At 44.3% G+C, this 120,113-nt stretch overlaps 3 protein-coding genes across 5 annotated transcripts; 2 read left to right on the top strand and 1 right to left on the bottom strand.

The window, feature by feature from the left end:
• The first annotated feature begins 19,055 nt into the window (after window positions 1–19,055).
• LOC121439547 (GRB2-associated and regulator of MAPK protein 2) lies at window positions 19,056–33,708 on the top strand. Of its 2 annotated transcripts, XM_041640050.1 has the most exons (6): window positions 19,056–19,268; window positions 22,221–22,361; window positions 28,046–28,176; window positions 28,734–29,795; window positions 30,536–30,705; window positions 31,294–33,708. In XM_041640050.1, exons 1-6 carry the CDS (start codon window positions 19,157–19,159, stop codon window positions 32,312–32,314), a joined length of 2,637 nt encoding a protein of 878 aa, XP_041495984.1. In that variant the 5' UTR covers window positions 19,056–19,156; the 3' UTR covers window positions 32,315–33,708. The 2 variants fall into 2 exon arrangements, with proteins under 2 accessions (XP_041495984.1, XP_041495985.1); XM_041640051.1 differs by lacking the exons at window positions 19,056–19,268; window positions 22,221–22,361 and adding an exon at window positions 26,727–26,825.
• Window positions 33,709–34,795: 1,087 nt separating this feature from the next.
• On the bottom strand, window positions 34,796–75,007 carry LOC121439637 (trifunctional enzyme subunit alpha, mitochondrial). The gene is made up of 20 exons (XM_041640178.1): window positions 74,787–75,007; window positions 67,750–67,791; window positions 67,123–67,193; window positions 65,036–65,169; window positions 63,962–64,100; window positions 63,126–63,245; window positions 61,216–61,318; window positions 56,699–56,821; window positions 56,101–56,219; window positions 54,203–54,259; window positions 45,956–46,065; window positions 44,554–44,688; window positions 43,487–43,658; window positions 39,330–39,416; window positions 38,194–38,334; window positions 37,765–37,833; window positions 36,857–37,052; window positions 36,189–36,303; window positions 35,381–35,526; window positions 34,796–35,298 (listed from the first exon to the last, which is right to left on the bottom strand). The coding sequence occupies exons 1-20, from the start codon at window positions 74,851–74,853 to the stop codon at window positions 35,153–35,155; spliced, it is 2,292 nt and encodes a 763-aa protein (XP_041496112.1). The 5' UTR covers window positions 74,854–75,007; the 3' UTR covers window positions 34,796–35,152.
• A 154-nt stretch (window positions 75,008–75,161) lies between these two features.
• LOC121439638 (trifunctional enzyme subunit beta, mitochondrial-like) lies at window positions 75,162–111,364 on the top strand. Of its 2 annotated transcripts, none has more exons than XM_041640179.1 (16): window positions 75,162–75,293; window positions 81,003–81,077; window positions 81,159–81,203; window positions 85,114–85,213; window positions 87,315–87,359; window positions 89,606–89,705; window positions 95,991–96,078; window positions 98,053–98,240; window positions 99,352–99,532; window positions 101,189–101,310; window positions 104,383–104,462; window positions 104,546–104,593; window positions 105,914–106,001; window positions 106,533–106,607; window positions 107,211–107,375; window positions 110,844–111,364. In XM_041640179.1, exons 2-16 carry the CDS (start codon window positions 81,011–81,013, stop codon window positions 110,877–110,879), a joined length of 1,428 nt encoding a protein of 475 aa, XP_041496113.1. In that variant the 5' UTR covers window positions 75,162–75,293; window positions 81,003–81,010; the 3' UTR covers window positions 110,880–111,364. The 2 variants fall into 2 exon arrangements, with proteins under 2 accessions (XP_041496113.1, XP_041496114.1); XM_041640180.1 differs by having other exon boundaries at window positions 75,171–75,250.
• The last annotated feature ends 8,749 nt before the right edge of the window (window positions 111,365–120,113 follow it).

Genomic DNA, 120,113 nt, shown 5'->3' with positions numbered 1-120,113 from the left:
CTGTGTGCCAAGGGCCAAGTTGGAAGCACTGTTGACCCAGGGCACCCAGATAGGGTCTCAGTCCTGAAGGATGGTGCAGCCGTGTTTAGACAGCCTCAGGAACCACGGCTTGTCCTTGCCCAAGTGTAGGCAAAAACAGTGCCTAACCCCACGGTAAGCCTGGTCAGTAAGAGTATGGCTGCTTGTCTCTGCAGAAGAATCATGTACAGATGCTCACATGTAGTTTCTGAGAGTCTGAGTGTTTTCAATGCTGCCCCGCCCCTTTCTTCGTGACCCTCTTCTAGTTGTAGGAGTTCCACAGCTGCCTGAGGGCCTCCAGGCTCCCAAGCTGAGTAGAGGTGAAGACAGGGCGCGGCACAGTATAACGAAACACACAGAATGAGCTGCTCCAGCTGGACTCTTGTCTGTTTTCCAAGAATGGACTGGTTGGACATCCAAGGGAAGCCGAGGTAACTGGTGTGCCGGGAGAGCTTCAGCGGCGAGTCACAGCCCTCTGTGCTCTCACACTAACGGGTGCCAGTCACGTGGTTGGCTCCTAGTGGGCTTGGGGGGGGGGGTGCAGGTGAGAAAGGCCCTTGCAGAGCGAGTCTGGGGCTTGAGGACTGGAGTCTCAGGTCTCATAGTTTAGGCAGGGGTGAGGCCCTCTGTCTGCGGCTACTGATTCCAGCAGTGGATACTGCTGAAGGGAGCTCCCTGTCAGGGCAGAAGCCTTAGGCAGAACCCACATCTTTGTCTCCCAAGAATTCCCTGCCAGTAACCTGGGGCTTCTCATTTTACTGTATTTTGCTGGAAGCCTCAGGAGAAGATCTAATTTATTGAGACCAGCTGACTTCTGATTAGATGTGGGCACACAAATAAGGTGAGACTTAGTGAAGTCAAGAAAAAAGCTGTCAGACTGGACTTCCCGCTGGCTGTCAAAATGGGAGGTGCTACAGCAGAAGTTGGGGTCAGGGTGGGAGGGTTGCTGAGATTATACACAAAAGCCACACCTATTTTTTGTTTCTGTTTGGTAATTTGTATGGATCTGTATGTTCCCATGCATGTGGGTGCCTGAAGAAGTCACAGGAGAACATCAGATCTGATTGACTGTGAGCCGCCATGTGTGTGCTGGGAATTGAGCTAGGGGCCTCTGCAGGAGCAGCAAGCACCCTTAACTTGCAGGCCGCCTCTCTAGTCCCTTTTTTGTTTTTGTAAAGCAATACTGGGATCAAACCCATTTTGTGCAAGATAAGCAAACATTTTACCAACTGAACTATAGCCCCAGTCCCTACAATAAACCGTTTTTCTTTTAATTCTTGTATGTTACATTCCTCCCTCTCCTCCCAGTCCCTCCCCTACCCCCCCCCCCCTCTCTCCTAGATCCAGGCCTGTTTCCCTCAAAAAAGAGCAGACCTCCCAGGAATGTCAACCAGACATGCTGTATCAAGTCCCAGCATGTCCAGGCTCTTCTCCTCATAGTAAAGCAGCACTAGGCAACCCAGTAGGAGGAAAAGGATCCTAAACGCTGACAGAAGTCAGAAACAGTCCCCACTCCCATCGCTGGGAGCCCTACAAGAACACCAAACATAGCATATATGCGGAGGACCTGGGTCAGACCATACAGGCTTCTTGATTGTTAGTACAGTCTGTGAACCCCTATGAGCCCTGCTTAGTTGATTCTGTGGGCCATGTTCTTGACCCCTCTGGCTTCTATAATCCTTCCTTCCCCTCTTGGGCAGTACAATAAAGACTTTTTTTTAAAAAAAAATTGTCATTACATTTATTTGTGTGTACATGCCAATAAATACTTTTTAAAAATCTGTTATTTGTATATGTTTATGTGTGCACACGCCGGTGTGTCACAGTATGACATGGAAACCAGAGGACATCTTTCGTAGGTCAGTTCTTGTGGGTCCTGGGGATCGAACTCAGGTCATCAAGCTGGGTGGAAAGCTCTTTTACCTGCCCACTGAGCACCTCACTGGCCCAGTAGACACTTCTTGCGAAGCCAGGCCAGGAAGATAAAATGTGTAGTCTGCTTCCAAATGCCACATTGCAGGAAATATGAGGACAGGAACAGATCAAACCACATTAAACCCAAGTTGGCAAGAGTTCACAGGACTTTTGACCCAACCTCTCCCGTAATTGCATTGTAATGAGAAGAAAAAGGTAAGCAAATGAAACAGGAATGCCTTTAGCATTTAGAAGCTGGGCAGAGCTGAATATTTGGTGCCCAGTTGGTAGAGGTTTAGGAGAAGGACCAGGGGCTGTAGCCTTAGGGAAGGAAGTGTGTTACTGTGGTGTCCTTTGAGATCTCAGAAGCCCACACCATTCCCATTTAGCTCTCTACCTCATGCTGTGAATCAAATATGGAAACTCAACTACTGCTCCAGGGCCGTGCCTGCTGCCATGCTTCCCACGATGATGGCCATGGACTCTAATTTGTTTTATAATTGCCTTGGTCAGGCCAGGCGGTGGTGGCGCACACCTTTAATCCCAGCACTTGGGAGGCACAGACAGGCAGATCTCTGTGAGTTCGAGGTAGGCCTGGTCTACAAGAGCTAGTTCCAGGACGGTCTAAAACTACAGCGAAACCCTGTCTCGAAAAACCAAAAAAAAAAAAAAAAAAACCCAAGTTGCTTTGGTGTCTTAGTGTGGCAATAGAAAAGTAACTGAGCCACTCCCTGGTATAAAAGTCAGTTTAATGCCCATCCATGACTGGTAATGCCTGTACCCTTGGCTACAGAGCCAGTTCAAGGACAGCCTGGGCTACATGAGACACTGGCTTAAAACCAGCCAAATAAGAACAAAATATGGGCTGGAGAGATGGCTCAGAGGTTAAGAGCACTGGCTACTTTTCTAGAGGACCTGAGTTCAATCCCCAGCAACCATATGATGGCTCACAGCCATCTGTAATAAGATCTGGTGCCCTCTTCTGGCCTGCAGGCAGACATGCCAGCAAGCATATTGTATGCAAAATAAATAAATCTTTAAAGAAAGAACAAAATACACAGACAAACAGACACACAGTTATACCCAGCCCATCTGAAGAAGAATGCTGGGTTGAGACTCAGGTGCTAGCTGTATGGATTTTTTTTTTTTTTGTTATTTGTTTTGTTTTAACTTCCTTTGTGATTCCCCCTAGGCAGCCAAGTTCATGAGCTGGCCTTCAAATTACATGCCTTGGGACCTCCTAGGAGCTTGTTAGAAACAGGCTTGCTCCTGAGCCTCTGCCCAGTCCCAACTCTCTAGAGCCCACTCCCATTCTGGAGAATGCTGTTTCTTCAATAAGCTGCCTGTCCCCATCACAAAATGAAAGAAGGAAGAGAGTCCTAAGGAAAATCTTAGTGGTAGAGTGAAGGTCCCAGGCTTGGTCCCCCCTCCCTTCCAGAAAAAAGGGGGTGTGAACTATAGAGTCTCAATACAACTAGAGCCCAAATTTAAGCAACAGCCTAAATGAGTGTGGCCTGCATTGGTTTGGGACGGGCTGGCCTGTGGTGTTTCTCCATGGCTGCCACTGAGGAAAGCACACCGTAGCCTGTGTGTCATCTGGCAGGCGCTGTGATGTCCTCAGTTTCAGTTAACTGTCCTTAGATTTTGCCCTTACCATTCCTGATTGCAGTCCACCACTGAGGGTAGTCGGGACAGAAAGGCCAGCAGCTAGTCAGTCACATCATGGGCAAAGAGAAATGAGTAAGTATATCCGTGTTGCCCGCTGGCTTTTTTTTTATTCTCAGCTAGCTTTCTTCTGTTTTATGTGGTTCAGGATCCCTTGCCTAGAGAATGGTGTCACCCACAATGGAGTTTGTCCACCTCCATCCATCTAAAATCAAGACAACTCCCACAAACATTCCCCTAGACCAACCTAACTAAGGTGCTCTTTCCAGGTGGCTCGAGGTTGTATCAAGTTGACAATAAAAAGCATATATATATTCCTTTGAGATAGTGTCGTACGTAGCCCAGGTTGGCCTTGAACTCACGGTGTAGCCACTTGAATTCCTGATCTTCTCTCCTCCAGCTCATTTGTGGTGAGATTACAGACGTGCACCACTTCGTCAGGCTGCCCAGGTCGGCCTTGGATTCTTACACTCAAATCGCCCTTCCATCTCAGCCTCCCAAATAGCTGAGGCCGTGAGCACGAGTCCCTGCACCCTGCTTGCATTTCTTTTAATGCAGCTTCAATTATAACTCAAAAAGAACTTTAAAATCCAAGCTGCAGTCTGGTCAGGCTAACTCCTGCCAGTTGCTGGACAAATTAGTTGACTCAGTGCCCTTATCTCTAAAGGGGCCAGTGGGACAGATCAACGGGTAAGGGTGCTTGCTGCCAAATCTTATGACCCGAGTTTGATCCCTGGGACTCACAAGTTGGAGGGAAATAACCAACTCTCAAAGTTTGTCCTCTGAACTAGGCATTCACTTGCATGCATTTATGCACACACTCAAGATAAACGTAAAGGGGGCTGGAGAGATGGCTCAGTGGTTAAGAGCATTGCCTGCTCTTCCAAAGGTCCTGAGTTCAATTCCCAGCAACCACATGGTGGCTCACAGCCATCTATAATGGATCTGATGCCCTCTTCTGGCCTGCAGGCATACACACAGACAGAATATTGTATACAAAATAAATAAATATTAAAAAAAAAGATAAACGTAAGATAAAGGGTGATCTAGAAAGTCCCTTTCTATTAAACTCAATCGAATTGAAATATTCTTCAGTTCTGAGGGCTCCTTGCTTGACACACAAGACTCATAACTCCAGTTTTTCTGAATTGACCGGGTCTTGTCACTGTGGGGTAGGATGGGTGAGGATATGGGGACTATAAAATTAACCATAGAGCCAGTTTGCCACCTGGTGGTCATTTTGGGAACTGCGGTTCCAATGCCCAGTTCTCAATGAAACATTTCCCTTAAACCAGCAGTTTTCAACCTTCCAATGCTGTGACTTATTACAGTCTCTTGTGTTGTGGTGACCCCAACCATAAAATAATTTTCGTTGCTACTTCATAACAGTGGTTTTGTTACTGTTATGAATTGTAATCTAAATAGTGTGTTTTCTGATGGTCTTAGGTGACCCCTAAGGGTCGTTTGGTCCCCAGGTTGAGAACCACTGCCTTAAACACTTTGAAGGAAGAGGCTGGAGAGATGGCTCAGAGGTTAAGAGGACCTGGGTTCAATTCCCAGCACCCACATGGCAGCTCACAATGGTCTGTAACTCCAGTTCTAGAGGACCTGACACACCAATTCACATAAAGTTAGAGAAGTAGTATATGTATTTATTATTTATATAAAAACCAACACCTTGAGGATTAAGGGTATGTGTATCAAGTTGGACAAGCACTCTGCCAGCTAAGCCACACCTCCCAAATGCTGGGATTACGGGGTATGCACCACCAGCCCCATCCTGGTCAGTTCTTCATGCTAACGGAAAAGAGTAAATCTAACTAACAGGAAGGAAGCCAAAGGGTGAGGTGCTACCTGGGTAAAGCAGGTAAGAATGTCTGCGCCGAGTCTGACGACCTGAGTTTGACACCTGGGACTCACACAGTGGAAGAAGAAATCATCCAGATGCACGCCATGACGTGTGTACTCACGTGTACGTAAGCCATACATACATAGATGCAACTTTAAATGAGAAAGCAAAGATGAAATTAAAGGTTAAGATTTGAGTAACTAGGAGCCAGGCATGGGAGCGCACGCCTCTAATTCCAGCATACAGGAGGCAGAGGCAGGCAGATTTCTGAGTTTGAGCCCAGTCTGGTCTACAGAGCAAGTTCCAGAATAGCCTGGGCTACACGGAGAAACCCTGTCTCAGAACACCAACAGACAAATGAGCAGCTGGAAATAGGGAGGAAAGCAGGCGGTGTGCTACGGCCTGAGGTGACGAGGTGGGCCCTTTAAGAGGGTTTTAGGTTGTGGGTGCTGGGCCTCCCTTACAAAAGGGAACAAGGTTGAAGAGAACTTTCTCTTTGCTCCTGCTTTCCACCACTTGAGGAAACAGCTGGACAGCTCCACCTTGAACTCGAGTTCCCAGTTTCCAAAAGTGAGAATACATTTCTGTTCTATATAAATTACCCAGTCTGTGGTATTCTGTGACAGCAACGTAAAAATGAAAGAGTTGAGGGACATTAGTTTCAGGATGAGAGAGACGTGGCACTCACACCACGCACATGTAGTTTTCTGTTTTTGTTTTACTCTTTGGGGGCCCTGCCACCCAGCTCCCAAACAACTCGCACATGGAGGCCGAATATTACTTATAAATGGCCAGCCTTAACTTGGCTTGTTTCTAGCCAGCTTTACTTAAATTGTCCTGTCTATCTTTTGCCTTTTCCTTTTCTTACGTCTGTATGTCTTACTTTCCTCTTACTCTGTAGCTGGCTGGGTAGGCCCTTAGCATCCTCCTCACCTTGTTCTCTTGCTCCTCCTTCCTTTTCTCTCCTTTTTTCCTTCTATTTATTCTCTCTGCCTGCTAGTCCCACTATCATTTCTCCTGCCTTACTATTGGCCGTTCAGTTTTTTATTGGACCAATCAGGTGTTTTTGTTTGTTTGTTTGTTTGTTTTTCGAGACAGGGTTTCTCTGTGGTTTTGGAGCCTTTCCTGGAACTAGCTCTTGTAGACCAGGCTGGTCTCGAACTCACAGAGATCCACCTGCCTCTGCCTCCCGAGTGCTGGGATTAAAGGCGTGCGCCACCACCGCCCGGCAATCAGGTGTTTTAGACAGGCAAAATAGCTTCACAGAGTTAAACAAATGCAACATAAAACAAAGTACAACACATCTTTACATCATTAAACAAATGCAACACATCTTCTTTTCCCCCCAAGACAGGGTTTCTCTGTGTAACAGTCCTAGTTGTTCTGGAACTAGCTCTGTAGACCAGGCTGGCCTCAAACTCACAGAGATCCATCTGCTTCTGCCTCCCTAGTGCTGAGATTAAAGGCATGTGCCACCACTGCCCAGATATTAACACATCTTAAAATAATATTCCACAACACACACACATACAGCACACATACACACTACACATACATACAAATAACCTAGAAGATTACCTATGCCAAGAACTGTCTTAATGGCATTTCAGAACTGCAAGAAAAGGAGTTTTGTTATTGTTTTCTTGGAACATTGGAATGTCATGCTAGACAAATGCTCAGTGGTAGAGCATTTGTCTAGCATGCATGTGGCTCTGGTCTCAAAATATTTTTTAAGGATTTATTTATTTTATTTATGAGCGCTGTATCTGCATGGACAGCTTTACCACAGAACAGGGCATCAGATCCCACTAGAGATGGCTGTGAGCCACCATGTGGTTGCTAGGAATTTGAACTTAGGACCTCCGGAAGAGCAGCCAGTGCTCTTAACTACTGAGCCATCACCCAGCCTCTTGAAAAAAATTTTAATTAAATAATTGAAAAAATTTAAAACAAGGCCTCCTGTTGGCAGAGGTTTCTGTCCTACCATGTCCCACATCTGTTTAGTCCCAAATAAACACACAGAGCCCTACATTAATTATAAACTGATTGACCTATTACATCGGGCTTATTAACTCTTATAACTTATATTAACCCATAATTCTTGCCTGTCTTAGCCACGTGGCTTGGTACCTTTTTTGGTAAGGCATTCTCTTCTTTCCTCTGTCTCTGGATGACAACTGAGAACTGAACTTTCCTCTTCCCAGAATTCTCTTGTTCTGGTTCAGTTTCTGATGTGGGATGTCTCTCCGTCTGCTGTGAATATGTTTTATTACCATTAGTTAATAAAGAAGCTGATTTGGCCAATAGCCAGACAGAATAGAGTCAGAGGCAGGAAATCCAAAAGAGATACAGGGAGAAAAAGGGCGGAGTTAAGGAGACGTGAGGAGCCACTGGAGAAGCAAGATGTTAGGTAACAAGCAATGAGACTAGTGGTAAAATATAAAATAAAGAATAAAAGAAATGGGCTAATTTAAGTTGTAAGAGCTAGTTAATAATAATCCAGAGCTAATAGACCCAACAGTTTGTAATTAATATTAAGCCTCAGAGTGGCTATCCAGGAACTGACAGGCAGGAGAGACACCTCCGGTTTCAAGTTCCTGCCTCCAGGTTCTTGCCTTCAGTTCCTGCCTGGATCCCCTCAATGATGGACTATAGCTTGTAAACTAAAATAAACCCTTCCCTTTCCATATTGTTTTAATCACTGGTTTATCCCTGCAACAGGAAGCAAACTAGAATAGAAGACAAGTCACACATCTTTTTTTTGTTGTTGTTTTTGTTTTCGAGACAGGGTTTTGCTGTAGCTTTGGAGCCTGTCCTGGGACCAGCTCTTGTAGACCAGGCTGGCCTCGAACTCACAGAGATCCGCCTGCCTCTGCCTCCCAAGTGCTGGGATTAAAGGTGTGCGCCACCACCGCCCAGCTAAGTCACACATCTTTATGAGTCTGGGGATGCACACGTGTACACACATCCCTTTAGAGCCGGAACACATTTATAACTGCACACGTTCCCTGCCCTCGTTATCGTAGCTGCTATTTGTTTATTGTAAGAGCATCATTTAAGGTCTCCATACTTAGTAACCATCAACTGCCAGTAGCTTCTCAGCTGGGGATGGAGCTTCATGAGACCCTCTTCCAACCACACCAGAATGTACAGGTGACAACAGCTGAGTTCGTGAGGACCACAGCCCCATCTTGCCCAGAGGACAGTGCTTCACAGCTGTCCTCTTGTCCTCTGGCTCACACACTCGTTCTGTCCCCATCTTTTGTAATGGTCCCTGAGAACCATTGGGAGGTGTGGGAGGCTGGTGTAGGTGTCCCATTCGTGGCTGAATGTTCAATGGTCACTTATTCTTGGCACTTCGTCCCATCATGAGTCCCTGCATTGTTGTCTACTGGGGTATAGACACGGATCTTTGGAAGGCAGCTGGACAATATGTCATCTCACAGAGCGGCAATAGGTTCCCTCGAGACTGATACCCTCCCCCATCATAGCCACAGGCTTTTGACCAGACTTACAGCTGTTTTCTGTTTGTTTGAAATGAGGTCTCAGTGTAGCCCTTGAGCTCGATTGTCCTGCCTCTACCTCCGTTGGCGTTACGTGTGTGTGTGTGTGTGTGTGTGTGTGTGTGTGTGTGTAGATAGCACTATGCCCTGTCTTAGTAGAGAGAGGAAGACAAAGACAAAGGTATGCTGGGATTAAAGCTGTGACTTCACAGCGGTTCTGGGCGGTGTTTCGGTGTTGCCTGTGAGGCTAGAACTGTGACCCAAAAGACAAGGCCAAAGGAAGATATCCTATCAGCTGTCCGGTCCTATGAAGATGACTGTGAAGGAGGGCTCCTCTAGCTCTGGAAATTTCCAGGAAAGACTAGAGCAGGACATTCAAGGTTGGTAGCTGCTATCTTCTTTTGCCCTTGCCTCCAGGTTCCCCAGCTTGGTGGTGGCAGGGACTGTGACAATCACACTAGGCAGAGCAACGGGCGAATTTGTTTTCATCTGATTATATTTGTCTGTGTTGTGGGGTTTTTGTTTTTGGGGTGAGAATGATTCCATCCCCCCCTTCTACTTCCTCTCCTGATTTTTTTTTTTTTTTTTTTTTTTTTTGATTTTCGAGACAGGGTTTCTCTGTAGCTTTTTGGTTCCTGTCCTGGAACTAGCTCTTGTAGATCAGGCTGGCCTCGAACTCACAGAGATCCGCCTGCCTCTGCCTCCCGAGTGCTGGGATTAAAGGCGTGCGCTACCACTGCCCAGCTTTTCCTCTCCTGATTTAAATGACTTCACCAGGACTTTAGCATCTGGAGTTCTTTGCTGTCTTTACCATGTCAAGCGAGGAACATGAGTTGCCGTGTGGGTGCTGGGAGCCAAACCTGGGTCCCCTGAAAGAGCATCCAGTGCTCTTAACCACTGAGCCATCGCTCCAGTCCCATTATATTGATAGTTTTCAACCTAATCCTTGACAGACAGTGGTGGTGCATGCCCTTAATCCCAGCACTTGGAAGTCAGAGGCAGGTGGAGTTGTGAATTTGAGGTTAGCCTGGTCTACAGAGTCAGTTCAGGACAGTCAGGGCTACACAGAGAAACTCTCTCTTGAAAAACCAAGAACAAAATAAAAATAAATGAATTACCTCAAATACAAAACAAAATAGAAAAGTAAACTCTTTAATTTAAATATATATGTTAAATATATATTTTTATAGATAACATAAATGGGATTTTTGCCTGCATATATCTATATGCCATATGTGTGCCTGGTGCCTCCAAAGCCAGAAGAGGGCATTGGATTCCCTGGAGCTGGAGTTGCAGAAAATTGTGAGCTTTCATGTAGGTGCTGGGAATGGAACCCAAGTCCTCTAACAAAATAGCCAGGACTCTTAACTATGGAGCCAACTCTCTAGCCCCCTAGCTAACTCCACAATTTTTTCCTTTTCTGAATTAAGTTTTTGGCATCATGTTATCTTAAGGAGTCATCCCCCAGCACGAGCTGTTTAGATCCTTATTTATGGTTTCTTCTAGTTTGATAGTTTAATTTGGCGTAGGGGGTTGGAGACAGGGTTCCTCTGTGTAGCCCTGGCTGTCCTGGAACTAGCTCTTGTAGACCAGGCTGGCCTCGAACTCACAGAGATCCAGAGATCCACCCGCCTCTGCCTCCCGAGTGTGGCATTTTTGTTTTATTTACCCGTTCTCACTGGTACCTGTCTCAGCACTTCTTGTGGTAGAACAGCCTGTCAAAGATTGGTTACCTTGGTGCAACCACTGGGTGTCAGTCTAGGTCAACAAAGGCAATCTGCTGGGTCCTTCACCAACTCATTGGCTAGATTCATGTCAGATAATCAAGAATTTGCTGTCACTGAGGCCCCAGATGCCAAGTTCACCTGAAGTAACTGGAAGGCAAGTGTCGTTCTGGGAGCTCTGGAAGACCACTAGCATGAAGCATTTCACTGGGAAATAATGTGAGAAATTTTTAAAATCATGAAACTTTTGAAAAGAGCAACTCAATTTAAAAGCAAGCCATGAGGGCTGGTGAGATGGCTCAGTGGTTAAGAGCACTGGCCGCTCTTCCAGAGGTCCTGAGTTCAATTCCCAGGGACCACATGGTGGCTCACAACCATCTGTAATGCAATCTGGTGCCCTCTTCTGGCCTGCAGGTATACATGCAGGCAGAACATTGTATACATAATAAATATTTCTTTAAATAAATCATGAGAATCATGAGATGATCATGAAGTCTCAGTTTACATGTGTCTCAAGAGCCAGGGAGATGGCGCCACACGTGACAATATTGACACATAAGCCTGACAGAGTCACCTAAGACACTGAGATGAACAACCTGTGAGGGACCTGGTTCCTTCAAGGAAAGGGAACCGGAATGTCTTGTAAGTCTCAGAAGCCTGCTGACCCCTGCTGGTGGCCTCATGACCAGCATCCCCTTTCCACTGCAAACTTGCTTACTGCAGTTCCTGTTGCCTGAGACAGTTCCTTTTTCCTTAATGTCCTCCTGTCACTCTCCTGCCCAACTGAAATCACCCTATAAAACCCCAATTTCCTTTTTGGCGCTGCTGTTCTCTTGGAGACTGGCAGTTCCTGCTTTAAACAAAAGCTTTACCTTCCGGCCTCAGTGTGGCTCTTGTCATCTCGTTCTCTTGTTAAGCCTCAAGCCAACCCTTTAGGAGAGAATCAACTCCTAAAAGTTGTCTTCTGACCACACCACATGTGTGCTGTGGCATGCATGCACACACACAGACACAGATGCACGCATGAAGGCAGCCATGTGCAAATAAATAAAGCTGGGCATGATAATGCGTGTTTGTAATTCCAACATTTGGGAAGCACAGGTGGGGAGGCCACTTTGGAACGTGAGCTACACGGGGAGACACTGCCTTTAAAAAGATTTCAGGACTTAATTAAAATGACCTTAATATGAAGATACAATAAAGGAAATAGACTCATCAATTAAAGAAAACATTAAATCTAACAAAAGCTTAACCCAAAATATCCATAAAATATGGGACACCATAAAAAGGTCAAATCTTAGAATAATAGGTATAGAAAAGGAGAAGAAGTTCAACTCAAAGGCACAGATATTTAACAAAATCATAGAAGAAAAATTTCCATGCCGAAAGAAAGATATGCCTATAAAGATACAAGAAGCTTACAGAACACCAAATAGACTGGATCCAACAAAAAAAGTCCTCTCGCCACATAATAATCAAAACACTAAACATATAGAGTAAAGAAAGAATATTAAGAGCTGCAAAGGAAAAAGGCCAAGTAACATATAAAGGTAGACCTATCAGAATTACACCTGACTTCTCAGTGGAGACAATGAAAGCCAGAAGGTCATGGTCACGCATTATGCAGACATGAAGAGACCACGGATGCCAGTCAGACTACTATACCCAGCAAAACTGTCGATCACCATAGAAGGACAAAACAAGATATTCCATGACAAATCTAGATTTCACCAATACCTAACCACAAACCCAGCCCTACACAAAATACTAAGAGGAAAACTCCAACCCAAGGAAGATAACTACACCAACAAAAACACAAAAGCTCAGAATTCTACAAGACTTTCAAAGAAGAACGAATACCAATATTCCTCAAATTATTCCACACAATAGAAACAGAGGGAATATTGCCAAACTCTTTTTTATGAGGCTACAATTACCCTGATACCCAAACCACAGAAAGACAATACTAAGAAAGAGAATTACAGGGGCTGGAGAGATGGCTCAGAGGTTAAGAGCATTGCCTGCTCTTTCAAAGGTCCTGAGTTCAATTCCTAGCAACCACATGGTGGTTCACAACCATCTGTAATGAGGTCGGTGCCCTCTTCTGGCCTGCAGGCATACACACAGACAGAATATTGTATACATAATAAATAAATATTAAAAAAGAAAGAGAATTACAGACCAATCTCACTCATAAACATCGATACAAAAATACTAAATAAAATACTAGCAAATCAAATCCAAGAACACATCAGAACTATCACCTACCATGACCAAGTCAGCTTCATCCCACAGATGCAGGGATGGTTCAACATACAAAATCTGTCAACGTAATCCACCATATAAACAAGCTGAAAAATAAAAACCACATGATCATCTCATTAAGTGCCGAAAAAGCATTTGACAAAATACAACATCTCTTCATGATAAAGGTCTTGGAGAGAGCAGGAATACAATGACCATACCTAAACATAATAAAGGCAATATACAGCAAGCCAACAGTCAACATCAAACTAAATGGAGAGAAACTCACAGCGATTCCACTGAAATCAGGAACAAGACAAGACTGTTCACTCTCTCCATATCTATTCAATATTTAAGGTCCTAGCTAGATCAATAAGACACCAAAGGGAGATCAAGAGGATACAAATTGGAAAAGAAGTCAAACTCTCACTGTTTGCTGATGATATGATAGTTTACATAAGTGACCCCCAAAACCCTACCAAGAAACTTCTACAACTCATAAACACTTTCAGCAATGTAGCAGGATACAAGATTAACTCAAAAAATCAGTAGCCCTCCTGTACAGAGATGATAAAAGGGCTGGGGAAGAAATCAGAATCAACACCCTTCACAATAGCCACAAATAGCATAAAATATCTCGGAGTAACTCTAACCAAACAAGTGGAAGACTTGTATGACAAGAACTTCAAATCTTTGAAGAAAGAAATCGAAGAAGACATCAGAAAGTAGAAAGACCTCCCATGCTCTTGGGTAGGCAGAATTAATATAGTAAAAATGGCAATCTTACTGAAAGCAATCTACAGATTGAACACAATGCCCATCAAAATCCCAGCAAAATTCTTCAAAGACCTTGAAAGAACAGTACTCAATTTCATTTGGAAAAGCAAAAAACTCAGGATAGCCAAAACAATCCTGTGCAATAAAAGAACTTCTGGAGGCATCACAATCCCTGACTTCAAACTCTACTACAGAGAAAACAGCCTGGTACTGGCATAAGAACAGACAGAAGGACCAATGGAACCGAATAGAAGATCCGGATATCAATCCACACATCTTTGAATACCTGACCTTTGATACAGAAGCAAAAAATATCAAATGGAAAAAAGAAAGCATATTTAACAAGTGATGCTGGCATAACTGGATATCAACATGTAGAAAAATGAAAATAGACCCATATCTATCACCATGCACAAAACTCAAGTCCAAATGGATCAAAGACCTCAACATAAAACCAGCCAAACTGAACCTCATAGAAGAGAAACTGGGAAGTACACTTGAACACATCAGCACAGTAGAACACTTTCTAAATATAACCCCAGTAGCACAGACACTGAGAGAAACAATAAATGGGACCTCCTGAAACTAAAAAGCTTCTGTAAAGCAAAGGACATGGTCAACAAGAAAAAATGACAGCCTACAGAATGGGAAAAGATCTTCACCAACCCCACATTAGACAGAGGTTTGCTCTCCAAAATATACAAAGAACTCAAGAAATTGGTCATCAAAAGAACAAATAATCCAATTTAAAAAATGGAGTACAGACCTAAACAGAGAACTCTCAACAGAGGAATCTAAAATGGCTGAAAGACACTTCGTGAAATGCTCAACATCCTTAGTCATCAGAGAAATGCAAATCAAAACAACTCTGAGATTCCCTCTTATTCCTATAAGAATGGCTGAGATCAAAAAACACTAATGATAACTTATGCTGGAGAGGTTGTGGGGTAAAGAGAACACTTCTGTATTGCTGGTGGGAGTGCAAGCTGATAGAGCCCCTTTGGATATCAGTATGGAGATTTCTCAGAAAATTAGGAAACAACCTTCCTCAAGACCCAGCAATACCACTTTTGGGTATATATCCAAAGGATGCTCAACCGTGCCACAAGGACATGTGCTCAACTATGTTCATAGCAGCATTGTTTGCCATATCCAGAACCTGGAAACAACTTAAATGCCCCTTGACCAAAGAATGGATAAGGAAAATGTGGTACATTTACACAATGGAGTACTACACAGCAGAAAAAAATGACATCTTGAATTTTTCAGGAAAATGGATGGAGCTAGAAAACATTATTTTGGATGAGGTAACCCAGACACAGAAAGACAATTATCACATGTACTCACTCATAAGTGTTTTTTAAACATAAAGCAAAGAAAATTAGCCTACAAATCACAATCCCAGAGAACCTAGACAACAATGAGGACCCTAAGAGAGACATACATGGATCTAATCTACATGGGAAGTAGAAAAAAACAAGATCTCCTGAGTAAATTGGGAACATGGTGACCTTGCAAGATTGTTGAAGGGGAGTGGAGAGGCAGGGAGGGGAGCAGAGAAAAATGTAGAGCTCAATAAAAATCAATTAAAAAAAAGAAAATGCAGCGGATCTCTGTGAGTTCGAGACCAGCCTGGTCTACAAGAACTAGTTCCAGGACAGGCTCCAAAACCACAGAGAAACCCTGTCTCGAAAAAACCACAAAAAAAAAAAGAAAAGAAAAGAAAATGCAGAAATGTAATAACAGATTTTGATACTGAAAAAAAAAAAGATTGGATCCCTAGTCCTCCTTGTGACTCTAACATTTCCTTCCTTATAAGAAATTAAAATATGACAAAAACTCTCTGAATAGGTGCCTAGTTACCTCTCTCTCTTGGTTTTTCAAGACAAGGTTTCTCTCTGTGTAGACCTGGCTGTCTGTAGAACAGGCTCGTCTTGAACTCTCAGAGCTTAGCCTGCCTCTGCCTCCCAAGTGTTGGTATCAAAGGAATATGTCACCACCACCCAGATTTTTTTTATTTTTTATTTTTTGATTCAAAGTCTTTCAGGCTGTTTTGGAACTATGTTGATCAGGAACTCACAGAGATCTGATTGCTCATGCCTCCTAAGTGCTGGGATCAAAGACATGCACTACCACGGACAGCTTACATTCCTTTCTTAAAACCTGACGTTAAGGCTGAGGATAGAATTAGATAGTAGAGGGCTTCCTTCGAAACTGCGAAGACCTGGGTTTAATGCCTAACCCCACAAAAAACTGGGCATGGTGTTGTGCTCTTAGAATCATACATAGCACTAGGGAAAGGTAGGAGGATCAGGGATTTAAGGTAATTCTTGCTACATCAGAAATTCAAGGTAATTCTCAACTACTTAGCAAGTTCCTGGTCATCCTGAACTCCATAGTGATGTGGCTGAGTGATCTATCACTCATCTAGTGTGTGCAAAGTCCTGTATTCAAATAACGCATACACACAGACACACTCCACACACAAAGCCATACTCATATAAACACACACTAAACACACACATACACACACTCCCATGTGTTTGGTTCTGCTCACTGAAAAGGCTAAGAAACAATACCGCGTCTTGAAGAGTGAGCCTCCCAGCTCTCAGAATGTGAATTCATGACTTTCTTACTTAAAGGGACCATATGTCACTGGAAAAATGGCTGACGCCAGACTTCAGGCTATGCACTTCGAACATCTGAACGTTCTGCACAGAAAGGGACGTGTATGAAAATGATACCACAGACATGACACCTCCATCCAGGGGTAGGCAATCAGGTGACCACATGGCCCTTCACATCTGCTTTCTGGAGTCTAGGTTACACCTGTTGGCCTGGCCTTTACTCCACAAACTGTCATACAGTGTCGTGTGATGAACCTTTTCCTGGGGAGACCCAACACACACATATAAATCTACTCAGGGAGCCCAGGACAGACCTAACTCCAGATATCACCAATGTTTAGCTTGATGAACCAAGAGTTTTATTGGGGTTACTTACAGGAGTATGAGTGAGGAGTTACTTATAGGAGCAGAAATGACTCAAAGACACCTGCATCACCAAAGCCACCCCAGCATAGGTGACAGCTCACTACACTGGGAATCCAGAGCACACTGCGGAGCCTGCAGCAGCTCACCAGGTACCTCAGTTGGTCTAAACCTCAGCTGGTTTGGCTTCTTCCAAGCAGTTGGTCTGAGTCTTTTTGAAGCTTGGCTCTGGGGAGGGGCCTAGTGAGCCCGATCAGTTTCAGGGATTTCCTGACATTCCTTTGAATTGTTTACCTTCTTGCTTGAAGAGTTTCCCTGCAGTATAAAATGTTTCAATCTCGGAGGAATTTGTTACTCAAGATGTGGTGACTTGGTCGCTCACATCTTTAATCCCAGCACTCAGGAGGCAGATGGATCTCTGTGAATTTGAGGCCAGCCTGGTCTACAGAGTGAGTTCCAGGACAATCAAAGATATACAGCGAAACCTTGTCTCGAAAACAAAACAAAACAACAACAGACAAACAAAAAAAGAAAGAATAAAAAACAAAAACAAAATAAAACCATGGGGCGATAGTGGCACACGCCTTTAATTCCAGCACTTGGGAGGCAGAGGCAGGTGGATCTCTGTGAGTTCGAGGCTAGGCTGGGATACCAAGTGAGTTCCAGGACAGGCTCCAAAGCTACACAGAGAAACCCTGTCTCAAAACAAACAAACAAGACACAAACAAACAAGCAAAACATATGGTCACACTCTTCAAGAGACCCTTCACCAGGTAGAAAAGTAATAACCTTCATGGCTCCACCTTTTGTCTGCTCCGCCCCCTTTAAAATATTTCTAGAAAATAATACTTGACAAATGCTTTTGTTTTTAAAATTACGTTAATTGGGTTTGGAGAGATGGCTTGGCAGTTAAAAGCACTTGTTGCTCTTGAAGATGATCTGGATGCATTCCCAGTGCCCATTTGGTGGTCCCTAGGAAGTGGAGGCTGGAAAAGTCGGGGAACCACAGAGTTCCCCCAGGGGGGGGGGCGGGCTACAGGTGAAGGTGGTGACTGGGTCCAGGTGGGTAATGGTACCCATCCACTGGGCACAGGAAGTTGTTGGCAGACTTTGTTTCTCTACAGCGTGACCTCACAAGCCTATGATCCCAGCTGCTTGGGGGACTGCGGCAGCAGGCTTGAAAGTTCAAAGGCTGGCTGTGCCAGACAGGAAGCTCAAGACCAGCCTGGGCAATTTATTGAGTATTGCCTGAAGACCAAAGTGAAAGAGGGCCGGTGATATAACTCAGTGGTAGGGCCCTTGTTCAGCATGTGCCAGGCCCTGGGTATGAAAAAAAAAATGAAAGGAAAACGCAGGGGAATGGGTTTCTGCTCTTGACACTGGCTCAGGGCTGTAATGCTCATTGTGCTCCGGGATGTTAAGGCGGGAGAACACAAGAATAAGCCAATATAGACTACACACACACACACACACACACACACACACACACACAGAGAGAGAGAGAGAGAGAGAGAGAGAGAGAGAGAGAGCGCCTTGTCTCAAAGAAACCAAAACAAATAAAAAAAGGTGTTATCTGATGCCATTTCCTTTGAGGTTAGGTCAAATGTCAGATGCATCAGATATATACACGCATGCAAATTTCTTGAGTTCACGGAGTACATGGAGCCTCTTATGGACCAGCCTAGGGATCAAGGTCCTCTTCTTGGAGGGCATTCAGCTACGACCCACCCGCACCTGCAGAGGGCGCCGCAGACACACCGAGGCGAAGCGAGCCCCAGGCTGGGTGCGAGTCCATGGCCAGTACAGCTTCTGGGCAAGGCTTCTTCCCCAAGGGAATTCCTGAGTTGCATCAGGAGCCCGATGAAGGTTGATGAGGAAAGCAGAAAAGAAAGAGTAGATGAAAAAAAACCAAGTTCTGCTACTGACCCCAATCGCTCAGGTGCCTGAATCTGTTTCCCCATCTATAAAGTGAATGGGGGCGCGCGGGGAACGGGGGCGGATTCGGAGACAACTTAGATCCCAAGTGCCACCTGCCCTCTCTGCTCCTCCCCAGTCTAAGCATCCTCGCCGCCGGGCAGCCAGCCGCCAGTTTGGAGTAGCCGATTGGGTACCGCAGCAGGGATGGATCCGGACTCCACAAAGTCCTGGCACAAGGGGACACCTAGGGTACCGTGCCAGAGCCCCACTCGACCCTGTTCTCTCCCCACTCACCCTCCACCCCAAGAGCCCGGTCGCCGACCATCACCTGGGCATTCCCGGGCGCGGGCCTGGAGGGCGGGGCGCGGGGCGGGGATGGAGGCGGGGGCCGGGGCCGTGGGAGGAGGCCGGCCACGTGACTCCCGCAGCACGGCCGGGCTGCCAGGCGGGGAGCGCTGCTAAGGCCCGGGTGGTGGCGGCGGGCGCGGAGCCCTGAGCGGCGCGGGACTGGCCGTCGGGGCCCCGTGACGGCGGCTCCCGGAGAGCTCCCATGCCATGGAGAAGCTGGCGGCCGGGCTGGCCGGGCTTCGCTGGAGCATGGGTGCTTTCCCGCTCGACCTCATCGTCAGCCGCTGCCGCCTGCCCACGCTCGCCTGCCTCGGGCCAGGTACGGGGTGCCCAGAGAGGGGATGCTGTTGAAGGGGGGGGGGGGGGTGGACGGACCGTCGGGACCTCTCACGGATGGAGCTGGCGGGATTACGAGATGCACTTGGTCCCGGTCCCTGCCCTCCCTGTCCCCAGCAATGGGAGCCTTGCCTGTCTTCTGGGGCAGCTCCCAGGACAACCGGAGCCCCCGAGCCCGGGGAGCGCTTTCTGGCCCCATATGGGCACAGGATTAGAAACTGGAGGCAGGGCTGGGAGAAAGTTTTCTGTTCCCTCTGGAACCAGTAGCGCTGCTGAGTCTCTGGGCTTATCCGTTGGTGCACCCCGCTTTCTTGGAGCTTGTCGGCCCCTGCCCCGGCCGCACCCCCTTGATCCCTTTGTCTCCAGCCTTTACCTTCATCCTCCTGCATCCCTTGGACCTCTATGTGTCTTTTCCCTACTATCACCGGCTAGTCCCTTTTGGGGGACTTGAACCGACCTTTGGCATCCTAAGGTCCTCTGGTGAAGGATAGGCTACCCTCAGGAGAGGCCTGAGTGAGCGGGCCTCCTTAGGCGCCCCCCCCCCCCCAGCACAGGACCCTCACTCCCGCCCTCTCTCGTCCTATTTCTCCAGCAGTCTCCCGGTATTCCGATGATGGAACTGGGACCTTATTTGGGAGAGCCTGAAGGCTGCACAGAACGAGAGAACTGTAGAGTTGGGGGAAAGGGGAGCTGTTTGCCTGGGGGAGGGGCGGGAGCCGGGGCTGGCAGCCAGGCCGGGGGGTTTTGTGTGTGAGAAGAATAGGGGTTTGGCCCGCGTTGGCACACTCGCTTCCCTGAATGCTAATGGGACTCCTGTGCTGTCTTCTTGAACTGGCAGTCCTTCCTCTGTCCGGCAACAGCAAGAACTGGGCACAGTGGGTACCAGGCAGGCTGAAGCAGGCTCTGTGGGACATTGGTGTTCGGGTCCATTAGGCAGGAATACCTGGTAGGGCAACTCTTGCTGGACCTTGCTCACCACTCAGCATGTGATCCCAAGACTGCAGCTGGGCCGCGTCTGCTTGTGAATAGGAAATTCGGTCCTAGGTTCTTCCTGCTCACTTCCCACGCATCTCTTTGGCACCTCTTTCTTTGAGTTCTTTTCTGAGCCCTTCTGTATAGGCTAGGCCTCCTCTGCTGTCCGCCACACCTGTGCGTCCCATTATAACCAACAGTTTCCTCTCTTCCACTGGGCTCCTGGCTTTTGGGAGAGGACCGGACAAAGATCGTGGACATTGATTCACTGAATGAATGAATCAATGGTGTGTGATGGCCTAGCTGTCTATGACAGCGTTGTTATGACTGAAGTCACCATTAGAGTATGAATGTATATTTGGAATGGTGTGTCCTGGAAGGTCCCCTCGTGGGCATACATTCAGGAAGTGCCCCTCTGTGCGATATTGAGATTGAGTTTTGCTGTTTGGGTGACAAGCGTTTGAACTGTTGGTGATGGTGGCCCCTGGCTCTTGGTATGTAAACCAGTGTGGCTTCTGCCTGTGTCCCTATGGAAGAGTGGGTGGGGCCTAGAAAGAGCTGGAAGTGTTGGAGAGAGCAGACCTTCATCTTGTCCAGGAGCTAGAGAGCTGAGGAGGAAGGCAGACAAACCTTCCCTGGCATGCTCTGGAGTACACATTCTCACACACAGAGCGGAAGATCCTCCCTTGAAGGCCCTGGATACCGCACCCATTCATACACACCATACAGACATGCTTTATGAAACCCCCTCTGTCAGAGCAAACCATTTCCTATTTGTTTGGCTGGTAGAAAATTTGGTGTGTGTGTGTGAGGGGGCTGGGAAGGAGACATCCCCACCCCCACTGTGTCCACCAGCTGCATCCAGGATACGCCCCGTCAGTCTCCTGGAAGCTGGGCTGCTAGTCCTGCTTCCCCTGGAAACGGTTGCTGGGGATGGAGCCTCTTGGGCTCAGACCCCTCCCGACTCCAGCACCTCTGCCCCAGTGCCCGTTTCCTCAGCCTAGGTTCCCTCCTCCTCCCCAATTCTGCTTCCTAAATCCCCTGTACATCCTATCCCGACTTTAAGAAATTGCTTTCCAAGATGAGATCTGGGTGTTCAGGATTAACTCCCCCGTTCTTTGAGGTCCCATGCCTATGAGACTCTGTGGCAGTGGGTGGAGAGAGTGTCTCTCTGAAAGATCCAGGAGTGGGCTCGTGTGAGCTTTGCCATTCTGAGCCGACAGTGACTTTCTGAGCTCTCATAGCCAGGACCCACAGGGGGACAGATCCCTTCTCTGTCTTTTCCATGTCTAGCCTGGGCACTGACTAGGCAGGATCCTGCAAAGTCTCTCATACCCCACCCCAGCCTGATGTCTGCCGCCCCCATGTCCCTACATGCCCTCAGCTCCCTGCCTCAAACTTGCTTCCTCCAGCCTCCTGAGACCTGAACACGCCTGGAGGGCAGAAGCTGGCTGGCTCAGCCTCCTCCACTGGGAGTCCCTAGCCCCTGCTTGGGCTGGGACAGCAGACACTCCAGCGGAATGATGAATGAGAGGCTGTGAATGCGATAGCCGTGGAGGCCCCGTAGGGAGCCAGAGCTTTGAGGTTCAGGCCGGACTCACAGCCCAGAGGCCACAGCTGACAGCCCCTTACTGCCCCCTCCCCGCCGGACTCACAGCCCAGAGGCCACAGCTGACAGCCCCTTACTGCCCCCTTCCCGCCGGACTCACAGCCCAGAGGCCACAGCTGACAGCCCCTTATTGCTCCCTTTCCGCCGGACTCACAGCCCAGAGGCCACAGCTGACAGCCCCTTACTGCCCCCTCCCCGCCCCCCAGTGTTGCTGACCAGTGCAAGGATCACGGGGTGCAGTCCCCGGGCAGGGATTTGCTGATGAAGTGTGTATGTGCGGGGGGTCACCAATCTTTTCTTTTTTTTCCTAATCTTCCCTCTTCTCTTCTTTCCATCTCTTCCTTTCTCTCCCAGGGGAGTACGCTGAGGGCGTCAGTGAGCGTGACATCCTGCTGATCCACTCCTGCCGCCAGTGGACGACAGTGACAGCCCACACCCTGGAGGAGGGCCACTACGTCATTGGGCCCAAGATTGACATTCCCCTGCAGTACCCAGGTGTGCCCAGCTAGGGCCAGATGGCTCAGGAGATGGGAGAGACTGGGACCAAGGGTGGGGGGGGGGTAATGTGTAATAGCCGCCGTTGATGGGCGCCCTTCCTCGGACCTTCTGGATGAGCTAGAACCTGCTAGTGGGGTGGCCACTAGGGGGGTTGTACTTCGAGCTAGGGCTGAGGAGTGTCCCTGCTGTTTCTGAAGAGATGGATCTCGGGTTTACAGACTTTGGAGTCTTGTTTTATATCTTGGAGACAGGTTTTTACCATATGGTTCAGGCTGACTTTGAACTCATGTCAAGCCTCTTGCCTCAGCCTCCTGAGTACTGATTATAAGCTTGACCCACTGTGCTAGGTCACATTTTATTTTTAAATATTTTTTGAAGTAATGGTTAAAGATATACACACCTCTTCTCTTTTTTCCTTTAAAGACAGGGTCTCACTCTGTAGGTCAGACTGACCCCGAAATCACAGAGCTCTGCCTGCCTCTGCCTCTCAAGTGCTGGGGACTAGAGGTGTGCACCACTGCAGCTGTCGAAATGTACCCACATCTCTAAGGCACACAAATCAAACTTTATCCCTAAGTGGAGAGCTTCAAGACTATACCCTAAGCTGCCTTTAATATTTTCTTTTTTAATAAAATATTTTTTATGGTTTATTTAACTTTATTTTATGTGCATTGGTGTGAAGGTGTCAGATCCCCTGCAACTGGATCTTCAGACAGTTGTGAGCTGCCATGTGGGTGCTGGGAATTGAACCTGGATCCTCTGGAAGTACTCTTAACCACCGAGTCATTTCTCCAGCCCCACTTTAATGTTTTCAAGTGCAAACAAAGGGAATGTCTGCTAGAGCCCTCTCAGTACTGAGTGCTGGGGCCAACTTGTGGCTGCCTCTCAGCTGGGCTACTCTTTCCCCCAGTTTTGTGTTAAACATATGGTCTTCCTGGATTGGATCTTTCAACAATGCAAAAGTGGTATATTTCTAAAGGATTTGCTAACTACCTGTTTTTATGTGTGTTATATTTATTTTTTATTTGTTTGTAGTACAGGGGTCAAAACTAAGGCCTCATGCATGCTAGGCATGCTTGCTAGTGCTCTACCACTGAGGTGCAACCCCAGCCCTTGTCTATCTTTTTGTTTTAATTTTTGTTAGATTTTTACCCATTCATTGTGTGTGTGCACGCGCACACGCATCTGTGTGACAACACATGTGGAAATCAGAGAATAACTTGCAGATTCTTGTCTTCTACCATGTGGAGCGAGGAATCAAACACGTTTCTTCAGGCTTGGCTGCAAGCACCTTTACCATGGAGCCATCTCCGCTATCTTTTTGTTTGTTTTGTTTTTCAAGACAGGGTTTCTCTGGGTAGCCCTAACCGTGCTGTCCTAGAAATTGCTCTGTAGACCAGGCTGGTCTCAAACTAACAAAGATCCACCTGCCTCTGCCTCCTGAGTGCTTGGGATTAAAGGCGTGCGCCACCACCGCCCGGCTCAGCTATCTTTTTATTTTGAGGCATGGTCTTGATAAATTGCCCTGTAATCCAGGCAGGTCTTGAACTTGTGCTCCTCCTGCCTCAGTCTCTTGAGTTACAGTCCTGCACCATGCCACCAGGTCTGGCCCTTTGTGTTTGGTTAAAGGTTTTCTTTGAAGAGAGGATCTACTGCCAAAAGAAAGGGTAGCACTTCTGATTCTGCCAGTAATGAAACCAAGGACCCCAGCAGGGAACTGACCTGCCGTGGGTCACAGAGCTACAGAGCTACTCGGAGGAGTCAAGGCCAGAACCCAGGTACCCTAACCACTGGGCTGTTGCATCTTACCAGCACCACAGAGCTGTTGTCCCCAAGGTACCAGCGCAGTGCCATTCCAGAAATGTCTCCATGCAAGCCCAGGGCAGCTACGTCCAGTGCATTCCTGATCCTGGGTTGTGTGTGCTAGCCGCCACCATTTTGTTCTCACCACATCGCTCCTTTGAACAGATGGATGTTCTTTTTTTTTTTTTTCGAGACAGGGTTTCTCTGTGGTTTTGGAGCCTGTCCTGGAACTAGCTCTTGTAGACCAGGCTGGTCTCGAACTCACAGAGATCCGCCTGCCTCTGCCTCCCAAGTGCTGGGATTAAAGGCGTGCGCCACCACCGCCCAGCCCTTTGAACAGATGGAGAGTGAGGTTCCAGTTCTGTGCTGTTCTGCACAGCTCCTGTGCCCCGCCCCCCACAAGGACTTACCACTGCTCTTTCTGGCCTGGTCCCCTCTTGAGTCAGCGGGACAAGGCTTAAACCTTGCCCCAGGTTTGATCTCCTCACCACACACTTGCAGGGCTGGCTTCTACTTGCAACAGCCCAAGGAGGAAGCTGCCTCAATGGTCCGACTGACTTGGGAGGGGGAGAGGTGTCTGTCTTGACTGTAGGCTTTTGGTGCCTGCTCAAGCTAGAAATTCCCCAAGCTGAGAATCTGGCATTGATTGGCTCGTGTTGAGATCCCTACCTTCTTGGGCTAAAAATAAAGCCAGCAGTTTGGGAAAGCCTTCACAGACATTGGAACCATTTCGGTTGTATCTTTACAGAGCTCCCAGCAAACCGTGAATGGAGGGAGGGAGGGAAGCCCTCATCCGTTCGCCCATCCATTTTGATGCCTCCTTAGTGAGCATGAGAGGTGGGGACAGGACAGTGGGGTGACAGCTGGCCTGCAGGGCCTCTTCCGCTGGGCGCCTCACTCATGGGAGCGAAACGAGGGGGCTGGGCCTCCAAAGAGGCTCAGAGTGCAGGCTCTACGCTGAGCCCTCTCAATGAATTAATAATGGCACTGTCCAGGCCGGCTGTGGCCAGGCGCAGCCAGCGGGGGAGGGGTGGGGCTGGGGGTGCTGACACTGTGGCTGCCCTCCGTCTCCAGGGTGCCGGGAGTCAGGGTCACTTGGTGTCTAGAGACATCCGGGTGCTGTCCAAGGGTCCAGACACCTTCCTCAAAGCTATTTCCTGAGCCTTGGCCTTGGACTCTGCCGAGCCCTAGTCAGGTGAGCCCCGCCGCCTCTCAACTCCAACGTGAGCCACATAATATGCATCCATCTTACATACAAGAAACCAAAGTCCAGATAGTAAATGATTTCACATGGCGATTGGTGGCACAGCCGAGACGCAACCACATCCAACTCTGAAGCCTGATCGATCGGTCGTCCCACCTACCAGCCGCGGTACCGAACCTAGGCAGGAGCAGCGGAGTCACTGCCGGTGTTCGTTGTTCTTTACCAAGTGCGCGAAAGCTCGCAGTGTGGGTCAGGTTTTGGGAGCAGCGGGAGGGTGCTTTTGACTGGAAAGGGTGATCAGTATAGTGCAGATGTGTTTAGAGACTGCAGAGTGTGACAGTCCCCAGATCCTGCAGACTCTGCTTGCCACTGACACCGTTGTGGGAGGCAGGAGAGGAAGCTGTAGGACCGAGAAGGTTTCTAGAGGCCAAAGCATGACTCCCGGGAGGCCTCCCTTCCTTCCTCCCCACAGAACTGACCCGGCTGCGAGGCTGGGGGGGGGGGTGGCGGCGGTGCTGGATACCATGGTTACATCGATCTTCCTGCCACATCCTCACATAATCCAACCCAGACTGGGCTCCAAATCTCGCCACAGGGGGCAGCAGGCATTTCTCCATGCCTGGCTGCTTGTGGTTGAAGTATGGAGGTTCATGGAGGGGTGTGGAGAGGGAGGAGACTGTGGCCAGTTAGCCGGCCAGCCTCGGGGCTCCTGCTCCTTGACGCTGGCCCCTCCTCATTTTATCCCCCACCCCCCAAGCCTTGGGCTGTAGCATCTCCTCCCTCTAGTGTCTGGGAGGTGGAGGCTGGACCACGACCATCACTCCTGCTTGCTCCAGGGCACCACCCATCCTCCCTTCTCTTTCTTACTCCTTGGTGCTGGATGTTGGTGATTCAGGCCCTGCCCTTGGCCAGAGGCTCTTCAGGCACCAGGGTCGCTTAGTCTCCCTCCACCTCTGGTTGGACTTTGGGAGGGGTGGGAGCCGTCTTCACTGTGTGTGGGCATTTTTCTGGGTCATAGGTCCCCAAAGGGTTAAGGCCCTCTTTTCCTCTTCCCTAACACACCTGCCCCACACAGCTGTACTGGTGCTTCAGGCTGTTGCTCTACGTGGTGTCCCCACACATACGAGTAGCACTGCACTGTGGAGCACGACCTGAGGCTCCTTAGTTGGTCTTGCAGGATCTGCCTCCACCATCTTCCTCTTTAAAAAAAAAAAAAATTATTTATTATGTATACAATGTTCTGTCTGTGTGTATGCCTGCAGGCCAGAAGAGGGCACAAGACCTCATTACAGATGGTTGTGAGCCACCGTGTGGTTGCTGGGAATTGAACTCAGGACCTTTGGAAGAACAGGCAATGCTCTTAACCGCTGAACCATCTCTCCAGCCCCATGATCTTCCTCTTGGTTGCCAATGTGGAACAGTTGGCCATCCCCACAGCGACCAGTGGACGATGTGTATGGTCCTCAGTCCTTTCCTTCTTCACTTCCCTCCTTGTGTTACCAAGGCCTGAGGAGTCTGCCTCCTGCATAACCCCTGGGTTCTCTCATTGTGTGCTGTTCCCTGGTTCTTCTCTAGGGTTTGTTACTGAATTGCTTGCTCGAGTCTTGCCAGAGTTCTTTTTTGTTTGTTTGTTTGTTTGTTTTGTTTTGTTTTGTTTTGAGACAGGGTTTCTCTGTAGCTTTAGAGCCTGTCCTGCAACTAACTCTTGTAGACCAGGCTGGCCTCGAACTCACAGAGATCCACCTACCTCTGCGTCCCAAGTGCTGGGATTAAAGGCGTGTGCCACCACTGCCCGGCTCAGAGTTCATCTTGGATTGCTGTATTTCCTAGCTCAAACTCCTCCAAGGGCCCCCATTCATTTTCTTCCCTAGTTTTATTTTGTGTGTGCATGCACACTTGTGCAGAGGCCCAAGATTGACATCAGGTATCTTCTTTGGTTGCTCTACACTTTATATATTGAGGCAGCATCTCTTCCTCAACCTGCATTTCCTCTTTTGTGCTGGTCTGGCTTGCCAGCTTGGTCTGAGGGCTTCCTCTCTCCATCTCCTTCGAGCTGGGATTACAGACCTTCGGCCATGCCCACCTAACTTCCCATGTGGGTGCTGGGGATCTGAACTCTGATCCTTGAGTTTGCACAGCGGGCCCCTGACCTGCTGGGCCAGGTCACCCACCCCTTTCATTTGAAAGGCACAGCTTGTTGATCCCCAAAGGTCTCTTTTCTCACAGACGTGCCTCAGGACTTGTCTCCTCTGTCATCCCTGGGTACTCACCATGTCACCTATGGTGCCTGCGTTTCTTCAGACTGTTTACAGAGCTGTCCATTCTGGAGGGGCTGTGGTAGTGTGCCAGGGATGTGAGTGAACTTGGGAAACTGTCCTTCTGTCCTTTCTCCATCATCCTCTCTGTGAGTCCCTCACCTAGTCTGGGCTCTTCATCTGGTGTGAAGCCAGAGTTGTTCTCAGCCAGTCTTTAAGCTCACATGGGTAAGCATGACGACGGGTGTGGCTGATGAGGCAAGATGGACACTTGATATGGGGTGTCAGTATACCTGCCTTCTGCCCACCTGAATTCCCAGAGGGACTGTGAGTTTAGGACGGCAATTAGTCAGGGACCTGGGTGGTCCTAGGATGCAGACCTGGCCTTCCCCAGCAGCCTGTGTCCCTCCCCTGTGCAGGCAAGTTCAAACTCCTGGAGCAGGCTCGGGATGTCCGGGAGCCGGTGAGATACTTCAGCAGCGTGGAGGAGGTGGCCAGTGTTTTTCCTGACCGAATCTTTGTGATGGAGGCCATTACCTTCAGCGTCAAGGTCAGTCCTGGCACAGGGTAGGATCTTCCCAAGCTCCCCGTCCCCCAGGTTGAGGGAGGGAGGGAGGGACGGGGGAGGAGGGAGAGAGGGAGAGCGTCTTCCGTGCACCCTTTTCTATGTCAGAAAAGTGGTCTGCTTGATTCAGTGGGCTGAAGGGTTTCCCAGGAAAGGTGGTGAAACAGGAATGGTGTGTGGAGGGGTCACGACCCGATGAGAACATTCAGGGTGGTCTTCTTGTCTATCAGTTCCTTTCTCTTTACAGTAGTCTTGGGTGGGTGAGGCATTGTTATCATCCCATATCGTCAGATGGCTTAATAAAATCTGCCATGATTGAGCACTTTCAAAGTACACATTTATACTGAGAGGTAACTAAGGACCTAAGGAGAACGTTAAAGTCGCACAGCTTCTCTCCAGTCCGAGTCCAGTGCTCTTGCTCTTATGCCAGCGACAGCTGAAGAGGAAAGGACTGGAGACTCCGCGGAGCTTGGAGCTCAGCGATGTGTGACTTTCCTTTGGGACCCTGGTTCGGACCTCACCTTGTCTCTGGGATTCCCCAGGTGGTGTCTGGCGAGTTCAGCGAGGACAGCGAGGTGTACAACTTCACACTGCACGCGGGCGACGAGCTAACTCTCATGGGCCAGGCAGAGATTCTGTGCGCCAAGACCACCAAGGAGCGCTCGCGCTTCACCACGCTCCTGCGCAAGCTGGGCCGCGCTGGGGCCCTGGCCGGAATGGGTGGCCCCGGGAGTGTGGGGGCCTCTGGGGGTGGCGGCGGGGCCGCGAGGCCCGTCAAAGGCAAGATGCCCTGTCTCATCTGCATGAACCACCGCACCAACGAAAGCCTGAGCCTGCCCTTCCAGTGCCAGGGCCGCTTCAGCACGCGCAGCCCGTTGGAGCTGCAGATGCAGGAGGGCGAGCACACGGTGCGCGCCATTATCGAGCGCGTGAGGCTGCCAGTGAACGTGCTGGTCCCCAGCCGGCCGCCACGCAACCCCTACGACTTACACCCCGTGCGGGAGGGCCACTGCTACAAGCTGGTCAGCATCATCTCCAAGACGGTGGTGCTGGGCCTGGCGCTGCGCCGCGAGGGTCCGGCGCCGCTGCACTTCCTGCTGCTCACCGACACGCCGCGCTTCGCTCTGCCGCAGGGCCTGCTGGCCGGGGACCCGCGCGTCGAGCGCCTGGTGCGCGACAGTGCCTCCTACTGTCGCGAGCGCTTCGATCCGGACGAGTACTCCACCGCCGTGCGCGAGGCGCCCGCAGAGCTCGCCGAAGACTGCGCCAGCCCGCGCCGGGCGCGCCTCTGCCTGCCCGCGCCGCGCGCCCCTGGAGTCGTCCGCGCGCCCGGACCACCGGGTCGCCTAGGGCCAGCCCTGCCCGCGCTCGGCGACGGCGACCAGGAGTACGTGAGCCCGGATTGGGCGGGTGCGACGGAACCCGCGGCCTCGTGCGCTGAGATCCCTTACGAAGAGCTGTGGGTGCACCAGCCCCTCGAGAACCTCGTCGATGCCCGTGTCCGGCCGCTGCCAGGGCCTGACCTCATCTCCTTTGGGACTGTGGGGTCCCCACGTCATGAGTCCGAGGCACCACCGCCTCCTGTCCCCCCCAAATCCGAGGCGGTGAGTCAGCTCTGCTGTCCTCGAGGGAACTTGGGCTGGTTTTAGAGGGCCACAAAGGTGATGATGATACCCGGGCACCTGGGATGTGATAGGATGGCCATAGCCAAAAGGGGAAAGGGAGTGGGGGGCAAGACCACAGCACACACGCATGCATGCAAGGCATGGAGAATTGAGAGTGAACTTGCAACAGGGTTACCCACAAAGCCCTTCGTGAAGGTCAAGTTCCGAGGCGCAGTAAGTATAGGAAATGGCGAGGGATTTCCAGCAACCCCTCGACTTCTTGGGAGTTAGAATCACATTATAGGCTCTGAAATGTTCTGCACCGAGGAAGATTTTTAACAGGTCCCCATTGATTTGTCTTCAGAATATTTCCCTCATCAGTCACACCTGTTAACACACTCTTTGGGGAACTTAATTTGGAAGGATGGGATCTAGATGGCAGATCCTGTCCCTCCCTTTTGTCGCTCTTGTCATATACCCCCCCCCCCCCATATCTCTACCTGCCCCTCCCCAATCTGCTAACAGTCACAGTGAATTTAAGGTGGAATAGGGGACTGTTGTGGACTGAGTGTGAGGGACAAAATGGGCTGGAGATGGGTCAGGTGGGTGGATAACTGGGTTATCTAGCCAGGGCAGTCTCCCTGCTGGGTGGGGTAAGATGTCAGGGCCAACCAGGCTCACCTGCTTGGGAAGTGAGATAAGGAGGGCCAGCTGCCTAGTGACACAGTCACCTTCTGCAGGTAAAGGAAGAGTGTCGCCTGCTTCATGCCCCTCCTGTACCTCCTCGGGGCGGCAGCAGCTGCAGCAGGCTCACAGGCAGCCCCCCAGTGCCGCCTCGCTTTCCCAAGCTGCAGCCTGTCCACTCACCCAGCTCCAGCCTCTCCTATTATTCCTCAGGCCTGCAGGATGGGTGAGTCACTGCCTTGGTCCCTGGCTTTGCTCAGATGTTTGGAGTGTTGGTGGGATTCTGCTGCAGGAAAAGCATCGTTTTGCCTTCCTTCCTTCCTTCCTTCTTTCTTTCTTTAGATTTATTGATTTTATTCTATGTGTATGTTTTGTCTGCATATATGTATGGAGATCAGAAGAGGAATTCAGATCCCCTGGAATTGGAGTTATGGATGGTTAGAGCCACCATGTGGGTGCTGGGAATTGAACCCTGGTCCTATGGAAGAGCAGCCAGTGCTCTTAATTGCTGAGCCATTCTCCATCCCAAACCAGGGTCTTTAGCAAGAGCAAGTCCTCGTAACCACTGAGCCTATCTTCAGTCTTGAGGTCACTATTTTCCAATTTGTACTTTCTCAGTTTAATTTCTCTTGTATGTTCTGATATGACTTGGGGACTTTGGGGGATTCAGGCTTTGGGATTAGCAGGCTGGCTAGCTTTGGTGAGAGTAGAAGGCTCCTGCCGAGGGCTATGGGGTCCTGTGACTGTCACCACCATCACACTCCCCCCCCCCCCCGCCCTATGTGTACACCCGTGTGTCTCTCTCTGCTTATAGGGTAGGATCCCGCAGTGGCAGCGGTTCCCCATCACCGGATGCCTACTCCCTCTATTGTTACCCTTGCACCTGGGGAGATTGCAAAGCCAGCGAATCCTCTAGCCGTCCACCCCCAGGACCCATGCCTTCTACCACCACTCAGCCCAGCCAGGCCTCAAGAGCCCTAGCTGAGCCTCCAAGTGGTCGGACCACCTCCCTCTTAGGGGCTGACACCCCAGTGGTTAAGAACTACCATGGCTGTCCACCTCTGTTCAAGCCCTCCCACGCCCAGAAGCGCTTTGCTCCATTTGGTGCGCTCAACCCCTTTTCTGGGCCTGCCCACCCTTCAGGTGCTCCAGTGGCCTCCTCCTCTGGGTCCACATCCACCTCGGGTGCCCTGGCTACCTCCAGCCCCACACATTCCCCGGGCCCAGGCCCTCAGGGCCAAGGTTACTCAGCTGCCCTGTCCTCCTCTCTGCCCTCCTCTGAGTGGCAGGAGCCAGCACTGGAACCCTTGGACCCATTTGAGCTGGGGCAGGCTAGTCCTCCAGAGCTGGAGCTGCCGCGCTGTCCGGAGCCCAGAGCTGTGGGGACACCTGGGTCTGGACCTTGCCTTTCACCACTTGGTCCTCCTAAGGCCTTTGAGTCTGAGGGTTTGGTGCTGAGGCAGGTCCCCGCCTCATTGTCACCAGCTGCCTTGCAGGGGCCCGAGACAGGAGGGACCCTACTCTTTCTCACCCAAGGGGGCTTGGAAGGGCCTCCTGGCAGTCCCCGGGAGGGAGCCACAGGCACTGGAGTGCGGGATGCACCCCCCTGGCAGCCACCAGCGGACTTGTCTGCACTCTCCCTGGAAGAGGTTTCACGCAGCCTGCGCTTCATTGGGCTCTCCGAGGACGTGGTGAGCTTCTTTGCCCGAGAACGCATCGATGGAAGCATCTTTGTGCAGCTCAGTGAAGACATCTTGGCTGATGACTTCCATCTCACCAAGCTGCAGGTCAAGAAGATCATGCAGTTCATTAAGGGCTGGCGGCCCAAGATCTGAACTGTTGGGCCAGCGGCTGCGCAGCCTGGATGCCAGGAGCGGAGAGGCCCTGGGGTCTCCCAGGGGTCTCCCAGGGGCAGGGCCTCCCGCAGGAAGATCTGGGCCGAGACTGGGGCTGCTCTGTGGGTTCTGAGTGTTCCTGTGAAGAATACTTGGGGAGGGGGCGCTACTCTGCACCTGCCCCGGTGGGGCTTTTGCTGCCATTCCCACAGCAGGGTAAAGGTGGCGTGTGTGGCAACAGGTGGCAGAACGCCTTCCTGTGCCCCGCTGTAGCCTTTCCGACACCACACACTGCTCGGCCCTTTATGTTCAGGTTAGAGAGCAAGGGAAGATGGCTCAGAACTCAAGTACAGTTTCCCCAAAGTGCCCTCTCCTTCACGCTCTGCGGGCTTTGGCCTGTGGCTGCTCCAGAGTTAGGGGTGTGACTCCCGTCTCTGAAGTGCCCTCTTTCTGTCTGCTCCCATGATTAGGCACTTGACCCTTAGCACTGATGAACCTGCTACAGGCCTATGCCCAGCACTAGAGTCCCTGCTTTGGTCTTTGCTTTGACGTCATCACAGCTATTCGCTGGTTTTCCATGGGGCAGTCTGAGGACAGTTCCTGGGGGAAGTGGCTGGATGCAGGCCAGCCGCTCTTCAGTTCTAGAAACAGTGATCATACTCCCCACTGTTAGCATTTCACTCTGATGGACACTTGGGGGCCCCCTGGTGTGTCACTGGTACAGGACAGTGTGACTAGGAAAGGGAGGCCGGTGGCTCGGGAAAGCTACCAGCTCAGAGATCTCTGGGCCCTGCAGTCCCAAGCATGGTGATCCGTATGACACCTAGAGGCCTGGCTAGTGCAGACCCCCCCATTCCTCTCCAGCTCCTCTAACAAGAACCACACCCCTTGTGCCCTCTGGTGGGGGTGGGCAGAGGTGGCAGTTTTCTCGTCTGCCTTTCCTGACCTATTTATTTCTTGAGTTTCTTTACAAACAGTTAAGCCCTGCCCTCACCCGTGCCAGTCCGAGGGGAACACTGATGCGGCGCTGGGTGTCTTCTCACAATTGATGACTCCTGAAGGGGTAGAGGAATAAAGGCTAGACCACAGACAGTGGAAAGTGTGGGGCCCTGGGTATTGGTTGATACTGTTTAGGTGGAGGGCTGTGAAGACTAAGGTCTCTGAGCAGGGGAGGGCTTTGCAATGGTATGTAGCCTGCTCTTAAACCTGAGACACACAGGCAGCAGTCCTCACCCCAGTCTGTAAAACCACACCCTTCCACAATATCTTGACCCACTAGTAATTTTCTTAAAAAATTTATGTGTATTGGTGTATTGCCTGCATGTATGTCTGTGTGAGGTGTGTGAGGGTGTCAGATCTTGGAGTTACAGACTAGTGTGAGCTGCCATGTAGGTACTGGGAATTGAACCCTGGTCCTCTGGTTCTTAATTGCTGAGCCATCTCTCCGCCACCCCCTCCCCCCTACACCTGTTTTTCAAGACAGGGTTCCTCTGTGTAGCCTTGGCTGTCTTGGAACTCACTTTGTAGACCAGGCTGGCCTTGAGATCTGCCTGCCTCTGCCTCTGGGATTAAAGGTGTGTGCCATCTTGAGTCTTAAGTAATTTTTATCAGAATTTACACCTTCTTGCTGAGGGAAGACCCAGAAATCAGAGCTCAGTGCCACCAAAGGTCCTGGTGTAACTGCAGCACGGCCAGCTCCGAGACACCTGGTCTTGGCCTTTGTGCGGAGAACCAGTTCTGTACCTTCTGGCCATCTGCACATCTACTGAGATGACTCAGCTCTGGAGTAGGGCTTCCCAGCAGTGGATGGCAGCTGTTCGGCCGAGCCCAAGATGAGCTCCCTCACAAGTGGGAAAGAGGCTGGAGTCAGCACTATCTGGGTTTAGAAGGCAAAGTGTGATGGGACCCGAATTAGGATTCTGTACTGACTCAGTGGAACCGTTAAGAGCCCAGCACTGCTTATACAACTAGGCCCTGTTCCCAGTTGAGTGTGAGAACTTTACCACCAAGTGGGGGTGGGATGAACTGAGGCCACAGAAATGAGGTGGGGCTGGATCTGCAGGCATCCATCTTTGCAAGATTCCAAAGCACCAGGCAAACATTATCTTCTGTATAACTCTCCCACAAACATCCTGAGAAGCCAGGGATGAGCATGCCAAGGAAAAAACTGCATACAATGCACAGTGAGGAAATGAATTTGGGGGAAGAAGTATCTTTTGCATCCTGGTACACCATGCCCCTACTGTTCCCAGTGCTTTCACTGACCAGGGCTACAACTGGGCCATAGACAGCCCAGCCAAGGCACTTAGGCAGTCAAGCTTCAAGACATGGGCACAGAAAGTCCGTTTTCTGGCATCACAATCCCCCTCTCAAGCAGCTGCCTCAACATCTCCCAACACATTCCTGCTCCACAGCACAGGGCTTATTACTGAAGGGGGTGCTTAAACAGACGGGCGGACAAGACAACAGAGCAGGCAGGCAAAGGCCAACAGTCTGGATTTTATTGTCACCCTGTGTTTGGCTGGGTGCAGAAATGCCCTCCCCACTGGCTTCCTGGGGGGCACAGGCAGCAGATGTTCTGGGTTGCTTATAGCTGCTGCTCTGGGCCTCAGGCAGGCTGGCGAAAGGAGCACAGTGGGGCTCACCCTCCAACATGAAGTACAAAGGCTTAATTCACAGTCAGACTTCACCAGGAGGAAGAGCTGGTCAGGGCTGAAGGCACTGAGGGAGGAGCAGACCCAAGGCCTGGTCTTTCTCCTGAAAATCTAGCCAGCACGACACAATGCGCACTGCCAGGTCTGGGTTAGTGCATGGACGGGGCAGGATGGGAGGGCCTGCTCACTGGTAGAACTTCTTGCTGGGGGTGTTTGCATGGTCGAGGAGCAGCTGGCATGGGGTAAACTGTATTCCGTAGGCAGACTCATACTTCCGGAGCCGGTCCACTACCTTCTGCGCACTGTACAGATCCACAAAGCGGAAGGGCCCTGAGCAGAGACAGGACATTAGCGAAAGGGACATAACAAGCACAAAGATAAAGGAAGTCAGGCTCCCAGCCTTCACACTGACCTCCGAGACAAGGGGGAAAGCCAAGCCCAAACACTGCTCCGATGTCTCCCTCCGCAGGTGTGGCCAGGATCCCTTCCTGTAGGCACAGGACTGCCTCATTCACGAACCTCAATATCACACGGTATTGGATGTCTTCGTCAGAGGAGCTGAGGAAAAGAAGGAGCAGAAGGAACATTTAGCTAGGGAAAGAATGGGAGGAGCTGGAGTGTAGATGTGGGGTGTGGGGGAGTCTTAAGGAGTCCAGCGGCCAGGATGGACCACGCCATCCTGAAAGATGACGCAGCCTTTCTCTTGGAAAAAGGGGTGAGACTTTCTCTAACTGATGTGAAAATGAGCACCCAAAATGACCCGACACAGAAGAAGTTTCATTCACCATTACCTGACAGATGAGCAATAGCAGTGTGTTCCCAGGGTGTGTGTGTGTGGGGAGGGGGGGCTACACAACCCATCTTCCATCTTCACAGGCTTGTAGCCAGGTGGTGGTGACGCACTTTAGTCACAGCACTCGGGAGGCAGAGGCAGGCGGACCTCTGTGAGTTCGAGACCAGCATGGACTAGAGACAGAGTTCCAGGACAGCCAGTGCTACACAGAGAAACCCTATCTCAAAAAACCAACACAAACACAGGCAAGGCTTGCCCTAGGCCTGGCCAGTTCTCACCTGGACACCTAAGCTGCAGGCGAATACAGGGAGTTTAGCTGTAGCGTTTTGCCAGCTTTGGGTCATAAAGAGAACAGAAAAGGGGCCCCGGAGCTGTGAGCTACCAGAGAAACATTGTTTCTGTGCTACAATCACTCCAGTCGACTTACACCTCGGGCTTGGCAGCCAGTCTCAGGCTCGCCAGGATGCCATCCATTTCCGAGTTCAGGCTCTTATTCTTTGACCCCTCCTGATAGATGTAGAAGCCCTTCCCAGACTTGCGACCTGAGAGAAGAAAGAGACTGCTCATTGTTGTCCTTCCCGCCAGTTGAGAACTCATGTCCGCTGGGTGCTGGGAGCTTCTAGCACTCTGCTGCACCCCTCAGCGCCTGCATCCAGCCAACTGAGCCATTTAGTCCTGGTGGCTGGCAGAGAAGAGAAGTGCCTGGTGCATGGACATCTGAATCTGAACAAGCGAGTCCACCCTCCACCCCTGGACTTTAGTGTCCAAACAGGAGGTGATTTACTGCAGCCTTAATGCTATGTTCTGAATGGGAAGGCTGAGCTCCCTACACATGGCCAGGGCACAAGGTCAAGCCTGGATACAGAACTTGCTCCGATAGTGTCAGATCTTGGCAGGAGGAATATGCTGATCTATCTGGCATACATAGCAGAGTTCTGTAAGCCTCACTCTGTCTTTCCCCCTGATCTACACACCCAGCCTAAGGCATTTCCTATGCCCAGGGCTCTGTGTTTAGGAAACTTTCCTCCCCGCTCTCTGCTCACACAGCCGCTCAGAACTCAGTAACTGTGTTACTCGTGTCTCGTGGCTACTCACCCAAGAAGCCCTTGGAGACCATCTGCTTCAGCAGTTCTACGTTGCCACCTCCGAACCGCTCCCCAAAGGCTTTGCCCAGGTCTTCTGCTACATGCTGGGCTACGTCCACACCTACTTCGTCTGCCAGGGTAGCAGCACCCACAGGAAAGCCAAAGCCTGTGGTCAAGGTGTCCAGCTTTTTAGGGTCAACTCCTTCCTAAACAGGAAGTAAAGCAGGGGCCTCAGAGCACAGCTACCTCATCCCCCCATTGGAGGGCTGCCTGTAATAACCCATGGACACAGCCTCGTACGAAACCCACTTCTTTTCTTAGACATCACCTGGCCAGGTCCAGAACCAGTGCTTCACCCCGAAGGCACAAGAGGAAACCCTGACACTTTCCCACAATCTTTAAGACAGCTGAGACGACCAGGTTACTCGGTTCTTGCTCGTGATTCTGAATCTCGGGACTGAAGAGATGCCATAGCTGCCAGGACTCCAGGACTGAGAATGCTGGCATTCCAAGGCTAGGGACGTGCCCAGTGAAGAGGATCCTCCTTGCCATGAAATGATCTGGATGGCTATGGAAGGGTGTGTGCGTGTGTGTGTGTGCATCTGTGGATACAGTGGTAGTCAGGCCAAGCAGGCTCCGGTCTGAAGGTCCTCACCCCAGGGATAGACACAGTGTGTCTGAGCATTCTGGGCAGCCTTTGGCTCCTGCAGTGGTCAGGGAGCTAAGAGAGTGGTGTTAACATTCTGCCTATTGGGCAGTCTCAGCCCCAAGATTTCCTGTTTCAGTGTGGGGAGGAGGGCACAAAAGGGCCTCCAGGGAAAAGCAGTGGTGTATTCTGGGCAAGCCTATCCCTTATCTGAACATTTTCAGCTTGGAGAACAGGGTGAAAGATCTGATGAGGTCTCAAACAATACCCACCTGAAGGATTCGCATGACTTCAGACATCATGGGAGCAAGACACCTGGTGGTGTAGAAGCCAGGTCCATCCTGCCAAGGGAGAGGAAGAGAGCTCACAGATGGTCCTGCTCTGCTTCAACTACCCCCGTCCACACCCAGTCTCCCTTTCCCAGTTTCAGCTGACTTACTCTCCCCAGAATGCTCAGTGTTAAGCTGGAGAGGAAGCCGTCCTGAACAGTCTGGGTTGCATGTAACCTTTGGGGTCTGGAATCACTGGTGAGGACCTGTCAGAGCCTAGATCCACTGTACCTACCCCACTTCGGCAGAACAGTCAATACTCCTGTCCATTTCAGAGGCAGCCCAGCGGTCAGGGTTCTAGAGGCTGCACTTCCCCCAGAACAGCCATCACAGTTACGGGGGCCCAGGAAATCTGCTGCTTCCGGGCCTCACCTTCACCACAATGATGACTTTGCCCTGCTTGAGACCCACTGCCACGGCAGAGGCTGTGGTGTCCTTGGAGGTTTTGTCCGTTGTGATGATTTCCAGAAGCTGCATCTTGTCCACGGGAGAGAAGTAGTGCATGCCAATCACCTGGTGAGGGAGCACACCAACAGATTACCATTGCGGACGGGAGAACCCAACTGTGCCTAGCTTGCTAGGGAGACACTGGAGAAAAAGGTTTGTGGCCAGGAATACTGCTGTCTAGTCCAGAGGCTTGGGTCTGTGGTCTCATAACCAGCTGCTCTCTTTCCCTGAGCCTTCTGCCACCCGCAGCCCGCCTCTATCATGCCCATCACATCACCCTGACCCTGCTATGTGCTGGGAAAGCTGACTGTTGTTCACTCATCCACACTGCGTGAGGAGGAAGACACAGGCTTGTGTGGTTTGGAGACAAACCTAGTATTAGCAATGCTGGCTGTTTAGAGATTTTTAAAAATATTTATTTATTTTTTGTTTTTTATATTTATTTATTATGTATACAATGTTATATTTATTACATATTATATTTATTTTATTATGTATACAATATTATATTTATTTATTATGTATACAATATTCTGAATGCCTGCAGGCCAGAAGAGGGCACCAGACCTCATGTGAGCCACCATGTGGTTGCCGGGAATTGAACTCAGGACTTTTGGAAGAGCAGGCAATGCTCTTAACCACTGAGCCATCTCTCCAGCCCATGTTTTGTTTTGTTTTGTATTTCTTGTCTCTCTGGCTGATCAGTTGAAGCCACTATTGTCTTCCCAAGAAGGGAGGAATTTCGCCTTTCCCAGCCTAAGCAGTTACACACTGCACCATAGCTAAACTGCATACTGCTTTTTGGTTTAGGGCCTATCCTCTAACACCTAATTCTAAGTTAAAGGAAGTCGAATAGTTTAAACTTGAAAAACTGCTACCATGGGGGACGCACACCAGCCACCAAGTGTACTCAGCTGTAGTAATCCATCGATTCCTACACCTGTGGATCATGTCGTTCAGTCTTTGGGAACTGCCCCCATCCATCCCACAGTCTATACTGGTTCTTTCCTGGCTTGTATTCTGAAGCAGTCAGACATCTGAGGGCTTTCTGTCCACATTACCTTCTCAGGTCTTTTGCTGACAGAAGCAATCTGATTGATTGGCAGAGCAGATGTGTTGCTGGCAAAGATACAGTGCTCTGGAGTCACCTGCAAGAGGGAAATGCGTTAGCATCTGCTAGGCAGGCCTAGGATGGTAGTCCACAGAACAGCTGAGACACCTGGGCCCGGTCTACTTCCTCATCTGTACTGGCTTACAACACAGACAGAACTCATCCAAACACCATGAGTCACCTAGAAGCTCTTCTTAACCGAGCTGTCCTCTAGTGATGGCCTATCCTGCCCTAGAGACTACATCTCAGCACTTGGTAAACACGATGCCTTGAATTAAGTTTCACTAAGGCGGGGCATGGGTGCCAACCCCTCTGGTTATCTGGATGTGCTTGAGTCTGGAAGGGTACAATATTCCCTAGCCCTGCTCACCTTTAATAAGCCAGAAAGTGTAGGGCACTTCACTCTAATAGTGTCAGTGAAGAGCAGTGTCCATTGTAACTATTCCTGCAGCACACAAACACCATCGACTGTTGGCTGCATTAGGCTGTCTCAGCATTGTCCCTAACACTATGTTCAGCATTATGTCTACCATCTCAACGTATTCAAGTTTTCTGACACTTGGATGCAAAATATGAAAGGCATCTCTGTTAAATTTGCACAAATCTGAAGAAAAAAAAGGCCTAGCAGTGGAGGTTACACCTTTAATCCAGCACTCGGGAAGAAGAAGCAGGCAGATCTCTGTGAGTTTGAGGCCAGCCTGGTCTACAAAGCGAGTTCCAGGACAGCCAGACCTACATGGAGAAACCCTTACTCGGGGAAAATCTTTTTTTCCACAAATCTGGCATAGACAGAATGCAAACACTAGACTGAAGGTTGAAGATACATTTAACACACCCAAAAGCTGAGTACAAAATGTTAATTATGACAGAGATAAAGGTGAATCATTAAAGTAAATCAGAACAAAACTAAAAAACCTCCAAGAATTGTACAGGCATTAGATGAACAAAACAAGGCTTGTGATGAAGATCCTGCATCTTTGTTGTTTTTTGTTTGTTTGTAGCCTGGGCTGGCCTCAAACTCACAGGGATCTGCCTGCCTCTGCCTCCCAAATGCCAGGATTAAGGGTGTGTGACACCATCATCAGGTTGAGACTATGATTTTAACTAAGTAGAGTGGAATTTGAGTTGGCAGTGTGGTGTGCCCGTGACAGTAAACACAGTCACTTAGCTGTTAGCATGGTATCAAGGCTGAGGGAAAAGTCCTCTTGGGGCTAGAGATGTCCCAGTAGGTAGGGTGCTCGCCTAGCATGCATGAAGGCTGGACTGGGTCCCCAGCACCACATAAATTGGGCACAGTGTTGTAGACCCATAATCCTAGCACTTGGGAAGCAGAGGTGGGGGAATCTGAAATCAAGGCCATCCTTGGTTACACGGTGAGTTCAGGGCCAGCCTGGGGTCGGTCGGTCTGTCTGTCTGTCTGTCTATCTACCTATCTTCTACTCTAGGAAGACCAAATCATTTTCTCCAGAGATGGCTGGCAACAACCTCGTTGCTCCCTGGTCATGCATGGCTTTCTTCCCAAGCAGAGGGAGTCTATTTCCCATGCTCTGAATGAGGGCTGGCTGTGATTGATTCTTAACAACAGAAGCATGGCTACTGGTCTCAGGTCTCACTGCAGTTCTGCAGAAACCACTTTGGCTCTTGGAGAACCTTATTGTAGAGAAGTTCTAACCATGGGGCAGGCACTGGGCACCCAACCAGGTTTTCAAGTGACTGCACTCCCACCAGCAGACTGCACTCCCACCAGCCGACTGCACTCCCACCAGCCGACTGACTGCACTCCCACCAGCCGACTGACTGCACTCCCACCAGCCGACTGCACTCCCACCAGCCGACTGCACTCCCACCAGCCAACTGACTGCACTCCCACCAGCCGACTGCACTCCCACCAGCCAACTGACTGCACTCCCACCAGCCAACTGACTGCACTCCCACCAGCCGACTGACTGCACTCCCACCAGCCGACCGACTGCACTCCCACCAGCCGACTGACTGCACTCCCACCAGCCGACTGCACTCCCACCAGCCGACTGACTGTACTCCCACCAGCCGACTGACTGTACTCCCACCAGCCGACTGACTGCACTCCCACCAGCTGACTGACTGCACTCCCACCAGCTGACTGACTGCACTCCCACCAGCCGACTGACTGCACTTCCAGCCCTGAAATGGTGTTTAGGGCACTGTCTCTACAGAACCTGGTCACACTGCAGAAGTATGAAAATGAGTTGTTCTAGAGATGTTCTTTGACAATATGTACAGTAATGATGGAGACAGTAGGACAGGGAAGCATCTAGAAACTGTCTAGAGAACAATGTCAGGAACCAGCTTAGTTCTATGGCGGGTAAGAGACAACTACTTGAACCACCAGTAGACTCAGCTTTGAAATTTTCTTAAAACCAGGTGTGAGGATGGGCTGAGCTAGAGGTCTTCCACCCCAAGTTTTGGACTTTCTTTTTTTAAGATTTATTTATGCATGTATGAGTACTATCTGCACGTACACCTGCACACCAGAAGAGGGGCACTGGATCCCATTACGAATGACTGCTTCACCACAGTTCACAGCCATGGCCACCAGCATTGCCAACTCAGTACTGTTCACTTCCTAGGCTAGTCTCGCTGTGGTCTTTCTTATGCTTGGATTATAGCCATTTCTCCTTTCCTAGACTTTTCTTTCTACCACCCACAACAAATACATACCTTGTTCACATCCTATATTTTTTTTTTTTTTTGTTTTTTGAGACAGGGTTTCTCTGTAGTTTTTGGTTCCTGTCCTGGAACTAGCTTTTGTAGACCAGGCTGGTCTCGAACTCACAGAGATCCGCTTGCCTCTGCCTCCCCAGTGCTGGGATTAAAGGCGTGCGCCATCACCAGGCATGTCATCCCATCTTGAGAATAGGCTATTAGACACCCCCCACCTTGCTGCCTGTGGCAGATGAGAGAGCTAGCCTCATCTTAAGAGTGGGAGAGTTGTCCCTGCCCTTCACTAGCTGTAGCACTCAGAAGAGGGTCCTTGCACCTCACCTGGGTAGCACAGTAGAGCTGGGCCCGATGGTGTCGGTGTGGGAGAGGTAAGGTTAAGAGCAGAAGACTGACCCCACCCCTTGCTCACTGCTGCAAGGTGTGTACTAGCAGGGCAGTGCTGGAGAGCGCACCCCAGTGGTGAAGTCGGGACAGCTAGTGGGCTGACCAATGCTGCAACTTCCCAGGCCCAGAACCAGGGTTATATGTTGGCTCACCCCAACATCCACCCTATCTCTGATCTGCTGGAGCACATGAAGGGGCCGGTCCTGCAGATACAAAGCTGCACGACCTCCGTGACACAGGGCCACAACAGGATATCTAAGAATCCAGCCTCAACAGTGTAGCAGAAACCAGAGGCCTCGAACCGGACCAATGCCTTTTTGCAATGAACGCTTACAAGTAAAGATATTTAGATAAAAGGGTTTTCTGTGTGACTCACTGTGTTCACTACAGCTTCCATGACAAGACTGCTTTTTCCTCCCCGCCCCTTTCTTTTTCTCCTAAATTTTATTTTATTCTTTTTTTTTTTTTTGTGTGTGTGGGGGAGGTCGCAAGGGCAGAGGGCAGATACAAAGGGATGGGGAATTAATGGGATCAAGATGCATGAAGTGAAAGACACAAAGAATAATTTAAAAGTTAAAAAAAAAAAAAGATTGAGCTAATTAGGACACTCAGGGGCAGGACCAAAGGAGAACCACCACAGAAGAGCATCCAAAACTGTCTGGAGAAAACGTCCTTAGTCCCCATTGGAACCTTCCTCTCTCCTACCTGAGTAAGGTTAACAAGCCCTGTGCTTAGAACAGGGTACTTCATTTTCTTCCCTCAGGATTTAGACCTGAGCTTCCTCATGTACACTGTGTGTGTGCACTCACATAAAAACTTACATTTGGGGCCGGCAAGACCTCAGTGGGTAAAGGCAAAGCACCTGCCTTAATTTGACCCCTGGGTCCCACATGGTGGAGGAGAGAAACATTTCCCACAAGCTACCCCAACTCCACACATGGGCTATGGCACATGTCCCCTCCCAATACAGCCCTGCCTCAAGTGTCCTCTGGGAGACAAGGGTGAGGAGCTCTTACTTACGCCTTCTACTTCCTTCAACACTTTGTGCTTAACAGCGAGGTCCTCAAAAACAGCCTCGATCACCATGTCGGCCTTCTCAAAACCCTTGTAATCGAGCTGCCCAATCAAGTTGCTGAAGATGAAATCCCTTTCAAATGATGTTAGGGCTTTCTTCTTCACTTTGTCATTCAATCTAAAAAGAACACATTCTTAGAGTGGAAGAATAGGAGACTGGAGGCCACACAGTTGCTATGTGTGTTCAGGAACTCTGAGATTACATCATTATTCCCATTTTGAGGAGGTTGAGTTGCTCAGAGATACTGGGGTTAAATGGTTATTAAGGAGGGAGGTTATTACCATTTGAAGTCAAGTTGGACCCCAGGCACACAGTCTTTCTACCATAAAGTATCTCTATACAGCCAATGTTCAAGCTACACAATCCTCTTAGGAAACACAAATGCCCTCACTCAGCAAAAAGTCCCAAGCAGGATGGTCTAGTGCAGCCAGCTCATCCATCATGCTTGTGTAGAACACTGGGCTGAAGCAACCTCAGTTTGGCTGAGCTGACACCACTTCCTCTGGGCAAGACTGGTGGCATGTACACAAGAAGGGACTGCACAGGGAGAAGGACAGCCACCCTCTGTTACTTTAAAACTCTTGTTTAACCATTATTTGGATTTTCTGTAGATGGGTGTATTGCCTGCAGACAGCAGGCCTCTGTCAGCACTCACAGGCTCATAGGCAAGGGCTCAGCACATATTCACTCACACCTCCCCTCAGCCCTCTCAGAAGAGCATGCAGGCTCTGGTATTCACTCCACTGGCAACTACATGCAAACCTCAGCCAAGTCAGACACCCAAGAATTACTAGTTTCACACCGAAGGATAAGTAAATGACATTTAAAATATCTACAACACTGAAAGGCCTATCATATCTATAAGAAAAAGAGTTGCAAGAATAATTAGTATTTCTAAACAACAAAGGAAACTTTGGTAAAACGATAGAGCATGGGGCTCATGTTCAGGAAAAAGGAATCTGTGATGAAAAACAAAAGAGTAAGCCGACCGCCCTGCTTCCTGCAGACTTACCCTTTGAACACCTGCTGCTGTCCCCGGCCCAGCCCCATCATTGTGGTGTCTTTAAGCAGAGTTTTGAGACCCTTGTCCACAGAGACCTGGGCGATTCCAGCTCCCATCAGCCCTGCACCGAGGATGGCGAGATGCCTGGAAGGAGATGATCAAATGATTCCGGTGAGCATCTCAGGCGTTTTAGTAGTTGGGGAACACCAGCCATTCTGTCCCCTAACAAACCAGCCACACCGGGCACAAGTCTAACAGCTTTTGATGATTTCTATCTACAGAAAATTTCTGATTTTTTGGTTTTGTTTTTTTAGACAGGGTTTCTCTGTAGCTTTGGAGCTTCTCCTGGAACTAGCTCTGTAGACCAGGCTAGCCTCAAACTCACAAAGATCCTCCCGCCTCTGCCTCCCAAGTGCTGGGATTAAAGGCGTGCGCCACCACCATCTGCTTAATTTTTTATTTTTAAAGACAAACGTAAAACTCACTGAGTGTAAAGAACTGGTCTTTCTGTAAAGGTAGAACTCCACCACCTTTCAGCTGTGCTCGAAGCTCACAGAAAACCAGGTCTAATCTTGCAGAGATCTGTCTGCAGACTAATCTGTCAGTGTCTTCTTAGTGACGTTAACTTTTTTGTCATTCTCCCTTCTCCCAAAATCTATGGCCCTGCAGCCACAATACTTCAGGCTCCTTACTAGTAGATTTTAGGTTTTTGCTTTTTTGTTTGTTTTGAGAGAGGGTCTTAGTAGCCTAGGTTGGCCTTGAACTCTTCCCGAAGAGGATGACCTTGAACTTCTGATCCTCCAGCCTTCACCTCCCGAGTTCAGGGATAAAAGTACCACATCGCCATACTTGGTTTGTGTGGTACTGGGAACTGAACTCCTGTACGCCCCGTAGGTATTTACTCACCGAGCTGAGTTACAGCTCCAGCAGTGGACCTTTGGTTTGGGAAGTAAGACCTACACCAGACCACTAGAAAATCATTATGAAATAAGAGAGTTCGATAGGGGCTGGAGAGATGGCTCAGTGGTTAAGAGCACTGGCTGCTCTTCCAGAGGACCCGGGTTTATCTCCCAGCACTCACAAGGCAGCTCATGACTGTCTGTACCTCTAGCTCCAGGGGCTCTGACCCCTCACACAGACATGAGTGCGGACAAAACACTAATGAACATAAAATGAAAAAAAAGAAAGAAAAGAAAGCTCCGTAAAGCTGGTAGAAGGACCTAGAGAACTCAGAGCATCTGAAAACAAGAATATACTTGGAATAAAGGTTCTCCTGTGCACAGGGCAGAAATAAAAGCTCTACTGTGTGCAGGGCAGAAGAAGCTGAGGACAAATCTGGTTCTGTGGACGTTCGATACCTACACACTTGGTGCAAAGCAAATGCACAGGCTTTCTAGGCAGGGCAGCTTACTGAACATTCTTCTGTGGTGCTCCAAATTTATTCTTCTTGCACAGGACCTGACCATTATAAAGTCCCATCAGTGCCTTCGATTCTTTGGTCAGCGCAAGCTCTCCGAATTTCTGAAAGGTAAAGGGAAGAAAGAAAGGTGGAACTTCAGGGTCTAGTAATGGGGATGCCTTCAGTTCATTCTCTGCAGAGCAGAGGCAACACCCCATGCCTCAGTTCCACAGGCATCTCAGTGAACCCGGGTGCAGCTTCAGCTCCCCTGCCACTGGTGTTCTCTTTATTGTCTATCCCCCTCTGGAGCACTTCTAACTTTGAAGGAGGTCTGCCTATCTATCTATCTATCTATCTATCTATCTATCTATCTATTTTTGGTTTTTTGATACAGGGTACTCTGTGTAGCCCTGGCTGTCCCTGGAACTTGCTTTGTAGAACAGGCTGAACCTTGAACTCACAGAGATCCTCCTGTTTCTGCCTCCCAAGTGCTGGGATTTGTGCGCCAGTACACCCAGCTTTGAAAGAGGTTTTTACTATAACTGAGCCCTCAGATTCTTTACAGCAGAGGAGTGGTAACTTTTGCCAATGATCTAGCCAGTGGTTCTCAACCTTCCTAACACTGTGTCCCTTTAATACAGTTCCTCATGTTTTGCTGATCCCCAACCATAAAATTATTGTTGTTGCTACTTCATAATTGTAATTCTGTTACTGTTATGAAGTCTAATGTAAATATCTGATATGACAGATTCAATGCAATGCCCATCAAAATCCCAGCAAAATTCTTCAAAGATCTTGAAAGAACGGTACTAAACTTCATATGGAAAAGCAAAAAACCCAGAATAGCCAAAACAATCCTGTACAATAAAAGAACTTTTGGATGCATCACAATCTCTGACTTCAAACTCTACTACAGAGCTACAGTACTGAAAACAGTCTGGTATTGGCATAAGAACAGACAGGAAGACCAATGAAACTGAATAGAAGACCCAGATATCAATGCACACATCTTCAAACACCTGATTTTTGACAAGGAAGCAAAAATGTTCATAGCAGTTTTGTTTATCATAGCCAGAACCTGGAAACAACCTAAATGCCCCTCAGCTGAAGAATGGATAAGGAAAATGTGGTACATTTACACAATGGAGTACTACACAGCAGAAAAAAAATAACGACAGCTTGAATTTTGCAGGAAAATGAATGGAGCTAGAAACATTATTTTCAGTAAAGTAACCCAGACCCAGAAAGACAATTATCACACGTACTCACTCATAGGCGGTTTTTAAACATAAAGCAAAGAAAGCCAGCCCACAAATCACAATCCCAGAGAACTCAGACAACAATGCGGACACTAAGAGAGACTAACATAGATCTAATCTACATGGGAAGTAGAAAAAGACAAGATTTCCTGAGTAAATTGGGAGCATGGGGACCTTGGCGGAGGGCTGAAGGGGGGAAGGGAAGGCAGGGAGGGAAACAAAGAAAAACGTAGAGCTCAGTAAATATCAATAAAAAAATATCTGATATGTACAACCCACAGGTTGAGAACCACTTGTCTAGAGTCTCAGGCCCAAATGGATCTTCACCACTGTCTGCAGTAACCCACTAGAGTGGAAGTCTAAAAGGTCCAGATGTTAAGGTCACACGCCTCACGGCAGAACTTGAGTGGAAAGTCCTGCCCACTGTGGTTCTCTGCACTGCAGCAGACAGTCTAGCACCATGCCCACTGCTATTTTAAAGTGTCCTAACAGTAAGAACGAGTCCCTTTGTAGTGGTTCCCGGAATAAAGGTTGGCATCTGGGTTTGATACAGTAGGGTGTGCACCATGATCTTGCCATTCCCTACTGTCATGCTTTCTTCACTCTTCAAATGGGAAAATGGATGCCTAGTTTACAACATTGTCATGGGGATTAATGAGAATACTAACAAAATGACTAGATTCTCAACGCTAGCTATTGTCAACACTGCTAGCACACACTGGTGAAATTATAGGGTTACAAATAGTCAAGAAAGAAACTCTCTAATAATATTGCTTACATACATAACAACATGAAATAATGGCCCACAGAATAAATTCTTTTTTTAAAATTTTCTTTCTTTCTTTCTTTCTTTCTTTATTAAAGATTTCTGCCTCCTCCCCGCCACCACCTCCCATTTCCCTCCCCTTCCTCCAATCAAGTCCCCCTCCCTCGTCAGCCCGAAAGCAATCAGGGTTCCCTGCCCTGTGGGAAGTCCAAGGACCACCCACCTCCAACCAGGTCTAGTAAGGTGAGCATCCAAACTGCCTAGGTTCCCACAAAACCAGTACGTGCAGTAGGATCAAAAACCCATTGCCTCCGGGCGATGGTGGCGCACGCCCTTAATCCCAGCACTCGGGAGGCAGAGGCAGGCGGATCTCTGTGAGTTCGAGGCCAGCCTGGTCTACAAGAGCTAGTTCCAGGACAGGAATCAAAAACTATGGAGAAACCCTGTCTTGAAAATTAAAAAACAAACAAACCCATTTCCATTGTTCTTGAGTTCTCAGTAGTCCTCATTGTCCGCTATGTTCAGCAAGTCCGGTTTTATCCCATGCTTTTTCAGACCCAGGCCAGCTGGCCTTGGTGAGTTCCCGATAGAACATCCCCATTGTCTCACTGTGTGGGTGCACCGCTCGCGGTTCTGAGTTCCTTGCTCATGCTCTCTCTCCTTCTGCTCTTGATTTGGACCTTGAGATTTCAGTCCGGTGCTCCAATGTGGGGTCTCTGTCTCTGTCTCCTTTCATCGCCTGATGAAGGTTAATATTCAGGAGGATGCCTATGTTTTTCTTTGGGTTCACCTTCTTATTTAGCTTCTCTAGGATCACGAATTATAGGCTCAATGTCCTTCCTTTATTTATGGCTAGAAACCAAATATGAGTGAGTACATCCCATGTTCCTCTTTTTGGGTCTGGCTTACCTCATTCAGGATAGTGTTTTCTATTTCCGTCCATTTGCATGCAAAATTCAAGAAGTCCTTGTTTTTTACTGCTGAGTAATACTCTAATATGTATATATTCCATACTTTCTTCATGCATTCTTCCGTTGAAGGGCATCTAGGTTGTTTCCAGGTTCTGGCTATTACAAACAATGCTGCTATGAACATAGTTGAGCATATACTTTTGTTGTATGATAGGGCCTCTCTTGGGTATATTCCCAAGAGTGGTATTGCTGAGTCCAGGGGTAGGTTGATCCCGAATTTCCTGAGAAACTGCCACACTGCTTTCCAAAGTGGTTGCACAAGTTTGCATTCCCACCAGCAATGGATGAGTGTACCCCTTTCTCCACAACCTCTCCAGCAAAGGCTATCATTGGTGTTTTTGATTTTAGCCATGCTGACAGGTGTAAGATGGTATCTTAAAGTTGTCTTGATTTGCATTTCCCTGATCGCTAAGGAAGTTGAGCATGATCTTAAGTGTCTTTTGGCCATTTGAACTTCTTCTGTTGAGAATTCTCTGTTCAGCTCAGTGCCCCATTTTATAATTGGGTTGATTAGCCTTTTACGGTCTAGTTTCTTGAGTTCTTTATATATTTTGGAGATCAGACCTTTGTCAGTTGCAGGGTTGGTGAAGATCTTCTCTCAGTCAGTGGGTTGCCTTTTTGTCTTAGTGACAGTGTCCTTTGCTTTACAGAAGCTTCTCAGTCTCAGGAGGTCCCATTTATTCAATGATGGCCTTAATGTCTGTGCTGCTGGGGTTATATGTAGGAAGTGGTCTCCTGTGCCCATGTGTTGTAGAGTACTTCCCACTTTCTCTTCTATCAGGTTCAGTGTGTTCAGACTGATATTGAGGTCTTTAATCCATTTGGACTTGGGTTTTGTGCATGGTGATAGATATGGATCTATTTTCATTCTTCTACAGGTTGACTTCCAGTTTTGCCAGCACAATTTGTTGAAGATGCTCTCTTTTTTCCATAATATACTTTTAGCTCCTTTATTGAAAATCAGGTGTTCATAGGTTTGTGGGTTAAAGCCCGGGTCTTCTATTCGATTCCATTGGTTGACTTCTCTGTTTTTATGCCAATACCAAGCTGTTTTCAATACTGTAGCTCTGTAATAGAGTTTGAAGTCAGGGATGGTAATGCCTCCAGACGATCTTTTATTGTATAAGATTGTTTTGGCTATCCTGGGTTTTTTGTTTTTCCATATAAAGTTGATTATTGTCTTTTTCAGATCTGTGAAGAATTTTGATGGGGATTGCATTGAATCTATAGATTGCTTTTGGTAGAATTGCCATTTTTACTATGTTGATCCTCCCAATCCAAGAGCAAGGGAGATCCTTCCATTTTCTGGTGTCCTCTTCAATTTCTTTCTTCAAAGACTTAAAGTTCTTGTCAAATAGATCTTTCACTTCCTTGGTCAGAGTTACCCCAAGATATTTTATGCTATTTGTGGCTATCATGAAAGGTGATGCTTCTCTGATTTCCCTCTCTGCTTCCTTGTCCTTAGTTTATAGGAAGGCAACTGATTTTTTGGAATTGATCTTGTATCCTGCCACATTACCAAAGGTGTCTATCAGCTGTAGGAGTTCTTTGGTAGAGTTTTTGGGGTCGCTTATGTATATTATCATATCATCTGCAAATAACGAAAGCTTAACTTCTTCCTTTCCAATACGAATCCCCTTGATCCCCTTATATTGTCTTATTGCTATTGCTAGAACTTCAAGCACTATATTGAAGAGGTATGGAGAGAGTGGACATCCTTGTCGTGTTCCTGATTTTAGGGGGATGGCTTTGAGTTTTTCTCCGTTTAATTTAATGTTAGCTGTCGGCTTGCTGTAAATAGCTTTTATTATATTTAGGTATGACCCTTGTATCCCTAATCTTTCCAAGACCTTTATCATAAAGGGGTGTTGAATTTTGTCGAATGCTTTTTCAGCATCTAATGAAATGATCATATGGTTTTTTTCTTTCAGTTTATTTATATGGTGGATTACATTGATAGATTTGCGTATGTTGAACCAGCCCATCATCTCTGGGATGAAGCCTACTTGATCATGATGGATAATTTTTCTAATGTGTTCTTGGATTCGGTTTGCCAGTATTTTATTGAGAATTTTTGCGTCAATGTTCATAAGTGAGATTGGCCTGTAATTCCTTTTCTTGGTTGGGTTTTTGTGTGGTTTTGGTATCAGGGTAACTGTAGCTTCATAAAAGGTATTTGGCAATGACTCTTCTGTTTCTATATTGTGAAATACATTAAGGAGTATAGGTATTAGCTCTTCTTGGAAGTTCTGGTAGAATTCTGCATTGAAACCATCTGGTCCTGGGCTTTTTTTGGAAGGGAGATTTTTGATAACAGTTTCTAATTCTTCGCGACTAACAGGTCTATTTAGATTGTTCACCTGGTCTTGGTTTAGCTTTGGTATATGGTACTTATCCAAAAAAATGTCCATTTCTTTTGCATTTTCCAGTTTTGTGGCATACAGGCTCTTGTAGTAAGATCTAATGATTCTCTGAATTTCCTCTGTGTCTGTGGTTATGTCCCCCTTTTCATTTCTGATCTTATTTATTTGCGTGTTCTCTCTCTGTCGTTTAATTAGTTTGTATAGGAGTTTGTTGATCTTGTTGATTTTCTCCAAGAACCAACTTTTTGTTTCATTGATTCTTTGGACTGTTTTCTGTGTTTCTATTTTGTTGATTTCAGCCCTCAGTTTGATTATTTCCAGTTTTCTACTCCTCCTGGGCACGTCTGCTTCTTTTTTTTCTAGAGCTTTCAGGTGTGCTGTTAAGTCCCCAATGTATGCTTTCTCCGTTTTCTTTAAGTGGGCACTTAGTGCTATGAACTTTCCTCTTAGCACTGCTTTCATCATGTCCCATAGGTTTGAGTATGTTGTCTCTTTATTTTCATTAAATTCAAGGAAGACTTTAATTTCTTTCTTAATTTCTTCCTTGACCCAGGTGTGGTTCAGTAGTTGACTGTTCAGTTTCCATGAGTTTGTCGGCTTTCTGGGGGTAGCATTGTTGTTGCCTTCTAACTTTAATCCGTGGTGATCTGGTAAGACACAGTGGACACTGATATTTTTTTTGTATCTGTGGAGGTTTCCTTTGTTTCCGAGTATGTGGTCAATTTTTGAGAAGGTTCCATGAGCTGCAGAGAAGAAGGTATATTCTTTCCTATTTGGGTGGAGTGTTCTATAGATGTCTGTTAAGTCCATTTGCTTCATTACCTCGAACAATTCTCTTAATTCTCTATTAGGTTTCTGTCTGATTGACCTGTCCATTGGTGAGAGAGGTGTGTTGAAGTCTCCTACTACTAGTGTGTGTGGTTTGATGTCTGCCTTGAGTTCTAGTAATATTTCTTTTACATAAGTGGGTGCTTTTATATTAGGGGCCTAAATATTCAGGATTGAGACTTCATCCTGATGAATTGTTCCTGTTATGAGTATAAAGTGTCCATCTCGATCTCTTCTGATTGATTTTAGTTTGAAGTCAATTTTGTTAGAAATTAGTATGGCCACACCTGCTTTTTGCTTAGGACCATTTGCTTGAAAAACCTTTTCCCAACCCTTTACTCTGAGTAGATGCCTGTCTTTGTGGTTGAGATGTGTTTCTTGCAAACAGCAGAATGTTGGATCCTGTTTTCGTATCCAATCTCTTAGCCTGTGCCCTTTTATAGGTGAATTGAGCCCATTAATATTAAGTGATATTAATGACCAGTGGTTGTTTACTCCGGTTATTCTTATTGTTTTTTGTAGTAGAGTTTGTGTGTCTCCCTTCTTTGAGTTGTGCTAGTGAAGGGTTGCTAGATGCCTGAGTTATTGTAGGCAGTGTTGGCAATGTTGGATTCCTTAGGTTGTGATTTTCCTTCTATTACTTTCTGTAGGGCTGGATTTGTGGCTACGTATTGTTTAGATTTGTTCTTCCTAGAATGTCTTGTTTTCTCCATTGATAGTGAACGATAGCTTGGCTGGGTATAGTAGTTTGGGTTTGCATCCTTGGTCTCTTAGTTCACAGAATAAATTCTATACTTAATCCTGAGAAAGCATGTTCTATTTGGTAAACCAGTAGATTTCAAATTATGGGTAACATCCATCATGTCATGAATTCAATAGGCTTGATAAGTGGTTTTATATAAAAAGCGTTTATATATATATATACACAAACACACACACACACGTCATGTACAGCCGCTCCTTGGAATCTATGTAAACACTGGTTTCAGGACCTCAGGAGAGTCATAATCCACAAATAAATCCTCAAGTTCTTTACATAAAATACAGTATATGCACATCCTCTGTATTTCAAGTTGACTCTAGATTACCTAAAACACCTAATACAAGATATTATATATACTTAGTTGCTAAAATTTTTATATGTATATAATACATTGATCATATCTACCCATTGCCCCCTTTCCCCTCCCATTCTCTTGTGATCCCCTCTTGATCCCAACAATCCTCCTTCCTGAACATTTCTGTTCAGTGGTTGGATGCAAGAGTGTAGATGTGGGAGGACCAACTGCATGCAGTGAGGACAGCTACTCAGTTCTGAGACAGAGGCTTCTACTGCTCTGTACATACATATGTGTGTGGATCTGGTTATGATGCTTAAAATATGAGGAATGCATGAAAAATACCCATGAGATATGGTTTTCTAGCGCTTTCTCTAAGCTCTTTTGATTACTTTTTGTCCTATTATCAAATTCTTCAATGATTGCATAAAACTTAAATTACCCATCACTCCCTTAAATCTGGCGTACCATTATTAACTTTCGAGAAAAGCGAAAGGGGCGATACTGGTCGACATGTGCTTCTTTGTTTCTGAGCGCAAGACAGTTTTCTTCTCTAATTTACCAAAAATGTTGCATCTCTAAGTCTCAGTAAGCAATATATATGTATATGTAAATCAGTGCTTGCTTTTTCCTTTTTCTCTGTGGTACTTGGGTTGGACCTAGGGCCTTGCACCTGCCAAACATAATTGCTTTGCACTGACCTACATCTCAGCCCTCAATGTATGCATTCTGTCACAACAAAATCAGCCGGAGTGCAGACTGGAGTCATTCTGGTGATAGGTTCTGAAGCGACTGGCTGCTCTTGTTCTCATCACACCCTCATTACGGAGCACTTTCAAGCATCTGTAGAAACTATCCCATTTCTCAGAAGAATAACCACCGGAAGAAAAGAAGTGTGAGCTTTCTTATATAGTCTGTTTTTTACATATAGTATAGTTTATGTATATACATTTTCAGCTTTAAACACAGCTATAGGTCTTTAGTTTTCTACAGTTAAATTGGAGATAATTTTACCTGTGATTCAGCAAGATAACCAGCGTCATCTCCTTGCTCGAGTCCAGCCTTCACAACCTAAAAGCCACAAATGTGATTGTTTAGTGCTGGAACAGAATGGCTAATGTAAAATAATGCTGAATAAAATAGCAGTGTGATCAGGCTTCCAAGAGTAGGCCACTCATCCAGCTTTGTGAGGGCAGGAAAGGAACGGAATGCCAGCTGCTCTGGACTGAAGCACCTGTGTCTGAGGCTGCTGCTGAACCGGGGAGGAAAGAGAACCTCAAGCTATTTCTCTAGATTCTTTCTAAAGACAGTGCTCTCTGTTTGCTTCTCTGTGCTTTCCGTGTGTGTGCGTGCGTGATCTTATTAGTTACGTTAACCTGGAACTCTGTACAACTCAACTTTATATCTGGGGTAAGCGCTGTCCCATGTAACAAAGAAATGACCCCTCGGACCAGGCGGTGGTGGTGCACCCCTTGAATTCCAGCACTAGGGAGGCACAGGTGGATCTCTGTGAGTTTGAGGTCTACAAAGCAACTTCTAGGTCAGCCAGGGCTACACAGAGAAACCCTGTCTAGTAGCTGACTAGTAGCTCATTTTGTCACTCTAATCCTCTTTGACCCTTGACCATGTACAGGACCAATTACATTGTTGATAACCTTCTCAAATCTAACCTCAGTCTGCCCTGCTAGAGACACCCCACTGTTCACTGTTAAAAGTGGGTTTCACTGAATGCTCCTTCACCAGCCTCATGCTGCCCATCCTGCCTGGCCTGACTCTCCCTTCCCCTACGCTGCACTCCCTTTTCAGGCCGGACCCCAGAGTCTCTTCCTCATCTCATGACTGTGCAGTACTGCCTGCTGTTTCATATCTTGTATGGCTATCGGCCTTACCACACATATTTAATTGCCCCAGCCCAGACTGTTAAGATGAAAGCAGATGTGTGTGTCATGTTTCATCTTATTTTCCTACAGTGCTGGGGACTCAATCTAGAGGCTTCTACAAGCCAGACAAAGGGTCTGTCAGAGATCCAACCCTAGTCCATGTTTCATGTCTTAGTAGTCTCCTGTCTTCTACTCAAAATGTACTCTCTAATGGATGCATTCACCAGTTTTTGTTGGTTTTTGTTTTTTTGGTTGTTTGGTTTGTTTGAGACAGTCTCTCTATCCTATAATTCTCCATGTAGACCAAGCTGGTTTTGAATTTGGAGATCTGCCTGCCTCTGCCTCTCAGAATGCTAGGATTATGTACCACACTGTTTTTTTTGTTTTTGTTTGTTTGTTTTTAAGACAGGGTCTCCATATAGCTCTGCATTTTCCAATTCTGATTACACATTCTTGAATTTTCCAGTCTGGAAAGCTCTAAGTTTTAAAGATTTTAAAATTAATTTCAAGTATTTTAAATTTAAAGACCGTTTAATTATCTTCCTTCATCTTTTCATGCTGCCTCTATATCATTAGGTCTTCGTAATAAATAGAGAAGTGGAATGTCTTTTTAGAAAATTATCATTAGCTGGGCATAGTGGCGCACACCTTTAATCCCAGAACTTGGGAGGCAGAAGCAGGAGAACTTTTGTGAGTATGAGGCCAGCATGGTGTACAAGGAAAGTTCCAGGACAGCCAGGCCTACATGGAGAAACTCTGTCTCGAAAATCAAATCAAATCAAAACAAATAAATAAACAAGAATTTCGTACTGACTGGGCAATACGAAAATCCTAGCACTTAGGAGACAGAGGCAGGTTGATCTCTGAGTTTCAGGCCAGTCTGGTCTACACAGAGCTACACAGTGAGATTCCTTCTCAAGAAGTAAAACACAAACAAAAAGTACTGATGTACATTGTTTAGAATCACAACAGAGTACTGCTTCACCAAAGAGGAAGAAACATGGAGAAGGTGGGTACGCAGGGCAGACTCACATCGATTATTTTCAGGGGTGCAGGATAAAGGCCTTTGGTCTGCTTTTTCACCTTTTCTTCAACTGTTTTGTAAATCTGTTGTCTGACAAACGGAATAGTCATGGCATATGACGTCAGCTCTGTAAGGTAAAACGTAGTTATTCACCGACATGAACCAGGGCTCCCTTGTCCATTTGCTCTGCAGACTCCACAGCAATGGAGTATTCTAGCCACATGAAGGAACACAATCTTAATGTCAGCCTCTACAATGCACTGTCTTAACGGGCTTTAGTTACTTGTTCCGTGTTAAGGTTAAGGCCTGCTCTGGGGACTGCAGCTTTATTATACTATTAAAATCCACTTTTGTATTAATGTTAAAAGTCTTCCAAAATAACAAGCCTTTAAACAATGGCTTTAACAGTCAGTATCAGGTTGAGGATTTGACCATAGGCACAGTGGTGCTCTTTAAGGCTGACTTCATACAGCATAGATAATACATTTACCCCTCTCTCTTTTCTTTTTAGGCAGCGTCTCTCACAGTCCAGCTGGGCTCATTCTGAACCCAGTAAAGCTGGGGAAGGAAGAAGCCCTGCTGTGTGCTGCTAACAAAGACACTTACTATCCATCAGGCCTTTGCTTTGCTTTGCAGAGACCTTCCGATCAGCCAGGCCTTTGGCAAAAGTAATTGCAACCTCTTCTAGGTATTCAATTGTCCTTTCCTCTGAAGATTTTATTCCTGGTCCTGTAAAAACAGAATAAAATAATAACAACAAAATGATTGCAAGGACTGGAATGTAAATCAAGCTTGGGCCAGTCTGAAGCAGAGGAGACCTCCCACACAGCCCTCCTTTCACAATGGAGTGCTAAGCTCTGTGGGAACTCTGGACACAAATGTGAACAAGGTGCACCAGTGCGCTCTAAGTAGAAGAAAGGTCTCAAACACTGTCAGTCTGTCTTATGCTTTAACAGGATGTGGTAGGTCTTGTGTGGCCTATATTCCTAGTGCAGAACTAGAAGAAAATAAAAGACCCGAGTAAACTGTAAACTATTTATAAGGTTCTGCAGAAACCTGAGGACTAAAGTTGTGGAAAAGGAACAGCCTATCTTTGGCCATGATTGGTCAATTGCTCCCTGGTGCGTCCTTACCCTTGGGGCATGGACTAACTGGGCTACTCGACTTGGCTCGAGCCAAAGGCTGTTACTAGGGGGAAATAAGACATCAGAGCTCTGGGGTCACACAGAACAGATTAGAAGGAAGAGGAATACAAGGCCAGTTTCCCTGATGGGACAGCAGTGAGAGGTTCAAATGGCTGGTTCAGAAAGGTGGTGGGATCTCCGGTCCACAAAGTACTTGTCCACAGAACGGGGCTGCAACAATATGCAGCTGTGTTTATGTCAACTCAACACAAGGGAAAATCATCTGGAGGAGGGAACCTCAAGAAAATGCCTCCATGAGATGGGGCTGTAGGCAAGCCTGTAGGGCATTTTCTTAATTAGTGATCGATGAGGGAGGGCCCAGTCCATTGTGGGTGGTGCTGTCTCTGGGCAGGTGGTTCTGGGATCTCTAAGAAAGGAGAATGAGCAAGCCAGGAAGCAGCACTCCACCATGGCCTCAGCACCAGCTCCAGCCTCCAGGTTCCTGCCCTGAGTGAGTTCCTGTCCTCGCTGTTTCCCATGATGACTATGGAACTGTGGGTGAAATAAACCCTTTCCTCCCCAGCTTGGATTTGGTCAGTGTATTTCATCACAGTAATTGTGATCCTAACTAAGACAGCAACTAACTTCCCACTTATAGCACCTGCTAGCTTGTGAACCTGTAGGAAGCAGGAATTAGACTATGTGTGCAGCTCAGGGGTATATGGTTAGCATGTGTGAGGCTTCGTTCCACCCTTAGCACCCCAAAACAAACAAAAAAGTGGCAAAGCTGAGAAATCCAAAGAACAGAATTTATGGGCTATGAAGACAGACCCCATCCACATTCTCTATTGAAAGTCTGCACGACTACACGGGAAGAAGCGGCTGGAGTGTAAAAAGGCATCTACACTCCCAAAGTACTTGGGAACAAGATCTCAAGAGGAAAAGTTTACTACAAATGTACAACTACTCCTCTAGTAAGACGGCTGTCCTGTCTGACTAGAGACAGACCCAAGTGGAGAAGGGGGAACCAGAACAAAATTTTTAACTTCAAAATGGCCAAGACTCAGAGAATCCAGAAAAGTCAATAGCATCATAATCTGACAGGGTGGCCACGGTCACTAGACTGTACGCAGAATGCTGCTGAGCATGCAGTAACAACAGGTCTACCCAGGGGGCCAGCTTTGGCCAGCACTGTGCAGCACATCCACGAAAGACCACTCCAGAAGCACAAAAAGAACACCAGCACAGGACGGCTGGTGGCCTACACCTTTTAGGAACAAAGGCCATCCTACTAGGTGAAGAACTATGACCAGCTGAGGTTCTCCCTGAGGGTAAGAATGTGACACTGGGAAGATGGCATGGGAAACACTGCCTTCCTTATGCCACACTTGGAGTGTGGCCAGTGCACCACAGTCCTCGAGGGAGGTACAGATAAGGACAGGTCTCCTGGGATGGCAATGGTCTCACTCATATGTTCATTCCTAGCCCGTATACTTTCCATCCTAGGTCTCTTGGCCTTAGGACATTAGCTGTACTAAGAGAAAAAGAATCTTAAAGACTTTCCCCTACTTCCATGCCATTTCCTCTGCCAGGCTCCACAAAGTCTGCTTGTTCAAGGCTTCCTCAGCAGTCAGGTGACCCCTCACAACCACGTGTAACTCTGGCTTCATGGGAGCCAATGCCCTCTTCTGGCCCCCAGAGGTACCTGAACACATACGATAGGATACTCATACATAGACAGACAGACAGGCAGACACACACACATACACAAAACCTCAAAAAACAAAAACAAGGGGCTAGAGTGCTGGCTCAGCGGTTGAGAGCACTCGCTGTTCTTGCAGAGGAACGGGGTTTGAGTCCTAGCACCCACACAGTGGTTTACAATTATAGTCCAGTGCTCTCTTCTGACCCCTGCGGGTACCAGTCACACATGTGCACAGAAATACACGCAAGCAAAACATTCATAAGAAAATAAGTAAGTCTAAAATAATAAAAAATTAAACAAACAACAAAGAAACCCGAAACAAACCCTAAAACTATCTTAGTCAGAACAAAAACCAAAACAAAAGAAAAAATAACAATCCACCAACCCCATATATGGCTTTATGGTTAAGTACGTTAGGTATTTAAGTAAGAAGAAATATCAATTCTATACAAAAATTTCCAGAAAACAAGAGAAAGAGATATTCCACAACTAATTTTATGAGGCCAGCATTACCCCGATACTAACATCATGCAAATACTGTAAGGAAACATAATTAGTCACGACACCATTAACTTTCTTTGCCAGGCAAAAAAATCACTTATAAAATTTTAGGTGATTAGGACTGAAGAGATGGCTCAGAGGTTAAGAGCACTGACTGCTCTTCCAGAGGTCCTGAGTTTAATTCCCAGCAACCACATGGTGGCTCATAACCATCTGTAATGAGATTTGGTGCCCTCTTCTGGCCTGTGGGCATACATGGAGGCAGGATGTTGTATACACAATAAATAAATAAATAAATCTTTAAACAAATTTTTTTAGGTGATCAAACCAGCAATTTGTAAAAAGGATAATGTGTTATCTTTAAGTGGAGTTTACTTCAGGGGCAAAGGCTAGCTCAATATCACCATTAGTTTGTCTGTGTGTGTGTGTGTGTGTTTGTATACATGTATCATGTGCTCACATGCCATGGCTCCCATGTGGTGGTCAAAGGATAATTTTGTGGAGTTCGTTCTTTCCTTCAAAACTTTATATTGTTTCCAAGGTCAAATTCAGGTCACCAGATTTGTGTGGCAAATGTCTTTACCAGCTAGGCCATCTCTCTCTGCCCCTAGAGATTTTTATTATTTTGGTATTTTGGAGATTTTTGTGGATCATGCTACTGGCTTGGTATCTAACACCTTTCTGATTTAAAAAGCACAAAGATTTCCTCCTTTGCTCTCTTCTGAAAGTGTTCTGGTTTTGTCTCTTGGACATTGGTCTACGGTTCACTTTAAGTTAGAATTTACATGCAGTGCCTTTTTTCTTTTGCTACCAGTACCCAAAGTTCTGCACCGTCTGTTAAGAAAATTATTCTAGCCATGTGGATCTTAGAAATTAAACTCAGGTCCCTGGGCATCTCAATAGCTCCTGTTTATTTTCTTGAGGTATGGTCTCACTATGCAGCTCTGGCTTAGAACTTTCTACACTATGTGGCCTAAGGTGGCTGAAACTCATGATTCATTTGTTTCAATCTTTAAATGCTGGATTACAAGCATAAACCACCACACTGAGCCTTAAGTAATAGCTTAATAATGATATTTAAGACATACCAGGAGATGAATGTACATTTTAGAGGTTTCTACTGCTAGCAGAAATTGCATGAAAGTAGCACATAAGTAGATACCATATATTAACATTCTGAGGTTGGCTCTTTCCTGTGCTTATTATTATTAAAACACAGGGTGGGGATGTAGCTCAGTGATAGAGTACTGGCCCAGCGTGCAGAAGACCCTGGTTTGATCCCACATGCTCCAAACAAAAATAAAAACAATAAATAAAACAAAGATCCTCCCACCAGGGACTAAGGGAGGCTTACACATGGACAGTAATAACAGCTAATTTATAATTAAACACTAATGATTGAACTGATTCCTATATTCCTGATATCCATATAATCAAAAAATAAATAGAAACCAGGGTGGTGGTTAAAATGATTTAGTATTAGCCGGGCAGTGGTGGCATATGCCTTTAATCCCAGCACTTGGGAGGCAGAGGTAGGCGGATCTCTGTAAGTCTGAGGCCAGCCTGGGCTACAAGAGCTAGTTCCAGGACACACTCCAAAGCTACAGAGAAACCCTGTCTCGAAAAACCAAAAGAAAAAATGATTTAGTATTAGCTCTCAGAAAATGTCACTCCTAAAATACCGTTACTTCTTAAGAGTTTTGAGTTTCATCCTAACTAATATTCAAGTGATCAAATCCTTCAGGAAATAAACAACTCTATAAGACCCAATTCTGAGTCATTCTAACACTTACCCAGGGGTTCCACCAACTGGTCAACCAATCCCATTTTCTTTGCTCTGTCTGCACGAATGTTTCTACCAGTCAGCATCATGTCAAACGCAGCAGGAACACCCACCTAACATGCAAGTGAGAGCCAGGGCACAGGGGGAAAATGAGGGTGGAAGTTAGTTTACAAATCATAAGTGAGCAAACTTTTGAAGAAACGTGGGGCTGGGAGGGGCTCAGTGGGTAAAGATGCTTGCTGTCAAGGCTGACACCCTGAGTTTAATTCCTGGAACTCTCTTGGCAAGAGAGAACTGATTCCTGAAACATGTCCTCTGACCTCCATGTGTGCACCCTTGCACACGTGTGCATGAACATGCAATATAATAATAAACATAATCTTTTTTTAAAATAAGGAGAAAAGTCAAACCAGTTTTGTTTTGAAGACAGGGTTTCTTTGTGTAGCCCTGGATGTCCTAGAACTAACTCTGTAGACCACAGCTTTATGTTCTTTTATCAGCAAATTAAATTTTATATACTTACACACTTTTAAGCTTTGAGATTATGTCCAGTTGAAGAAAAAAATGCTTTTATAATATATTTTAAATTCAATAGCATAAGGAACTGGAGAGGTGGAGAATTCATTTTATATGAACTAAAATTGTAGACTGTCATTCTCAATTTGTTTTCCATCATTTATACAGTATTTAAAACTAGGGCTGAGGTTGTAGCTCAGTGGTAGTCTTTGCTCGGCATGCATAAGACCATGGGTTCAATTTTCAGAAAAATAATGCTGAGAATTAACAATGCAGCTCAACTGATACAGTATTGTAGAAAACTGATCTCTAGCCAAGTGTATGGTTTGTTCCATATCGTGGAAAGCTGAGGCAGGAGAATGGTAGACTCAAGGTGTGTCTGAGTTGTAGAGAAGACTCTGATTCAGAACAAAACAACAACAACAAACAAAACCAAACCAGCTAGGTATGGAGGCTTACACCTATAATCCTAGTACTCAGGAGGCAGAAGCAAAAGAATCTCTGAGATCTAGGCCAGCCTGGTCTACACAGTGAAGTCAGGACTACATAAAGAGACCCTGGCTTAAAAAAACAAACAAGCAAGCAACCAAAAACAATAACAAAAAAAAAGCATAAAAACAAAAATGAAAGAACTCCTAGTAATGTAAGTAAATGAAATTCAACAAAACTTTTTGTGTCAAGACATCTTCTAGACAATTCTTACAAAGAAATGTGTATTATTTATTTTGATAACTAGATTGGTATGTGTTATTTCAGACTCAGGAGGGTGAGGCAGGGGACAGACAAGAGTTTGAGGCCAGTCTAGGCTACAGGATGAAGCTTTTGATCAAAATCAAAACCAACCAAATGAAACAAAACCTTCCTTTCCCCATTTGCACTTGTGTGGGCTTCTAGGCTCAGCTGCTCCACTGTGCCCTTCTCACTGAGAAGTCTACAGTGCTGGGCGCTGCGAGGCTCTGCCCTCTGCTTTGATAGGAAATCCCTCCGCAGCCTCCAGGGATGACTCTCCTTCTCCTTTCCTAGAAATTCAGAAGCTTACTGATCTTTTTTGGTCCTCTGACTATAGCAAGGACATGGTCTAAATCAGAGAATCATGAGAAAGCTGTCTCATACTTATTATGACCTACAACCCATGGCTTTGAAAAACTATTAAGGCCATACCGTGAGAGGAGGAACAAATTAATGTTTTGGAAAAGCAAGGCTTATCACTTTTATCCTTTACTAACAATTCTGTAGAACTGAAAAACTATCAGGAATGAAGAAAAAAAATCTCTCAACAATCCTCTATACTCCTAACTTACTTGGCTTCTGAATTTACAGTGAGTACTTTGTAGAAGATGGAGTAGATCCAAAGGGTATTTATGTATAGCTCAAGTTCACGGCGTTGGGTGTTCTTAAACTCACCATTTTGGGCAGTCTCTGGGTACCTCCAGCTCCTGGTAAGAGTCCCAGTAACACTTCAGGGACACCCAATACTGTTTTTTTGTCCTTTGTTGCTACTCTGTATTGGCATGCTAAGGCGAGCTTCAGAGAAATGAAAGAAAAATTAGAAGTTAGAAAATATAACTGTAACGATTTAGCACCTAGGTTGGCAGGTCTAAATGTTATTTATAAAGCAGGAATGTCCCACAAAATAAACCATGATTTGTTAGGCTGACATCCGGCACTCTACCATTTACCTCTTCTACCATTGTCATGATTTATCAACCCTTTCAGGTCGCTCTTCTCCTTAAAACTCTCCTGAAGGTAACCTTTGATCCCAGCACTCTGGAGGCAGAGGCAGGCCTACACAGTGAGATCCTGTCTCAAAAAAACAAAACAAAAAAGAATCTCTTCTCTTTAATCTTATCATCTTTACTATTCACAAGAAACTCTCTCTCACGAGACTTAAATATATTATTATGCTTTGAAGGTCAACCAGACTTAAGAACACGAACACAGATCCCACTTCTGATCTTTGCCCTGAGTCTGAGGCAGGTATGCAGCCATGAGAAAGACTTCATGGTGCAGTTTAAATCACAGCTGTCAATGGAAACAGCGTTCCTTGGCTCACGTGCTCTGTGTCACTTGCTGCTTGTCATAAATTAAGAGTTAACCCCATGCAGATGTTTGATAGCTAAAATCAAGCCAATCCTACTCGGAAGACTTTCCTGCAGGAGAAACAATAGCCCAAGGGTCACAGCAGCACATCCTACCAGTGAGTGGGACAGCATCTATACAGCTCTGGGATTCATCCATACCTCAAGTCCTCCTCCCAAGCAGGATCCACTGATGGCGGCTACAACGGGCTTTGAGGACTTTTCAAGTTTCTCAAACATTCTCTGTCCTTCCTGTGATATTCGTGTTGCTTCTTGCGGAGTTGTACAAGAGGCTAGCATGCTGTAGCAGCCACATAAAAGAACACAAAAGGAGAGATGAAACTGGATCCTACTTTGTATAACACTTCACCCACTACATGCTTATCTCAGCATACATCAATATTTGGCAATGAGTTCATAAAATGGAACATGTTACACAATTTATTTTGCTTCCTTAACAAACCACTGATCACAAAGCTCTAATATCACCTGGTAAATATTTTGGCTAACAGATCAGACAATTCTAGGGTGATGTTCTGGATCTAGTTAATCTCTTTCAGCTGTTTTGTAGTCTTTACTATCTGTTTCCCTAGTGACATGTAGCTGGTTTCAAAGGCTTCATTATGTCTACCTACACACAGGAATGACTATTCTTCCACACAGATTCTTATGAATAGAGACTAAGATTTCTTTAGTATATACACCTAGATGAGAGTATGCGGCTGGAACATACTTGTTGCCTCCCACTCCTTGTGTGTGTGTATCTGCATGTTTGCTCAACTGTACAGGCACATGTGGAGGCCAACTTCAGGTGGCTTTTTCACTTCTTATTTTTTGAGACAAGGCGATTCATCAAACTCACCATGCCCAGCTTTTATGTGGGTGAATCAAACTCAGGTTATTGGCCTAGCGGCAGGTATTTTACCCACCAGTCTAGCCCTTGTATTTTTCATTTTACTAAGTACTGACAAACTGTGCTCCAAAGTGGTTATACGAATTGGGATTTCCACCAAATTTTTAAATGTTTTCTGGTATGATGGAAGAAAACTGGGCATTTGTTCTTGGCTAGCAAGAAAGAAAGGCTGTATTTAGTCATCTATGATTTAAGCAACAAGTTCCTTTATTTCATCAGCTTTATTAAACTCAGGAAAATAACTTCAAAAAACAAACTTTTGGAGAATTTACTTCTATCTTCTTTTAAAGATAGAAATATGTAATTAATCAAGATAAACTTACTTGATATCAGCACCTGCGACAAAGCAGCCGGGCTTTGATGAAATAAGGACAGCACTTCTGATTTGGTCATTGGCCCAGATTTCATTCATAACTTCTGCAAACTCTGCTTGTACTTCTTTATTCAATGTATTTACCTACAAGAGAAACAGCTACATCTAAGGGTTTAAACTAGAAGTATAACAGACATACTACCACTGTCAAATATGTTCATGCAGCAGACATATTGTAAGAAGAAAATGAAGAAACCAAAACCAAAACACAGACAGACCAAAACCCCTCTGAAACCCAACTAGTACCCTTCCCTTTAAAAACAGGTCTCAAGAGCTGGAGAGATGCCCAGTGGGTAAACGTGCTTGCCATGCAAGCCCAACCATCTGAGTTTGATCCTTATATCCCAGGTAAAGGTGGAGGAGAGACTCAATTTCACTCTCACCCTCAAGGACGTCATGTACACACAATACAGAAAAAAGGGGACTCTGCTGGCTGGGCATAGGGGTGCTTCCTTCTAAATTCTGCCACAAGTCTGAGGATGACCTAGGACACAGAAGGTTCCAGGCTATCCAGCCTATCCAGTGAGACCTTGTCTGAAAAAAACTAAACTAAAAAAGTGATCATGAGGTCATACTCCTAGCAGTCTGGATCAGATGCAGGTACAATTAAATAAATCTACAAATATTTATTGGCCCAGGGGGAGAAGGGAATCTATACAACATAAAAAAAGAAGCAAAATTAGACACAGTATGGTCTTCATTTTATAAATATATTCAACTTCAGAAAATTAAGGGGAAAAATCTTAAGTTTGAATCCTAAGTTATTCTATATTAGACCAGCACAAGTGAAAGCCTGGCTCCTATAACTGCTAATGGGTGAGAGTTGCCAACTGCTTCATGTAGGTCCTTCTGTTTCTTACACGGTTCTATATAGCCCAGGCTAGCCTTGTACTCTGTAGCTGAGGATGACCTAGAATTCTTCCTATTTGTGCCTCTCAGGTGCTGTGAGTCAGGCCCCATGCTTGGCTCAATCTCATCTATGTCATATAGAGCTCTGGCTGCAAGATTTTATGTAAAAAAAAAAATAGTAAGAGACCTTTATACCAATTTGAGATGGGGGAAAGAATGAACCCCTGCAATAGAATATTCTTGGAAAATCTAGGGTTCTGTTGTCTACACTGTTGAATTTGCCAAGATCCAGGTTCCATTTTCCTTTATTTTTTTCCCCCGAGACAGGGTTTCTCTGTAGCTTTAGAGCCTGCTCTGGAACTAGCTCTTGTAGACCAAGACTGGCCTCGAACTCACAAAGATCGACCTGCTTCTGCCTCCCAAGTTCTGGGATTAAAGGTGTGTGCCACCACCACTCAGCTCCAGGTTCCATTTTCACATAACCTGTTTCTAGCATGTGGCCTGCATGAGTCATTCAGAACCTGTAGGAAGCTCAAGAGCCAAATGTCTACATGTATCCCCGCCAACCTACTATGAGTAATACTACAACAGGAAGGTACTGAAGGTAGATTTAATCACCTCATGTTTAAAATAGGTGGATTAAGTCTTATCAACAAGCATATTCTATCATACTTATCCTATACAATAACAGGCTAGTTTTATTAATCTTTGATATTAATCTGACACGTAGAGTCAATAAGAAGGAGTTCTTTGTGTGTTGTCTGTCTTTGAAATGGGGTCTCACTAAGTAGGCCTGGCTGGTCTAGAAATCACAGAGACCCACCTGCCTCTTCTTCTACAGTGTTGGTGTTAAAGGTGAACACCACCAAGAAGGACATTTTCTTCTTTTTCTTTTTTTTTGAGTCAGAACCTCACTGTGTTCTACCTGACCTGAAACTCACTATGTAGATCAGCTGGCTGAGGCTTCAGAGAGATCTGCCTGCCTTTGTTTCCCACTGCTGGGATTAAAGGTGTGCACCACCACCCCTGGCCTCAAGAAGGAATTCTCATACAGGAACATCTGCCTATAACTAACAAAACCTTAAAATCATGTGACAGGCCCACTTCCAAACAGGCAGATTTCATTTCTATTTAGGATAGGATTCATAAATGTAGTTGGTAGAAATTAACTAAAAAAAGTTTGGGTACCTTAGAATTGGGTGAGTTAATCCGAATAACCGCCACATCCCCTTTGACTCCATAATTAATATGGTTTCTGGCTAAAAGAGAGAAGACAAATTAGTTTCTAAACATGCTTATCGCAAAGTACGTCTACAAAGTGATGTTAAGATATATACATACAAGTACCATTATATGGACAGAGCAGGTTGTATTTAGGACACACACATCCCCATTCACTTTCCTCCCTCCAACTCTTCCATATACTCCCCTTGCTCTCTCAAATTCATGGCCTCTTTTTCTTTGTTGTTTTACATATATGCACATATATATATATATATATATATCAAGAAATACACATATATTTAGGAACATATACACATACATACATATTAGGATACACACATATATTTAGGGATACACACATATACATATCTAGTGATATATATATCTATATAGGTATTTATATATGTGCATATACACATATGCATATATACAGCAATTAAGAAAAATGGCCATGAATTTGAAAGCAAGAAAGGTGTGTGGGAGAAGTTGGAGGGAGGAAAGTGAATGGGGGATTATGGTGCAATTCTATTCTAATTTCAAAAAATGAAAAGTATAAAAATCAGCATTATGTAAACAAGAAAGTCAACTTACTCAGCAAAGCAGAAGATGCTGTAAAGCTGCGGCAAATACAGCCTGCAAGGGAAGAGTGTTTCAAAATTATTTTGTGAAACAGAATTTCTGTAATATCTGTCAGGTCAGCAAAACTAGAATTTACACCAATAAAACACCAATCAGAACAATGTATTCTAGGCCACTATTGTGGCTACTCCATTACCTTTCTCATTTTAATTATTAGGTCAAATGATTATCCAGATAATAAGTAAGGTAGGGAGAGGATGTCCCCGCCAACCAAAAAAAAAAAAAAAAAAAAAAAGAAGGACACATCACATCTCTAGAATGTGTGAATGTGTTGGGTTACATGGCAAAGGGCTAACATGCAAATGGAAGTAAGATTGACCTTAATCTAGGGAAAGCATCATGAATTATCTAAATGGGTTTAGGGTAACCCCAAAGAAAATCAGAGACATGTGAGCATGTCCTGGCTCCAGGTTGCTAAAGGAAGGAGATGAGCAGAAGCTGAGACCACAGGTTGTCTCTGAAAACTAGAAAAGGTAAGGCCACGGCTTTTCCTCAGGGCCTTCGGAAAGAATGGAAGCCCTGTCAACACCTACCTGAGCCTAATGACACCCATATGGTTCCCACTTGGGATTGAACATAGGCCTAGTGTATGCTAGGCAAACACTCTACCACAGAGCTATTTATCCTTGGCCCGAGACCCATTAAGGACCTCTGACTACTATAACTGTGCACCAGGGAGGCAGAGGCAGGTGGATTACTGTGATTTCCAGGCCAACTAGTGAAAGCATGCCTCTTGTTTCCCTAAAGGATCCGAGTGTGTTGCCCAGCACCCATGCTGGCTAAAAGACTCCAGTTGCAGAGGATCTGATGCCCTCTTTTGGTCACCACTGCCATTCACACACTTGTCATACACTCGCATGCACACCAACACATAAATAAAAATAAATATTGAAAAACAAATAAAAGACCACTGGATGTGGTCGTTATACACTGAACCCCAGCACTCAGGAGGCAGAGGCAGGAGGATCTCTGGATTTGATGCCAGCCTGGTCTACATAGCAAGTTCCAGGCCATCCAGGGCTATATAGTGAGACCTTAAACAAAACAAAACAAAACATCAAATCAAGGGGCAACCACTGGCTGCTACAAAGGAAACAGTCCATGTCATGCTTTGCTGTTTTAAGCATTCCTAACTAAAAAAAATTTCTATACTGCATTCCACCAATAACATTCCCAATCTTTGGATAACAAAATTCTGACACTGTCCTCTGTTGCTTATTAGCTGGTGCTCATCATCTAACTTGCTTAGGGTCTTCAGCATGACCACAAGAGATCAAATCTCATGTCCCCAGCCATTTTGGTTCTAATTACCATTTTGCTCACTGGATATCTTTGGCAAGCAGCTGCAACCCTACAGAAAAAACAGCCACTAAATCATCAGCAGAACAGGTATGGGGTCCACACCTGGAATACTAGCATTTGGGAGACACAGAGACTTAGAAGATAATGAAGTCAGGGACAACCTGGTTTGTTGTTGTTGTTTTCTTATTATTATTTTAATTTTCTTTGAGATAAGGCTTCAATGTGTAGCCCAGGCTAGGTTGGAACTTGCTATACATAACATGCCTAGTATGACTTTGAACGCTTGAATTCATGATCCCAAGTGCTCAGGTTATAAATGCATTCCAGCACACCTGATTCTAGTGAGAGAGTGTCACTATAAAGTAGTCCTGGCTGGCCTTGAACTCACAGATGTCCGCCTGAGCACTTTAGTTTTCTTTTAGAGACAAGATCTCACTCTGATCTGGCTGGCCTGGAACTCCTAGCGACCTGCCTACCTCTGCTCCCACATCCAGCTTGCATCATCCACCTCTAAAGCACGAATATCTGATTTTTAAGACAGTAACTGCCCTGAGTGGTGACCAGTACCTGCCATCCCAGTACTCCCCAGAGATGGGCGATCACAGGTTGTAGCTAGGCTGAGACACCTAGCAGTTCCTCATCTCAAAATGAAGTTGCAGCCATGCTGCTTTTGTAGGTGTTTGTTTTTGGAGGTTTGTTGATTCGGCTGGTTAGGCTTCTTTGTTTGTTTTGGATTTGCTTCGGCATTTGCATTCTGACACTTAGCTGCTTATTTTCCTTAGTTTTTGTCTGACTTTCTACCTCACCCCGCCCTACTTGTCCTACCAGTTAGTCCATTCTTATCCCAATATGCTTCACTCTCTCCTAGTTAGAGTACCTAGCCCATGCTTCTTTCCCACTAGAATTTCTACTTTACAATTTGTTTTTCAGAACTGGGTCTTGAACCTAGGTCCTTGTACATGCTAGGCAAACACTTTACCACTGAGCTGTTTTCAACCCTTCATTTATGTCCCTGAGTAGATTCAGTACTATATCCTCTGCTGCCCCAGAATGCAAGCTCCACCAAGACTTTACTTTTACTTGTTATACCCCAGTGTCCTAGAAAGTTGCATGACATGTCAGGTTGCTGTGAAAACTTTGGTTGCCTAATGACTGAAATTATAGTGGAAGAGATTAATTATAAGTTCATTTGCAAATGCAGCAATGAGAACAAAACACTAAATAATAATAAAGACCAAAATGCAGGCAGGGAGGAGGATCACACAGTTGAAATCTCAAGGTGAAGTTTTGGGGGGAAACTTAGAGTCATGTACGTTTTGTTGAAGATCAGAGCTAATATTAAGAAATAAGTTACTAGGGGGCTGGAGAGATGGCTCAGTGGTTAAGAGCATTGCCTGCTCTTCCAAAGGTCCTGAGTTCAATTTCCAGCAACCACATGGTGGCTCACAACCATCTGAAATGAGATCTGATGCCCTCTTCTGGCCTGCAGACAGACACACAGACAGAATATTGTATACATAATAAATAAATAAATAAATAAATAAATAAATAAATAGAAATAAGTAACTAGCCAGACAGTGACGACACACATCTTTAGTCCCAACACTCAGGAGGCAGAGGCAGGCAGATCTCTGTGAGTTCGAGGCCAGCATGACCTGCACAGCTAGTTCCAGGACAACTTGGGCTGTTACACAGAGACACCCTGTCTCGAAAAAAAGAAAGAAAGAAAGAACTAATAGTTGATATTATTTTAAGGGGATGGTTCTCAAGCTCCCTAATGCTGTGACCCTTTAATACAGTTCCTCATGTTGTAGTGACTCCCAACCATAAAATTATTTTTGTTGCTACTTCATAACTATTTTGCTACTATTATGAGTCATAATTTAAAATTCTAATATGCTAGATATCTGATATGTGACTCCCAGAGGGGTCTTGACCCCCAGGTGCAGAACCACTGTTTCAAGGCATCTGCCTTTGCTGAGTGCTGGTGCCTGAGTGTGTAACACCTAGTCGAGTAAATGATGATTTACTTTCATTTTCTAAATGAAAGAAAGAGATAGCTTTCCTAGGATAGTTGAGCAAGTCTGGGATATGTGGAGAAAGGAGTGAAAGATTAAAGAGGCATGTAGAAGAGATGGTTTGAACCATGATGAAGAAGAAAAGGAAGGGTATTTTGAAGAAGCACATAAGCTGTATTTGGGGGATGTTGCCTCTGAGCTACTCTTGAACAATCTGCTTGTCATCTAGAACTTGCTTGCAATAGAGTAGGATCAAGCCTTTATAATGGAGAGGCTATAGATCAATATCTCAAACAAATTTAGTGTTTGTTCAAAATTCCCCTTATATCCCATGTCTTCTACCTAGAGTCTGATTGAAGGACCCTCCACTGGGCCTCTCCTGTGTGCTTGTACTCCAAAGATCCAATCATAATCATTGCTACAGAAAAACCTAGTCCTGGAGTATGAGAACCCACTGCTACAGGTGGGAGGGATCGTGAGACTGACGAAAGTCGGGTCTAAGATTGCACGAAGTAAAATTTACTAGGAACTCTGAACAGAAAAACCCTTAGCAGCAAGACAAGTGGACTTCCTACACTCTAAGGCAGGAGGATGGGAATTACATACTAAGCTAGACAGGGTTGATCATAGCCAACCAGAACACAGTTAGCCTTCCTCAAAAACTTTTGAAATATCTAGTGTCAGTTAAGATGGCCTTGGGAACTAGAAGTAACTCAGTGGTACTTCTCTAGCAAGTGTCCCTGGGTTCAATAATCCTCAGCACTAAGCTTGGTGAGGCACGCCCTTCACCAGCCCTCCACCACTTTAGAGGTGGATGGTGCAAGCTGGGTGTGGGAGCAGCCTAAGAGGACTAGGAGTTCCAGGCCATCCAGATCTATCGAGTAAGATCTTGTCTCTAAAACAAAACTAAAAAAAAAAAAAAAAAATTAAATAAGTAAATAAATAAGTAAGTTGGTGTTCATTAGCCTTGTTTAGGCCACTTAAATCTTGCCAACTAACCTCTCTTCGGGGTAAACACACTTCCACATAGTTACACAAAACCTCCTAAATCAACAGAGACAAAAGCAAAGAGAAAGAACACTAAATGCACAAACATAAAGAAAAACTTCCTAACCACAGTCAATGTAATCAAGCCGAAGTACAGGGTCACTTTGCTTCTGGAATCCAGCCTCACCCCACGCCTAACAGCTAAGCTGCCGCCGAGTGAACTTTAGCCTACATTTTTCAGTGCCAGCAAGAGTGAAACCTTTGTCCTACTTTTTAATCATCTTCATATGTAAGAAAACAGCTACGAGATCACACTATAATCAGTGGGAAAAGTTGGACTGTGCTGACCCAACTTTGAAAATGTTACTTTAGTTTATGACAGTTAATAGCTTTTCCAAAATCCAACTCCAGGACAAGGGATGGGATTGATTGAATAAGTGAGAGTCAGACTGGAAAATACCACAGTACCTACTAACTGCCTTTCGTTTCCCGTAAAATTCTTCTCACTCACATACTTGGGAATTAGGAGGAGTAGAAATTAGATATGAAGGTCAACTTGCGAGTTTTTTATTTGATAATCATACTAGAATGATGGTACTATACAGCAGGAATGTTCTAAAACTATCATAGAAGGCTTATGTTTTTTTCCAGGTAACGCCACAGTTCATTGGGCATTTGGCAACGCCTGCACACACTCTCAGGGTCAAGGACTACTAAAGTCTAGACTCCAAATAGTAAATCAGGTGGGCAGCTAATTTTAAATTGATTTTCCTACATATTTTTTCAAAGTGTATAAGTTGCTATTAAAGTAAGTTGTAGCTATAACTGACTAGACTTTCTTAACGAAAAAATAATACAGTTTACAAATTAACATAAGTTTCTGTGTGGAAGTATAGGAAAATCCGGCTGTCAGCTTTTCATCACTTACATAAAATGGATAGATTGCTTTAAAAATTCTCAGCTATATGCAACCATTACTTCTTAGGGATAAAAAGCCAATAACATTTATTGAGACTTATTCCCATGATAAGCTGCTTTATACCTAATGCAACTTCTTTAGACTTAACATGTAATTGACTCCATTTTACCAATGAGAAAAAGATACTGAAATTAATTCCCGAGTTTACCCGAAGGTAGAAGACATATTTAACGCAGAAGTCAGAGTCCATACTTAAAGCCTTTAATTGCTCCATCAAATTACTTCTCCTGCCAAAGAAAAAAATCACTCTCATTCACTTTACAGATGAGAAAGCCCATTTACATTAAAGCACCTGGCCAAAGTCACACAGCGACCTAGTAACTAGAAAACATGTGACCCCATCACCACTCCAGTGTTGTAGCAGCTGACAATCCATAAAAATACCTTACAAAAAACAGAGGAGCATATATGATGCTTTTCCTAAAACTGTTTAAATGAGTTAAAGGTAAAATATAAACTGTAAGGAAATGTGGCCACAAGTAAACATAGAGATAACATAACAGAAAGATAACAAACGTAAAGATAACAGATGTTTTTTCCTAATTCCTTCCTCAACCTTAACATCATTTCTTTCTTTTTTTCTTTCTTTCTTTCTTTTCTTTTCTTTTTTTTTTTTTTTTTTTTTTAGGACAGGATCTCACTATGTAGCCCTGACTGGCCTGGAACTCACAATGTAGACCAGGTAGGCCACAAACTCAAAGTTCCACCTGAGATTAAAGGTGAGAACCACCATGTCCGGCCTCATTTCATTTTTCTTTTGGTAATGTGGTGATTTAGACTGTTTACACACAATTGATCTGTGGCGATTTAAAAAAAAATGGAAAAAGACTCAATTAATTCACTTAATTAAATGTCTCGGAAGGTAAAAGTAAATTAAAGCGAATTCATATTACAAATGAAAGTCTCAAAGTAACTGGTATCAAGTATGATATGCAATAAATTAAACTTACATTAGCCATTATGGATGTGGGACGCCTCCGGACAGGCAGTTTTCTACCGCCACCCCTTTAACCCTTTCACTACCAGTCTGAAGAGAAAGAATGCAAGTTCATAGAGCCTGACTAGGCATCGGCAGAAACAAGATTGGAAAATAATCTAACAATTTCGTTCCTCAAAAAAATCAAGTTTTTCTAGTATTTTAAAAAAATCTTCCTTTCTCTGAGTTGGAGAACCTCTGCTTTCAGTCTTCTATACATTCACGACAGGATTATTGGAAGCGCGAGAGTTGAGCTCTCTGCAAAAATGGTTTTGACGATAGACATCAGGAGTGGCAGGGATCTGTAAGGCTAGTCAATGCTACCTGGAAGCTTGACAGATCTCTTAAAGTGACCAAGGTGCGGCAGAGCCTCAAAGATGCGACAGAATGGGTCTCAATCCTCCCAATCTAACAGGGTCAGAGCCAAGACCATAATCATCAAAGGAGACAAGAGGGGCGTGAGCGCAGGGCTGCAGCAGAGAGACCTGCGCAAACTGCCAGACTAAGGGGAACGAGTCAGGAAAGTTAGGGAGAGCCTGACACCGCCGCAAAAGGGCGAGAGGAAGTGACAGTCCCTTCCCAAGGGCACAGGAAATGGGGTCCCTGGACAGTAACCCCCGTTTCCCGGGGTCCAGGGGAAGGGGTGGGAAGGAGACAGCGAGGGGCAAACGCTGGTGACCGCCGCCTCGGTTCCAGCAGGCACTCCCGAGTCCCCAGCCAGGCTCACCTCTGGAGCGGAGGATCCTGAAGGCAGAGAAGCGACTGAGACTGCCAATTGCCCGGGACGCCACCATCTTGAGCAGAAGAGGACGAAAGTAGAAAGCTCTTGTAGCTGGGCGCAATGAAGCCGAGGACTTTTCTTTTCTCAGTCTGTCCGGCAGGGCGCCCGATGTACTGCCTTACTAAAACGCAGACTCTGAGTAGTCGCCGGGCCTCTCACTCTCCCTCTTGCTCCCAACTAATCGGGCCGAAAGGATGATTTCTCTGAAGGAAGACCAAGGACCCCTGAGGAGGGGGGCGGAGTGTCTGACTTTCTAGTCAGGCGCTCAGAGGGCAGCCCTCAAATTCCGCGGTGACCCCGGGCGGGGCGAGAGAGGTCCTTGCGGAACGGGAGCCGCCCCTCGGTGAGGGCTGGCGGTTGTCATTCTGGGCTAGACCTTCTTGGGAGCGGCGGGCTTCGCGGTCTCTGAGGTGCGGCGGCGCGCGATTCGGCTTTCTTCTGACTTTCCCGCAGGCAGGTCCCACTTCCCTCCCGGCTCCTGTCTCCGGGGCCCCTTCCCTTTCCCGTGAGGGTCGAAGTCCCAAGAGCGGGACAGGCTGCGGAGTCCAGGCCTCCAGTGCCAACCGCCTCCTGGCGGGCGGCAGGTCGCGTTCTCCCGTAGCTCGCAGCAGGGGTGTCGCCCTTCTCCACTTCGGGTTCACGGACTGTTTGCGTGTGTCAGAGCGTTGTCGTTTCCCCTGCTTTACCTGTTGAGGCAGTCCCGCGGCTGTTGCGATTGAGAACGTGTCGTTAAGTGCGGGCCTCGGGTGTGGAAGACGAGACAATCCTCCTCCTGCTTAGCGATCCAGGGTTCACGGATGGCGGGCATCTGGGCATCCTCACCAAAGTAGCCGCAGCCGTTGGAACAGTGTGTTAACTGGTAGTCACAGGTGGTAGAACTAGACTAGAGAGCCCTAGTCTCTACTTCTAATTGAGCGCTCAGCTTTTCATGTCGCCTAGCTTGGGTGTTTTGTTTGTTTTTAGTGCTGGAAAGATGGTGCTGAAATAAATGGATTTGTTTCAAAAGAAAGTAAAGTCAGCTTCCGGTGCGTTGCACTATTTTGTTTAGTACCCACTACCCCCACGTTTCATTCATTTGCACTTTCGGTGACTTGACTGACTCGGAAAGATTATATAAAATTTCTTTTTTTTGTGGCAAGCCCAGTGTTCAAAACAGAAATAGCACTCACTAGTTAGCCAATTATTCTGCAAGAGAGGAAACAAGAAATGGCTGAAATGGTTATGGAAAGAAAGAAGGGAGCTTTCTGGGTTTTTGTTTGTTTGTCTTGTTTTTTGTTTGTTTGTTTGCTTTTTGACAGTCTCTCTGTTAGGTAGTTCTGACTGTCCTGGAACTCACTATTTAGACAAGACTGGCCTCAAACTTAAAGAGATCTAACTGCCTCTTAAGTGCTGGGATTAAAGCGTTTTTATTTAATACCTATTATGAACGTCTTTTCATGTCAATGCATACATGCATATCTTTTCATTTTTTCCCAACCTGCTGAATAGTCATGATATATTTATGATGTAGCTAGTTCTATTGATTCCCATTTAGAATAGTTCCAACTATAAGTAATACTCTAACAAGCATTGTGGCTGGTTTTTATGTATCCCCCACTCCCCCGTGCTGGATATGGAATTTAGCCACTGGATTGCTTTAAAACAAATTTTTAAAAGGTATTTTCGGGGGCTGGAGAGAGGCTAAGCAGTTAAGGACACTTGCTGCACTTGACAGAGGATCCAACTTCGATTCCCAGGACCCATGATGGGCAGCTCACAACCACCTCTTGAATCAATTGAATACCTTCTTCTATCTTCCATGGGCACCCATACATATGTGGCTTACACTCACAGAAATACAAACACATATTTTTTTTTGTTAGTGTGACTATTTTAGTTTGACTGATTGATGCTGGGGATCAAACACAGGGTATGTAATAGACACGCACTCTGGCGTTCAGCTGTACTCGAAGGCCCTGGCATTTTACTTTCTTATAGGAACTGCTTATTTGTTCATTTTTGCTTGTGGTCTGCATATCAGATAGGAACCTGTTCAGTTGCAAATAATAGAAAATTCTATTAAATTTGGGAATTCCTTATCTCCTGGACCATCAGTGGGTGTGTTTCAGATAGAATATGACTAGGACTGTTTTTTTGTTTTGTTTTTCATAAAATTTTCAGTTCTGTCTTCTTTTGATATCAACTTTGTCCTTAGGTAGCACTGTTAATATTTGTACAACTACAGCCAAAGGAATGATTTGTGTTTTAGAACTGCAGACAGAAAACTTGAGTATTAGACTAACTAAACATCAGTCCCGTGGTCAAGGCAAGGTGCTGTAGGGCTTAGCCATCTGAGCCTTTAATCCCTGCAGCGATTAAGATCACTCTGATTGGGTTAATCCCTGTAGACTTCACTGACAACTACATAGTGGGGAAATGCACTCTAGAACAAAATATAGATTAAAAATTGCAGATTTTTCCCTTTTAATTTGAAACAGGCTCTTTATAGATTATATTAACCATATTTTCTCTAATGTATTCTTTGCTTTTTAACTCAATTTTAGTTTTTTTTAAAATTGTGTGTGGGTTTAAAATATTTTAGTAAATATGTTAACGCTTAATTTATGGCTTCTAGATCTTACTCATCTAATGGGAGGTGGCCTTGTCTAATGGGTGAAGTGTTTGCTGTGCAAGTATGAAAACTGAGTCCATACGCTGGGTTAAAAGAAGCTGGACATGTAGCTTTGTGGGCCTGTAATCCTAGCATTAGTGGAGAGAAGAGAATCTAGGGATTGCTATCCAGCCAGACAACCAATAAACTGACTCTATTTTTTCTGCTAGATTTTGGGCTCTATTTTTTCTGCTAGAGGTGTCTGGATTTATCCAAGTCGTTCAATAGTACTACGGTAATTTTTCTAGGGGACTAAAGAAATGGCTCCGTTTTAAAAGCACTGGCTATTCTTCAAGAAGTCCCAGGTTTGATTCCCAGCTTTAATGAGAGGCCTTATCTCAAAAAGTAAGGTGTAGAAGTGATTGACCTCTAACCTCCACTTCCATGTATACACACACGCACACCCATATTCTCTCATCTTTTTCTTTTGAGACAGGCTCTCACTGTGTACCTCTGACTAGTCTTGAACTTACTATGTAGACCAGGCTGACTTCGAAATCATAGATATCTGCTTGTGTTCACTCAAAGTGCTGGGATTAAATAAAAGTGTGTGCCATCTTTCCTGACTCTGGTATTTTTATATTTTTAAATGTTTTTAGATCTTTTATCTACATGGCATTTTTTATACTTATAGTGTGAACAATAGACCTTATTTTTCCCAAGCAATTAGTCATTTCCCAGCAAATTGATTGATCAAATCATCTTTCCTCCATTTACTTTAAACCCTACATTATATATCAAATTATAAATTCCTATATCTTTAGGTATGCTTGTTATAAGATGTTGTCATACAATTTTTGAGGGTCAAGAATCTGGGCTACTTAGTGGGGTTGTTGTGACTTTGGAGTTTTAGGAGGTTATCGTCAGCATGTTGGGCAGGTGGTAGTCATCTGAAGGCTTTCCTGTGCCAGAAGATCAGCTTCCAAGCTCACTCACATGGCTGTTGGCAGTGACTTTCCAGCTGGCTTTCCACAGAGTATCTGAGATATTTAGACAGAAACTGCGATCTTTTTCACAGCTTGATTTCAGAAGCCATGCCATCTCTTCTGACAGAGCAGTGCAGTGTGGAAGGCAGCCAGACCAAGAGTACAAAAACTGAGAGAAAAGATGCTGGGGTCAGCTTGGAGGCTGGCCACTACAGTATCCTCATAAACCTTAAGTTTCTTATTTACTTTTTAAGTAAAAATACGTTTAAAAATTAAGACATTGGGTCAGTGAGGTGATCCCATTGGTAAAGCTCCTGCCACCAAGCCAGAGAACCTGACTTGAATCATGGAACCTCTTGGTAGAAGGAAAGCTTTAACTCCCACAGGTTGTCCAGTGACCTCTACATGTGTGCTATAGTATATGCTCACCTCCCCCAGCTAACAATTATTTCTTTTATTAACATTTATCTGGGAGGGAGGCCCATGGCACTCATATGGAGATCAGAAGACTTCTTGTAGGAAGTTTGTTGTGGTCCCAGAACCTGTATGCCACTTGGGACCTGGAACTCCGTCTAGGGACAGTGAGGGAGTGAAGAAAGGACAATCACTGAGGAAATGACAGACGTACAGAAAAGCTGGGGTCAGATGGGGTGTGCAAACCTCTGAAGTGACATCTACCACTAGAACTTGGAACATCGCCATATTATATACAGCACAAGGGGAGGAGCTAGCTTGTCTTGGGTAGGAAGTATCTGTAAGGAGGTGTCTTTTGGAAAATCGTCTCAGGCTGTGAACCTTCAGGAGGCGGAGGGAGCTGCGGTTGCTAGTTTTTGTGCATTTTGGTTTCTTCATTACACTTGGATTCCTTCCCACGAGCTTTGCCGTCCCTCTGAGTCTTCCCAGGGCAGGCTTTGTCACTGTTGTGGGGCTCAGGCATCAGAGCCTTTAGCATGGCTGTGTCAATGTCAATGATACACATTCATTTTAGAACTTTACTCAGGGCCTCCTCTGCTCCCTGTAGGAGGTGGTCCTCTCATCCTATCATACCAGTCCTGAGGACAAACTCAGGTCCTCATGCTTGACAACAAGCTAAACCCGCTAAGCCGTCTCCACCAGCCCCTAACAATTATTTTAATTTTCTTTTTTTTTTTGGTTTTATTTATGTGTTATGCTTGTGTTTATGTATGCACTCCATATGTGTGTCTGTTGCCCATGGAGGTCAGAAGAGTGGGTCAGATCTCCTAGAACTGGAGATGATGGATGGTTATGAGCCATGAGGTAGGCTTTAGTAACCAAGTGCTCTTAACAGATGAGCTATCTCTCTAGCTCCATCCTAACAATTATTTCTTTTTTCATTTGTTTGTTTTTGTGATAGGATCTCACTATGTAGCCTTGGCTGACTTGGAACTCACTGTTTAGACCAGACCGCCCTCAAATTTGTAGAAATCTACCTGCACTGCCTCCTGAGTGCCAGGATTAAAGACACGTGCCACCATGCCCTGCCTAACAGTTGTTTTTTTTTTTTAATATTTATTTATTATGTATACAATATTCTGTCTCTGTGTGTATGCCTGAAGGCCAGAAGAGGGCGCCAGACCTCTTTACAGATGGTTGTGAGCCACCATGTGGTTGCTGGGAATTGAACTCAGGACCTTTGGAAGAACAGGCAATGCTCTTAACCACTGAGCCATCTCTCCAGCCCCTAACAGTTGTTTTTAACATTGTACCCTAGGAGTATTTTATTATGATTCAAGGAAATACAAATATTTTTCCTCTTTTTTTTTTTTTTTTTTTGTTTTTCGAGACAGGGTTTCTCTGTGGTTTTGGAGCCTGTCCTGGAACTAGCTCTGTAGACCAGGCTGGTCTCGAACTATTTTTCCTCTTTTAATGGGTGGTAGCAAACAAAAACTTATTTTTATGTATATGGGTGTTTTGCCTACATGTTTGTCTATGCAACACTATGTGCCTGGTGCCCACAGAAGCCAGAAGAGAATGTTGGGTGTCCTGGGACTGGAATTACAGGCTGCTGTAAGCTGCCATGAAGGTTCTGGGAATCAAACCTGTATCCTCTGGAAGAACAGCAAGTGTTCTTAACCTTTGAACCATCTCACCAGCTCCTATTTTCTTATCTTTTATGGCTGATTGTATATAATACAGTAGTTTCCTGGTTGCAAGTGTATGACTTACTTAACCAGTTCCCTATTTGCTATTATTCTAGAAAATGTTTCTCTATAACTTTGGAGCCTGTCCTGGGACTAACTCTTGTAGACCAGGCTGGCCTTAAACTCACAGAGATCCGCCTGCCTCTGCCTCTGTGCTGGGATTAAAGGTGTGTGCCACCACTGCCAGGTTTCCTAATCTCTTAGTATGGATATACCATTCATTGTGAGGAATAGATGATTCATGCTTAGAATAGTTATTTGTACAATGGAAAAGCTATGCCAGTATAGTTATAATATTGCTAGAAAAGAATAATTGATAATGGTATTTTATGGTGGCTGTGAATGAGTTTATCAGATTTCATAGACTGTGTACACTACAGATTGCTGAAGTAATTCAAGACATAATTTGTTCTTTTCTTCGTAGGTTTCAGAATGTCTACCATCTTGACTTCCACTTTTAAAAACATTTCTACTACATCAAAATGGGCCCTCAGATTTTGTAAGTTCAATTTTTCTTTCTTAAGTGTAGACTTATAAATATTGTGCATAGTTATTAAATGATACACACTTTGTTTTCTAGCTGTAAGACCTCTGAGCTGTTCTTCCCAGCTACGATCAGCCCCAGGTACTGTAATTTTCAAGCAAATACTTCTCCATTAAATGTTAGAATTCTGTATTTGTGAATTCTGAGTAAAACTCAAACTAATTTGTTAATTCTTGCCCTTTTATGATCAACATATCATTATTACCTTCAAATAAAAATATGTATAGTCAATCAGTACCATTCCTTTGGGCTTAAGATGATAAAAGAAGACTGCTTCCTGGCCTTTGGCACTCATAGAGTCATGAAGGTCCTATAAACTTGGTGGGTCAGTGTATGTAGCCCTGACTGTCAGTCCTGGAAAAGATAAGCTTACACACTGTCTTGAAATCACTGTGGAGCCCCACGTTAACTTTTACAGTTGTAGTTAGTGGTAGACGTCTCTATTAAATATCTTACTATCTTATATACAAGAGGACCTGTTTCTGAAATAGAGGTGAATGGGAAAACTAGTTAATAAAAGAAGATGTTTAGCTATCATGGAATGAAAGAGTGGGGAAATTCATTGATTTGATGGTGTTATGTAGATCCTCAATGAAACCCAATGAATTAGGCTTCTTCGCTGTTGAAAATCACTGTGTGGTGTAAACATTTCCTGACAGATTGTCAGCATTTTTTTCTCCTTGTCTAGGCTTTCTGTTGACTCTTTTTCTGATTTTAGATTTATTTTATATATAATATAAAATATATTATTTGTGCAATGGTTTCATAGAAAAAGTGCCATCTAGGATCAGGACATGTACTCTGTTTCAGCATGGTATCTTTTCGGCTAGTGTGGCCAAATGACATCTCTATGTTTTATAGTTTCCTTCTCTTAAAAAAAAATTGTTGCCAGCCTTACTATATAGGTATGAATATATCTCTAAGTTCTTTAAGTACTGGGAATATAGTGGTAGAACTCCTACCTAGCATGTTCAAGACCCTGGTTCAATCCCCACCCTGTACTAAGAGAAAAGGGACAAAATCAAAGCAGATTTGCCTAGCACACTGTACTCAACCCACCACCACCATAGCAGCTACAACAGCACACAGCCAAAATGCCCTTCATCAACTAAAGTCAGTATGTTCATGGTGGTATTATCTTCCCACAATATTCGTAGACATCTATTGCCTAATCTCAACTAGAGAACTTATGTCCTAGAGCCTCTAAATTCTAACCAGAATTTAGATTTCTATTGTCTTTATTATTCACAAAGAATAATAAAGGATGGTTCCTTTCTGACTTATGTCACCTTTCCCCTGATTTAACTGTTCACTCAGGCTTTTGCTTTGCATAATCACCCACGCAGACCTGACTCCTTGCCAAGTAGTAAAAGGTCATTCTGATGACAACAGAGAAATCATTTTTCACTCATTTAGACTAGTCTCTGTTGTCCGGTAGCCATTTTTTTGGTGTTTTTCTTTTCTTCCTATGTTATAAGCTCTGAAAGTCTTGAGACTTATGTCTCCAGTGTCAAACAGTATTTTATAAGTGGTTTGTGTTAATGCTGCTGATGATAACGGCACAAAAAGGCACTGATAAGCAAAGGAATGTGACTGGCTGGTTTTAGGATAGGGAAGAGCCAAGTGCCTGTGCCAAGCAGGTTTTAGGTTACAATAGTTATAACTATATAATTCCTCTTAACTCGTTTGAGTATTACTGCTGGAAGAAGTGTGAGCAAATGACTACAGGATGTATAGGTGTCCTGTCATCTCATGAACCGTGTCTAGTGGGAATTTTGACTGATTTGATGATTATTTTTTTGTTTCTCCGTCTATGCTCCTGTTTTTCTCACACACAGATAGCAGTTATGTAAAGCATGACACATCTTTTAAAAAATTTTTTTATTAATTTTTATTGAGCTCTACATTATTCCCTGGTTCCCTCCCTGCCCCTCCCCTCCCCTTCAACCCCCTCACAAGGTCCCCATGCTTCCAGTTTACTCAGGAAATCTTGTCTTTTTCTACTTCCCATGTAGATTAGATCTATGTATCTCTTTCTTAGGGTCTTCATTGTTGTCCAGGTTCTCTGGGATTGTGGTTTGTAGGCTGGTTTTCTTTGCTTTATGTTTAAAAGCCACTTAGGAGTGAGTACATATGATAATGGTCTTTCTGGGTCTGGGTAACCTCACTCAAAATGTTTTCTAGCTCCAGCCATTTGCCTGCAAATTTCAAGATGTCGTTATTTTTTTTCTGCTGTGTAGTACTCCATTGTATAAATGTACCACATTTTCCTTATCCATTCTTCGGTCAAGGGGCATTTAGGTTGTTTCCAGGTTCTGGCTATGACAAAGCTGCTATGAACATAGCTAAGCACATGTCCTTGTGGCACGATTGAGCATCCTTTGGATATATACCCAAAAGTGGTATTGTTGGGTCTTGAGGAAGGTTGTTTCCTAATTTTCTGAGAAGTCATCATACTGATAACTAAAGGGGCTGTACCAGCTTGCATTCCCCCAGCAATGCAGAAGTGTTCTCTTTACCCCACAACCTCTCCAGCATAAGTTGTCATCAGTGTTTTTGATCTTGGCCATTCTTACAGGTGTAGGATGGAATCTCAGAGTTGTTTTGATTTGCATTTCTCTGATGACTAAGGATATTGAGCATTTCCTTAAGTGTCTTTCATCCATTTTAGATTCCTCTGTTGAGAGTTCTCTGTTTAGGTCTGTACCTCCTTTTGTTCTTTTCTTTGCTCCCAGGATTTGTGGCTATCCTACAGCTAGCTTACAGATGACGTAACTTTTACATTGCCCTAGTTCTTTTCATGGCGTCTTTTCAGCCTCTGTAATGGGTATTTTTTGCCATGTTTCTTTGCTTGGATTCCTACCAAGGAGGATCTGGCCTGGCACAGTTCATCTCTTGTTTGCCAATGACATGACTAGCTAATTGCTATGGTTTATAGAGTGTACACACCAAAGGTCATGAGCTGGAAGTTTGCTCCTTGTGGTAATACTGAGAGGCACTAGAACCTTTAAGAAATCCCAGCACTGGGGAGGCTTAAGTAGTAGTAATGTTGAGAGTTTGAGGCCAACCTAAGCTACATTATGAATTTGATATGTAGCAGTACCCTGTTTTTGTTTTGTTTTGTTTTTTAAATGAACTTAAAAGGAAAGTAATTTGGTCATTGGTATGAGTCTGGTATCAACCTTTGAGAGTGGCTGGGGTTTTTTTTGTTGTTGTTGTTGTTTCATTTTTTTAAAGATTTATTTATATGCAATGTTCTGCCTGTATAGATACATACCTACAGGCCCGAAAATGGCACCAGATCTCCTTCCTAATAGCTTTGAGCCACCATGTGGGTTCCTGGGAATTGAACTCAGGACCTTTGGAAGAACAGCCAGTGCTCTTAACTACTGAGCCATCTCTATAGTCCAAGAGTGGCTGTTTTAAAATGAGTCCATCCCAAGTGCTTGTCTTCTTCTGTACATAGCCATTTTTCTTCCTGTTTCTTTGCTGTGGTATGTTTAGCTTTGTTATGACATAGCCAGGGAGACCTTCACCAGGACCTCAGTATGCACCATTTAATTAGTTTAGATTCCTTAATGTCCAGTCTCAAGTATTTTATTGTAGCAAAAACAAAACAAAAAATGGTGCTAATATACACTAGTCAACTGCTTTGTTGATTTGTCAGTGGGCCTGGTATACCCCCTCTGAACACGATCACTTTGTGCCTTGGATTTAGAGTTATGACCTTGTTTGACTATCCCATTGGCAGAGACTATAAACAGTACAGCTCTTTTTAGAGGAGACAAAGGCAGACCTATCAGAATTACACCCAACTTCTCAATGGAAATTATAAAAGCCAGAAGGTCATCGTAAAATAGACCCAAATACCAGAAAGAGAGAAAGAGAGCAATCATAGCAAAATGTATCTGGGCAAGTGTTCCACTTGAGCTTTTTCCCTATCCTTGATTTCATATATTTTATTAATATTTCTTTGAACTTTATCTTAAAGCTGTCCAGACCAAGTCAAAGAAGACCTTAGCAAAACCCAATATGAAGAATATAGTGGTGGTAGAAGGTGTCCGCATTCCATTTCTGCTGTCCGGCACTTCGTAAGTATGACATGATCATGGTAGTCGTTTTTCTTTTAAGGTACTGTTTGAAGTAGTCTCTGTAGGTAATAATGCCATTAGTGGGGAACCATATGGAAAGTACTTGTATAAAGGCAGTATAGAACAAGTCAAATCAGTGCGGTATATAATAGCAAGATGTTTTATCCTTTTTTATAAACTAGCTTGCCATGGTATTAGCCTGAAATTGCCTTAATTGAAAGTTCGGTGTAGATCCAGATAGCATCTTTTCCAACAGGGTGTCCTTTTTTTTTCTGGAACATTGATTGCTTCTGTAGGCACAGTTAGTGCTGAGGATGGTCTGTAAAAATTCTGAGAACCTGCTACTTTGGTCCTGAAAATGATGAGGCTTTGAGTTGACACAGCTGGTCTAAATGCCACTTGTAGCTCAACCCCAAGTATTTTGGACTAGCCTGATAATTTCTCAGAATCAAACAACTGTTTTTCTTAGAGTTTTCTATCCTCTAAATGAGATTCTACACAAAAACTGATAATGAATTCTGCTAATTAAGTTCAGGAATTAGTTCTGTTTTGTTTAAATTGTGTTAGTTTGTTAATATTTCTATTTTGCACAGGCAGTCACTAACATTAAAGACTGGAGAATATTAGGCTCCAGTTTAAAAACAATAAGGCCTATCTTATGTGTTCATATGGAAAATTTGACATCTTGGAGATATATTACTTTTAAATGGAAAAAGCATAGGGGCTGAAGAGATGGCTCAGGAGGTAAGAGCCCTTTGAGAGGACCCAGGTTCAATTCCCAACACCCACAAGGCAGCTCACAACTGTGTTTAACTCCAGTTCCAGGGAATCCAACACAGACATACATGCAGACAAAACACCAATGCACTTAAAATAAAAATAAAATTTAAAAAAGGAGCCAGTGAGATGGCTCAGTGGGTAAAGGTGCTTGCTACCAAATCTGATGACACAAGTACAGGTCCTGGAAAACAAGGGGAGAACTGACTCCTACAAGTTGTCCTGTGTCTTCCCCAAATGTATGAGCACACAGCACCAAATGTTAAAAGAGAGAAAAGACTTAAACAAGGTGTAGAGCCTCATGTGTGATGTGGAGGGAGGAGGAGGGAGGGAAGAGCAGGAAGGCTGGGGTTAGTGACTCTAACAGACTTTTTGCAGGAAGGGAAAATAGTAGCTTATAGTGGAGAAAACTGACAGGTACCATCTGAACCAAATGCTCAAGTTAACATCACCGGTAATAAGTAATTTTAATGCCACACATCCCAATAGGAAGCAATGAGAAGAGTGCCTTGCCTCCGATCTCAGGTGTCAAAAGTGGGGAACTATCATAGTTTAGAGGTGGCTAAGCCGCCATAACAACTAGATGCCACATGGCCCTGTGGGTTAGACCCTGGAGCAGGAAAAGGGTGTTCATAGGAAACTGGTGATAGCCACAAAGTTAGTGGCTTAGTGAACAGTACCTTGAAGAAGCTGGGTAGAAGGTGTAAGAACTCAGCTCTGTCCTTTCTGCTCTTTGGTAAATTTCAGATTATTTCAAAGGAAAAAGTTTCATAAAACAACTAAAACATGCCCCTTGTATCCTTTTGAGCTTTACAAAATAAAAAATGTAGTCATCCCCTGCCCCCCAAAAAAGCTCTCAAAAAAGGTTAGTTTTAAAAAGAATATTTAACACATGCCATTCTGAATAATAAAAGTATGGGATATAATTTTTTAATGTACATGATATTTGATGTTTGGGGTTGGGATTTTTGTTTGTTACTTTTGAGACAGGGTCTCCTGCTGTAGCTGGACTGGCCTAGAATTTGTGAGCATTCCTCCAGCCTTGGCCTCCCAGGTGCTGGGATCATGGGTCTGAGCACCATGCGCAGCTAGAACATCTGTTTGGTCAGATACCCAGAAAATTCTGTAGGTGTTTAGGGCTTGTCAGGTTTTTTAAGATGACAGCAAAGTCACACTATTTCTTCACTTGAACCAAGGGGATGACTTTGACAGTAGCATTGGGTGCATTTTCAGCAGTATATGTTAGATAATCTGTATTTCAAATAATTTGAAAGGTTATTGAAACTCTAGGCTTTTGGTTTAAATTATTTGTTTTCTTTCCCAGCTATAAAGACCTAATGCCACATGACTTGGCTAGAGCTGCACTTTCGTAAGTAAATGAAGTTTCCTGTTCTTTCATTTAAAATGTTTTCCTAGTTTTAGCATTTGAAGTAGTATGTTCTGTAGAATTTTCATGTTTAGGATATGTTAAACTTTATATGGCAAGAAGTAAGTTTTTGTTTGTTTTTCGAGACATGGTTTCTTTATGTAACCCTGGCTGTCCTGGAACTCACTCTGTAGACCAGGCTGACCTCAAACTCACAGACATTCACCTGCCTCTGCCTCCTAAATGCTGGGATTAAAGGTGTGCACTGCTACTGCCTAGCTGCAAGAAGCAATATTAACTACCTTATACAAGGGTTTTTTGTTTTTAAAGATAGGGTTTTACCATCTATCTCTGATTGACCTGAAACTCACCATAGTACAGACTGACCTTGAATTTAGGGATTGACCTACTTCTGCATCTCAATTGCTGGGATTAAAGGTGTGTCCTATGATAGGATTAAATTTTAACTTTATATGTTAAATTTGAACAGCTTTGATTGTAAGTCATCTTTATCTGCAAGTTTAGCGTGTAGCATCTTGACATGACTATATATATATATGTGGTATGTGGATGATGTTTATTATAATATTCTCAGGCTGGCCTGGAACTCATTATGTAGGCCAAGATGGCTTCAAACTCATGGCAATCATCCTGTTTCATCTGCATGCATGGAGGCAAATACTCATACACCTAAGATAAAAATTAAAAAACAAAAAACTCGAAGCCGTGCGGTGGTGGCGCACGCCTTTAATCCCAGCACTCAGGAGGCAGAGGCAGGCGGATCTCTGTGAGTTCAAGACCAGCCTGGTCTACATGAGCTAGTTCCAGGACAGACTCCAAAACCACAGAGAAACCCTGTCTCGAAAAACCAAAAAAAAAAAAAAAAAAAAAACTCGAAGGTTCATGTGCAAAGCAAGTAAAAGTTTTAAATTAGAGCTGAGTGGTGGTGGCACCTGCCTTTAATCCCAGCACTCGGGAGGCAGAGTCAGGCGGGTCTCTGTGAGTTTGAGGCCAGCCTGGTCTACAGAGTGTGTTCAGGACAGGCTCCAAAGCTATACAGAGAAACCCTGTCTCAAAAAACAAAAAACAAAAAAATTTTTTTTTTAATTTAAATATAACGAAATGAGGTTGAGATGGATGAATACTTTGGTGTGGTCATAAAATATATGGCTGTGCCTACATAATATACTCTCTAATGTCCAGTGATATTTTGCTTTAGTGTCTCCAGGCAGCCGAAGATCTTTTCCTAACTGGAAAACACTTTCATTTAACCGTTCTGCTCATCAGTCAGTTTTCTTGTCTTCCTGCCAGACTTTAAGAACAAATGCCACAGCATTGTTTCTCTGTTTACTGTTTACTCTCCCTAATTACATAATAATAATCATTTCCATTCCCAAATCTCTGCTTAGCTACACATTGGAAGTTCCTCTTTAGGGATCATAAATAGAGCATTCTTTTCTTGGGCCTCTCTGTGCTCTACATTTAACACTGTGGACTGTGCGTGGACATGTCTTCCTTTGAGTTCTTGTATTGCAGCTTTATGATGTTCTTCCATCTCCTGCTTCTTTATTCCACTTCCTTCCCTTCCCCTTCTCTTCCTTTCCCCTCTTCTCTTTATTTCAGTGATGGGGTTCTTAACCCAAAAGACTTGTAAATACTGGGCAAATGTTCTACCAGTGAACTGCACCTTTAACTCCATACAGATTTTATATAACTCACTTTTGAGTTTTGACAAATGTGTACTTGTGTTCCTATTTTTGATGGCTCCTTAAATTCTCTCTCTCTTTTGCTTTGTTTTTGTTTTTTGAGACAGGGTTTCTTTGTAGCTTTGGAGCCTGTCCTGGAACTTGCTCTGTTGACCAGGCTGACCTCAAACTCACAGACATCCGCCTGCCTCTGCCTCCTGAATGCTAAAGGTGTGCGCCACCACTGCCCAGCTCCAAAGTAACTTTTGATTCTTCCTTCTAATGTCTCATTATCAAGTGACCATCAGATACTGCCTTCACATCCCTTGTCATTCATTTCCTTTTTGATAGGGTGCCAAATGTTTCTGCCTGGCCTTTTAAAGAGAAGGGCTTATCTTTGTGTTATTCTGGTGATTAGAATTGAACCTAGGGCCTTATATATACTAGATGAGCACTCTCCTATACCTCCAACTCAGGCACTGTTTGTTTAAAAACGTGCAGTGTTTTATGTGATGTTTTCTGGCATGTTTGAACTGTTTCTTTTCTTTGGATTTCTGCTCTTAGGGGTTTGTTGCATCGGACCAATGTCCCAAAGGATGTTGTTGATTATATCATTTTTGGTACGGTTATTCAGGAAGTAAAAACAAGCAATGTGGCTAGAGAGGTAAGTAAAGCAAAATTATATGTTTAAAGAGATTAATAAAGCTGGACATAATAGCTGATGCTTGTAATTTATTCTTGAGAGGCTGAGGCAGGGGGATTGCCATGGAGTCCACTACTTACTGTACTATGTAGTAAGTTACAGATCAGTCTGGCTGCAGTAGGATCTTGTCTCCAAGACAACAGCAACAGCTCTGTTGCTCTAGGCTTGGTGCCACACGCCTTTAATATCAGCACTCAGAAGGCAGAAGCAGGAAAATCTATGAGTTTTAGGCCATCCATGACTACAAAGAAAGATCCCTTTTCTTCCCCTATCCCAACCCCTCCAAAGTGGCAAAAAAATCAATTTGAAGTAATATTTTTTTAATTTATTTCTTTGTGTGTGTGTGTGCGTGTGCGTGTGCGTGTGTGTGTGTGTGTGTGTGTGTGTATGCGCACACACAAGCACGCATGTGGTGCTAGAGATTAGACTCAAGGCTTTGTACTTAGTGCCAAGTGTTCTACCACTAAGATAAGTCTCCAACCAAGAATTTACCGTTTTGAAGTCTTAAAATTCATTAACTAAATATGTATTTAACTAAAAATCAGATGATGTGTGCTGAAGGCCTTTATCATTTATTACAGAAGTTACAATTAATATTGAAGGTGTCAAGTCACAAGAGTTAACTTCTGATGGAGGAAACTTGCCTTGCAAGGCCTGCAAGAAATGCAAACTCCAGAAAACTGTTGCTTCTGCCTGTAATTTTAAATGTGCTAATTGTATTCTTTCTCTAGCCTGTATATATGTGTGTATCTCACAAATACATTCCTGATCTACTGGGCATTTTTATCTGTGGATTGTTAAGAAGCTGGGTCTTCCTTAGCTGTATTGTCTAATTGATATTAATAATGTTAGCCTATATAAAGTTTTGATGAATAAAACAAATACAAAGATACTTCCCTAGAGTCAGGTGTTATAATGGTGGTACAAGCCCTTAATCCCAGCACTCAGGAGCCAGAGACCTGGTCTACAGAGAAAGTTCCAGGACAGGCTCCAAAACTACAGAAAAATCCTGTCTCAAAACACATGCACACACACACACACACACACACACACAAAAGGAAAGAAAAGAGCTGTAATATCCCCAGCTGCCAAGATAGCCGCACACAATTAACTGATATAAAACTTTAAAGTCGCTTTTAGATCAGTCCAGGTGCTTTGCTAATTGGATTTTAAGATAAACTATTACTAAATGAATACAATCTTATTTACTAGGACATGTAGCCAGCTGTATGATTTGTTGAGACAAGGTAAATAGTGCAAAGTACCCTAATTGCAGTACCAGGGACAATAATTAACTTTTTGCATAGATTCCTAACCTCAGTTTTATAGCCTTTGCCCAGACACCATGGGATAAGATCCCTGAATGGCCAGGGCTATTTAGAAAATATAACTTATAGCCCCTGAAAAAAGTTACAGCTTCTCTTTCTATGGTCTAGGGTTACCTGCTGGATAGAAGAATATATCTTAAGATTTAAAATGTTTTTAATGTCACTGTGCCTTGGTGAGTGCTGGGTGGGCTCCTTTGCCATACCCCTTGTTCCTGCAGCTCATGCTGCATTCTGAGGACACCTTTGTAAACAAATAGTCTCCAGTGTGAGAGGGCCTGGCCTTTACGACCACTAATCACAAACTGTTTAAGATATATATGTTATATACAGTAAGAAGTATAGGATATAACATACAGTTTCTTTATTTCTCTCATTGGTTTAGCTCTGTAGGGCTACCTCTGTAGAGAAGATAACAGAGAGACTTCTTTCACAGCCACGGTTTGCTGCACATGAGTTAGGGGTTAACTGGAAGAAAGAGCTTTTTTAAATTTCATTATTTTTTGAACCAGGGTTTCTTTGTGTAGCCCTAGCTGTTCTGGAACTAGCTCTGTAGACCAGGCTGGCCTTGAAATCACAGGGGTCTGCCTGCCTCTGCATCCTGAGTGCTGAGATTAAAAGCGTGTGCCACCACCACCCAGCCAAAATGATCTTTTCTTCCTGTCTGGATTTATTGCACTGTGAGTTGTTGGAATGACTCTGTTTCTTATCATTTACTTAAGAACTGGTATGCGACCTTCAGAGGCAATGCCTGCAAGATTTTGTGGGTCTTTATAAGCTGGGTAGAACAGAGAAAGAGAGAGACAGAGACAGAGAGAGACAGAGACAGAGAGAGACAGAGACAGAGAGAGACAGAGACAGAGAGAGAGAGAGAGAAGCTGGCAGAAATTAGCAGAAATATATAAGGATAAAGAATGTAGGAAGAATAATGAAGAAGAAAACAAAGAATGTAACAGAGAATTAGAATTAGAACTAGGAAATTATAGACAATTAAGACAGAAGAATTAGAATAAAGGCAGAAGAATTATAAGAGTACAATAAAGAGACATGGCGAGAAGATGTGTGTGAGTTGACCTGTTTCCTTCACCATTGCTTGAATCCTAGTTTCTTCGTTCATTTAGTTTGGACCCTGAGAGGAGGTTTTTAAGGCTGGACTTTAAAAGCCTCCATTAGATAACTAGTATTATTAATAATTACTGTTATTATCTCATAACTATTATTATGTATTCACATTTTGCTATAAGTCAGATTATTTGAGTGGGTTTAGGAAATGTTAGTTTATCTGTCTCTTGTGTTAGAGAAACAGTATAGCAGTGTGTGACTGATAGTACTCTTGGTAATGTTAGCCATCGTGGTTTCTAGTTAAACTTTAACATCTTATAGCCAATTTCATAGCTTGACTTTTGAAGTCAGAGGAAGCTTTGCCTATAATTTACTGCTTTTGACTAGATGACACGTAGGCAGATTTTTTTCTTTTTATGTAGGTATTTCATACAAGTTTACCTTTACCCTAGTTGGCACACACCCACCTAGTGTTTATTGGGCAATGGAGATAATGACCGCCTTGGAACTAGTATGAGTATCCCACAGGCATTTGACTGAATAGTTCAAACCTGTCTTCTGGGCTTTGTTTCAATTATTTGGAGAAACTTGGCTTGCAAGCATATTTATCTTATTTCATGTCTGTGTTTCTGTGTCCATTATAGTTACAAAGATAATAACTTCCATTGCCAGCCAAGATAGAAGGGAAAATGTGCAGATCAAAAGCATTTTTTTTTTGTTACACTTTTACAAACATTAAAACGGCTAAAGTCCCACCCAGCACTGCACAGCTCACAAAGTGACCATCTGGATGCTGTTGGGGGGGCAGAAGAGAACTGAGAGAAGGGAGAGGTTTCTGTTCTCATAGAGTGTTTACTTTTCCTCTGCGGCTTCACATTATTTTACATGCCTAATAAGAGCTCCAGTGGGCTATTAAAAAGAAAGACAAGAAGTTTGTGGGATAAAACAGGGATGAATCTTGGAAGAACTACTTATCCTGCTCAACTACAGAATGATTGAATAAATTATAACGATGATACTAGTCCATTAAACACCTATGCTATGAAATTTATAAAAAAAGTTTCGTGAGTGCATAAAGTCATCAAGCACCTCACAATATGTTTTCAACTTCTGTATCATGAATAGGAGGTGACTTGCATAAGACTGAAAAAGTAAATATTAAATCTGTTTCAGTTTTCTCTATTTTTATTTATTTTTCAAATAAGAATTATGATGTTTTTCTATGAATTTTTCTGGAAGTGTTAAATGTGTAAATACATCAGCTGCTATATAATTCACATGAGGAAGTTTCTCCCTCTACCTCATACTAATATCAATCATGTTGTATTCCACGTAAGCATTTTTTGAGACACGGTCTCACTTATTTTTTTTTTTTTAATTGAGAAAAGGAAAAAAAGTATCCGCCTCCTCCCAGCCTCCCATTTCCCTCCCCCTCCTCCCACCCTTTTCCCCCTCCCCCAAACTCCTCTCCCCCTCCCTCTCCAGTCCATAGAGCAGTCAGGGTTCCCTGCCCTGTGGAAAGTCCAAGGTCCTCCCCCCTCCGTCCATGTCTAGGAAGGTGAACAACCAAACTGGCTAGGCTCCCACAAAGCCAGAACATGAAGTAGGGTCAAAACCCCGTGCCATTGTCCTTGGCTTCTCACCAGCCCTCATTGTTCGCCATGTTCAGAGAGTCCAGTTTTATCCCATGCTTTTTCAGTCACAGTCCAGCTGGCCTTGGTGAGCTCCCACTAGATCAGCCCCCTTGTCTCAGTGGGTGGGTGCACCCCTCGTGGTCCTGACTTCCTTGCTCATCTTCTCCCTCCTTCCGCTCCTCTCACTTATGAAGCCCTTGCTAGCCTGAAACTCACTATAGACCAGTCAGTCTAGCCTCAAACTTACAGAGATCTATCTGTCTCTGCCTCCGGAATGCTGGGATTGAAGTTGTGAGCCACCATGCCTGACTCTCCAGGTAATTTTTGTATCTAGGGAGAAAGATAGAGTTGATGGGACAGTTATGAAAATAAGTAGTAGAACTTAACATCCAACTAAAGCCAGATAAAGAGTTTTGTTAGGACCTGTGCTAATATTGATATGAACTCCTAAAAGGCCTTGTACCTCTATCAATCCTGACTTTGTTGAAAGACCTCAGTGTATTTCTCCTTCCGCTTAACTTCTTCCTTTCTTCTTGGTGCCTTGAAAGTGAGTTATTCTTTAAATAGAAGTATGCACACAAGGGTCACCAGCTGCCAGTTCTATTTAAAGCTCTGTCAGTCCTTTGGGTCAGCTGGGGCCAAGGGTAATGTGCTTCAGTGGCCTTGTGAGGATCAAGCTGTTCTAACCTGAGTGCCCTTACCCTTGCCCCACTGTGGAGTCTTTCCTTTTGCCCCTGACACCTGCTTCTGATTTCCTTTCCAACTGGTTTAGGTTGAGAAGTTGACCTGCAGTTGCCAGGAAGTCGTTTAGCACAGTCATTTGGGCACTTAGTGTCAGGTCTCCCTGGAGACAGCAGAGTACGGTCATACTGGTTACACAAAAGTAGCAGCTTTCTGCTCCTATAGATGGCAAATAGTATCAAATGCAGTGTAAGTATAAAGGCAAAGATTAGCTAAGAGAACCAGCCTTTTAAATCGAGAATTTGCAACATCCATATTAGACAGTTTGTATTCGGTTAATTAATTTCAAAAAAGACTACTAAAAATAGTTCCTTTTGTAGTTTCATAATAAAGGTGGAAAAGTTAGGAACTTTTTTCCTCTAAAGTAAAGCTTTAGTATTAAAAAGTTTTTTTTTTCTAAGTGTACTAAATTTTTTACATTAGCAAAACTGGAATGTTTTGGCAACATAAATTTTCCCAACAAATATTGTAAAACAATTATAGATATCTTTGTTTTATGTTTGTCTTTGACTGGGTCATGAAATTAGAGGCCACTTTTTGTTAGATTAGTAGGCCCTCAAACTTCCTCAGGGCCCCTAAAGTTTTTTTTTTTTTTTGAACTAGCTCTATAGACCAGGGTAGCCTCCAACTCTGCCTCTGCCCCCTGAGTGCTGGGTTAAAGGCATGCACCACCACCCCCTGGCTTTTGTTGTGGTTTTAATGGTCAGTTCTGTAGAAACATTTCAGCCTTTGCTCTGCTGCTAGGCTTTATAGCTTCAGGGATATGTGAAAATCTCACCCCGTGATGCCATTTCCTCACTCTTAGTTGTATATTAAATTTTAAGAAAGATAAAATTACATGGTATCCTTGAAGGCTTGAAGCAAAGCATTGTTATTAATTAGGTGAGGCTGAAGAATGCTGTAGCCTTGTACACCACACTTGAAAATGGCTACCAGGCTGCTGGACTTGGTAGTCCGCAGACTGCATACCTGAATACTGGGGAGGCTGAGGCAGGAGACAAGCAAGTTCATGGCTGCCTGGGACACAGAGTGATTTCAAGAATACCTCGTGAAATCCTGTTTTAAAGTAAAAAGGGATAGATCTTCATGGTGCTAGAGCTTGGTGAGCTTTAGGTTTAATCCCCAGTGCTACAGAAAGAAAAGAAAAACAGAAAGGACTGACAAGATGACTTAGCTGCTAAGGGATATACTGCCAAGCCTGACAACCTGAGTTCAGTCCCTTGAGCCCACAGTGTCCTTCACATGAATGCGCCTACCCACGTTCACATAAATAAATAATTGTAATAAAAATTTTAAAAGAAAAAAGAAACTTGTTACCAGGAATTTAAGAGTATGTTTCAGTGTCTGGAAGAAAAACTAATGAGCCATTTTATTTTAAACATTGCTCTGTAGAATACTAAAATAAACTCTTTTCATAATTCTCCAGAGTAGGGCTCGGAACCTCACTTACATGTGTGTTTTCTTTCCCTCACTGTTCCCTGAAGGCTGCCCTTGGAGCTGGCTTTTCTGACAAGACTCCCGCTCACACTGTTACCATGGCCTGTATCTCTTCAAACCAAGCTATGACTACAGGTATGTGTAAATGGAATCCAAAGGTGCTTACTGATTTTACTCCTTTTAATTAATCTTAAGAGAAGGAAGCAATTAGCACAGAGCTCTTCATTTGTGTTTTTATAAAGATAAAATTGTATGAAAGTTAGGGATTTTCCAGAGTAGTTTCCATGCCCTGTGGGGACTGTTACATTCTTCCTTAGTCCTGGGCTGGCTGCTACTGGGACTGTCAGTGGGAGGAGGTGCATAGTTTATCCTGCGTAGGTAATTCTGATTGGACATTTTCCCATGAGGACAGAGTACTGCAGCCTCAAGCATCAACATAGTTGTTAATTCCTGCTCTCTATGGTCTAAGTCATGGCGTGGGAATATGTCTTAGCTGTGAGCACTTGTTGAGTAAGCATGAGGACAAGAGTGGATCGATCCCTAGCACCTACATAAACGTGTAGGTGTGGCAGCCTGCTTGTAATCTCGGAATTCGGAAGGCAGAGACAGGATTCCCAGAGCAAGCTGGCTGGCTAGACAGTCTGCATTGGTGAGTTCTGTTCAAGTAAGGGAACTTGTCTCAATATGCAAGATGGACACAGTTGAAGACATCAGATACCAGCCTCTGGCTTGTACACACATGTACACACACAACTTCGCCATATGTGCCCTAACACCTGCGAGCACACATTCACACATGCAAAAATGTTTTCATTTTTTTTCTTCACTTGGTACCCACATTCTTGGCAATCTATATGATATTTTAGCTTCTAACAATCTTCCTAAAATTGTGGGATGTTAAATGGCTACTTCTAAAGACAGGAAACTTGAGAGGCTTAATATTTAATGTTACAATAATATCATGCCAGATTAGACTGGTCAGTTCATGGATGGCGAGGATGATGCCCGAAGCAGTAGTTGGGGGCTTCTCTACTGAGCAGGGTGCAATAAAATATTGCATGCCAGTTGCCATACAGGAAAACCTAGATCTGAGAAGTCAGATACCTCATGTAGTAGAAATTAATATTCTCTGCATGGGGAGGGGGTGGAGTGTGGAAGAAACCTTTCTGAAAACTTAGGCTGGGAGCATATAAAATATAGAAGATGTTTAGGTTTAGAATGTTGTTTGAGTTGGGCTGGAGAGATGGCTCAGCACTGGCTGTTCTTCCAGAGGGCCAGGGTATGATTCCCAGCACCCACATGGCAATTCACAGCTATTAACTCCAGTTCCAGGAGATCTGATGCCCTCTTGGCCTCTGTGAGCACTAGAAACAGAGGTGGTGTACATGCATATATGCAGGCAAAACACACATATACAAAGAATAAAATAAATAAATTAAAAGAATATCAATTTATTTAAAAGTTGATGTCAGACTGGGTGGTGGCGACACACACTTGTAATCCCAGCACTCGGGAGGCAGAGGCAGTTAGATCTCTTGAGTTTGAGGGCAACCTCTTCTACGGAGTGAGATCCAGGACATCCAGGTCTACACAGGAAGTTCCTTTCTCAAAAAACAAAAAAAGGAAGGAAGGAAGGAAAAAAGAGAAGGAAAGGAAAGGAGAAAAGTAAAAACTAGTCAAGTGTAGTGGCTGCAGTAAGGAGGCAGAAGCAGGTGGATCTCTGTGAGTTTGAGATTTAGAAGCCAGCCTGGTCTACATAGTGCGTTCCAGGATCCTGTATCCAGAAGAAAAAAAAAAGGAAGGAAGGAAAAGTTAAAAACTGATTATTATTATTATATAAAACTGATAACTGTTACAAAAAAATTTCATGTATGTATTTTGCATGTATGCATGTCATGATGCATGTGTAGAGGTCAAAGGATAACTTGTGGAAGTTGGTTCTCTCCTTCTGCCATATAGACTATAGGGATGGAGCTGAGTTCCTCAGGCTTGCCTGTTGAGCCATCTCGCTTGCCCCCATTTATAGAACTTTTTAATCAAGAAGCTTATATTTCAGTGGTTTGTTATTCCTACAAAGTTGTTCATGCACATATCCTTTGTATCTTGTAGCTGTTGGTCTGATAGCTTCTGGCCAGTGTGATGTTGTTGTGGCTGGTGGTGTTGAGTTAATGTCTGATGTCCCTATTCGTCATTCAAGAAAAATGAGGAAAATGATGCTTGATCTCAATAAAGCCAAGACTCTGGGCCAGCGCCTGTCCTTACTCTCTAAATTCAGATTGAATTTTCTATCACCTGAGGTAAGACTTTTGAATTTAATATAAATAAAGATGAGTTTCCAGAACATCCTGAGGCTAGATTACTGTTAGATATAACACATACTCTAATAGTTATATATATTCTCATGATTACAGGGCAGTGTATTTGGTCAAGATGGAGGTGGGAGTAGTTACAAAAATTGAATTTGTAGAGACTGGAGAAATGGTTTATCAGTTAAAGAGCACTGATTGCTCTTCCAGAGGACTCAGGTTCAAACCCACATGGCAGCTCACAACTGTCTGTAACTCCAAGATGTGACACACACACACACGGACATACATGCAGGCGAAACACCAATGCACATAAAATAATAAAAACAAATAAATAAATTATTAAAAAATTGAATTTGTGCCGGACAGTGGTGGCACATGCCTTTAATCCCAGCACTTGGGAGGCAGAGGCAGGTGGATCCCTGTGAGTTCGAAGCCATCCTGGTTTGTAAGAGCTTGTTCCAGGACAGGCTCCAAAGCTACAGAGAAACCCTGTCTCGAGAAACAAAACAAAAAAAAAAATTGAATTTGTAACCTGGGCATGATAGCACATACCCTTAATCTTAGCACTTTAGAGACAGAGACAAGTGAATCTATGTAAGTTCAAGACCAGCATGATTTACATAATCAGACTAGCTCCAGAAATGTGTCTGTTAGCCCTCTTTAGAAATATGTTTGCTCACAAAGAGATTTCTGGGATCTTTTATTCCCTCTTTGGCTTTTTTTTTTTTTTTTTTTTTTTGAGCTAGGGTCTTGCTGAGCTACCCTCAAATTAAAAATCCCCTTGCGAGCCGGGTGATGGTGGCACACGCCTTTAATTCCAGCACTGGGGAAGCAGAGGCAGGTGGATCTGTATGAGTACAAGGCCATCCTGGTCTACAAGATCTAGTTCCAGGACAGGCTCCTAGAGCTACAGAGAAACTCTGTCTTGAAAACAAACAAACAAAAAACAAAATCAAAATCCCCTTGCCTCAACCTCCCGGATTAGAGGCATGTGTCTCTAAATCCAGCCAATAAATAGATTTCAGCTTTTCTAAATAACACTGAGCAATCTTACATAACTGTAACTGACTATAACTGTTCTCAATGTCCCCTTTGCTAGCTCCCTGCAGTGGCTGAGTTCTCCACTAACGAGACCATGGGCCACTCTGCAGACCGACTGGCTGCTGCTTTTGCTGTTTCTCGAATGGAACAGGATGAATATGCACTGCGTTCTCATAGTCTGGCCAAAAAGGCACAGGATGAAGGGCATCTTTCTGATATTGTACCCTTCAAAGTACCAGGTAAATGGTGAGACTTAAAGGATTTCTTTATTTTTATCTTTTGTTTTATGTGTATACCTTAGTGTTTGTATGTTCATCATGTACATGCAGGTGTCCAGGGTGTCAGAGCCCCTGGAACCAAGGTTACAGGTGATTGTGAGCCAACTGATCTGGGTACTGGGAACAAATCTGGATCATCTGCAAGAGCAGTAAGTGCTCTTAATGATGCTCAATCATCTCTTCATCCCTATACTAAAAACCTTAAGTGATAACTTCTTAAAGACAGGGTCTTAGCATGTGACCCTGGAAGCCTTGAGCTCACAGAGAGGCCTGCTTTTAGCCTCCCTGGTGCTATGATTAATTTACTTTTTAATAAGTATAATAATTGTTTCCAAACTACTCAGCTTTTATTCTTTTTCCATTTTTGTTTTTCAAGACAGGGTTTCTCAGTGGCTATGGAGCCAGTCCTGGAACTCTCTCTTTAGACCAGGCTGGCCTGTAACTCACAAAGATCCACCAGCCTCTGCTTCCCAAATGCTGGGATTAAAGGTGTGCGCCACCACCACCCAGCTCAGCTTTTTTTTAGAAAAAAAAAAATATTTATTTATTTATTTATTGTGTATACAATATTCTGTCTGTGTGTATGCCTGCAGGCCAGAAGAGGGCACCAGACCCCATTACAGATGGTTGTGAGCCACCATGTGGTTGCTGGGAATTGAACTTAGGACCTTTGGAAGAGCAGGCAATGCTCTTAACCTCTGAGCCATCTCTCCAACCCCCCAGCTCAGCTTTTATTCTTAAACATAGACTCAATTTCAGATTTATGTGGTAACACAGGTAAGCTTTAAAAAGATTTTTGCTTCGGAAGCAAAGGCAGGTGCATCTCTGTGAGTTTGAGGACAGCCTGGTCTACACGGGTCTGTAAAGCAAGTTCCAGGACAGTCGGGGCCACACAGAAAAACCCTATTGCGGAAACTCCCCCCCCCCAAAAAAAAAACAAAAAGAAAAGAAAAAAGAAAGGTATTTTTGTTATTTTTAAAACAAAGTCTCATATAGACCTGGTTGGGCTCATATTATGTTACTGAGTCTGGCCTTGAACTCCTGATCTCCTCTGCCTCTACCTCCTAAGTGGTAGGATTGCCTGTACATGCTGCCATACCCAACTTTAAATTTTTATAAGTGCTACTCCTGGAGTATCTCTCTCTTTTCTCATCTCTCTGTGTGTAATCTTGTCTTGGTATTCAGAGAAAACTTTCTTTTAAAGATTAGGATGTATAGCTCAGTAGTAGTGCTTGCCTCAGGACAGTCAAAGCCCAGTGGGGTGGGGGTTAATCCCTAGAACTAGAAAGAATAGAAAGGCTTTCTTCATAGTTGACAGATAATATTTACATTCCATTTGTTAGGTTTTTAGTAACATGTATGTGTTTTTGTGTGAATATATGGATATGCATGTGGATTCTTTAGAGGCCAGAAGAGGGCATTGGTTCCCCTGGAACTGGAGTCATAGGCAGTTGTGAGTTGCCCAATGTGGGTGCTAGGTACTAAAAGAACAGCAAGTGCTAACCATTGAGCCATCTTTCCAGCCCCCCTGTTCTTATCATTTTTAAATCATATTGCTATAGAGAAGATATATAATGCTTACAGTTTCTTAGAGTTAAAAAATTATTGTTGTTATAGGAAAGGACACAGTTATGAAAGATAATGGGATCCGACCTTCCTCATTGGAGCAAATGGCCAAACTAAAACCTGCGTTCATCAAACCCTATGGCACAGTGACAGCTGCAAATTCTTCTTTCCTGGTAATTGTCAATGCTATTTGTGTTTAATAGAGGCTTTTCTGTGTTCTCAATAGAAGAGTTTACAATAAATTTGCTTGTGTGTAATTGGAGGCTTAAAACAAAGCTATTCTCTGTGAAAAAAAAATGTTAAAGGAAAATCATTTCAAAAAAAAAAAAAAAAACAAACAAACCACAAACTGGGTGTGATAATACAAACCTGTAACTCCAGCATTCAGGATATAGAAGCTGAAGGATCAAGAATTTACAGCTAGCCTTGGTATGCAAGACCCTGTCTCAAAAATCCAACAAATAAAGTTTTGCTTTGAAGATAAGATTTCTTATGTAACCTAGGTTAGCCTCAAAGTTACAATCCTGCCTCAACCTCCCTGGTGCTGGAATTACAGGCATGTACCATGTTTGAACACCAAGTTGAAAATAATAGTTTTAAGGACTTAGATCTCTCACTGTACTGATACAGAAGCTATTCTTTTTTTTAAAAATTGATATTTATTGAGCTCTACATTTTTCTCTGCTCCCATCCCTGCCTCTCCCCTTCCTCTTCAATCCTCCTCCAAGGTCCCCATGCTCCCAATTTACTCAGGAGGCCTTGTCTTTTTATACTTTCTACTTCCCATGTAGATTAGATCTATGTAAGTCTCTCTTAGTGTCCCCATTGTTGTCTAAGTTCTCTGGGATTCTGGTTTGTAGGCTGGGTTTCTTTGCTTTATGTTTAGAAACCACCTATGAGTGAGTACATGTGATAATTGTCTTTCTGGGTTACCTCACTCAAAATAATGTTTTCTAGCTCCATCCATTTTCCTGCAAAATTCAAGCTGCTGTTATTTTTTTTTTCTCCTTTGTGTAAATGTACCACATTTTTCTTATCCATTCTTTGATCGAGGGGCATTTAGGTTGTTTCCAGGTTCTGGCTATGAGAAAAAAAGAAGCTGTTCTTCTTATGCCCTTGACCATTTATCAAACTTGTATTGCTTATGCTGGGCACTGGGAATGGAAAGGACAGTTGTGATACAGTGAAGTACTATGGTGGCTGTACATTAGCCACTGAGGATGTTAGAGTGCCTTCTCAAAAGAAGTACTAAGTGGATTTGGTGTGTGTCTGTGCACCATGTATGTGCAGTGCACATAGAGGCCAGAAGAGACATTGGCTCTTCTGGAACTGGAGTTACAGATTGTTCTTCGGTGCTATGTGGAGACTGGAAACCAAAACTGGCTCCTCTGGAAGAACAAGTTCTTCTAACCCCTGAGCTGTCTGTCTCTCCAGCCTCAATGTTTCTTTGACAGTATAGCTAACCAATTACTACCACCACACTCAGCAGTGACCACACTGTTGTAGTATCCATAAACCCATTTTTTTGTTTGCTTGTTTTTTGTTTTTTCAAGATAGTTTCTCTGTGTAACAACCCTAGCTGTCCTGGAACTAGTTCTTATAGACCAGGCTGCCCTCGAACTCTCAGAGATCTGCCTGCCTCCCAAGTGCTGAGATTAAAGGCATGTGTCATCACTGCCCATTTTTTATAATTTATTTAAATTAATTTTATTTGCATTGGTATGAAGGTATACTAATGAAGGTATCAGATCCCTTGGAACTGGAGTTAAAGACAGTTGTAAACCACCATGTGGGTGCTGGGAATTGAACCTGGGTCCTCTGGAAGTGCTCTTAACTGCTGAGCCATTTCTCCAATCCCCATAAACCATTTTTTTTATGTATAGTCACTTGTGTTCTCAGACTTTATGGCTACCCTACTGGTGGCTACATGCTCTTTTTAGGATTGCAGAGTTTTTAAAAGGGATGTATAATTGAATGTGACAGAACTTGTCTTGATTTTTTGCATATTAAATGGACTGGTTTCATTTTCTTTTGAATTGTGGAGGACGTTCTTTCTTCCTTCCTTTCTTCTTTCCTCTCTTTCTCGTTCTTTATTCCTTCCTTTCTTCTTTCCTCTCTCTCTTTCTCTTTCTTTCTTTCTTTCTTTTTTTTTCTGTTTGAGACAGTGTTTCACTGTGTAGCCCTGGCTGGCCTTGAACTCACAGAGATCAGCCTCTGCTTCCTGAGTGCTGGGATTAAAGGTGTGACCTCCACTACCTGACCATTCTTTCCTTATTGAAATAATGGTAAAGGGCTTTTTAAAAACAAACTTCAGAAGTATTCCTCCCTCCCTCCCTCCCTCCCTCCCTTCCTTCCTTCCTTTCCTTCTTTTTCTACTGTGTTTTCAGTGTTCTGTCTGCAGGCCAGAAGAGGGCACCAGATCTCATTACAGATGGTTGTGCGCCATCATGTGGTTGCTGGGAATCAAACTCAGAACCTCTGGAAGAGCAGCCAGTGCTCTTAACCTCTGAGCCATCTCTCCAGCCCCCCAAAAGTACCTTTTTGTCCTGTAACGTCTTGATTATTATTTGGGATAAAAATATATGAGATGTGTTCAAAGTTTTCTAAAACCATGGTTTTAATGTTCTTACTTGCCCACCTGTGTCTTCTCTCAATGTTTTGCCTCTCGAATAAAATCTCAAAGTTGTGGGCAGGAGGCAACAAAGAAACAGCACAGAAAATGTAAAAAATAAATAATTGGAGTAAATAAAATATTGTTCTAATCCAAAAAAAATTTATTTCCTGTGCTCTAAACAAAAACCTATAGGTTCTTATTTCTTTTTTTTTTTTAAATCCTTTTTAATATTTATTTATTTGTTTATTATGTATACTGTATTCTTCCTGCAGGCCTTATTACAGATGGTTGTGAGCCACCATGTGGTCGCTGGGAATTGAACTCAGGACCTTTGGAAGAGCAGGCAATGCTCTTAACCGCTGAGCCATCTCTCCAGCCCTAGGTTCTTATTTCTAAAGTTGCCTCTCCCAATGTATTTTGACAAATTATGATACCTTATGAACAATGCCTGCTACCATTGTTCTCCCAGAGTGGCTCAGTGTGTTTGCTTGATTATGACTTAATAGTGGATACAGTAAAGTGAATTTGTTGTATAGATTCCGTATAGATCTGTTAGTGGACTCAGGAACAGACTTAGGAGGTGACTGCCGGGAGACCTCCAGATGACATCATTGTTCTGTTCCTATTTCAGACTGATGGCGCTTCTGCGATGCTCATCATGTCAGAGGAGAAAGCTCTGGCCATGGGTTATAAGCCAAAGGCATATTTGAGGTAAAGTAAATATTCTGGTGAATTGCCTGTGATTTCTTTATTTTATTACTGGAGCTATCCTTTCTGTTTTTTTTATTGTCTAGGGATTTTATGTATGTGTCCCAGGATCCAAAAGATCAGCTTTTACTTGGGTAAGTAGTAGTGAATATCTCTCTGGATTTCAATAAAAAGTATTTGAATTTTTATTACATTTATTTAGTGTGTATGGAGGGTGGTGAAGTATAATTTTCTCCTCTCACCACGTGGGACCCAGGGATCAATTGCTCACGGTTTTTTTCTTTTTTCTTTTTTGGATTTTTTGAGACATGGTTTCTCCGTAGCTTTTTGGTTCCTGTCCTGGAACTAGCTCTTGTAGACCAGGCTGGCCTCGAACTCACAGAGATCCGCCTGCCTCTGCTTCCCAAGTGCTGGGATTAAAGGCGAATTGCTCACGTTTTTACACAGGTTTCAAAGTATGTTAAGTATTTTATTTTCATGTCACTATTCACTGTGCTATATAATTAGACAACACTTCCACCCTGTGGTGTGTGTGTGTGTATGTATGTTTGTGTGTTTTGGGGTATTGAAATCAAGCACTCCCAACACTGAGCCTCATCCCTATCCCACAGGATCTTTCATAAATGCCTCTGGTTATCTCTCATTTGTGGTGATATTTTGTCTATGATCTAATAAATAAAGCTTGCTTGAAGATCAGAGTGCAGAGCTAGCCACACTAGGTAGCCATAGAGGCCAGGCAGTGGTGGCACACACCTTTAATCCCAGAATTCGGGAGACAGAGGCAGATGGATCTCTCTGGGCTACATGGAATTGATCTAGTCTAAAAGAGAAACAGAGCCAAGCAGTAGTGACTCACCTTTATTCCCAGTACTTGGAATTCACATACCTTTAATCCCAGCACTAGGAGACAGGAAGGGATATGGCTGAATATGGGAGGAGACGGGAGCTCAGGGTAGTCAGTCTGAGAAGGCAGTCTGAGGAAGCAGTCTAAGGACAGGATCGCCCCTTTGCTCTGAGCATCAGTAGAGGTAAGAGCTCTAGTGGCTGGTTGCTCTTCTTCTTTAATCCTTTACCTTTCACTTCCTGATGGCTGACTCCAAGTTTTTATTATTAAGACCAATTAGAATTCATACTACACTCCTTTTTCCACTGGCTTCATTGTAACCTTAAAGTTAGGCAAGTCCTTCCCTGCCTTGCCCCTTTCAATGCTGTTCCTTTTTTCTTTAGTTGTAACTTACCCTTCACTGTTTGCCTGCTGATTATCTGTCTGTTTTTCCAGTTCTATAGTATGGTAAAGATGAAAGGCATATCTTTTTGTATCCTCAACACTTAATTAGTATTCGTATAATAGAACCAATGAATGAGTATACAACTCAATTTGGAGTATACGAAGAAATGCTTAAGTTAAACTGGAAAGTTCTGGGCTACCACCTTTTGTTTGCTTTCTTTTTCAGACCAACATATGCTACTCCAAAAGTTCTAGAAAAGGCAGGATTAACCATGAACGATATTGATGCTTTCGAATTTCATGAAGCCTTCTCAGTAAGTTGTTTATAAGACACATCTGAAATGATGTATAAATCATTAAAAATGAAACTCATGCTTGTAAGGAGTGGGGCTTTGTATTTCAGACTTGACTTTTTTGAAGGGAGGCTACGTCAGAAAATAGGGTCATACTTGTGTTGAAAATACACCCTTGAGGATGTTTCTTAGAGACCTCTTAAGAGGTGTTAAATTATTTCTTTAAGACACTTTCACTGGGGCTGGAGAGATGGCTCAGCGGTTAAGAGCATTGCCTGCTCTTCCAAAGGTCCTGAGTTCAATTCCCAGCAACCACATGGTGGCTCACAACCATCTGTAATGAGGTCTGGTGCCCTTTCCTGGCTTGCAGGGATACACACAGACAGAACATTGTATACATAATAAATAAACAAAGTTAATATTTCTAAAAAAAAAAAAAAAGACACTTTCACTGAGAACTGATACTAAGATTTGCTTAAAGTTACATGTCTGTGTCTTAGATAAAGCCCAGAAGAGCATTGATAACAAAATCGTGAATTATTTCCCTCCTAGGGTCAGATTTTGGCTAACTTTAAAGCCATGGATTCTGACTGGTTTGCACAAAACTACATGGGTAGGAAAACCAAGGTAAGTTTCTAATAAAGAATATATGCTTGAATTTCCCAGTAAAAACAGTAAGCCTTTATGTTGTCTTCTGTAGGCGGAGGCTGCTTGCTCGTTTCCTGGCCCCTCAGACCCGAAATAATCACACAGAAACTGTATTACTTAATTACAACACTGCTTGGTCAATATCTTAAGCATATTTCTAGCTAGCTCTTAACATTTTATTAGCCCATTTCTATTATTTTATATTTTACCATAAGACTCGTGGTTTACTGCCAAGGTTCCAGGGCGTCTGTCTCCTTCGGCGGCTCCATGGCGTCTCTTTGACTCTGCCTACTCTCTCTCTCTACATTTCTGTTTGGATTTTCTACCTAACTTTACTCTGTTAAGCCATCGGCCAAAAGCAGCTTCTGTATTAACCAATGGAAATGAAATATAATCACAGCATACAGAGGTGAATCCCACATATGCTTCTGCTGATCTCATTCCTAGGTCATACACTGGTTTTTAAGGTGGTCAGTGTTGTTTACTTTCCTCTGGGTTGCCTGCTTCTCTTAGGAAGAGCCTGATTTGATTGATCTTAAGTAAAATTGCTTTTAAACTGGTGTTTGTTTTTGTGGGAGCTAGGTTGGAGCACCTCCTCTGGAGAAGTTTAATATCTGGGGTGGATCACTGTCTCTGGGACACCCTTTTGGAGCCACTGGCTGTCGGTTGGTCATGGCAGCCACCAACAGACTGAGGAAGGATGGAGGACAGTATGCTTTAGTGGCTGCCTGTGCAGCTGGAGGACAGGTACGTCACCGCAGTGACAGACAACAATAGTTTTCTTTTGGAAGATAGGGAGACTATTGATTTTAATTCTGATATTTCAAAGGAAAATGCTCTTTAAATCCAAGCTGTTCTTTTTTTAAAGTGTTTTCTTGTTTATAAAATTAATAAATGATCATAATGGAAACTATGTAAAATATAAAAATATACAGAAAAATAGTTTATAATTTCTTTACCAGGCACTAACATTAAAAGCATCCCAATGTATTTTTTATGTAACAATACACTTTTATTCATTTGCCTAATATTCACAACACCTTATCTGTAAACTCTGGGGAGGCAGTGTCTGTGGCTGTTCATCCAGGCATGACGTGCTTGTCTCACGTGTTTGAAGTCCTGGGTTCAGCCTCAGCACTGCCACAACAAAACCACCCTCCTCAAGAACAGAGGCCTTACCTATCTGTAGACATTTGGCTGCTGTTCAACCAAGGGATTTATTATTTTGGTAGATATTTTCCTGTCTGCTTCACTCCATTATTGAGTCAGCATTCTACATACTATAACATTACACTGGGAATAAAATCCAGAAGGAAAACTAACTGTGGGCTTTTATTGTTTTTTTCAAGACAGGGTTTCTCTGTGTAGTCCTGGAACTTGTTTTGTTGGCCAGACTGACCTCAAACTCAGAGATTACCTGCCTCTACGTCCTGAGTATTGTGATTAAGGCCACCACATGTACTAGCATATAGTCTTTTTTTTTCTATTCTGATATAAACAGATTTTTTTCTTGCATATTATAGACACTTTTACAATCAAGACAAATAAGCTATAGAAGAGCATAAAATCCTATCTTGTAGCCATACCACCCTAAATATACCTGATTTCTCAAAGCATAAAATCATTTCAGACTGCCTCCTCTCTCTCCCCCTGCTTCTCTCTCTTTTCCCCTTCCCCGCTTCCCTTCCATTCCATAACCTACTAAATAAACTCTATACCCCACAAAAAAATCATTTCAAAGACTTTATAGACAGCTTTCTCCTAGAGACTTTGGAGGAAGAAAGGTTATTTATTCTACTTATAAGTTGAGCCGGGTATGGCGACACATGCCTTTAATCTCAGCACTCAGGAGGCAGAGGCAGGTGGATCTCTGTGAGTTGGTGGCCACCCAGGTCTACAGAGTGAGTTCTAGGACTGCCAGGACTACACAGAGAAACCCTGTCTCAAAAAAAAGAAAATGTTGAAGCATTTGTTGCTTTATAGCCTGGAGCTTTTTGGTGATAGTAGAGATGAAACCTAGGTCTCCACACATACTAGACTGCTCTACTGGGGATAGTCCCTAACTCAGAAATGTCTTACCATTTGTGTGACTTCCCTAACTGAAACCTTGCATGTTTAGGCAGGAGCCTGCTTCTCTCTGCCTGCTTCCTCACAGAGAGACTGTGTGTTACATGTAGTCCACAGAGATTCCCTCCCTTCCTTTCAGGTGCAATTGTTCTCTCTATGCCACAGAATTTAAATAACATTAGGTGATTTTGTGGATAACTGAAGAAGAATGTTCAGTGTCTTTCTTTTAGAAGTTTTAAACTTGCCACTAATTGTTTCATTGAGCCAATAGAGTGACACCACATGATTAGGAAATTAGAGCAAAATTCATTGTAGCTGGGCAATGATGGTGCACCCCTTTAATCCCAGCACTCGGGAGGCAGAGGCAGGCGGATCTCTGTGAGTTTGAGTCCAGCCTGGTCTACAGAGCAAGTTGCAGGACAGGCACCAAAGCTATACAGAGAAATCCTGTCTTGAAAAACAAACAAAAAAAAAAACAAAAGTTTTTTTAAATATTTATTTATTTATTATGTATACAATATTCTGTCCGTGTATATGCCTGCAGGCCAGAAGAGGGCACCAGACCTCATTCCAGATGGTTGTGAGCCACCATGTGGTTGCTGGGAATTGAACTCAGGACCTCTGGAAGAGCAGGCAATCCTCTTAACCACTGAGCCATCTCTCCAGCCCCCAAAACCAAAATTTTTTTAAAAAGATCACTATTGTGAATCTAGAGCAGAGCAGGGTTTTTTCTTCTTTTTTTTTAAAATAACTTATTTTTATTTTATGTTTATTGGTGTGTTGTTTACTTGTATGTCTGTGTGAGTGTGAACTGGAGTTACAGACAGATGTGAGCTGCCATGTGGGTGCTGAGAATTTAACTCCAGTCTTCTGGAATAGCAGGCAGTAATCTTACCATTAAAGCCACCTCTCTAGCCCTAGAGCAGTGTTTTTCATCTTTGGCATTGTTAATGTTCTGGACCAGTTAATTCTGTGGGCTGTGTACTGTACTGTTAAGATGCCTCCACCCATGAGATTCCAATTGCAACAAATTCTTCCCAATCCTACCCTGGCCTGTATGTAGGCACATAGTTGAAACAAGTAGAAATACCTCCAGACATTGCCAGATGTCTTCTGGAGAGAGTGGGAGGCACCTCTCCTAGCTGATAACCACTGATCGATCGTGTTGGAACATGAAAATAGTGCATTATAAGTGTTCTGTCTCCTATGAATCCTTTGGATAGCCCTCAGGTCAGTTAAACCTTCCAATCTCCACTCTTTATTTTGTTTGTTTGCTTATACATTGTCAAGGTTTTGAACCAATATATATGCTAAATTCCAGATGAAGATCTTGTATCAGAACCTTAAACTTACATAGTATTGAACTAGGTGCCTTATAAATAATAGTTTCTTAATACTTATTTAAGGGAGTTGAACCTAGAAGCTGGGCATTAGGCTGTTTACTGGTTTGATGGCAGTCCAGCGATAAGGACAACTGTTTATCAGATTGGAAATCCTAGCTGTTTAGGTTTGACTTGGGTCACAACTAGTACCCAGAGCTGTGCAGAGTGTTGGAGAAGGGACATTGTTCTTTCTTCCTACCCTTACGTACGTTCGGTTCATCTTCTTAGCCAGAGAATAGTGAAGAGCTGAGAGCCCAGGCCTCAGAATCCTCACACCTGTTTTCAGATCTGGTCTTACTTAACTGTAACTTATGGTCTGACTGAGTCACTTAATCTTCAAATCCTACTTGGGTTGAAGATGTGGCCCAGTGGTAGAATGGTTGCCTAGCATGCCTGAGACCCTGGATCAATCCCCAGAAGCACAGAAACTAAAATAAAAGCAACTATTTATTACACTTATTAGGACTCACACTCTATATTACACTGAGTCTGCTGTATATATGTATCCTTGTGTTTATATGAGAATAGCCAGTTGTGTATATATAAATACATGTGTGTCTATATAATGTGTTCTGAGTTAAAAATGTTTATAAAGTCGTTCTAAACTAGGCACCATGAGCTCCATTTTATAGAGGAAATGGGGGCTCAGAAGGATCACACAGTAGCTGAAGTGTTTGTGTACACTGTTCGCTTGCCTCCATACTGGCTGGATTTGTCACTTTTCATTGCTTTCATTACTTTGACTGGACTTTTTTTCTGTCTACAGGGTCATGCTATGATTGTGGAAGCTTATCCGAAATGATTGCTGTAGAGGATTTGACCTGATTTCTGTGCAGCACTCGCACTGGGCAATGCCATTTCAATGCACTACCGAGTGACACCTGTAGTCCTAGCTCTTCTTAGGAACATTTGTGGCCTTCTTAAATACTTTGCAATCAAGTCTTGCCAGTATTCCAAGCTTTCCGATGACCACAGCTTCTGGTCTCTAAGTTCCAGGCTATCACAGATGTGTACACAGTTCTCGTTGTCTTTTGTCACAAAGACTAACGGCAGCAGCTTAGAGAGAGGTTAGCTGAGGTTTGGGATCATCTTTGTAACATTTGCAGATTCCCCCTGTTCCTGTCTGTGTCATAAAGGTAATTATTTTTTTTTCTAAAATACAAACCTATGTGCCTAAATTAACTTACTATGGAAAAAAAATAATAATCTAAACATCTCTGAAAACTGAAATGCTTGGATATATAAATACCATTTTGGCTGACCCTAATAAAGTAGAGCTGTATTAGAGGACTGTTTGTAGTCTCTTTTTTAGTGGGAGAAGATGGCCTTTTTGACTTACAGGCACCTTTTGCCTTTAATTACTCATTTAGAACTTATACCTATTTCAGTCGATTGTGAAACCACCAGGACTGACTGTAAGTAATATCCTGCCTTATAATAATATGCTTCTCTCCTACTGCACGTACTGGCTTTGTGGGAGCCTAGGCAGTTTGGATGCTCACCCTACTAGACCTGGATGGAGGTGGGTGGTCCTTGGACTTCCCACAGGGCAGGGAACCCTGATAGCTCTATGGGCTGACAAGAGAGGGGAACTTGATTGGGGGAGGGGGAGGGAAATGGGAGGCGGTGGCAGGGAAGAGACAGAAATCTTTAATAAATAAATAAACAGGAAAAAAATATAAAAAAAACAAAAAAAATATGCTTCTCCTATTGCTTAATTGAAGCAAATTGATAGCCTTGGAGACGATCCTGTTTGTCAGGGTTGGTGTCATGTGTAAAAACATGGCTATCAGAGACTCTTGACAGCTGTGCTGCACAAATCACATGTATGTTATTCTGAAAAGGTCATAGCTTCAGTTGTGGACATTTAAATGTTGCTCAAATGTATGGAAGTTGCTATCTGAAAGATCCAGGGGCTTTTAGGCAAGGAACAAAGTGTTGACCTCTGAAAGGTACTTAAGAGTTTTCTTGGTGAATTAAAACATTGTATGTATGTATGTATGTATTATGGGATTTTGTGTGGTGCTAGGAATTAAAAGTCAGGGTCTCATGAATACTAGGCAAGTACTCCACCACTGATCTTCAGCCCCAGCCCATAGTGTGAGTGGTATATATTTGTTTTTTAAGTTTCTTCTGTGTTGCATGAATAATAAATACCTAGAGACAGATGTTGGGGTTCAAGATAAAGATCAGAAAAGCAAAGCAGCTAGCCATTGGCTCTTACCTCTGTCTCAGACCGAAATGGGCAAGATCCTGTCTCCACAAATCTTCAAACTGAAGACTGAGCCTAATACCTGTCTCCTCCCACTTTATATGCCTCTCTAATGCTGGGATTAAAGGTGTGTGCCACCACTGCCTGACCTGTATGGCTGACTAGTGTGTCTGCTTTGCCCTCTGATCTTTAGGCAAGCTTTATTTATTAAAACACAAATGAAATACCACTTCTGAGTCCAAACTTATTTTTATATGTCTGATTCTAAATTTTTATCAGTGACATTTGTGTTTTAATATTTAGTGAACTTTTCCCAAAAATGACAGAATCCTTATCACTTGGTCTCTGGTCAGTAAGAAAAGAAAACCTAGCTGGGGGTAGAGGAGTTGCACACCTTTAGTCCCAGCTCTTGGGAAGCAGGGGCAGGCAGATCCTTTAAATTTATGGACAACTTGGTCTACATAATGAGTTCCAGGACAGCCAGAGCTACATACAGAAACCCTATCTCAGAAAAAAATAAGAAAGAAAAGAAGAAGAAAAAGAAAGCATTGCTAGAAATAGCAGTAAGTAATTTTTCACGGAAAGCTAGCTGATGTAATGCGCTCATCTATTTTGCTTGTGTTTACCACACTTTATGCTGTAGAAGTAGACTCCCTCAGCCCATCAGAGGGAGAAGGTAAAAGGACTTCTCAGTATTCCTGTAGTGTCCAGGAATGCTTTGGAGGAATCCTAGACTTAAGGAAGCAATGGCAGTTGTCTTAGTTGAGGTTTCTATTGCTGTGATGAAACACTAACCAAAAGCAAGTTAGGAAGGAAAGGGTTTATTTGGCTTATACTGCCATATTGCTCTTCATATTGAAGGAAGTCAGGACAAAAACTTGAACAGGGCACGCAGAGGCTATGGAGGGTTCTGCTTACTGGCTCACTCCCCATGGCTTGCTCAGCCTGTTTTCTCATAGACCCCAGGACCACCAGTCCAGGGATGGTACCACCCACAATGAGCTGGGCCTTCCCCCATTAATCACTAATTGAGAAAATGCCTTACAGCTGGCTTTCATGGAGGCTTTCCTCAACTGAGGCTCCTTCCTCTCTGATGACTTTAGCTTGTGTCAGGTTGATACAAAACCAGCAGTACCACTAACCACACTTCAGAAATACTTTAATTTTTCCAGAGTTATTTAAATATAATAGTTAATGAACGAAAGTTAACTTTGGGAGTCAGAAAAGCTCTTGAGTTGGGGAAAATGGGGACTGGAGAAATGGCTCAGCAGTTAAGAGCACTGACTGCTCTTCCAGAGGACCCGGGTTCAATTCCCAGCACCCACATGGCAGCTCACAACTGTCTGAAAATCCAGTTCCAGGGGATCTGACACCTTCACATCAATGCACATAAAATGAATCATAAAAAATAAAAGAGTTGGGGAATATGGCATTCATCTAAAGCACTTCCATGAACTGGCCACGTGGCTCAGCAGGTAAAGGTGCTTGCCACCAAGCTGAAAACCTGAGTTTGATCTCTGGGACCCATGAGACCACCCGTCAGTCCCAAGTAACTAACATGAAGATTTAATATGAATTATAAATGCTTGGCCAATAACACAGGCTTATTACTAACTCTTACAACTTAAATTAACCCAATTTTTATTAATCTTCATTCTGTCACGTGACTTTTACTTCTATCCCATTTTGTGTGTCCGACTTGTTCTCCATCTGGCTGGTGACTCCTCTGACTATCACTAAGCCGGCTGACCTCCACATGTGCACCGCGACATGTATGCCCATCCACCCATGCAAAATCTAATTGAAAATTCAATTTTACCTGTGTTGAAAGAAAAAAATTTGTTTCCATGTGCTTAGAATGCTCTGAGAGATAAGCCACAAATAAAACTATAGTGGACAGATTTTTTAAAGATTTCAAGTTTGTTGGGCAGTGGTGGTGCAGACCTTTAATCCCAGCACTCGGGAGGCAGAGGCAGGCAGTCTCTGTGAGTTCAAGGACAGCCTGGCCTACAAGTGGTAGTTCCAGGACAGGCTCTAAAGCTACCGAGATACCCTGTCTCAAAAAAAAAAAAACTTAAAAAAGAATATTCCAAGCCATATAAAGAATGGCTATGGAGCCAGAAGATTTTTTCAGATGATATACAAATGATAAGTAAATGTGAAACTAGGAAGCAGAGATAGGCAGAGCTCTGTGAGTTCAAGGCCAGCCTGGTCCATGGCTACTGGGGAAGCAGAGTTAGGCAGAGCTCTGTGAGTTCAAGGCGAGCCTGGTCCACGGCTACGTCATGAGACTCCATGTTTAAAATCCATGGCTGGGGTACAGTTCACTTCCTGTGCCTGTTGCCCTGGGCAGGATCTTCAGCTAGGCAAGGAAGGGGCAACCAAAATTAAAATCGGCATGGATAGGGTCAGATGACATTGGGTTTGGTAATAATTTCTTAGATATAACACAAAAGTATGAGCAATGAGAAAAATTTGGATTTCTCTGCATCAAAAGTTACAATCAAGAGGGAAAAGACTGTGGAGATAATATCTGCAAATCACATAGCCTCCAAGGCAATAGTTCTCAACCTGTGGGGTCGTGACCCCAAAGTGACCATTGGAAAACACAAATATTCAAAACGATTCATAGCTAAAGAGGCCATGACAGGCTGCAAACAGACCAGCTACGCCAGGATGTGACCAGCACCCAGCTTTCCAGGTTCCTCCTCCAAGGCAATGCCCACAAATAAGCAGGAAGCAGTCTTGAGAATCAGCTGCCCCAATTACTTTAACCTGTGGTGCCTAACCTCCCGCTTTTTTATTATAAAAAAGAGATGGGAATATAATGATCTGTCCTGTTCCTTAAAAAGACGAGCCACGCCCACTCCCTCCCCTGTCTGCCTAGGCAACCTGATCTCAGCTTCCAGTCTGAGTCTTTCCTTTTCTGGCTCTCTCTCTCTCTCTCTCTCTCTCCTCTTCTCCACTCTTCTCCCCTTCTCCCCTTTCCCCCTAAATAAATATCCAACCTCACTCTGCATGGCATGCCTATTCCTGAGACCAGCTGCCTTCGTGCCCATCAGTCTCTCCTCGTGGAACTGGATGCCCCGTCGAGGTCTCTCATCCACCACGTGGCTCCCTGCCTGGGACTAGTGGCCCAGTGCAGCCACTTGGGGAACCATGCCGTCCCTGCCTGGAACTGACTGCTCTCAGGACCCACTGCCTGCTGCCACTTTGGGGACCTGCGGGCGTGGTCTCATGGCCCACTGCCCTCTGCAGCCACCTGAGGATCCGCAGCATTTTACTTTTACCATAACAATGTACAGTTCCAATAAATACATTATTATCAACTATAGTTCTCACATGGCTTGTGTGTGTGTATGTATGTGTGTGTTTACAGTACCAATAAATACATTATTATCAACTATAGTTCTCACATGGCTTGTGTGTGTGTGTACAGTAGCAATAAATACATTATTATCAACTATAGTTCTCACATGGCTTGTGTGTGTGTGTGTGTACATTAGCAATAAATACATTATTATCAACTATAGTTCTCACATGGCTTATGTGTGTGTGTGTGTGTGTATGTGTACAGTAGCAATAAATACATTATCAACTATAGTTCTCACATGATCAGCTCTCTGGACTTACTCCTTGTACGGAACTGAAATTTGTCATTTTGTATTAGAACTGATTTCTTTAGAAAAGTTCAGAATTGTTTACATATTTAAATATATACTGGACAGATAAGGAAGCATGGTTGCTGCAGAAATCTAAGCACCGTATAGCCCAGGGTGGCTTGGAGGGGGACTCACTACATAGGCCAGGCTGGCCTGAGAGTTATACTCTTGCTGCCTCAACATGGCAGCTGAGGAAGTTTTGGTTTTTTGTTGTTGTTGTTGTTGTTGTTTTTAAGATTTATTTATTATATACAGTATTCTCAGTATTCTGTCTACAGGCCAGAAGAGGGCACCAGATCCCATTATAGATGGTTGTGAGCCACCATGTGGTTGCTGGGAACTGAACTCAGGACCTTTGGAAGAGCAGGCAATGCTCTTAACCGCTGAGCCATCTCTCCAGCCCCCTGGCAGCTGAGGAAGTTTTAAAGTGTCATCTGGTGTTCTGCTTTGGTAATCAGTTGTTTGATCTGACCATCCCTATACAGAAGGGAAAAGGATGTCATCCAGTGCAGCTCCAGATACTGGCCACAAATCTAAGAGCCTCTTCTCTTGTAGAATTTTACTTTAAGGTCTGTTACTTTTGTTTATGCTGTGAAACATTTGTTTAATGATGTAAAGATGTATTGCTTTTTTTGTGCTGCATTTGTTTAACTCTGATTCTTTTCCTGTCCAAAACACCTGATGGTTTAATAAAGAGCTAAACGGCCAATAGCAAGGCAGGAGAAAGGATAGGCGGGGCTTGCAGGCAGAGAGAGTGAATAGGAGAAATCTGGGAGGAGAAGAGGAAGGAGCAAGAAAAGAAAAAAGAGTACACCAGGAGCCAGCCACAGAGTAAGAGTGAAAGTATGAGATACAGACGTAAGAAAAAACAAACAGGCCAGAGGTAAAGGGTAGACGGGATAATTTAAGAAAAGTTGGCTATATATGGTGGCGCACGCCTTTAATCCCAGCACTCGGGAGGCAGAGGCAGGCAGATCTCTGTGAGTTCGAGACCAGCCTGGTCTACAGAGCTAGTTCCAGGACAGGCTCCAAAGCCACAGAGAAACCTGTCTCGAAAAAAAAAAAAAAAAAGAAAAAAGAAAAGAAAAGTTGGCTATAAACAGGCAAAGCTAAGGCCAAGCATTTATACATAAGAATAAGCCTCTGTGTGAGTGATTTACTTGGGAGCTGCGTGGTGGCCCCCACTCTTCTCTTTAAGGATACATTCCCCTAAGACAACACCACTGCCAGGATTTGAGTCATGCATTCCAACACCCTCCCAGGCCCCCAAACAATGATTCTTCTTCATTGAAAAGTCCTAAGCTGGGTGTTGATGGGCAGGTGGATCTCTGAGTTCAAGACCAGCCTCGTCAGGTGAGTGTGACTCATGCCTTTAATCCCAGCACTCGGGAGGCAGAGGCAGGCGGATCTCTGTGAGTTTGAGGCCAGCCTGGTCTACAAGAGCTAGTTCCAGGACAGGCTCCAAAGCCACAGAGAAACCCTGACTCAATAAATAAATAAATAAATAAATGGCTAACCTAATCTAGAGAGCAAATTCTAGGACAGCCAGGGTTAATAGAGAAACCTTGTCAAAGAACAAAAAGTGAAAGAGGGAGAGATACATATACACACTACACACATACACACATATAGGGAGAGAGAGAGAGAGAGAGAGAGAGAGAGAGAGAGAGAGACCTGAGAGACCCAAGGGACCCATATAAGCTGGGCAGTGGTGGCACACGCCTTTAATACTGGCACTCGGGAGGCAGAGGCAGGTGGATCTCTGTGAGTTTGAAGCCAGCCTGGTCTACAGAGCAAGTTCCAGGACAGCCAGGGATATACAGAGAAACCCTGTCTGGGGGTAGGGGAGAGGGAAGAAAAAGGGAAAGTCCCAAATAAGCTAGCAGATTAAACAACAAGAATAAAAACAAAACTACCTTGGAGCCCTTGTTAACACTGACCTCTCTCCTCTTTAGGGATATCTGAACAATCCAAAGTCCCATAGCGTGGAAGCTGCTTGGGAGCTCTTTGTTTGCTTTGCTCTGCAGCCTAACCGCTTCCCCACGTTACTGACCACATGGCAGCCCTGAATATGGATTTGTCCTAGCTGCTCTTACCCGTTGCCTCTTTGAGGAGTCATGTTTACTGGGACTGCAGAGAAGACTTTGCACATTTATTGGCTCACTGGCCATTTCCTTTTTAAGTCATCTTAGAAACGGAATTGCTTCAAAATGTGTTTTCTTTTATTTGTCTCTGGAGACTTCCTTTATGGAGTTTTTTGTTTGTTTGTTTTTAATGGTGAGAGTCAAATTCATGTGCTTGCTCTACTGTGCATTGAGTATGTGGGTTCACTTGGGAAGGAAAACGAACTCCTGTCCCCCAAAGCACACTCAGGAAGGAAGTCTCCTCTGCTTCTAAAGGGAGAGTGTACTAGTGGAATTTCTATCTCAAGATTTTTGGTTACATTTATTTATTTGTTTGCATGTAGGTGGGGGTGGGCACGGGCACTCACGACACTCAAGTGGAGGTCCGAGGATGACTTCGGAGAGCCCGTTTTCTCCTGCCGCCATTTGTGGGTTCTGATGACCAAATTCGGTCATCAGGCTTGAATGGCAAGCACTTTTATTTGCTGAGCCATCTCGTTGACTCTCCAGTTTTATTTTAACAGTCAATGTTTTCATCCCATTTTATAAAAAAATATCCATAGATCATGTAAATTAGGAAGACTGACTCATCAGAAATTTTTTATTGCTCTTATATATTTTCTCAAAAACCTGTCACTCCCTTTCCCATTGTTAATTTAGTTAGAGGTCTTTTTTGTTGTTGTTGTTTTTCAAAACAGAGCTTCTCTGTAGCTTTGGAGCCTGTCCTGGAACTCGTTCTGTAGACCAGTCACACTCACAGCGATCTGTCTGCCTCTGCCTCCCGAGTGCTGGAATTAAAAGCGTGTGCACCACTGCCTGCCTTGGCCAGATGTTTTATTGTCCTGTCTTCTTGCATCTTACTCTTCTGTCCTGCCTTAATCCATCCCTTTCAAGTGTCATTCAAATGTGCCTCTTTGTTTCTATACATACTACCCTGATACATTTATTTTATATTGATTATTGATTTTTTTTATTTTTTAGGTTAAAGATAGAAGGACTTCACCTTTTCCTAAATCTTAAAGGATGCAAACAAAGACTGGAGAGTGCTCTTCCACCAAGAGCTCTGGCTGCTCTTCTAGAAACCTGGGTTCAATTCCCAGCCCTCTCAAGATGGCTCATAGCTATGGGTAACTCTAGGGGATCTGACACCCTCATCTGGCCTCTTAGGCACTGTGCGAATGTGGTACACAGACATACATGCAGACAAAACACCCATAAACACAGAAAATGAGAAACAGAACAAGGAAAGAAAGAATACAGGGCATTTTTCTGTGTTCATTTGGTTTGATTGGGATTGGTTTTTGAGACAGGGTTTCTCTGGGTAGCCCTGGATGTCTTGGATCTCACTTTGTAGACCATCCTAACCTTGAACTCAGAAATCTGCCTGCCTCTGCCTCTCGAGTACTGGGATTAAAAACTCACACCACTACACCTGGCTATTACAGAACATTGCATGTGTTGCAAAAGCAAGATGTAAAGATTGGTAAAACAACTATTTCAGAGACAGTTGGGCCACTTGAAAATCTTGGACCACTAGGAAACCGACTGATCATCTTCTCTGTGAGACAGTTCTAAAGTTGCTGTCGTTTCTACTGCTCTGCTATGAAACACACAGTCCATGCGTCGTCAGCCTTTTATTATGGTTATGTAAGTCAATGTAAACTTGGAAATTTTTTTTTTAATTTATTTATTTATTATGTACACGGTGTTCAGCCTCCATGTATGCCCTCAGGCCAGAAGAGGGCACCAGATCTCATTACAGATGGTTGTGAGCCACCATGTGGTTGCTGGGAATCGAACTCAGGACCTCCAGAATAGCAGTCAGTGCTCTTAACCTCTGAGCCATCTCGCCAGCCCTAAACTTGGAAATTTGTTGTAAAGCACTTCCCAAAGACTGACATTACCTTTTCCAATAGTACTTTCATAGTTAGTAATACAAAATAGTCAGGCTCTTCTCTTGTCAGCCTGAGCAAATGCATTTTTATTTCCTCCCTGTTTAAGAGAGTACTGTAGAAAGTTTCCTTGTTGTTTAATTTTCA

The sequence above is a fragment of the Microtus oregoni genome, unplaced genomic scaffold (genome assembly GCF_018167655.1).
Source record: "Microtus oregoni isolate MIOR12 unplaced genomic scaffold, Mior012 000062F_ref0000492, whole genome shotgun sequence".
In the NCBI taxonomy this organism is placed as follows: domain Eukaryota; kingdom Metazoa; phylum Chordata; class Mammalia; order Rodentia; family Cricetidae; genus Microtus; species Microtus oregoni.
The sequence above is the reverse complement of the archived record's forward strand: the minus strand, read 5'-3'. Positions and strand labels throughout refer to the sequence as shown.

Bases quoted from the DNA above. Each gene is read 5' to 3' on its own strand.
- LOC121439637 (XM_041640178.1), bottom strand. From the start codon at position 74,853: ATGGTGGCGTCCCGGGCAATTGGCAGTCTCAGTCGCTTCTCTGCCTTC. The intron at 63,246-63,961 runs GTATGGATGAAT...ATTTCTCTGAAG, and splicing joins GCTTGGGAGGAGGACTTGAG to CTCGCCTTAGCATGCCAATA. The intron at 35,527-36,188 runs GTAAGTCGACTG...TCTTTTCCTCAG, and splicing joins CTGGCTGCCAAGCCCGAGGT to CTCCTCTGACGAAGACATCC.
- LOC121439547 (XM_041640050.1), top strand. From the start codon at position 19,157: ATGGAGAAGCTGGCGGCCGGGCTGGCCGGGCTTCGCTGGAGCATGGGT. The intron at 22,362-28,045 runs GTGTGCCCAGCT...TCCCCTGTGCAG, and splicing joins CATTCCCCTGCAGTACCCAG to GCAAGTTCAAACTCCTGGAG. The intron at 30,706-31,293 runs GTGAGTCACTGC...CTCTGCTTATAG, and splicing joins TCCTCAGGCCTGCAGGATGG to GGTAGGATCCCGCAGTGGCA.
- LOC121439638 (XM_041640179.1), top strand. From the start codon at position 81,011: ATGTCTACCATCTTGACTTCCACTTTTAAAAACATTTCTACTACATCA. The intron at 89,706-95,990 runs GTAAGTAAAGCA...TGTTCCCTGAAG, and splicing joins CAAGCAATGTGGCTAGAGAG to GCTGCCCTTGGAGCTGGCTT. The intron at 96,079-98,052 runs GTATGTGTAAAT...TGTATCTTGTAG, and splicing joins AAACCAAGCTATGACTACAG to CTGTTGGTCTGATAGCTTCT.